This window comes from Motacilla alba, chromosome 8 (assembly GCF_015832195.1).
Source record: "Motacilla alba alba isolate MOTALB_02 chromosome 8, Motacilla_alba_V1.0_pri, whole genome shotgun sequence".
NCBI classification, from domain to species: Eukaryota; Metazoa; Chordata; class Aves; order Passeriformes; family Motacillidae; genus Motacilla; species Motacilla alba.
In genome coordinates, this window is record NC_052023.1 from 5500447 (window position 1) to 5643285 (window position 142839).

The 142839-nt window shown below is 41.0% G+C and overlaps 6 protein-coding genes across 13 annotated transcripts; 2 read left to right on the top strand and 4 right to left on the bottom strand.

Annotated features, from left to right (window-relative positions):
- Positions 1-628: 628 nt before the first annotated feature.
- On the bottom strand, positions 629-24672 carry PODN (podocan). 4 transcript variants are annotated; one of them, XM_038144633.1, is made up of 12 exons: positions 24438-24672; positions 23452-23641; positions 20904-21148; positions 19261-19354; positions 17630-17694; positions 13436-13545; positions 11034-11190; positions 9507-9622; positions 6998-7655; positions 4564-4712; positions 2749-2956; positions 629-1671 (listed from the first exon to the last, which is right to left on the bottom strand). In XM_038144633.1, exons 2-11 carry the CDS (start codon positions 23534-23536, stop codon positions 2782-2784), a joined length of 1854 nt encoding a protein of 617 aa, XP_038000561.1. In that variant the 5' UTR covers positions 23537-23641; positions 24438-24672; the 3' UTR covers positions 629-1671; positions 2749-2781. The 4 variants fall into 4 exon arrangements, with proteins under 4 accessions (XP_038000561.1, XP_038000562.1, XP_038000563.1 ...); XM_038144634.1 differs by having other exon boundaries at positions 23452-23646; XM_038144635.1 differs by lacking the exon at positions 23452-23641 and having other exon boundaries at positions 24438-24663.
- A 5673-nt stretch (positions 24673-30345) lies between these two features.
- SCP2 (sterol carrier protein 2) lies at positions 30346-49561 on the bottom strand. Its single transcript, XM_038144143.1, has 16 exons — positions 49406-49561; positions 47243-47297; positions 46613-46684; positions 45989-46120; positions 45234-45298; positions 44104-44230; positions 43530-43593; positions 42497-42583; positions 41741-41891; positions 40843-40990; positions 39141-39248; positions 37188-37341; positions 34713-34806; positions 33997-34126; positions 32485-32564; positions 30346-31243 (listed from the first exon to the last, which is right to left on the bottom strand). Exons 1-16 carry the CDS (start codon positions 49445-49447, stop codon positions 31148-31150), a joined length of 1605 nt encoding a protein of 534 aa, XP_038000071.1. The 5' UTR covers positions 49448-49561; the 3' UTR covers positions 30346-31147.
- A 1009-nt stretch (positions 49562-50570) lies between these two features.
- On the top strand, positions 50571-57221 carry ECHDC2 (enoyl-CoA hydratase domain containing 2). Its single transcript, XM_038144145.1, has 10 exons — positions 50571-50659; positions 52017-52084; positions 52692-52779; positions 53086-53172; positions 54306-54398; positions 54980-55036; positions 55439-55626; positions 56051-56101; positions 56441-56488; positions 56948-57221. Exons 2-10 carry the CDS (start codon positions 52034-52036, stop codon positions 57023-57025), a joined length of 741 nt encoding a protein of 246 aa, XP_038000073.1. The 5' UTR covers positions 50571-50659; positions 52017-52033; the 3' UTR covers positions 57026-57221.
- A 1139-nt stretch (positions 57222-58360) lies between these two features.
- On the bottom strand, positions 58361-79005 carry ZYG11B (zyg-11 family member B, cell cycle regulator). Of its 2 annotated transcripts, none has more exons than XM_038144141.1 (14): positions 78762-78888; positions 72918-73083; positions 69819-70573; positions 67664-67804; positions 66268-66444; positions 66040-66104; positions 65363-65462; positions 65235-65285; positions 64541-64702; positions 64386-64433; positions 63128-63325; positions 62980-63032; positions 62647-62744; positions 58361-60375 (listed from the first exon to the last, which is right to left on the bottom strand). In XM_038144141.1, the coding sequence occupies exons 1-14, from the start codon at positions 78762-78764 to the stop codon at positions 60185-60187; spliced, it is 2208 nt and encodes a 735-aa protein (XP_038000069.1). In that variant the 5' UTR covers positions 78765-78888; the 3' UTR covers positions 58361-60184. The 2 variants fall into 2 exon arrangements, with proteins under 2 accessions (XP_038000069.1, XP_038000070.1); XM_038144142.1 differs by having other exon boundaries at positions 59745-60375; positions 78880-79005.
- A 2692-nt stretch (positions 79006-81697) lies between these two features.
- On the top strand, positions 81698-83541 carry LOC119703800 (cytochrome c oxidase assembly factor 7A). The gene is made up of 3 exons (XM_038144146.1): positions 81698-81915; positions 81992-82132; positions 82952-83541. The coding sequence occupies exons 1-3, from the start codon at positions 81810-81812 to the stop codon at positions 83398-83400; spliced, it is 696 nt and encodes a 231-aa protein (XP_038000074.1). The 5' UTR covers positions 81698-81809; the 3' UTR covers positions 83401-83541.
- A 21193-nt stretch (positions 83542-104734) lies between these two features.
- Positions 104735-130502, bottom strand: SHISAL2A (shisa like 2A). 4 transcript variants are annotated; one of them, XR_005257879.1, is made up of 6 exons: positions 130083-130502; positions 122279-122418; positions 115998-116075; positions 111856-111956; positions 111138-111243; positions 104735-105018 (listed from the first exon to the last, which is right to left on the bottom strand). XR_005257879.1 is itself a non-coding variant. In XM_038145122.1 (4 exons), exons 1-3 carry the CDS (start codon positions 130262-130264, stop codon positions 116044-116046), a joined length of 354 nt encoding a protein of 117 aa, XP_038001050.1. In that variant the 5' UTR covers positions 130265-130502; the 3' UTR covers positions 111459-111956; positions 115998-116043. The 4 variants fall into 4 exon arrangements, 1 of the variants encoding a protein (XP_038001050.1); XR_005257881.1 differs by lacking the exon at positions 111138-111243 and having other exon boundaries at positions 104737-105018; XR_005257880.1 differs by lacking the exon at positions 104735-105018 and having other exon boundaries at positions 109563-111243.
- Between the last annotated feature and the right edge of the window lie 12337 nt (positions 130503-142839).

The window sequence follows — 142839 nt, forward strand, 5'->3', positions numbered from 1 at the left end:
GCATCTGACTTTTCATAGAATCTTAACCCAAGGGACAGAAGTTTGAAGACAATAGGACAGTTCTCCATAGAACTATACAAATCTGCATTTTCTCAGCTTGTTCAGGAGTTTAATAAATTGGTCATTTTCACAGAAAACTGGCAGAACTTCCACTGGAAGTTTGCTGGAGATGGCTAATTGACTCGGGCTACATTCTGTAGATATTTTACATAGAAATCTATCCCAGCAGTCAGTTGGAAGGATATTTTATTGCTCAGCTGTATAGCTGATATTCAAAAATGTGTGGGTTTTGCAATTTCTGGGGCCAAGCTTTTACTTTTTCAGGAAGCAGTCTTTCCTTCTATGATTAATGAGTGTGTTGAATTGTCTAAGGTAGGGAACAACAGCTTGAAATTACTGTCATGAGCTATGGGAAACCAAAGGGAGAGTGTGGAACTAGATTTCCAGCAGGAGAACAGCTGGTAAAAAATTAAGCCAACTGTGTTTCCAAGTCAATCCTGGAATGCAGTATGCAAAACAACACGTGTTCAATCAGAAATCCTCAAAAGAAAAGACCATTTTGTCAAGCAGATTAGCTGCCTCAGAAGAAGGACATTATAACCAACTGAGAAGCTTGTACCTCCGTAGGTCTCCTTTTCCTTGGTTTCTTTATTTCTGATTCCAACAGGAGCTGAGGGCACTCAGCATCATAAAATAGGGGAAGCTTTAAGAGAGTATGACAGCAAGCACTGCCTCCAGACTTGAACAAAACAAATTTCTTTTGATACTTAATGGTTTTCTCCTAAGACAGCCCACACTCACTAATCTCTTCTACACCATTAGTCTCACTCCTGCCTCTCGGTGTGAATGAGATACACTGTGGAAAATTCTACCACATCCATTAAACTCCATCCTGCCACTCCATCCTCTGATCACACCTTTGGAGACATTCACCCAACTGCCCCGTGGGCAAACAACAGCAAGACAGAAACTTTACCAAAGCTCTGGAAGGCAGACATACAGATTTTATATATGTATTTTTATATATATTCACAAGAGCAATTTTTTTATCTTAAAACCTTTCTAAAACAGGAATATACTGCAGGTTTTGGCAGTAGAGATAAAATATTACGGGATCCAGCCTTACTTTGTTTTTCTCATCCAAATATACACATTGTTATAACAGAAATAATTGCATCCAGAATTATTACTGCTGCTTGATGATCAAAATGCCTCATACACTGCTCTGCACTTGAAACTACTGCAAATATCCATCTACCCCGGCCAAGAACAGCTTCTTTTGGGTGGAGGAAAAGAAAAGAGGCATAAACATGGTTCACTTAAAATGCAGTGACAAAAATGGCATTTGAAGGCCTGTGTTCAAAACAGTCCCATATTGTTATTACAGATGGAAACAGTGAGGGAAGAGAAACAGAAGAAACAAAAGCCAGCTTTTGTGAGTTCCAGAGCAATCCCTTATGATCCTGGGTCTTGTATAAGATGATTTGGAAGCTTTGGAAAGGCATTCAGGGTCTCTCCCTGAATAAGGCACTGAAACACACTGTCTTCCATGAGCCTGGCCCAGTGCCACGACAGTTTCTGCATAATTCATTGCACGTTTTGCTAAGTGTTCTCTGTATATCTATATAGATATATACACATAGACATATATGTATTTTTCCATATGTTTTCCTGCAAAACAAAAAACAAAAAAAAATAAAATAAGTTACATAATGGAATACAGAATTCAGACTAAGACAAACATAGTACCTGTTGACATGTCACACGTGCCCCAAAACTAAACCAGAGAGGCATTGATTTTGAATGTACCCTAAGTCCGTAGATAGCAATTATTTATTGTTTAACAAAGTTTTCATCTAACTCAGCCAGGAGGGCTAATGTTTGACTTCCCCAGTACCTTCTGCCCTTTTCAAGCCCCATCATCTTTTAAGCTTATTAGCACTATTCCTAGCAATTGCTTGTGTCATTCTCAGTGACAAAATGTTGATTAGGGACAAAACTATTTTTTCCCCACTCTTAGGTCTCCAGAAGCAAAGAGCAATCCTGAACCTCATCATCTTTGTACATAAGATGCTTAAGAGATGCAGTAAATAGATCACTATTCTTATGAAAAGAATGGATATTCTTCAAGTATCTTTGTCCCTGTATTGTTTTTTTTCTGCAGTTGAAAAGAGATTCAAGTAGAGATGCTATTCTTTCCATTAGAAATACACCAACTATAACATTTTTTTTCTCCTCCGAGTGGTCAGTGATGTAAATACTGCTTGAGACAGAGTTGGTAGTCTAATAACACATTTAACAGACACCAGTGGGTCTAATCTTACTTTAATTTGTCATCTATTTTCACCTCATGTCTTCTGCATCAGCAAGCTTCACAGTTTGTTCTTTGTTTTCCTTTTGAAGTAATTGCTTAAAAGTATCATGAAATACCTTTGCATTTTTTGTTACTAGAGTTAGTGAACAAGGACCTGCATCTTTAACTACTGTGTCTGCTGTAGCTATAAACAGAAGACAATAAGAACAGGCCATTAAGAAGTCTGATAAAACAGATATATACTGTTTCATTTCACAAAATACTGTATTTTCAACCCTTTTTGATTTTTGATTTCCAGTCATGCTTTAATGGAAGTCTTTAAGTTCAGGGTTCAGACACTCACTTGTTACGCTTCAATCGTGTGTGTAAATTGGAATTATTTACACAAGAGTCTGAAAACTGGGGCCTTAATTTAACTCAACTACAGCTGTTACCTCCCATGTGGTGGGACTGTGTCAGGTGACATTTTATCTCAGTTCTTCTTCCTCTTCCTCTTCCTCGTCTTCCATTTCCTCTTCTGAGTCATCCTTATTCTTTGAACTGTTGCTGAATTCAAGGTTCCCTTCAATATCCAGTACCTGTAAGTGCTTCAGGTTTTGGAAGGTACTTTCTTTCAGCGCTCCAACTGCAATCTTATTAAACCTTAAACAAACAAAAAAGCACCCATGTTAAAATAAACCCATTTTTATACACAAAACAGAAATTAAGGGACTAAGAGGAAACCAGTCTGCAGCTACTCTATACTGACCCAAGTTACTCTTAAGTTTACACTGACTCACAACAGCACTCTAGAAGTGCTGACTCCTCTGGATGGGGAAAGAAAAAAAATCATAATATTGGAATTCCTCCCCCACAAATTCTTTCTCTTGCTATTCTCCTTTCTCCTTCCCAGAGAGGAAAAGCATCTGCTTCACAGCCCATATTTTAAAGTATAACGGATTTTTCATAAAATCCTGTGTCATTCCTTGACAGTTTAATTCTTCACCTACTAAACTGAAAACAAAGTAACCCTTTAAACACAAAGCACTCATTTTTCAGCTTTTATTTGCATTTCCAGGAATACAAATAAACTAATCTGCAGTTTATGAACCTGTCGCATATACTGGTCTGTTACTTTTGAACGTGCTTAGAATTGTATTCTGTGTAATATTCCATATGTATATTATTGTTTCACAGCACTGCAGTGATTAATGGCCTCCCATTAAAAATACGACTGAACTTGGGTGGAGTTGCCTCCTGAATATGTTAGCAAAACTGTTTTGCAAATTCCTTTTTTCTTTATATAGAAATATAGAATGTGGCATGTGGTTTCTGGTTCACGTCCAAGCATTCACTAAAATCTCATAAATGTGAGCAGCTGAATAGACAGACTGCTCTAATTTACACCAGACTTTGTAATTTTATTTGCTCGGTATGGAATCATTCATCCATAAAGGTATGCTCCAGAACTATTCAGAACTACAGGGCAGTTTAGCTGCATATAGTCAAAATAAGACCATATTTACTCTTCTGCAACCTAGGATTTTTGAACACAGCCACTGGATCAGCTTAATCGTAATTAATAAATTACTTCTAGTTAATATTTTCAATAATGTTCCATCAGATTAAAACTGAATATATTACAGGGACAGATTCCCTTCTTGTGCTATAAATCTCTGCTTCAATCAGTTGTTACTGTCAGTTTGCATTACGAGTAAAAATGGTCAGTATCTGTCATCTACAGAAACAAAGTCCTCATCCAACTGACAGTGGGGAAAAACCCAGCAAAACCCCTCAACTGGGTTACGTAACTGTCACAGTTGTAACTTGTCCCTTGTTTCTGACGAAGCTATCAAGGGAATGCACACAACTCCAAGATTAGTCACACACACCTCACTGGAGGGGGATTTTGTCAAAATCCAGGGCCAACAGACACAGGCAAAGCTGCACTTCTACAGGGGGACTGTAAACTTTTGGCTCACAGCTGAATATTGGAATATGACATCATGTTAAACATTAATTGCCCAGAATTACTGGCATGCCCGATCCATTCTAATAAGCCTAGAAAAAGACAAGCTCTCTAAAAAGAGCTTATTATGTGTATCCATGTAGTCTCTGAGCAGATAAATATAGTTGTGTCACATATTAGTAAAAACCAAATATCCTTGTTCAGAAAACAAGGATTTTATATACTTTCTAAAAAGTAAGCAATTATAAAGTAGATGAAGAAGAAAAAAATCTTGTGTGTTGAAGTGGAAGGTTGACCTTACCTGAGGTAAATCCCTTTTATTTTGGGTGTAGATTCAAAAGCATTCTCCGAAATCGTTGTGATCTTGTTGTTCTGGAGATACAGATATTCCAGAGATTCTGGCAGGCCTATTGGAATAGATGTCAGTTGGTTGCCAGCCATGTCTAGTGACTGCAAGGAAGAGACAACAAGGGGTCAAATAACTGAATTTAAATATTAGAAACACACCAGAAAGAGATTTCATTTTGAAGTTACATTTATTATAGAATAAACTCATTTAATCTACCTCTAATTTGCAGCAAGGTGAGTGTGGCCAAGACAATTCTAGTCTCTTACACTCCTATGGAGCATCCTGGTTTCACATGATGTGTCATGCTGGTTTGTTTCAGAGTTCCAACATTTCTTTATCTCTGTCCCCAGGCATTAGCCCATGTCTGTTTGAGTAAATTAAAACCAGGCTGGGTTTCAGATATGCAGGAGAATTCCTTAGCATCTGCTACTGCAAACACTTCACTGGCTGAGGATGGTAATAGGTACATTTACACATAAAACCATCTGGAAATATTCTAACATGGAGAATGCATGAAGACAGCAGGACTAAAGGTCATGGTCATTTCTCAGATTAATTTTATGCAAGAGAATTGATCAATGGAAATGTTTTGTTATCCTGTGTCTTTTCATAGCACCAACCTGACACTATTTACCCACTACTCAAAGCCACACTTCTGCAAACAATTGTCCTCATTCCAGTGTTTTTATTCCTCACATAATGCCAGTCTGGAAAACAATTATCATAGAACCATTGAATTGTTTAGCTTGGAAAAAAGCTTTAAGATCATTGACTCCAACTGTTAACCCAGTACTGCCAAGTCCATTATGTAAATGTCTTGCTTTGCAGTTGCAGAGTCTCCAGTGATTTCCATGGAAACAGTGTGGACTGAAGCATTTACTAAGTATGTGCATGATCAGGATCTTTATGGATGGTTATTTGCCAAATTCACTCCAGTGCAACAACTCAGAAACCAACTGCGCAAACGCTTAATGATAAAAAAGATTCAGCTGGAAATATTCATATTCAATATTCAACAAGAATGAATGCTGTTCAAAAGAAAAACAGCCATAAATGCCCCATTAGTCCAGCAGAACTTTAAGTCTGTGCTATTATCTGAACCTTGTTTAATGGGAGTGGGGTTTGCTCTGGGAATGGCCAATGATTGAGTCAGCAACACCTCTGGGTTTTACACTGCCAGGGAGGGAGAGTAGAACAAAAGTTCCACATAATTCCACCTTTGAGAAGGAAACTTCATCCTTCCAACCAGCAACTCCAGCTACCCAGCAGGGATCATGACCCATTTTTTTGAAAATAAAACAACCTACATTTTATTAAGGTACTGCAGAAAAACAATCCCAGCCGTCTGTAATTTTCAACAGCATCTTCCTTCCAGACTGCTTTGCATGTTAAATATATTTGCTCACACACGTATCAGTGAGGCACCAAACAAATGCAAGAGGTATTATTAAAGCCAGGGACCAAATCTGCAGCTGATGCAAACAGCTCTGCAGACACTGTTGCTGCATTGCTGATTGACAGTAACTGAGAAACGAGCTATTGGTTATTCCCAGACACAACAGAAAGGGAAACGTTCCTATAGATTAACATCAGGATTGTCTGAAAACACACTGGGGGCCAGTGTGACATATGCTGCATGTCCTTATCCCTGATCTGCTCTGAGATGTGCACACTTTGCCTGTGCAGTGACCTGACCATATGCCCCCTCCATGGCTGCTGTATGACACAGGCAATGCCTTTCACTGCAGGAAAGGGGCCGTTGCCTAAAAGGAAATGCAGACAAATCCTTCAGCCGGCGTAACAATTCTGAAAGGTCATTTTGCTCAGCACAAATGTGATTGTTCCTGCCTGCCTTATGGTTTGTGTTTAACTTTCTCCAACAATTAAGCAAATGAGAAGACCGCTGATTGAATCCAGACTCCGAGCTGCTCCCCAGGTGCCTTAGCCAGATGAGCTGCTAAATCCTACAGCTTGGCTTGTCTGACTATAAGCTGATGTGGGGACTTTGAGAATTAAGAGTGTTTTTGTTTATGCATTCCTTCCTCCTGCTGTCTCTAGTCAGAGGTGATTTTAAATCTTTTGGGAGACGAGCTATTTGAAAGGCCTAATTTCAGTTTTAATGACAATATTCACTGATGTTTTTCTGAAAATATAGGACACTGTCAGGATTCAGACACAAAGCTGGACTGGCCAGCAGCGGAAGGTACCCAGCTCTGGCACAATAGCCCATCATTTCTACTCTAGAAACAGAGTGTGTAGCACTTACAATGCAATCCCAAAACATGAGGACCAAGCACATTTAGTATTGGTGCTACATAATGAGATTTAGGCAGACAGATGAGGATATCAACATCACTAAAACAATTAGAGAAGGTGGTGTTTCTACCTGAAGACTGCTGAGTTCTCTCCATGCTCTTGAATAAATTGAATTTACTTTCAGTTTATTGTTGCTCAAATACAGTTCCCTCAGTTTTGTCATCCCAGACAAAGTCCCTTTTGGGATGATGCTTATCTCGTTCTCCTTGAGCTTCAGAACCTGCAAGTTCTTTGGGAAGCCAAAAGGCACCGTGTGGAGATTGTTTCCAGAAAGGTCCAGGGACTTCAGTTGCCGCAGTTTACGGAAGGCCTCCCGATGGATCTGGGGACTTGTGAGCTTGTTGTAGCTGAGATTCAGCTCTTCAAGGAAGTAAGTGGTAGCAAAGTCATTCCTGTTAATCTCCGAGATCTGGTTATGAAGGATCATCAGTGTCTTCACTCGCCGGGGCAGCCCGCTGGGGATCCTTTCCAGCATGTTGTTGTACAGGTGGACAGTGTGCAGCTTCTTTAAGCCCTGGAAGGCTAAGGGGTGAATGCCTCGGGCTTTTAATTTGTTATTGTGGAGCAGAAGGTACTCCAGGTTCTTAATTTGGGTCAAGACATCTCTGTCAATCACCTTAATTGCATTCTTCTCCAGGTGGAGGAGGACGATGTTTCGAGGTAAACCACTTGGGATTTGTGAGAGGTTATTGCTGGACAGATCCAGATATTCAAGACTAGACAATTTCCTTGAGAGAGCAGGAAAGAAAACATTTTGATTCTGCAAGGTGAAACAATAACCTACTTGCTCAAAGATTTTGCAGTCTTTGCTTTAGAGCCTTTTTACCCAGCACGGCTCCCACTACTGACTCCCCTTCCCTGACTTGTGATATGAGTGATGTGGACACCAAAACAGGGAGCTCCCTTATTGCCATTAGGGATTAGGACTTGGCACTGCCACTGCTCCCCAGCCACACCAGCAAGAGAACATTCCAGAGTCCACAGACACCCAAACTGGCACTGAGCTGAGGCCTGAGATCAGTTGTGCAGTCCCAGATAGTAACATATGTGCAATTTCAGTGAACAAATACCACAAGGAAGATGCCATGGGACCACCACCAGAACACAGAGTTTAGCTCAGTTTCACAGAAACAAAGCCGGAGCATGAATAATTTTTCTCTCTCAAAGTATTTGCTGAAAGTGAAAGGCAGGTCTGCTTTCTAGATGATGAAATGTTACTTTTATGAAAAGCAGAAATGCTAACTTAGTGTCCTAGGCTAAGGTAGTGAACTTCTCATGACCCTCCAGTATTATGGAAGTGAGTCAGGGCTAGAGCTGCTTTGTGTAAGCTACTGAATCTGGATTCCATGGTCTCAGTTGAAGCTAAATTAAATCCTCAGACCAGCCACTTATACCAACTGGATAGGGATCAATGGTTGTTCCACAGCCAAGACTGAGGAACCCTGTATTCCCTTGTATTTCAAGTCAGTTTCTCAGCTCAAATTAGAGTTTTAATCTACGTGACACAACATAACCCATTGCAGATGACCAGAGAGTTTTCAGGAAACAGGAAGACTAATGTGTTACAGACATTACTTACTGGTTACTACACTGCTGTTCCAGCTATCCAAGCATGCTCTGAATAAACAAATATAATCTTTAGGTAAAATGCTTCACTGCTGCCATTTGTAAGGTTTCCCAGGATGGGAATATCTTAACAGAAATTATATGTCCAACATGACCTGGAGGTGGACTCAACATAGTTATAGTAAACTACTAAGGGAGGTTCTGGGAATGGGAAATGGAAAAGGAAAGCACAGTTTGTTACATTTTTGTGTCTGGAGATCAGGAGGGTTCACAGAACTAAATTATGGGCAGGACCGATTGTGTGGTCTGGATTTTCAGGTAGAACAAAGACAGCATTCAGTGCAAGCAGAGAAAAAAAATGTTAAATTTTTGAAGTGCTAAGTCCCAGGCTAAATCTAGGACAGCCAAAGGCTATTTCTGTTGCACCAGTTGGTAGGAAAGCTTTTGCAGCCATCTGGCTCTTGAGCAGCACCACTGCATCCCCGCCTGCTCCAGCAACCACCTGCACTGGGGTACAGCTGGGCATGGGGAATTCACTGCTGTGGGGGGGGGGGGGCTGCTTTCAAGCCATCTTCACAGAAACACACAAGTGGCTCCAGTGAAGATGAAGGTCTGGCTTTAATGCCCAGTGAAGTGCCCTAGAGACTGGAAAGTCCCAGGTAACCTCACTTTTGACTGTTTTGGAAGGGCAGAGAGTAGCTTTCAATGTTGTTCTAGGTGGCTGTTCCCAGAAGGGACTTAGTACCTGGTGTGACTGGGTCTGTGACAGGCAGGGAGTGGTGCAGTCTAACGTTCAGTGTTCTGTCTTTTGTATGAAACAATTCTGCAACCACTCACCCAGACCTTTGCTCTTGAATAGCAGCATCTGCATCTCAGACTTAGCAGTGAAATGCATAACATCATCCAGCTTTGAATAACTTTACTTTCTACTGTGTCCTTTGTTGAGTAGATGCATGACTGTCCCAGAGGGGGCAGACAGACACAGAGGTACCAAGTGCACATCTCAGTCTCACCAGAAAGTTTCGTTGTCCATTCCCTCATTAGACAAGTAGTTATTCTGCAAATACAGCTCCCGCAGACCAGCAAGCTCGCTGAAGGCTCCTTTGGGAATCTTCTCCAGCTTGTTGCTCTAGAGTCACCAGAAGCACAAAGCACAGTAATTGGCATGAATCAACACAACATTTGGGCTCTGTTCAACTACCACAGGCAATTAAACTTCAGAAGGCTAGACATAAAATATTTAGGGAGCATTATAATGTGATGGACAGACTGGACCAGATTCATTTATCAACTTATATAAAGTAAAAACCAACACAGACAAATTTGGCTGAGTGTCTCAATAAATAGTAAAAGAAAAAATGACATCTAAAGTACACCCGTCAGATATTTCTGGTCCACTTTTGGCTGCATCTTATTTCTCATTGTCCTGTTTTTTCCCAGTCAAAATATCAAGGTAAATGTTACTACTGACAGATGGTGCACTAGCAAATAAAACACTCATTTCTCTGCTCATCTCCTCTGTCCTTAAAGCAGCTGGGGACAGCAGGGAAGGAGACAAATTCAAAGTGTAATCCTCACAGTGTGAGACCCCTTTGGGAGATAATGATTATCTCTCTAAGTGTTGAAAAAATGCAGGGAACAAATAAGTTCATACTTTGGAGAGAAATTCCAGCAATTTAAAGGACTGGACTGGTTGCGTTTACTTTTCTTCAAGCCGGAGAAGCCTGGTGAAACCTTCAAGGGAAAAGAGAGCTGGGAGGCAGCACAGAACTGCCTCAGTCCAGGGCTGATAACAGACTCCAGTCTCTGCACGTCCAAGGAGCTGTCAACACTCAGAGCAAGCGGACCCAGGACTCCCCACCGCTGTGGCTCTCCCATTGCTGAGGCTCAGATCTCCAGCTCAGACATGATGAAGTGTTTTTATCAGAATCAGATGACATGGAATTAAAAATGCTGGAGAGTACTTAACAGCACAACTCTGCTATTGCACTATGGCTGGAGGAGTTGTAGTAACAGAGAATGCCTGATCCAAATTGAATTGCCAGTTCAGTAGCAGGCAGCAGCCACTGATGCTGGGAAGCCGTGGTCTGTGTGAAGTAAGTCAGTGAGCAAAGCCAGTACAGAGTGGGTAAGCAGCTGTCAGGACAAGTGGCATTAGTGGCAAACTTAACTGGGAGGTCATGGAGACATGGCCATGGAACGATGCACTTCCTGTTCTGATACGTACTAATATTGTTTTGTGCAGGGAGGAGACCAGCAATGCAACCACACGGGGGTTTGCAATCCATCCCCCTGCAAACACAGAAAGCCATTTCTGCCCCCTGTGAGCATTCCGGTGATTTGCAAAAACACACTATTGCTTATGGACAGAAAAGGGAGGAGATGGGAACAGCTACTGTTGAGAATACAGCAGGCAAGGCTTAAAGTGGGCCTGGGGATGTTTCCAGGGGCACTGGGATGTCTTGGCCGTGTGGTGTGAAATCCACACAAATATCAGTATTTTGTCACAATCCTAAAGTATTACAAAATGTTGTCATTACCTGTAAGTGTAATTTATATAGTGCTGGAGGGAGATTCTTTGGAACATACTTCAAGAAATTGCTGGACATGATGAGTATCTCCACATTATTAGAGCCATTGAACATATTATCTGGTAACCCAGCATCTGAAAGTTTGTTGTTATGAAGATACACAGATCTGTTGGAAGGAAGCAAAAGATGAAGTTCAACAGATAGGGAGATCTGGAGTTTTTCTTTACTGAGAGAAAGCTTAGTTTAAAACTTTATTTCAATCTTTTCTTCTTTTCTTGAGGTAATTAGATTTGTTTTTAAACTGTGCTTTTTAATTTAGCAAGGGTACAGAAGCAAAACCAAATGGTCAGCCCCAATACTCTCTGAAAGTTATGTCTATTCAAAATCCAAACCTGCACATGAATACAAATTTCACAAGTGGCCTTAACTTCTTTACAAGAAACTGAGTGCAAGTCTGGGACTGTGCAGACTGTGCACTGACACAGAATGTCAGTGTGGGGGCCTCACTCAGAGGGTTAGAATTAATCTCTTTTCAACAGATATGGTCCCAATTTTAACTTCTCTTTGGAATTGAGTCTGGACTGCTTGGCCTTACAAAATCAGCCTGGAGGTCTCATAAGAAAGGACCATCTCTTAACCCTCCATTCTTTCTGCTCCCATGAAGGCTGGAAACACCCCAGGAAACAGTTTCTCTCCTACTCCTAGTATTCAGAATAGGATACTGACAGAAAGACAAGAGATTTACTCAGTCTGGCAGACTTTTCTCTTTTCTATGCTTTGGTTTTTAATGAGCCATTGGGATCAAGAGACAGAGTTTCTTACTTTTCCTCTGCCCTTCTTACTTTCAACCTTTTATTACTCACCAAATAGTTTCTCCAAACAGATTTTCAGAAACTGATTCATTCTTACACAGGTTTCAATTCTGTACAAAGCAGTGTACCTCTATGAAGTTATTCCTCCTTTTCACTGGCTTAACTGCTAAATGAATTCATTTTACTTCTTTTTAACAGAAGAAATTATAGGCTTTTAGTGACTTTGATTACCTCTTCCTTGCCTATGTTTACTCCCAGATGCAGCAGGCAGCTAAATTTGTAGAGAGAAGTTAAAACTGCAAAAGTGTCAAAGTGAGCTTTTTTAACTTGTTCTTGGATTCTCTACCAGTAGCAGAGAACTTGGCAACATCCTTCTGGAAGGAAGGAAAGGCTCAGTATGGAAATACAATTGTGTGATCACACACTCCAGGGAGTTCAGAGCTACACTGGAAGTATTGTTTACCCTGCATGGTCAGCTGTACTTTTAACTCACAAATATTTGCCTTTCTGAAAAACTTACTCTCCAAATAATCAGTTCAGAGATCATGAACTCTACTGGGGGCAAAAAAACCAACTGAATCAACTGTGTTGGGATTTTATATAAGTAACCTTGGAAATAAATTAGCTCTTATTCTAATTAAAATTCGTGTTCATATAGAAGAGTGTGAAAATCATTTCAGAAGAGTCAATAATTTTAATATGGAATCAAAAGACAGCAGCATCTCCACCTGAGATTAAGGAAGAAAACATGGATAAATCTAGCTTCTTTCATCATGAGATGTTGCCAGAAATCTGTGAGTGACTCAGCCCTTTCAGCTTCCAAGAGCCTGAGAGACTAAAGGCCCAGGAAGAGCAGAGCAGCTCCAGCTCTCAATGAACTCAGTGGGAATGGAGAGTTCTTCAGTTCATCACAAGACTGGGCTGTAGGGGCTCAGCTGGGTCAGCTGTAATTAACTGCTTCCAAACCTGGCTGCACAAATTGCTCCCAACAGTCTGGGATGTCGTTGCAGGATCTGGATGGTGCAGGGTGTGGATACTGCAGATTACTCAAAAGCCCTTCAGCAAAGCCCACACCTCACAGGAGGTGATCTGGGTGCCTCTGAGCTTGACATGGATGTGCTGCTGTCAGTCCAGCTGAGAAAATCACAGCCTGAACCTAGCAGAGACCTTTGGCAGCAGATCTGGAGTATGAACCCCTTCTGAAGGTGCTGAAGTGCTTACCTTGAATAGAACTGAGTTATCCTGCACTGAGAACTGTCCTGTCCACCTGATTTTACTTTTAAAAATGAACAGACTGTAATAAAACTACAGATTTCTAAACAGCTAATCTCCATTTTGAGAAACTTAATTGTTCTTTTGAACTCAAACACACAAATAAAATGGGGACAACTTCATTTGATATTTGCAGAAGTGTCTGGCAGCTAGCAAAAGCCCTTGGAATGTGTTTGTTTGATCTTTCACGCTGAGAATAATAAAGAGCTTCTTTCCAAAAACACGAGTAGGCAATAATATGGTTTAGCCAGATATTTTCTTATCACCCACCAACTGCATCCAAGCAGTGGCAGAACACCAGTATTGTTTCACTTCCCAGTCCCTTACCTCAAGTTTGGTTTCTGTCCAAATGTGAGCCCATATATCTTAGTGAGATAATTGGCTGCAAAATCTGCACTGATCAAGGTATTTGGTAGGAATTTTGGAGCCACTGTTAGCTGTAAAAGAAATATACAGGGGAGTTCCAATGAAATGTAGCAAATGGTTTAACCAAGTATTAGAGCAGCAGCAAAACACTTTCAAATTTATCTTCCCTAAACAGGCAAAGATAAATTAAACTGAATGTAGATTTCATGAACAAAAACAAATTGTCCTCACTCACTAATCTCTCCAGGAAGGAGACAGACTTTTGCTCTAAGATATGAAAATGTTTGTTTTGGTTGGAAGGGTCCTGTCTCTTTTTGGTGGAAGAAATCAAGAAATTGTTATTCAGAAAGCAAACACTTTGCTTATTATTGTTCCTAATTCCTCAGTCTGCTGTGCCAAAAGAACTCCAACCCCCCTCACAGTGACCTACTGCTCATTCTCTTAGGAAAGTGTATTGTGGAGGGGAGGTGTCACTTCACACCTCTGCTCCACTGCAGCCAGTTATGATGATCTCTGCAGGGGGGGTTCAGGCTCCCAAAGAACAAGGATACTTCTGAGCCAAATGATGGAATACTGAACAGCACTTCAAAGCAAAGGGTACAGTGAGACCTTGTTCAATAAACAAATGGTGCATCAGGAAGTACAGAAAGGCCCTGTCCGCAAAACTTTATAGCTGACAACAGGTATAGGACTGAATCTGTTGCTCTTGTTGCTGTTTTTATCAATGACTTTAAAAGCTAACCCTAGAAACACCTGCATCTGAACAAACTGGTGGAGTAAAAAGCAATGATCAAAAAAAGCTCAGGTAACACAATAGCCAGGTTCACTGAGTGGCTGTTAAGAAGAGACTCATTCACCCGCAAAACCAAGAACACAGGTTACAATCCAGGCTGGATGGGGGACAGTTTTCTGGCAAGCATAAACCCAAAAGATTTATGCATCAAGATAAAGCCCTTGGGAAACAAATCTTTAACACAATGCTGCATCAGATGATCCTTGAGTAGAGAAGCCAATGAACGGCAGTCAGCAGGTGCAGCCACCCTGGTTACAGGTGTTCACTGCAGTACTAACGAGACCACTCTGTTTTATGTGCACTCCAAAGAGAGATACTGAATTCTTTGAGATCAGGATGGGAAACTGGGGCAATGGAAGGGATCTGCCTTCTAGCCTGAAGTTCATGGAATCTGTAATCTTCCTCACAGCTCTGTTGTGTGAAACAGAACCTGGTTCTTTCAGCCTACAAAGCACAGCAAGACTCACATAATGAGAAACCACATTTTTCAAACTTTTATTACCATAAAACTGCAGTGGGTTATGAATAATAGTGTAAAACCAAAAATATCTAAGATATGAACGCTGTGTGAAAGAAGAGACACTTTACTGGAGAACTGCCTAACCCAAGCCTTAAACTATGTATTTATCTAAAGGCTGCCTACACCCCTCTCTTACTGGTATGTCAAGAGTGCATTGATGAACTCCATCCATGACCTTCCAATTTACTGGACTCACAAAACAGTCTTTTTTTAAAAAAATGAATACATTATTTACCTGTTTTCATTTTCAGCTGTCCCAAAACCTCCATCCTTAGCCTGTCTTAAACATTTGTGTGTCACAAATACACAAAAAGATCTTTCCCACAAATCACACTCCTATCAGCATTTCCAGATGGTTTGTGAGCCCTGGAATGAGCCATTCTGCATATTCCTGCAGTTGCTCTTGGCTTTGGTGGTAATCTCTCACCTCCTGATCTGGGAGATATGATTTCAGGGAGCTGGATGAAAGCACTCATCTCTGACTAAGAAGGTCTGACAGTGCCTCAGAAAGAAATAAGTCTCTGCCATGATGTAACACTGACAATTCAGACACAGGAAACAAGACTTAATCATTTTCATACACAGTGGTATATTAAAGCTTTTCTCCAGTCAATTAGGTCATAACTTTTGTACAAAGCAAAGGGCATGGCTCAGACTTGTGAAATGAGAGACATCAGAACCACAAGAAAGAGGGAAGAGAAAGAGAAGTTTAATCCAAAAAGAGTTTTCACTTGTTCAGGATTTTGCTTTGGCATTTCAGCACTTGGTCATGAGACCGATTTTCACTGATTACCTTCTTGAAGGATTTATACCAGATTGTTTTACGTGTTAGCAAAAATAAAGTTGATTTGAATAGCTTTGTCCATTTTATTGCCTAACAAGAAGCAATCTGCCATTTCTCCTACTGCAATTTTCTTTCAACTTTCCTGCTGCACCTTCCTTTCCATATGGCAGAGTGTTTCTCCACTGTTAACTAATGAATTCAGAAGGCAAATACAAAAGTCATTACCAGATTTGAATTGCTTAGATTTTTCTTGCTTTGATGAAGGTTTGATAACAACAGAAGTGCTGGATTGAGGTGAATCCCACATCACTTTGAGGATGTGGGGAAATGTAAACCTTCCATCACCAACATCACCTGCTTACAGTCAATAATGACAGCTCAGGATCTGGTCTATCATTTGGTGGAACAATTTCTCTCATTAACAAGGTTTACCATGCACTCTATTTGAGACGTAAAAAACACAAGAGTAGGGTGAAAAATTAAAAAGGAAACTACAGCATCCACTCTTTACCTGGAGTACTTGTTGCTCACAGGCCACAGAAGGCTTTTAGTCTCTTACATTTCTTTTCTCTGACCAACTGTGCCAGTTTAATGAAAGATGATTTAGCTACATTTGATGGGATCACAATGGAAGATAAAGCAGCATTAAGATAATCCATAAAACAAGAAGCAAACTACCAGCAAATCCCTGCTCTCCTCCAGACACCACAGTAACTTGATCCCCAGTGTTTCCTGCTATAAGGAGATGCAGTCTGAAGCCAATCTGGTTTGTCCTGGCTTGTGATTTATAAAGAAATGTGTTATTTTTGCGGGTCCACAACTTCTCACTATAACTACTTGTGACATTCGCTGATGTTTGCAATTTCTTTTGGGATTCTTTTCTCTCTGCAGCAAAGCCAGAAAAACCAAACACTTTGTTTTGTTACACAGGGAAAATCAGAGTGCTAGGTTCTGGAATATTAGTCACAGTCTGGCTTGTTCCTTTTTATGGAGTTATTAACTGCCAAGATTGTTACATGGAAATGGTGCTTGAAAGAGAGAAAAGAACACAATGTTACTGTACTAAGGAATGGGTTCTATTCTCAATCACTCCATACAGAAATGTATGGAGTGATTCTGGATGTGTCTTGGCCTGACTGAAACCTGAATGTGGCCACATGTATTTAATCAGAACATCAAATGGTCCCACATTTTAAGAGGATAATAAAATATATATACAGACATGCAGAGAGAGAGAGGGTGGGATGGAAGGGCAGGATTTTTGTAGACAAAGAAGCTCTGATGTTTTAACTTATATTTTTCTGTGGATCCTAATTTCTTCTGCAGCAAATATTTGTGGACAACCACTGGGGATAAAGGAAGCCATAACAGGAACCACCCAGATGCAAGGGTATTTGAGAAGCTATTTCATTTCCTAGCTTTGGCAGGAAAGATGTGCTTCTGTCAATACATCCAGCCTGGGTCAAAATAGGAGAGCACCTGGGATCTTCTCTATCAAAAGAAGAAATTCAGCTCCTACCACTGCAGCTAAAAGAATAAATTAATGATTGGCACAGTTTCACTGTGTGGGGCTATCCTCCCCATATCCAACCTAGTAAGAAGTGGAGTCAGGGAAAACTGGATAGCTTTTTACAGGTCTTGATGGTTCAAACACAGGCACTAGGATGTATTTGTTCACTAATTTTTCAACCAGCCTCATCTGGTAAGGCAGCATTTCATATAACTACCCCACATACAGGCAGGAACAAAACTGCATGCAGCTGACCCAAAGCCTGCTGAAGACAGTGGTAATTTATGTATGCAGGGGCTTTCTGTACCACCCTACACAAGGGAATCTTTTCACCAGGTGCACAAATAAACAAGCGTTCAAAATATACCTGCATGTGTAGCCTCTAAACTCCACATACTGTTCTGACCTTAGATGAACCTGCACTAGAATATCACTTTATCACAGTTTTGCTGATGTAGTATGTACATTTTAAAAGAATTGACAACTTGCTCACTTAATTTTCAGAATCCAGTTAGAAAAGAGCTCTGAAAGGCTTCAGAGCCTCTTACCTTATTGTTTGCCAGGTACAGGTAATTCAGGTTCTCCAGATGCTCAAATGCTTCCTCTGGCAACCCTTAAAAACAGGAATAACCAATCAGTGACATCAGCACCTTACTGCCTTTCTGAGAGAAAATACCAGCGGGCAGCTCTCCCTCTCATTATCTTCCATGTGAGATTTAAACACTTTTTATAGCCACTGAAACAATCCAATTCAGAGCTATTGATATTTTTTTTTAATTGGAAAAAGAAAAAACAAGCCCACAAACCAATTCAAACAATACACACTTGTTAAGAGCAACAGAGGACTATTTAAAATCCTGATCACACAGGGCTTGTGGCCAAGCCCACTGGCAGGTGTCAGGTCCGGAGCTGTGCACATCTGCTCTATGGCTGATTGTCAGTGCTTGCAGCAACCTCACTATCTGAGAACCTTCTCCTGTAATTTGCATAAGATTCTGCAAGTGCTTTTTCTTGCAAGGATATAATCTGAGGTTGCTTAGTGATCAGATCAACCTGATGTATGACTATATTGCCAAAATAAGCCTGGTACCTTCGTGTCACAACCCTTCTCTTGCTCTGCCCCTCCACATTTCAGGTGTCCAAACAGTAACCAGCTCAGAGAGCTGGTCCAACTCACGGCTTATCCTCCCGCAGTAATTATTAATTTTCAGCTGAGTCACTCCACATCCAGCTGATCACACAAGCACAATTGCTGTCACAGTGGAAAGCCTGCAAGAAACACTGACACCTGACACTTGTCAAACACAAAGCTATTTTCCATGTCCAAACACGCTGGAAACTCAGGGCTGCACTGAAGCTTGTGAAAGAAAACATGAAGGCCCAAAGGTAATAGTGTCAAAGGCTGGATATAATTAGCAAAGCTTTCCTTGTGCTATGTAAGACTGCTGTGCCTTGGGGCCCATGTATAATATGCCCACATTCTCAATAAATTTTGTTCTCTGTCATTTCAGTAAAGATAAAAAGAGCATTCAGATCAAGTGGGTGACACATAAATTAATAATAATTACATCTTTTGTATCCCATATCCTCCTCTCTTACTGTTTACTCCAATGCCTCTGTTTCTTTTACTTTCCTCACTAAACCACTTGTTAAGTTTCTCTAATAAGCATGAGACTGAACAAGAAAACCTGCCTATAGAAATGATAATTGTTTGAGAAGGGTAGAAATGTCCTTATTTGCAATATACATATAAATTCATACCAAATTTGACAAGGACAAAACTGGACCAAACTGCCCTGACTGACTAGACTGAACTAAACGAGGTCATTCAGGAGGAAATCATTCAGCATGTGGACGTTTCTGGTTCTCAAGTGCATTGCATGGAAGTGCCTGTGGGAGCAGAGGGAGTTTCCTGGATGAGGAGATCTCACGCCACAGTACACGAGCTGCTGCCAGGTCTCCTCCACTGCTTCAGCAGGGCTGCATTCCTCCACACTGAGTATTGTGTTTCGGATGATAAAGTGTCTCCATGCTCTGTGTGATGGCCAGAGGAGTGAGGCTCACAGCAAACCACTCCAACCAAGCAATCCATCACCCTGGCTTTCCTTATCAGCTGTCACTGGCCTCATTGCATAAGCTGGTGCTCTGGAGCACAGGCTCTGTCCACCCCGTGGCTCACCTTTTGAAGTCAGCCTGTTGTTTTGCAAATTGAGAGTTTCCAGTCTATAAAGACGAGCAAGCTCTTCTGGAAAGATTTCTTCTATTTGGTTATTCTAAGAAAATGGAGAGTATTAATCATCAACAAAGTAATCCAAAAAGGATCCCAGTAAACCCAGACTGTGAACTTCAATAAAATCTGGAAGTGAACCCACCATGTCAAATCCTTGTCAAGACTTCTCTGATAATGAGCCAAACTCAGATGTCAAACCAAAAACATCCAAACCCAGGAGCATTTGAAAGCCTGACTTCTGCTCATCTCCAGGAATATCCAGCTTATGCACCAGTAGCACACAAAGAGTGTGATTATGCCTGATAGGGCCCACAGTCCATCTGCCACAGCCAAACCTTGTAGCAGCAGCAAAGCATTTGTTACAAGGTTGGCGGGGTGGATTTCCAAGCTTATGGCTTCTGTTATTCATGGGTGGTTTTAAAAGCCACTGGTCACGGGCAGGGAGCGTCAAACCAGGCTCACTTGCACCGGTTGTGCTGTCAGGGGTGACTGCCATCAGATTTTCATTAACGTGCTGACTAACATTCTGACCATTAATGAGTGGTTCTCGCTCTAGCATCCAGGGCACCAGTCAAGGACCCACTGTCCTGGAAGCCAGGCCAGTGCACAGAAAGTTACAGCTGCAGCTCCAAAAAGCTTCTTTTCTTTTGGTAGCAGAGGCCGGAGCCATGGCTAACACACGCCTGGGACAGATCTGCTGAGGAAGGTGCCAGCTTACATTACAGTTTTTCTAACTGAAAAGCTCTAAACAAAATCTGCATTTCATCCATCGGACAGAATTGACAGATGGGAGCAATAAACCAAAAGCAGTTGGTGAAGGGTCAGGCATTGGAAACCTCAAGCACTGCCATTGCTCTGAGGAGGCACAGCCACAGGGCTGCCATGCTCTGGCCCTTCAGGTGTCAGAGCACCAGCACAGAAAGGACACCAGCCCAAATGCTGGTCACAGGAATCAAATCAATTAACTAAGAGCAGAGCACAGAAACCTGCTGACAGTCTAGGACATTCTGATTCTTCCTCCTGAAGCTGGAATCTCACATCTTATATGACCTTTTCATGACACGACATGAGGTGTCTGGAGCAGGACCACTGGCTGTAGGCTTGACACTCGGGGTGATGGGTGGCACTGGCCATGTCACACCTGCTCCTTGCCGAGTCCATGTGCTGCGGGGAGAGGTGGGACAGCGGGGGACATGGGCTGGCCCTGCCTCTGGACTGGCTCACTGTGTCTGAATTAACACGCCATGCTGCCCAAAGAATTCTCTGTCATTTAGCCCATCTTCTTCAAAGACATCTCCAAATGGAAGGGCTCCACCAGAAATTTGGGTTGGCCAAAGGAGAAACAAAAAATTGTTGGTTTGGACAAAAATTCTTCTCATGAGCGGTGAGAGAATGTGGAGCTCTTTTTCCCCTCCCTGGATGTGAGGGGAGAGCACGCCGATAACCAGGTGCATTCGTCGCGCTCAGGAGCCGGGCCTGCTGCACCTGCTGCTCAGCCGGGAGCCGAGGAGGGGCTGAGGGCAGGAGCCGGGGTTCATGGGGGTTCCGAGGGGCGGAACGAGGGCACGGGGGGCGATGGATCGCGCCCTTACCTGCAGGGAGAGGTGGTTGGTCAGCTCGGGCAGCAGCAGCGGGAACTCCTTGAGGTCGATGCCGCCGCAGTCCACGACGCCCTCCTGGGTGCAGCCGCAGTCGCGGGGGCAGGCGGGGCCGGGCCCGGGCCGCCGCCGCTCCGCGCCGCCCTCGCCCAGCTCGCTGTCGGCGGCGCAGCCCAGGGCCAGCAGCGCCGGCAGCCCCAGCAGCGCCAGCAGCGCCCGGCCGCCGGCGGGCATCGCCCCTGCGGGCCGGACAGAGGGTCAGCCCCCGGGGCAGCGCTGCCGCGGCCCGGCCGAGCCCCGCAGCCCCGGCCCGGCCCGGGCCAGCCCCGCCGCCGCCCTCCCGCTCTCCCGGAGCGCCTTCGCCGCCCCTCAAGGCACCGTGGGGACTGCGCTGCCCAACCAGTGGGTCCCGGGTACAGCCGCATCCCCCGCACCGACCCCGACTCCCCGAGTTATTTATTGCTTTTTTCATATTGAGAAAAGCCAGACGATCCCACAGATGTAGGGGAGAGGTTATGCAGTGTTAGTTCAGTGTGGTTGTCTGTCGTACCGTTCCTCACAGTTTTGCATAGGAAGAAACTCGTTATTTAAACATAAAGGCTGGTCAGGAGTGACTCTCAGAGGGGCTGCTACACGTGCATCGAACAATAACAAAACCTTGCAGCTACTGAAAACAGAACGGGCTTCCTATGGATTTTGGACAGTGCTGATCTGAACCTAAGACACTTGGCTAATGTTCAGCTTTTATCTTTCTGGCAGCAGGTTAAAATAATCCAAACAGAAGTTGAGTGTCTACTGGAGCAGCCAGCTGGCCCTAAGCCAGCCCCCTGGGTCCCACTTGCTGCCCTTCTCAGATTTCATACATAAAGGTTGCAGTCAGGGCTGGTTATGGCTTGTCATTTATCCTCTCAGCTATTTTTCACAGAAGGATTTGACAGCAATGAGAAAGGCTGATCTTTTAAGGTGCAAAGGCACTGTGGATTCATGACCTTATCAAATAAATACTCTCTTCACCTCTGCTAACCCAGATTCCTTCTTTGCATCAGAAACAAGAACCCCAGTTCAGAGCAAGACTGGCAGCTGTCAGAACTGCATCTCCATTTACATCCATTCACAAATCTTTGCACCAGCAGCTCTCACAGAGAGCTTGGGTGCCTGGGAAGCATTGGAGACATCCTGCTCTCAGTCACAGACATTAAAGTCTTAAGTAATTTTTTTAAACACTGACTTGTACTTGAAGAAATGGGTGCAAGTGGGACTACAGGGCAGAGCAACCCAAAACATGGATGCTGGTTTTGCTTTAGTCCTGTCTTTGCTACAAACATGCTGGGTGGATGATTTTAAGCATTTATCATTGTGTGCTTGATCTCTCTTTCCCCTATTCCACTATTTTACAGCTTCCATATCTGTAATAGCTGAATAGAATGAAATTAATCTCTTTTATAGAACTTTCCTTGTATGGCAGATATTAACACTGAGACCAAAACTGGCCATATGAATATGCCAACAGCAGATTAGTAAAATCCTTAGTATTTGGTGACCTAATCTCAGAAAGTATTTCAGAAATCTGAGAGAAAATCATCTCAGAAAGTATTTCAGATCTCTAAGAAAGTATTTTTCCTATATAACAGCTCACCCTTACAGATACATGCCAAAGAAACTATAGAGAGAAAACCTTGCATATACAGGTCTCAATCAGCTCTGCTGTAACAGTATCAACATTGTTCCCATAGCACAGTTAGGTCGTGGTTTTTCTTGGGCTCTCTACGTTTGCAACATGCTGGCTTTCCACATCTGTTACTGAAAAGATGTTAGAAAATGAACATGAAATATTCTATCTATTGCATACTAAGATTTTGGGGCAATCTCACCCCCTTATCAATATGCAAGTGTTTGCTACAATGCCTTTGGAGGGAATGCTGCTCTAGCACAGGGAGACTCTTTGGACAGAGGAACATCTGTGTACATCTGGAGTGCAGGCAGCAAATTCATTCCCATGAGCCTGATTCAAAGCCTTGTTAAGAAAGCTTCTAAAGGAGTAGCTCAAAACCCACTAGGAAGAGTCAGTCCCCTTCCCTTGCTGCAGGTGGGCTTTGGAGCAGGTCCTGCCACCCAAAGACTGGTGACACTGAAACCAGCTCAGGGGTTTCTGTGGCTGCATCTTTCTGAGTCCAGACACAAGTGATGCCTGCACTTTGGTGCCTCACAGCACGAGAGTGCTACAAAAGGCACAGTCTCAAGAGGTAAACTGAAGTTTCAGGAGTTACTGAATGCTTCTCAGTGATTACAGTGCCCCCAATAAACAACAAAATCACTTTCAAAATATCTCATCTGTGTTACCTATTATTCCCCACACACATTCTCACCGGACACACACACACAGAGGAAAAACATCCACTGAAGGAGAGGTTTCTCCTTCAAAATCAACAGGCTAACTGAATTTGTTACACTGAGTATCCTTGCTAAAAGCTGCAGCTGAAAGGCAGGCTGCTGCTGCAGGTTGTCTGACAAGCCAGCTTTAAAAAAAAATAGAAAAACTCACCTTTGCTGTCAGAGATGAGATGAATGGAGAAGAACATTTCTCTTGCCCCCACAGGCTCTCTCAGCTCATGCCATGTCAGTAACATGCACTGAGCTCAGAGTGAGTCTCCCCTTTCCAAGCCAGATCCTTTCCAGATGTGAGCAGCAGAACTGGAGAGAGTAACAGGCAACCCTCTACCAGTGAGAGCTTCCTGCACTTCCCAGCGAAATCGGAGAGGAATTTTCCAAAGTCACCATATAGGAAAAAGTGAGTAGAAAAGAGGAAGCAGCTATGGCCTGAATATAAAGACTTGGGAAATAAACACTCTGCCATTACTTTTGTCAACACAGTTTGCAAGATCTGTGAGCGAAGCCAAGAGCCAGCATGCAGGAATTGGCAGAAGAACGGCAGAGACAGTGTGTGTGCTTCTGCATTTCACTGCAGGACACTGGAGCTGCACTGTTACTACATCTTTGAGTTTAGCTGCATTCAACCCAAATCTGATTTCCAGGTGGGAATGTCCTCCCATTCGCTGGGGGTCTGGTTCAAATTAGCTAGGAACAGATAGATCAGCAGTTTTTCCTGCGTTTTATCTCCTTCCCCTTTAACTCTCCCTCCTTTTCAACACATTAACTGATCTTTGGGGACTAGGGATCAATAGGCTGAAACTACAAATGTCTTACAGGCAAAGTCCCCAGAGATGCTGTGACACCCCATCCACTCAATCTCTTCTTTACCTTCTATGCCCTGCATTACAGCAGTAACATCAGAACTTTCCACCACTTCCACACACACACACAGAGACACAGACACTCAGCCCAGAAGCCTCACATTTCTTATTTCCCCATTCTTGGTGAAAGAACAAGAAGATATACTTGATAACAGTATGCTCCAAGTGCAGCAATACTCCCAAGAAAGCAACACAGCTTTTTTTTCCTGACAGCAGTTACTATGTTAAATATAAAGCCACCTGTTTTGTGAGTGCCCCGCAGTGCTCCATACAGTACCTCCACAAAACCTGCAGAAGATCTGTCCTCACCAACAACACAACCTTCTTGCTGAGTTCCAAAGAAGGGACACTGATTCTTTCCTCTCCACTCCAGCTGAACTAAAGGCTAAAGCAATTAAGTTATTTCCTCCCTCTTTTCATCCAGGCTTATATCAACTGGAACTGATCCCCCTGATTCCACTGTGCCACGTGGAAGTTTGAAAACTTAGAGTGGGAAGTGTGTTTTTACTGAAACCAAAATAAAAACAAAACAAAGCTGGCTGCTTTTTCCTGGTGACTCAGAGATCCAGGACACATTCGCCTGCTACGCTTTCTGTATTACAATACCCTGAGTCCATACAACAAAATGTGCACATTTTTTTCAGGGAGGAGGAGTAGGGGGATTACCTCACTCACTATGGAGGCCAGAGCAGCCCACAAGGGAGAGGAAGTGACCAGCATTCAACCTTCCCCAAAAGTGCATTTTTATCTGTGTTTTTGCTGTAGAAGTATAGTAATTTGTTGTCAGGTAGCATCTAGAGGAAGTACAGGGCATTATAAAAAGAGGGGCATTGTGCTTCCTTTAGTGGGGAAACAAGGCACACAAGAGTCAGACACCAGATATCCCATGTGCAAAGGTAATGCACCCTCACACTGTGCTACAAATTAGTTGTACAGGTTTGTTTTTTTTTTCTCCAAGTTTTCACTTCTCCCACATCTTACTCTCCTACACCAACATACCCCAGACTCACAATCTCCCTTCTCCAGGCCCAGTGCTGCATTTCCATCATCCACACAAGTTCTCAGGAAAACCAGAGTTGGAGTCAAATCTGTCTAAAACTGTTCTGACACACCACTAAGCCAAAGGCTATGCCCTGCCATGGTACATGGACTCAGCAGCCACTGGCTTTGTTCACTGCAGCTTTCTGGAGCTTTCAGAACAAAGAGTTTCCACTGCAACACTCACAGCACAGAAAGAGCTGAGGGAGACATTTCCAGTCAAACTTGAGTCTTGGTGCTCTTGTTTCCCACTGCTGGGCCTGACTGGTGGCTGCAGCCTGCGTGAAGAGACATTTCCAAGCTTAAAAACTGAAGCTGAAGACTCAGTTTAAACTTTGCTGTGATTATTTCTTCAGACCACACAGATGGCAGAGAAACTTGGGCAAACAGCTGCTGGGGCAGCTGTGACAGACATTGTGTGCCACAGCAGTGCTTTGCCATGGGCCTGGCACGGAGCACCCCGTGCAGGACACAGCCTCCTGCCCTGCCCAGCAGTAAAAAGCCTCTGTGCTGGTCAAGGACAGGCTTAGCAACCTTGAGCTCTCAGATTTCAATGCAACTCTTGCAGACTTTAGCATTGTCCAGAGCCAAGCTGCACCAGGCAGTATATTCCATGTGAGACCTGCTTAGCTCTGCAACTACTGACACAGTCCTAAACAGGCTAAATTTAGTTGTGATATGATAAAGTCAAATAACAGACACACCAATCAGACAGCAACATGGCACAGAACAAAAGGTATAAGCAGATCTACTGAAGGACGAGCTCCAAGAACATTGGTTCTCCAGGCATCAGCTCACTTGTGATCTGCCTGGAGTGAGCCACAAGGCATTCTGGAGGTTTTAATTGTATCTTAAAAGGTAACAAAATGTTCTTTACTCTCACCTTTATTTATTTGATTAAGACTCTACAGAAATACTGACATTCCTGAAGTGCTCACTGCTATGTGCTGGTTGTGCCTTTATATGAAAGGAGAGAAAAAAAATCATTAAAATTCTTCTAAGTAACTTGCAGTCATTTTGCTTCAAAAAATGAATAATCAAAACACAAGGAATAAAAGGGGGCTTTGTCTCCAAAGCAGGAAGTATTTTTCAAACCTAAGAATTCACAACATTCCTAACCGTGAGCCTATTGGCATCTGTGTCTTGATCCAAATGAACTCTGAGATGTCTGTTCTCCCAGAGGACACATACAGTTAAAAAAAAAAAAAATTAAAAATCCATGACTGCTTTTAATCTACCTGAAATATGGGATACAGACACAGCATATTTTGAACTTGTTTTATATTATCCATGTTCCTTTTAGCCTGCTGCAGCATTATTAGGATGTTTCTGTTCCTGTATCACAGCATATAACTAATATTTCCCAGAAAACCCACTCAGGGCCATACAAAGCCATCTGCTTTCAAGTTAGCAACAAATCTTCTTTGAGATACAGGGTACAGAACAGCCCACACTGTCACTCCAACAAATTACGCTGCTGTTTATTTAAGTAATAAAGGCATTTGTTCCAAACAGTTGGGGCTTTTTCCAGCATTTGTTCTCCACATGTGGTTTGCTTCCTCAAGTGTTGATTTTTCATAGTTAAGAGACTTTTCCCTGCCTTTTATCCACCAGGCTAATTGCATTCTTACCCTTTTCTGCTTAACGAGAGCTGACAGGCAGTGCTCTCGGTGCTCTGCAGAGCAGGAAGCCATGGATTTCCTGTTCCAAGGAGGTAAGAGTTGAATCTGACCTCAGATGAATTGGACAGATGGGAAATGGACAAAACCTTGTGACTATCTGCAGTTTTTTTCTATCCTAAGAGGGAAGATGTAGTCAAGGCCCTTTATCCCATTCTCCTGCATCCTGAAATGATCTATTGCCCAAAAATCCAGCTCTTTGACCCAGCTGCCACAAACTGTGCTCAGCTGTTCACAGCCTCCTGACTCTGCTGCTTTCCAGAGGCATCCCACACTGTACCAGGATGTGCTGTACACAGGCAGAGCCTCCCCAATGCCACCTGCCAGACTGTGTCACACACATACATTTTCAAAAGTAAGTGTATTCTTCTGCACTGAACCTATTTCTTATTAGGCAAAGCAGCAGGGCTGAAAAGACAAAACTCAAGTAAAAGTTTAAAAAAAAAATCTGTGCTCCAAAACAAAGCATTCACTCAAATTTTTGCAAGCCAGATCTGCTGAGTCAGGTATCAACTCTGCTCAGTGGCTCCAACTCTTACAAATCATGTCATGCTTCTCTTGCTTTTTTCATTACAGTGAAAATTCCAGTAAGCAAGAATTACATGTATTTTGCAAAAGAAAATAAGGGTAAGATATACCTGCCAACCTTAAAACACCTCTGTCTGTCATCCTTATTATAGCTGGGAAAAAAACCCAAACCAAGAGCTGGCAAGGGGTACTCACCAGTGTTCCTGAAGGAAGAGCCCAAGCATTTCAATGTCTAAAGCTGAGATTGCCCCTCATGTGACCTGGGAGTCTGAGAACACCAAACCCTCTGCCTAGAAGATTACTACATTTTTCTCCCTTTACACAAGGCCTTTGAAACCAAAATTAAAGCACTGCTATGTTGTGACTGGCCACCTTTTGGTACCTCTAGCTTCCTTTCTAATTCTGCCCCCAAGGAATCCAGGTAACATAACACAGTTGCAGTAACATAAACTTCATTTAAAAGGCTGATCTAAAGCTACAGGGGATTTTAGCTGGAGAAGAAGAACTTAATGCTGCTTGGTCAACAGAGCATTAGGGAGTGAGAAAGAAAACCTTTGTAGCAAGATTTCTAAAATGGTACAGACTTAGGTAATGCTCTGAGTTATGCAAAGACGAGTAACAGAACTTCATAATGTCAAAAACTGCTTTGTATCACAGAGCTTTTCCTCATGAAAGTAAATTATTTCTATCCATTGCAACATTTATTTATTCAAAGTTGTCATATTCTAAGACAGCAGAATGTTCATGGAGGATTTGGGTTTTCTAGACACCTTCCCCCTCACTCCCAGAAAAATCAAAGTACTGTATAAAAAATACTCAGCAAGTTGTAACACAAAGAAGGTGCTGAAAGTGAAGAAGCAATACAGGACAGATGTCGAAAGAAGACATTAGCAGGTAAATGGGGTGAATACTCGACTTTGTCCTTTACTCCATCTCCTTAAATCCTGCAGGAGAAACACCAGCCTGACCAGTCCTGTCAGCAGCAGGCTGTGCTAACCCTTGCACTACTCCCTCTACCTACTGCTGATGGGAATGGAAGGTTTAATCTGGGATTTTTCTGTTTTAACAACATCATAGCTGCAGATGCTCAAGCCTGAAAGCCCCAGGCCTGTGCAAACCCAGATTTCTCTGATGGAGAAATCAGGGCCTTAGCTTGGACATTATTCCTCCTGGTAGCAAACAAACTCCAAAGTTATTTTGTCACTTTTTTCCCCTTCATATTTCTGTGCAGCTTCCCCCCCCTTAAAGAACTTAGCTCATTCTGCAGCTGAGCACGTCTTACTTGAACTAATATTGGGATGGACTGCTATTATCTATGTTATCTTGTTTACATTTCAAAATTAATTTGGCCAACAGTGGCCAAAAGTATGTTGTGTGTGTCCTCAAAATTCTTAAAAAAGACATGTTCTTAGCTTGCATAACAGACATCTCCTCAGAGTTCTTCTGGTAGTATCAGTAATTCAAGAGGAGGAACAAATCATTTTCTGGACAGAATTACTGCTGCAATCCTCTAAGTCCCCCTTTTTTAACCCACAAGCCAAATGGCAAGAACGTAGGAAAAAGCAGTGAGTACAACAGCAAGTGTTATTTTACAGGGAGTTAAACACTGCTTTCATTTGAGAGATATGACTCCTATCTATTCCAATCCTTTAGATATGTCAATAAACAATGCACAGGAGGAAACCATTCGTATGACCAGATTGTATTTTTAAAAGTTTACAGTGGAGCAATGCCATATTTGTCCTAATTAACAGAAAACTAATGCCTTGGGAAAGATGATGAACAGTGGGGTCACAAATGTTGATTTATCCTGAAATGAAAACCCAGGCCTGAACACTGAGTTCCTGGACAGTAAAAGACAGCTGAAATTCAATGCAAATGAACTGATGCATATAGAACAATAATTTAAAATATTTCCATTTCCCAGTGCAGAAATAAGCACTGAGTTAGTATGAAAGGAATGAGCCCCCAGTTTTAAGAGATCTAAGAAAACACCACCTCAAAACAAGGAGTGGTCAGAAATGCAACTGGGGAAAGAAAAATAAGAGGCAGAAAATGCTCTTGTATCTTGAAAACTTTTTAACAGGACAGTTGGAAAGCTGCATACAGGAAGGATACCTGGATGGACAGAAGGTTACAAGGGTCTCTCCATGTGACACAGTTAAACAGAATGATCTCTCTGTAAGCTGTGAAGCCTGAAGGTGACAGGATAAGAATATAAACACCAGGAGTGTTCTGAAGCTGTTCACTGTTCTTCCAGTAAAACACAAAGCCCCTCAAAAAAGCCCCCAAAAACTAAGAGGTATAAAACTGCAATGTACAGGATAGAAAAGGAGTAAGTTTAATTCTATATGATGTGTAGGTACAGAAACTCATGCTCCATGCTAAAAAAGCTGTCCAAGGATTCCAAAAGGGAGTGGACAAACTCATGAAAGACAATCCAGATATATTGACTTCTGGCTCAAATTGGTGAGCTGGGAAAAAAAAAAAAGACAATCAGTGGCAGTTAGGAAAGTACTCTGAGTAAAGAAATGACTGGCCATCTTCCTGTTCCCTCCAAGGTACCAACAGGGAGAAAATCCAGAGGGCCAGAGGGATTTTTGGTCTGATGCAGCAGAGCCATTCCAACTGCTCAGCACTCTGTCACCATTCCTAATAGGAGGCAGAATGATTGGCTTGAATTTGCTCTTTTTTATTATTATTTTAGTTAAGCCAGGGAAGTGAAAGTTTCAGTGTAAGTTCCTCAGCCATAGCCCAAGTATGTGAGGATGTGAGATGTGTCTCCTGGACTGAGATGAAGTTTATGGATGATGTACTGACAGTGCCCAAGGAGGAAAAAGTGGATGCCTGCAGGTGTCCTTTGTGACAACCTGAATAAAATACTCAGTTCAGTACATTAATATGAAATCCGTGTTTATAAATCTGAGAAAGAGACACACAGAAGAACAGGAAAAGTATATTTAATTTTCTATTAAACTTCCAACCATAATACATTTTCCCAAAACAGAACTTAAGCTTTTACATAACTGACAAGAATTTCATCATGATCAACACCAGATTTTACCAGGAGAAAACAGGTAACATATTGGTTATCTTCCCTCTCTGCTCTCCTGACAAATCTAATCTCTTTTCAAGGTGAAGTATTATCAAATCCTGTGAACCTCAAAGCAGCATTCTAGTTCCTGCTTACTTCTGGATATTTTGTTTATTTTTTAATTCCAAAGTAGTAATAAGAAAAGTATTTTATAGCAAATTCCTAAAACCTATTCTAAAAAAATGTTGTTAGAGATCCCCTTTACAAGATCATTTTGATGTAAGCAGCAGCAAATTGGAGAGAATGGAAGTCTGAAAGCGTTTGTGTGATCTGCTATTACAGCCTTTAAAAAATGCAACTCATTTCATTGATATGCCAAATTATTTGTAACTTTCCTCTCTTCCTTCCCAACTAACCTCAACAACAGTAAGCAGCCTAATTCAGCTCTAATTTTTATAAAATTGTCCATACTGATTAGAACAAAAGCTGTCTCAAAGCCCCACCATGTACCATTTGTAAGTGTTAGTGCCTCAAGCTTAGCCATAGAGAAACCGATGGAAATTGTTAAGAGATTTGAGGTCTCTAACCACAGAATTTAGGTGAGAGAGGCCTAATCAAACCCCGCCTGTGCCATATTATTGATAAAGTCTAGTTTAATTCTACTTCTTTGTCAAGAATATCCAGTACTGACTATTTACTCTACTGAGCTCAAAGTTTAGCTTTGCCTGGCTGAAGCTGTAGATTCTGAAGTTTCATTGCCATGCCCATGTTCCCAGAAATCTTCAATTTGCCTTGAAAGAATGCCTGAAAAGAAAGAAAGATTCTGTGAAATGCAAGACAACACATTATCCCAAATGCACCCCTCCAGACAGTTGTGGGTTATTATGGATGAGCAGTTTGGTACTTCCCACAGTTCTGGCACCTCACATCCAGCAACAAATGTGTTATCTGACTGTAGAATAGCAAACTGAGGAAGTTGTATTGTTATTATATTTTTGATACCTAAAAGGAATAAACTTGCTTGTTTCTTAGGCCATCACAGCCATGGGCCTGTACCTGGAGCAGGAAGAACACCCCATCTTTGGGTGGTGACTATTCATAGCAGACAAGCTCATTATTTCAACTGCAAACAATAAAGCCACAGTGACAGTAGGTGCCAGAACTGATTTCTTAGCTCAATCCTCCTCAGCCTTAACTGGCTTTGTTCCTGATCAATTCAATTTTACAAATCTCGTTTGTGAAGCAGACGTGCAGAAAATTTGGATTTTTTCCTCCAGACCTTGAAAGGAGATAAACTGCATGCACAAAAATATCTAAACTGCAGATGTAAAACTGGAGTTGCTTCTGAATTTTCTACAGGGATATTACAACATTTCTATAATGTGTTTTATCTTAAAACTTCTCCTAGACACCTTTCAGTTTGCAAAATTTACTCCATGATTACCAGACCAAAATCTTGAAACAGTTACCCAGAGCATTTCAAATTTGGAAGCACAGAACAGTAACTTAAAATTAACTTAAACATCTGGTTTACTTGTACACTGTGACTGCTTTTGGTGTACAGAGGAATAAAAAAAAGGAAATTAAACCAACCAACCAAACAAAACCCCCCAAACTTCCCACCCAACAACAAAAAAATGACAGGATTCAGTGGATGCTGACCTCAATTTCTACTTTTCAGCATCAAGATGACTCCTTACACTAATGTCAGCTATGGGGGTAAAGCCCTCCAAAGAAAGGCCCATATTCCTTCTTTTTTATGGCATGTTGCAAAAACTGGATTGCCCCTCTTCTCTGCAAACCAAGCACTGTTATACCTCTTTCTGGGATATAACACAGGACACATCCCTGCAGGATATCTGACACACATCCCTGTCCTTCTTGGTGAATCTCACTTTGGGTGATTAGTTCAGAGCACACCAAGAACTGCCATTTTTCAGATCAGCCATGGCAGTTTTGGATGAAAACATTCAAATTATTTCAACTTAAACACATTCAAAACAAACGAACCAGTTCCCTGATCAGGTCATCTTTGCTGTACTTACTGTCTGAGGGTTCATTTTGCCAGTCATGAGTGCCAGCAGATCAGTATCAGCCATTGTGATTGTACAATCTGCCTTCTTATCTGCAAGACAGGAGAAGAACGGAGATTCAAACTCAGAAATTAAACACTTACAGGAGCTACAACTATGGGGAAAATCCCTTCAGACCACAGGTCAGCAAATGATACCTGAAGTATGTACAAGCAAGAGCCATTAAAAAAAATATCAGCAAGAGGCCACCCAAAGCCAAGAGGCAGCTGGGCCATCTTGTAGCACAAACCACCCCAACAGTGAAGAAAGCTTCCTGAAAAGCTAAGCAAATTAATACCTTGAAAAGAAATAATCTCCTTGTATCCTGACAGAATGTTCATTGCAAGCACTGATAATAATTTTTCAGCTTTATCAAGCTTATATTTGCTGGTATAAAGATCAGCTTAGAATAGATGAGTTTTCCCCTGTGACACTCTCAAGATATTCATTACTGACATTTCAGGCATTTCCTGCCCTCTCCTTCCATGGGAACAACATGCACATTCTGAAAGCACTCATTTAAATTAATTCAAGTACAGAAGTTTCTAAGACGTTCCTTCTAAAGTAAGCTGGAAAATTATTTTAATAAACTCTGATATAAATACTGATGTGTGAACCAAAGAGCTAAAACCTGCACACATCTTTTCCTACAATCATCTTCTTATTAGATTGAAATCTTTGATAAATTGTTGCCCATGCAACAGAAGACTGTGGTCTCCTTTTTGTAATAACATAACAATGAATTTCTGAATCAAATCCCCTGTCATGTTTTTCATTAAAAGTTTGTGATGCAGGTTCATGGATATATCAGATTTTGAGGACTGGCTCTTGCCTTTGGTTCTGGTTTTTTTTCCCATCTTCATTGCTCAGGTGTGTGACTTCAGATTCGAGACAAGACATTTTCATGGCAAGGGTACAAATCTTGTGCTCTCAGTATTTTTATGGGGCTCTCCAACACCACCCAGTCTGTTTCTTATTTCTCCCTTTTTCAAAATGGAACTTGAAGTTTATGTCAGCTGGTACAGCACTGAAACCAATCAAGTTTTGTTGCTTAATTACCTGCAGAGGAGAAGTAACTTGACAAGGCAGACCAGTTTACTGCTTACCAGTGTCTCCAACAAAGCAACTGAAGAAACAGCTACAAATTACATTTTTGGCCCAAATTTTAAGAGGTGAGAGCAATAAAATCCCTGAGGTTTGATTTTCACTTTTTTTTTCCCCATTCTGATTCCTGTGAAATCATATGACAGATCTGCCTGCAGCCTCTAAGAAAATACTCTACTATCTCTAGACAGATTCAGAGTAGAAGCTGTTTAGTTCCTGGTCTGAAACACCATGGATAAAAGTGCCAGTAATAAGAAAAGTTTCAAATTAAGGTAGCTCTACATAATTTTTGCTCAAGGTCACTACAGCCTGAACAGAAGATGAGTCTGTATTCATTAGTTTCATGTGTGTTCTGCAATGACATAATACAAGAGCACTGACCTGAATTAACTGCCACAGAGCCTTTGCCATTTTTCACATCTACTATCCAAGTTGCTTCTTTCCCACCAGGACCATCTTTTACTTTGAAGGCAAAGATTCCACCAATTTTCTTAACAAATTGCTCTCCTTCCTGTAAGGACCACGGAATGAGAAAGTAATTTACTTCAACATATAATTTTCAGTTAGTCTTAATTTAACAAAAGTAATTTAAAAACCTTCACCATTTCTACTAATACAAAAATATCTATTCCTCCCACTATGCGTCATTTAAACCACCACCAAAAAATCTAAACAAACAAAAACCTCAAATTATAACTATCTATATTGAAATATATTAAACTAAGAGGAATAGTCCTAATAGCCTTGTCCTGACATAAGTTTGACAAAATGCAATTTCTTCTTCTAAGCACCTAACACCAAACACAAAGTTTCTTTGGTTAGTTAGCAAGCTCCTCACCTACAATCTAAACTTGCCTCCACTGAAATATCCTTATGCAGGTAAGAACTATCTGGAAAAAAGGTAACTTAAAATCATGGCACAATGTAAAAGGTTTCTTTTACAAAGAATTGTAAAAACTACAAAATCCAAATCTATAGCATTTGTTTCAATGAGCAGTCCTGAAGAAGTGGTGGATGCTGATACATTCCCAACAGGTTTCCCACACATTCTGCTATCCATTAAAATCCGGCTGTAGGTAAAAGAAGTAGTCAGATACCTCTTGGAGCTTCTTTTCAATCTCTTTGAAGACCAGGTGTGCTTTAAATCCATCAACAGCTGCACTGAGAGGCACAGCTGCAATACGGCCGTTGCTGAAACAAAAACCCCATTAGCTGAAACACTTTCAATCACTTTTCACCATCTTCAAATGATCACCAATGGGCCTAACACCACCAAGAAACATTTCAGCAGTGTAAAGCAGCTCTGGTATCAAGGGGAAGCTTGTTCTCTTGATAGCCTGAATCCCAATCACTCCAGATATCTGGGTGTTCTGTGTGTATGAACTGAAGATTAATTTTATAATGGAAGTAAATCATTAATCTTATTCCTGATACTCTGGAGAAATCACCCTGCCTGGCCTGATAGCAACATGGAACCCAATTCTTGATTCCTGCAGGGGCACACAGAGCGGAAGAACAGAGAAACGTCCCAAGAAATGGCAATTCAAGCATCAGGAGGAGCAGGTTCACTGCCATTACCATCTCTTGGCAGCAGAGCCAGAACTGTGGTCAGGTTTGATACTGCCAAAGTGACAGAATTGCTCAGGAAATGCTGCTGGAACTTACTGGGGTGGTAGTGACACTGCCCTGCAGGTGTGTGACAGGGTGGCCAGGGTGGGCACTGTCTTGAAGGACACACATCCGTTTTGCTAAGAAACCAAGGCTGTACTAACAGGATGGAAACTGTAAAGTTTAGGAAAAGCCACCAAACAAAAAGCAGAACTGTTTCAAAAACTAATGCAAAACTGATCAAGTCCTGCTGCTTTGATGCACATTCTTACCAGCTGTTACTAAAGCCACAGGCCTGATCTGGAACCGGTGACTGGTGTGAAGGATCTCCATAAACATGGAGTTTCACCACCTTTCCCTTCATTACACAATGCACATCATAGCTCAGTTACATAAGGGGTGTCTGAGCACATCAGCCACACTGCTCCATTCCAAAGTCTGACACATTGGTGCAACTCCCTGTGTCAGGGATCTCCCACACAGAGCCTCTGGGGGAACTAAGGGCCTTTAAGCTTCTCTAGGATAAGATGAAATGAGTGTTGCTAAAACTTCTCTGGGTTGAGTTGTACTAAAGAAAGTATTTTCAAAATTCTGAACACCAGCGAAGGTGAAACGAACCATAGTAAATTAGAGTTAAGTTTCTTCAGGAGAAATGTTATCTGTACATGAAAAGCTCTCCCTGACAGGAAAGACTACTTCTAGCAGCACCTCAAGGCTGATGACATAAAAACAGCAACAGTTTTTTTCCCATAAAGTGACAGTATTTTTCAAGACAAAACTCAAAGCAATGGGAAAGATTGGTACAGGGAGTACACCTTTTCTCCCTCAGATTTAAAACTGTACCAACATCCACTGACAAGTTTTGTGAGCATGTTTGAAGAGAATCCATGAGAAGACGTACTTTTCCTCACATGGTACAACCTCTCATGGATTAAAAAAGAGACAGAATCATCACTCCTGACACTACAAAAAGTCATTGCTGCAGCCCTTCAAAGCTCAGTGGCTTCTCTCATCACCTCTTCCACAGGTTATATTGTCACCTCCCAGGAACTGCACAGATTTAGCTGAAACAGATGTTAGAAATATGAGCTGGGAGGGAAGGGTGTGTTTCTTTCTGAAAGGCCAGTGTATGATAAATTCTGCTGCTCACAGGTTTTCAGAGAAAAAGCACTGGGATCGAGCTTTAAAAGCCATAATACCCATAATAAGTTGGTCAATCTTTCTAAGGAAAGCTGAAAGTGAAAATGTAAAGGGAATTGTATTGTAAGTCTCCCCTGAAATACCAGATTAATACAAATTTTAGGTGTTTTCTCTCAATTCCTGTCCATTGGAGCATTGAGCTACAGCAGAGTGCAGCAGCTTCATATCAGTGTTCTCTCACTCCGAAATAGGCTACAATTGCAAGTGCAAATCTGTAGCCAGTAACACCCCAGAATTCTAAGGAATTACAGTATCTCATGAGACAGGGCTGAAAGCAATCCTTCACAGAGCTAAACCAGTAACAATTGTAGCAGTGGTTTCTCTGTTCCCATGAACGTCTGGCTGGTTTTGGCAGATAACTTGTTTCAATTAATTAATTTTAATATGGCCTGTTTTATTCTTGGAATGGTTTTTATTTGGTGGCTTTTCATGAGCCATTTCTACAAGCCGGTCCGAGCTTTTCAACAACTCTCAGTGCTCAATGTGACACGAGAGTGTGTGAGTTTTAACCTCAGCACAGACCTGCAGTGCTGCAGGAGCACAAGAGTGTTTAGTTTACAGGGCAATCTCCCCCTTGAGCAGCGGCAATAACTCCAGAACAACGAGGCTGTGAGGGCGCAGGCAGCCGGGCAGCCAGGCTGGGCCAGCAGCGCTGTCCCCGAGCGCCGTGCAGCCCCAGCTGAGCGCTCCGGAAGGCCTGGCGGCGCAGCCCGCCGTTGTCCCCGTGCCGGGCGAGCCCCCGGCGCGTGTCAGCCCCGGCTCACCTGCCGTCCCGGGGGAAGCCCATCCTGAAGAGCGTCACCACCACGGCGCCGCCGAGCCCCAGGTTGTGCTGCAGCGCGACCTTCGCCCCCGGCACCTGCCGCCGCCCCGCCAGCCCGCGCAGCTGCCAGCAGAGCTCCGCGCACTGCGCCAGCCCTGAAACATCGAGCGCAGAGCTCAGCCAGCCGCCCGCCCCGCCGCGCACCCAGCGACCGGATCCCGGAAACTCCCGGGGTCCGAGCTGCCGGGAGGGAACGGGATGTCCCTGGGAAACACAAAGGAAGGGGAGCCCCTTTGCACGGCACCCCTGACACTCGGTGATTATGTTCACCCTCGGTCTCCCCGCGCTGTGCCATCGGCTCTCTCCGCGGCCAGGGCCCAGGCCCGCCGCACGCACACAATCACCGAGTTACCCGGCTGGAAAAGAGCTCCAAGAGCATCGAGTCCGGCCTGTGACCAAGCACCGAGCTTGTCACCCAGACCGTGGCACCGAGTGCCATGGCCAGTCCTCCCTTCAACACTCCACCACCTCCCAGGGCAGCCCATTCCAGTGTTTAGCCATCCTTTCTGCATCAAAATTCCTCCGATGTCCAGCCTAAATCTCCCCTAGCACAGCTTGAGGCTGTATCTTTTCACCCTGTCTTTAGTTGTCTGGGTTACAACCCTTCTTCCAGGGAGTTGGAGAGAGTGAGAAGGTCCCCCCTGAGCCTCCTTTTCTCCAGGCTGAGACCCCCAGCTGCCTTGGGAATTTCTCACAGGATTTGTGAGTTGTGCTCCAGTTGTGCTCCAGACCTTCTCTGCACATTCCTCACACTTTTCTCCTTTCCCCCATCCCTTCGTCTCCCTTCCCCTGGACAACTACAAAGGTCTTTGGACAAGGCAGACAATAAATCTGCATTTCATGCACAGAATTTTACACATTGCCAACTGACACATTAGGAAGTTTTAAAATTCCAGTCATAGATGAGAATGAAGAGGTTTCATTCACATTCTCTCAGCCTCAAGGAAAGGGTGTGTGCTGTGGTGAGGCCTGCCCTGGAATGGTTTGGATCTTCAAGAGGATTTCCATGACCCTTGTTTAGCCTATAACTGGCCTCAAGTCTGTTTCCAAGGGAAATGAAGCTGACAGGCTAAGACTTGTCATTTTCTGCATCTTACTGACTCTTCCTCCATCCCATGGCACTGGAGAAGCAAGAATGCCACTAAGCACCTCTGTTTTTATCACTGTGTAAGTGACAAAAGTTAACATAAACCTGGCAATGCAATACTCTCACCCTTTACAGATATCCACAGTCTCATTTATCTGGAGCCCTTTTCCTCCAGTTTCCTAACACTTCCCCTGGCCCTCACACTTAACTGCATATTGCATCTCACTGTTACAACTGTTTAGATGAAGATTTGGTGTTTCACAAGGTTTCATCTGCTCCAGTTTCCTGATAACTTCTCATTTCCAAACAAGGAGGGTGAATTATCTTCACAAATCCAACACATTTTGTCCAAGAGCCAACTCATTTAGAAACAAGCACAGCAGTTTAAAGAAAGAAAGAAAAACAAACAAACAAACAAACAAAGGGAAAACCTATGTTGCTGGGAAATGGTGACCAAGTGAGCTTCTGTTGTAAACATCAGATAAATATTTTGACATCCAAGACTTAAAAAAATAGGCTTCTGGTACAGCTAGCAATGGTACAAGCTATTCAGAGGCAGTAAAAATCTCCAAAACCAGAATTTTAAAGGATGACATCATATTAGAATACTTATTCAAATACTATTCAGAAGTTGTACTATTAAGCAATTATTTAGGAAAGGTTAAGCTCCAACACTTGTACTATTTGGAAAGAAGACTGGGAAGAAGCTTTGAGGCCCTCACGTTTCAAGCACAGGTGGGAAGCACCTGCCTGCTCAAGAGCTGTGTCTCTAATCTCATGGTGTGATTAAATGAAGGTTTTGCATACCTGTGGCACCCAGAGGATGTCCCTTGGAAATCAAGCCACCACTGGGATTAATCACCCATTTTCCTCCATAAGTGTTGTCTCCTCTGTCGATCAGGTCACATGCTCTTCCTATAAAACAATATTCATGTGAGAAAAATGTTCTTTTTTTTATTTGTAAGTGATTATTCAGTTCTGCTGTAACTTACCAGAGATGCTGCATGTCAGTCAAACCCTAGGAAATGTTCCAGCTCATATTTCACAAAGAGCAAAAATTGGCCAAACTACATTAATGAGACTTGCTTATACCATTGGAGAAAGCAGAACATGGAAGAGAAGCATTTGCACAAAAGTAATTTTTAAATTGCAGTTGAATTGTTCTGTTGGTGTACACAGCATTATGATATAATCAGTGTAACAAAGCTATTTATATTTTGTTCATGAAACTGCAGTGATAATAACATTTTTTGTAAGTTGTGATTTGTGACCCCCAGGACTTGGAAGGTGAACACCAAGTTGAACACAAACCCTCACCACAAAGGCCAACTAATGGTACCTTGGGCTGTATTAAGACATTAAAACAGTGAATAAAACCACTCGGAAGACTAATGTTCAGAATTGTTTAGCTTTCCAGACTACAGATAATTCTCCCTTTTAACCAGGCTCTTACTCATTTATTCTTGTACCAGCTTCTCCCCCCCTACATTATTAACACTGAAGTGTAAAAAAGATCTGTCATGGTTCCATGGTGCCATTAAATGGGAATACCACGTTAAATTTGCCCATCTAAATGCACAGTGGTTTATGCCATTTCATTAATCTTTATGCCTAATTACTCTCTCGTTCCAAGGTAAGTTTCATATACTATTAAGGCCAGACTGCTGCTCTCACTGGTTGTGACAGCAGCACTATTAAATAACCATGCACAAGGCTAATTAGTCAAATAGACAAGTACCACCAGGATTACTCTGCATCAATTAAAGGAACGAACCTAAAGAGCTTAAAGTACCTGTTTAAATATGTCAGACATTTCCCATTTTTACTGCAGACCCCATAAAAATGATAGTAGAAAGCAGATATGCAAAGGCAAACATTTAAGTCTTCCTGGAGTTCCATAACTGTCTGTTTCAGTAGGAAAGCTCAGACTTAACATACCACCTAGTGCCAGAATATGGTATTTCCTCACAATTAGTTAAAAACAAATTAGAGAAAGATTATATCAAATGATAATCTATGCAAAGCAATATATGTTTAGAATTTAAATATATCATGAACTGAAATAGCAGTTCAATGCATTATTTATTTGAAATCATAAAATACCCTCTTCAGCAGAAAATTTTAATGATTTTACTGACATACACAGAGCTAAATTCCACTGCCATTGAATCTGTTGTAAATCCAGCAAATCCACTGACATTAAACTAATCTGGACAGACTGAGCATTGTTACACAGTTGACTTTAGATGCACGTTGACAATTTGCCAATAACTGAGGCATGGATGTTTCAAACATCAGTGACTTGCTAAGGCCCCCCACAGGCAATTCTTGTCCTATATTTATCTTCTTAAAAGGAAATATATAGATGGAGGGAAATCTTGGGGTAAGATTATGATAGAATGCAGCCCCAAAAAAAGGGGCCTAAGACTGAGATCACAGGAGTTCTTAATTTGGGTATTCTTGGTGCTTTCCATTTTAATGAAACAATTATATCCATTGCTGCTATTACCTTCTGGACACAGTCCCAGAGCTTCATAGGTGATGAACTCATTAACAGAGAAGCAGTCATGAAGTTCTATCACGTCAACATCTGTAGGTTTCAGCCCTGCTTTTTCAAAACATTTTTGTGCAGCATTTTTAGTCATGTCATAGCCAACCTGAAAAAAGGAGAAATTCTGTGTTAAAATATCATTACAGAAGTATAGCTCACAGTTTAATTTTTACACTTAACTGTGCTTCTGTAGGTCCTGTCAGTGAAAGAAGGAGATGGTATTCTGATTTATTTTAATGCATCACATGTCAGAGTTAGATATTCATACAATAAAAATTGCCTAGAAAGAAATAACATATTCTAGGGCTTATTGTTGGCATGCAAAACCTTTCTGGGGAATATCCTCTATTTCCTTAAACTTGATCACAACCCAAATTGTTCCTTTGCATGACTCAGACCAACAGCCTTGAAACAAGTCCTCAAAATGTCTTGTTACCTTTATCTATGATACACTTGATTGTTTTAAATTTCATTACTATTATAAAGAGAAAAATGAAATAAATTTTCTTTTGCTGTTAAAGTTGTTTAAAAAATAGCCTGTAAATAATTTGTTAAAAAACTAGGCTTCTGATAGCCTGTTTATAGGTTACTTATTCTCATTCCACAATCATGCTCCTTGCTTATTCCATACCTGTCCAAGTGAAATCAATTTCACATTCACCACAAAGCATAAATGTTTGCTCTGTGACATGCAAATGTTTCTAGCATCACTAGGACTTGCAGGTACTTAAAAAAAAATCCAAACCCAAAACCAAACAAAAAAAACCCCCACAAAACACCAACCCAAAACTATAAACAAAAAACCTCAGAAAAACCACCCCAATGAGTAGCAGGGAATGCAGAATTGCAAACCTACCATCTTCATACAACTGTTTCCTTCGAATGTGCTTGGATAATCAGTAGCCATCACCTGTGCTAGAATTTCCACAGCTTTTGGCTGCAATTTATGCCTTTTCACAAACTCCTCATTAGCCAAAACTGCAGCTGCAGCACCATTTGATGTTGGACTGATTGAAAGAAAAATAATGATGTTATTGTTCTAAATCAGTAATGTCAATCTTCATTAGATTGTTGATCTTCCATAGATTTATCTTTTAATACAAATTAAAAAAAAACAACAAACAACAGTGGCTGATACCACTGAAACTATGAATTCCATCAGTGCTTACTGGATGCTTTCAGTAATATTTATACCAGACATTTGAAAATCATTACATCAAAACAGAAATGTGTCATTTCAATTCAGGACATATCAAAGGTTTTACTTGGCTATAAACATATATAAACATATACACACCCTCCAAGAGTGCTTAGGAAAGGCTGAAGAGAAGAATTAACACTTAACAGCGATGGATGTGCATCAGTAAAAGAACAGAATTACATGAGAACCCCAAAGTGCAAAACTTATTTCAGCTCACTGTCTTACACTGGGAGCAAGTATCTAGTGTTTGCTCATGACAGATTTTCCACATTTGTTTTATTTATAAAAATTTTTACTTAAAGCAATCTGTAAATTATAATTGACACACAAACAGACTTTACTTAAAGAGATGTCCTACCATATTTTTCTTAACATCAAGATCTATTTCCCAATGCAAAGTCCCCTCCTTACCAACACTGTAAGACAGTCAAGTAATCAAAAATTTTGCGAGAATGCAGAACTTCATCTAATGTGTACTCCTTTTGGAACTGGGAATACCTAAGGAAAACACACAGATGCCATCTCAGATTGAGCAGTAGACATACTAATATCACACTATTAGGCACCTACAGAGCTCTCTTTATAAAGCATAAGGCACTGGATAGAGAAGTAATTTTTCATCTATTGTGGGGTTTTACCCCTGGATTGTGGTGACCTCAAAAGATGGAAAAGTCTCTCTTCTAACTCATGCCTTCGAAGAAAGACTTAGTAGTCTTCTGTTGTCTGTTCTCAAGGTAGTTTATTGTTGGTTATCTAAAAGATTCTTCTCCTTGAACTGCTGTGGCCTGTTTAGCAGATCAGATAAAGGCACACTGCCCTCTTAGGGGGCTGGTGCTATCTTTTATATCATATATTACGTACTACATGTTTATACCTTTTCCCTAATACCTACTATCTATATTGAATAGTGACTTTCTACTCTAAACTAATCTGTGAGTGTCAATATCACCAAAGACACGGAGGTTAGGAAGGAGAAAGAAAGAGGACAGGGCACACCCAAATCCCTCCATCTTAGAATTTTCTGACCCCCATGTACAAAACTTGGACCCCTGCGTACAAGGCTTAAACCCCCCCTGTACAGCACTTAAAAATCCTACTCTTCACTTTGTGACTACTTCTACTATAATATCTAAATTTTTGTGACTTCTTGTTCTTCCTGCAAAGTTGGTAAACTGTTCCATGGGTTAGATTTAAAGCTACAGGGGTCTCTGGCTGCATGCCAGGGTCTCAGATGCTTTTGACCTGGGTCTGGAACATCCAAGAATGTCTGCGGGACATTCTGAGTTCCGACAATCTATTTCTAGAATAATTTCTTTTCTCATTCCATAAGAAAGAACATATGCTGAAAATATTCTGAACATATTCTAAAAATACTGCTTTATTGTGCAGGAATTTTTTTTAACAACCAGAGAGGTTGACTACAGAGGCAGAGTACGTGACTCACGGGTTGTTGGTTGAATGGCTGTGGTTCTTCCATGCAATTTTCGCAAAGTATTCTGGATTTGTCCCTGAAAAGGGGAAATAAACCCTGTGTTTAAATACTTTGTTTGCTCAAACAGTGCTGACATAACAGTTTAAATATTGTGTCATAAGAATCTGACCTTTACAAGCATCTTTACAAGAGACACATTGTTAAGAAGACTTTCTTAGAACTCAGCTGAGGTTTCAAAATTAGATAAAAACTACTAAACATGGCTGAGTTTCCATATAATGGCCTAAAAGTGCAAATAAAAGATGCACAACAGGCCAGGCTGTTACCTTGGGGCCAATTCCCTTCTCTGGTCAGGGGGTAGCAAACAGCAGTGGCAGCAGCCTTGTACTAGGTATTAAATCAAATCAAATGCCCAACAGCTTTTGCCAAACAGTTCAGCCCCATGCCCATCTACCTATCCTAAGGCACAGGGATAAAATGCAGGGAGTTATGCAACCTTAATGCTACCATTTCTTAAAACAAAATCCTATTATTTTAAAGTCACTTCATAAAGAGAAGACAACTAAAAAAATGTATTTTAACAGACCGTATTTCTCCATATGTTCTTTGCCAGCGCTTGCAAACATCTGAGGTGCCACTGGAGCACTTGCAAGGCCATATTTATTTATCATAATTTCCAAATGTTTGTCCATAGGATTAGTTCTGTCTGCAAACTGAAAACAGAAACACAAAGCAAATCATAATTTCCTTTTTTTCTCAACATCATCACAAAACTGTCACAGATTTCAAATAAAAGATAGGTTTTTCTAATACTTTAACAAGTCCCTGGGCAGTATGCTGCACTTCAGTGACATGATCAGAAGTATTGATAATTTCTCAGCTATAAAAAAGTAAATAAGCAGAAAATGCATGACATTATAACCACTGCACTGATTCATGACAAGAATCACTGCTACATGATTTCTATCACAGTCACTATTTTCAGCAGAGGACTTTAGGCCTCACTTAAAATCCTACTGTTTATACATAGTTTCAAGTTATAAAGTAGATAGTCTAGTAGTATTTTCAATGAAGCTTAGATGAAATATCGTAAAGCATGTTAAAAGATAACTCTCATTTTTATCACTTGCTAAATTTAACATTTTTCACCCAAACCTCTTGCATATATTATCAAATTTGGCAGTTCTGCAGTTAAATGACATATGGGCTCTAATATTGCTTGCCTTAAGGCAAAATGCAAACAAACCCACACACACTTCTCCAGTAAAAACAAATAAGAGTCAAGAAGCCTTTAGTTTTTGGAAGAGTGTGTTAACAGGTCAACTGAGTAAGCATCAGACCAGAAGACCCAGAATCTTTCTTTGATTTGCTGTGTTGTTTGAGAAAGACACTTCAGTTACTCAAAGCTTCAGCATTTTATGTGGTATTTTCCTTTTTCCCCACTAACCCAGCCTTTAACATAATCTTTACAAAATACAACAATCATGACACATGAATTTTGCATGGAATGTTTTAGAATTTATTTTTTATAGTATGTCATAGCAGCCATCAGAATCATAGAACTCACTAAAAGATTATTTAGATCAAACTAATGGTTTCTTTTGTCATCATCTACAGCAACACAATAAAGTAAGTGATAAAGACAATACATCTCAGAGTATGAGGAAGTGTATCTCACGTACAAACACAAACATATCGAGTGTTTCAGACACTTACACCTGAAGCAAGAGATCCTTTTGCCATCCTCTCAAAGCCGAGTGCCAGAACACAGTCTGCCAAACCTTAAAATAAAATAAAATAAAATAAATAAAATAAAATGTGTGGCTATTTAAAGCACAATGTGATTATAAATGACACTAGGTACTAACAACTATTCCATTACAAGATATGTACACAAACACCTACCAGCTGCTCTTCCTTCCTCCTTCATTTTTGAAAGAGTCACATTAAGATGGACAAGATATTGATAGAAAGATATTGATACCTAAGAATGGAGCTTATTTTTAACTGTCTGACAGCAACTCTCATAGACAACCAAGCATTTATGTCTCACTACAAATACTTAACAATCGTACACAGTGTTGCTATAGTTGTCATTACAGAAACATCAGCATCAGTGCAAGAAAGTATCAATGTCCACAGAGGAACTGCAAAAACAGGAGGAAATACTCACGCATGGTCTGTCAGTCTGCTCTCTCCCCTCCCTTCCAAAAACATGTTAGTTAAACACTTGTATTAACTTCAAGTTAAAAGAAAAAAGCTCAGCTTTTTAGCAGAGTCTTCATCCTGGAGAATCTAGTTCCTGGAGTACTATAATGCCACATGTTCTGCACTCCTCCAAACAATTACTGCAGAAACACTTGACTGGCAGAACTGACACCTCATGACACAGGAAAAGACATGTACATCCTCATGCACCATCCTACTGCATCCCAGACAATCTCTTAGGTGCACCGAGCAAAGCAACCCACCTCCTTCTACAAGCTGTCTGGCCATGAACAAAGCAGTGGCTCCAGTAGCACAGTTGTTGTTAACATTGATGATGGGAATGCCAGTTAGACCCAGACCATGGTAGATTGCCCTCTGCCCAGAGGTCGAGTCACCTTCAGATAGAAACACAACATTAAAATAAGGTACAAACTCACAAAGGTTTTGCTTTTGCTGCCATGTATGTGCCATGCTACTAATTAAACTGTAAACTTGAACTTCTGAGCTGTCACCTTGAGTATGGCTCTCAGGTATCCACAGTAAAGAACCTCAGAAACAAGATGAAACTCCTCAGATTTTAAAACCAGAAGTTTGTCCTGTTTCTGCTTCACAGGCAGAGAATCAAAGGGACTCAACTGGACTGGACAGAAAGGTCTTACAGGTGTGGCTTGGGAGCTGCTCTAGGTATCACAGCAGACTGACCCTACTTCAGTTGCCACCACACAGTTGTTAACAGAGAACCAGAGGGAAAGTAAATGGAAAAATCTTTTAGGAACAGAAATAGATTTCCCCTTAATAGAAAGCTTATTGATGCCATTCCTCACACTTTATCCACACAGAAGTCTGCAATTGTCACAGAAGTCACATCCCAATCAAACAATACTCACCATAAACATAACCCACACACGCCTGCTTCACTGCTGAATACGGAATCCCAGCATCAGCTAAAGCTGCCTGGCCTAAAAAAAACAGTTTATAAGTTGGGAAAAAAGTTTAAAGTTGAAGGTAAAATAAAAAAAATAAAATCAGCTCTCACAACCACAACAAGCAAACCTAGAGTAGTAGGTATGAGTCCTGCATTCACAAATGAGAGTTGTAGATATTCCTTATTTTAATGTGCAAACTGTTAATATAGTCTTGTACCTCATAAGGGCAATTTCACAGTATTTTGAGTTCTGAACGAGCTTCTTGATCAGAAAATTTCATTCAATCAATTCTGTGCTCATGCACTAAGGTTGTTCATCCCAATGAGAGTAGGTTTTCAATAATATAGATAAGTATTCAATTATTTAAGTGCACAATCCAATTTTAAGCCATCCTGCTGACTTCAGCCTGGAAGGGCTGACCTGGACAGGTCAGTTATGGGTTTGCTGAAAGTGGTCTGAGTTTTAAATCTGTTTTTAGATGTATCTATTTATTAAACAGTAGTTTTTCCTTCATATGTGTAACAGAAATATTGGCTGTAAGACCTAAAATAAGCATCAGCAATCAAACTAAATGCTTCATTACTAAAGTACCTGCTTCCTTGGCCATGTCAGGATAATCAGCACTCTTCTCACTAGGCTTTGAAAACTGGCAAGAGAAAAGGAAGGAAAAGAAGATGAGATTAAATCACGGTGAAATTTAATTCATATTTTGCTTGAATTAGTATATTTAAAAGCTTTATATTTAATTTAGGAAAAAAGTTTTAAATAATGCAAAAAAATGTAATTTCATTGACCCAAAAGTGCATGTACAAAACCTTTACAATTCCCAAGTGCTGCTGCCAGACCTGCAATGGCTAAAAGGAGAAAATAGTGCAACTTCATGGGAGCTGAGGGCCATTTCTGGTCAGTGTTAAAGAAGACCCATGACTATGGAGATGGACAATAATCCTGTCCAAAGCCTGTGGGTGGGACAGAGAATAACTGGAATCTTCACTAATTCATCATCATATTCACTGAAGCTTTGATAAATACTTCCCTTCCATTTTTTTTTTTTGTTATAATCCTATTTGTAACAAGAAAATGTTTGTTCTTCATAGAGAATTTATCATACCTTACCCCACACCATTGGAGTAGAGGTGGCATTTCTATTTTCTTTGCAGTGTGGCTCATTAGACACCACCACACATACATGTGGTTTGCATTTTTACATCACTAACAAAAAGTGTCACTGCTAAAAGAAATCCTCATGCTAACTACTTATAATCCTACAAATTATTTGATGTCCCCTGTGAGCATTTTTTGCTGCCTCCTTCTGCTTATGTCCCTGACTCCAGTCATTTGTACCACTTGGCTGTACTTTCTGCAGTGCCTCCTTTCATTAATTTAGCCAGAGAACCTACATAGCAAAGGTCCTAAGAACAGTTGGTGAGTTGATCATTATAGAAGCCTGTAAGAGTGATTGATACTGCTTGGGCTAACAGAGAGGAGAAGAGAGTACAGACAATTCCTCAAGTGATGCTCAAGTGGTAACTGAGATGAGGCACTCCTGAAAATGTGGAGCCCTGGGGAACTGACAGTTACACACACAGGAAACATGTTGCTCACATTTTCACATTTTTGTTATATCTTCTCACTGTTGCTGTGAGAAGATATAACAAATTTTAGCAGTCATTACATCATTAATATTAATCAAATAGAAGCAATGCAGTCCTAAAAGATTTCATTGTAAAATACTTCAGATGCAATATGGTGTCTGACAAGTTTTACTTGTCTCTTCCATGAGGACATCACAAGTGAACTCAATAACTTCTATTACTACATTCTGTGATCTAGTCCAATAAACACAATTAACAGAATTGCCTTTAACCTTTCAATTCCTCCCCATCACATCGCATGCTGGAGAGGTACCCATGCAGCAACAAGACAAAAAGTTATTATTTAAAAGACGGTCAGGGGGAGGAGTTTCTGATTACTGTGGCAAATATCAAAGTTGTCTTAAGATTCATCTATCAAGACAAAAATTGGTTCTTTTACTGTTCCTCTTTGAAAATCATAACATCGTTTAGGTAGGAAAGGACCTTAAAGATCAAGTCCAACTGTTACCCCAGCACTGCCAAACCCAGGCTGCCTGTTCCTGGGTTTGACAACCCTTTCGGTGAAGGAATTTTACTTAATCTTAATTCTAACCTTAAACATGCCTTGTGGAAACTTGAGGCCAATTCCTCTTGTCCCATCACTCGTTACTTGGGAGAGGAGCCCCACGCCCACCTGGCTACCGCCTGCTCCCGGGGAGCTGCGGCGGAGCTGAGCGGGGCGAGCCGTGCGCTCACAATCCCGGGCCAGGAACGCCCCAGACAGACCCTGCAGGGCCCTGCCCTCCCTGAGCCGCTCTCCCAGGACGGGCCGTGGGCCAGCGGCTGCGGGGACACGGGGACACCGTGCCCGCTGCAGGGCTGCTGTATCGACCTGCTCTGTGGAGCACCACGTTCACCTTGGCCGGGCTCCGGCCTCCCCCACACCCCGAGCGAGGGTGAACTTTGCGCGGAGCCGCTGCCGCCGAGCCGGACCGGGCTCTGCCAGCGCGCTCCCGGGGTGCCACCGCGTCCCGTGAGGGGCTTCAGCCGCGCCGGGGAGGGCGCGGGCGGCTCCCGCGGCACCTCCCCCTCAGCGGACAGCCGGGGGCGCCGCCGAGGCCGGCCTGGCGCGGGCCGTGTCCCCCCGCGCACACGCGGGTGCCGGGGAGGGCGGCGGTACCTTGGTCATGCCGACGCCCACCACGAACACCCGGCGCTGCATGATGGCGATGGCGGCGGGACGATCCCTGCTTCCCTCGCTGCTGCCACCGCCGCGTCCCGCGGGCCCTCAGCGACACGGGGAGCCAGCGAGAGCGGGCGGGGCGAGCGCCCGGGGGCCGGGCCCCGTGGACGCGCCCCTTAAAGGCGCAGGGCCCCCATGGCCGGTCTTACAAAATCCCTGCTTGTCCCCATGAATTCCCCCGTCCCGGCGATTAGCAGACGTTTTCCCAAAGCGGAGGTGCAATGAAGTTCGCTGCTTCTCCAGAGAGGGGCAGCGAAGGTGGTGAAGGGTCTGGAGTACAAGTCCTGTGAGGAGAAGCTGAGGGAGCTGGGGGCGCTCAGCCTGGAGAAAAGGAGGCTCGGGGAGCCCTTCCCGCTCTCCACAGCTCTTCACCCTGGGGTCAGGCTCTGCTCCCAGGGAACAAGGGACAGCATGAGAGAAATGGCCTAAAGTCGCACCAGAGCAGGTTTAGATTGGACATTAGAAAGAATTTCTTCACAGAAAGGGTGATTGGATATTGGAATGGGATGCTCAGGGAGGTGCTGGAGTCACCATCTCTGGAGGTGTTTAAGGAAAGACTGGACGTGGCACTCAGTGCCATGGTCTAGGGGACAAGGTGGTGACCAGTCATAGGCTGCACTTGATAGTCTCAGAGGTCTTTTCCAATCCAACCGATCCTGTGGCTCTGTAATTCTTTTCCTCCAGAGATGACTTTGGAACGGATACTTGACGACATCCTTCTCTTTTTCTGAAGTGCTGCTCGTTACCCACAGATTTATTTACAGTGAGAGCTGAACACATGACCCTTCATCAACTCACGCTTCCCTTCATCCACTCAACTTCCCCTTCCCTCACTCCGTCATCCTTGAGGATCTCCACGGCTCGGGCAGAATGCAAATCACCTCCTGCCTTCCACAGAGGTGGCGGCATCCCGTACAGCCGCTGCCAACTCCAGCCAAGCTCCTGGCGGTGCAGTTTGCGGTAGCGCCCTCGTTTCCCACCGCGCGGCCCCTCAGGCGGGCTGTCCGCGCTGCTGTCTGCCCCGCCGGGGCCGTTCCCCCGGAGGCGGGGCCGGGCGGGTGCGGGTTCCGGCGGCGGCCATGCTGCGGCTGTGGCGGGCGCTGCCCGCGGCGCTGCGCGGGGCGCGGGGCCGGGCGGGCGCGGCCGGGGCGCCGCGGGGCGCGGAGGTGCTGCTGAGCGCGGCCGGCGGCGGTGAGTGCCGGACTCGGAGTGCGGCTCCGCTTCAGCCTTTCCTGCTGGAAACAGCTCGGCCTGGCGTCAGCGTGGCCGTGTGTTCCCAGCGCGGCGCAGCCCGAGCGGGGGTGACAGCCCTGCCGAGTCCGGGGCGCTCCTTGTTGTTTTGCCTTCAGTTATGCCTGGATACTTTTTTTCAAGAACGTTGCTGCAGAATGAATAGCTAGATACTTTCCCCCCCCCTAAAATTATGCGTGCAGGAGACCTCAACGCAAGAAGTTCTGGTTTGCATACTTTAGGTTTTTTAACAGCATTAACGTGCAGTGATAAAGGTAGGACAGGACCTTGACGTGTCTGTGCACATTTATCCATGAGAGCCACGCAGCAGTTTGAGGTTTGGTTCAGATTGCCAGGGATTTACTTTCTGTGTAACTGTTGCAGGAGTTTATAAACAGTTCTTGGTATTTTGCTGGTTACAAAGACATTAGGTAGTTACCAGCTGTTCATTTCCTCTGCGGGTGCCCGTGACACCTCTAGTTCAGTAGCTGGCCACTGCCATAGGCAGAGAAATAAACTGAGACCTTCCAGCAGGACAGAAAGACCAAGCAAGGCAGGTGCAAGGTACAGCTGTGCACCTACAGCACAGCAACAGCATCTTCCAATGTTAAGGCCTGGGAAGTGAGCAGAAGTCCAGGCAAGGAAATAGGAGATGTCTTTTCTCTCCAAAGCATACAGAAGCTATTGGATAATAATTTACTAATCACATGTGTTAAGGAGAAGTAGGTAGATGCTGTGGTTTTATTTTTCTGCTTGGACTTAGGAACTTTGAGTAGAGTCCTTTTTGCTGATGAGCTTATAGTGTTGAAATTAAATGAAGTTCACTTTCAGAAGGGTTCTGGAACATGAACTGTGTGTGACCTGTATGTGCTGTTCTCATGAAAACAGCAATCCCAAGAGGATGGTTTCCTTCATTAGAGAATGTACTTGAACACAGCAAGACTGTACAATAACAATTAAATTAAATAACATTCAAAGGAGAAACCTAAGATGGATCATTTGGGTTTTGGTTTGTTGTTTGGTTTTTTTTCCCCATTTCTGCAGTGATTCTAAGATATATGTTCTTGGATGTCCTGATCATTTTCTAAAAGTCTGCTTCCTCATAGTCTTTTACAGGCCCACTAAATTTTACAATTGTTCTGCATAACTGGGTTTTGTAGACATGGTGTGCCACCTCCAGTTTTAAAATAACTGATTGTTTTAGAGTATACTTTATATGCATTTTCAGGAAGGATAAGATGTAGCATAAGCAGATATTATTCCCAGTTGAATTAGACAACTAAATGAAGTGTAACTGAAATTGTCTCCTATTACTAAGGTATTGCTGAAATCCTAATGAATCGACCCCACGCAAGAAATTCCCTGGGAAAAGTATTTGTAAATGAAGTGAGTATGAGTCTGGCCTGTGAGTGTGTTTGGAACCATGATCAATAACTAACTGCAGTGAGAATAGTTGGGGGAAATCTAAAAAAAAAAACAACTTATGATGAAGGGCACTGGGGCAAGGCAGGCGAACCTGGAGAAAAACAGAACATAACAGTTACTGCCTCAGATGTGGACAGAGATGTATGGGTTATTTAAGTTAGCTAATCTAAGTTAATTTATTGAAGTTTACTCAGATGCAAGTTAATGTCCTTACTTTTGTCATCACAACAAAAGCATAGTCATTGTCACACCTTAACAGGTGACCTGTTCAAGGATGACACATCCTATAGAAGGTCTGGCTCGTGCCTGGACAGGAAGGGAAGTTTTAGGTACAGCAAAGTTCATCTCTGAGTGGAAGGAAAAAAGAGATGGGGAAATGTGTCATTCTGAATTTGTAGTGGAAAAACCTGCAGGTTCCACTGACATGATTTCCATTAATTTTCTGGCAGCTGCAGGGAAAAAAAACCAATATACTTCTATCATAGATTAGGAACTTGTTATCATTTCAGTGAATATACACATCTATATGCCTATTTTTTTTCTTCTGTCTGCACTCCCTCCCTCGTAGCTGTTCAGTGCCCTGGAACAGCTCCGCTTCGATGAGCAGGTGCGTGTGGTGGTGTTCAAGAGCCAGGTGAAAGGAGTGTTCTGTGCAGGTGAGTAGCAAAGGCTCTGCAAACTGTTCTCAAAAAATGTGGTGGCTCTTAGGGCTGTATGTTGATCAGACCATGCAGAAAAGCAGTTGGAAATGAGTGCTAAAAGAAATTAAAATAAATCTGTCAAAAGGGCACAGAGGAGCACCCTCGTTACTGCTGCAGCCCAAATGTCCACACTCCAACTTCCATGGACCTTACTTAACTGGAATGCTGAATCTCAGACTTTTTAAATGGTCTGTCCTCTGAGAGGGGGGGAACATTTCAGATGTCTTTTCCTGGATTCCAAACTTCTTCTCCTTTATTTAGGAGCAGACTTAAAGGAACGTGCAAAGATGGATGATGCAGAAGTTGGAGAGTTTGTTAGAAGACTGAGGAATCTTATGGATGAAATAGGTAAAGGATTACCTCAGTTGGAAAATTTATCCTAGACCACTTGTAGCGAAACATTTAGAAATGCAGTAGGAGGGGATAACCAGCAGGAGTAGCTTTCCAAATGGCTTCAGCTTATGCCTGAAAGAAAGATCCAATTAGAGTTAAATACCAACCATCCTGCTGCCCCTCCAAGGACAAGATGTGTTTCCTATGCACAACAAAGCACATACACACTTATAAACACCTGCTCCAAGAAAGCATTCATTTATTCCACACTTCTGTGGAATCCTTGGGAGGCAAGTGCTGTGTTGGTTGTCCTGCTTCCAGTACATGTTCAGAAACACTCAAAATATGGCACAGACCTAAGAACATGGATTTGAATCTCTGAATGAATTTGCTGAAGGGATTTGTGCAATGTCGGGGGGATTGTATCTACAACTCCCTCAACCTCCCTTTTCTTTTTCTTTGCAAATTGAATATGAGCTTCTGCAATCAATTTTCTTCCCCTATTTATGAATTATTCTGCTCTCACTAGAAAGAAGTACCAAAGTCAAATCTGTCTAAAATATCAATCAGAATTGCAATAATTTAAAAAAATGACAGGAGCAGTCAGAGGGGTGATTACAGCAGAGAACTAGATTGCCTCAGAAGTTTGCATCCAGCTGCCAGAGTATTTAAAAAAGTATCAAGCAGCTAATCTCCAGATACATCAAGCTCCTCAACTATGAGGCAACCTAGTTGAACAGTGTTTACTGTTCCTGTTTTCAGGAGCCTTGGCTAACAAAAGAACCACAAAAACTGAGCGTTGTGACAGGCCCTAGGGATGGTGTCTTCTCTTAGGATGTTCAACTGCAACAGATGAATATTCATGTCATAAATTTGCAAGGAGAGGACTGATCCTGTTTTGCATTGCAGTACTTTGTTTGCAAGCTTCTTTGCATAGAAGAAGCATGTTTTGCATTCTTACAAAGAAGGGAGAAAGAAGTGCAAGAAGATAATTTTTGCTGTTTCCAGACTGAAAATTTGTGGCAGAAGAAAACGAGTCCTTGAGCAATTCTGAACTGAAAGCTTTAGAACGTAAGGATTTAAATTCCAGGGCCATGTGAAACAGAACTTGTAGAACACAAGTGTGCAATCTGTGCTCTCTTCTGTAGCTGCCCTGCCTGTGCCCACGATCGCTGCAATCGATGGCTACGCCTTGGGTGGTGGATTAGAGCTGGCCCTGGCCTGTGACCTCCGAGTAGCAGGTTTGTGCTGCTCAGTGTAGCAATCTCCTGGTAATTGATGGCATTTTAAAGAGAACTTACACACATGACAGTGGATTGTTAATGGAATCCAGAAGCTTGAGAGAAATTTTAGAGAAGGTTGTACAGAAATTGTGATATTAGTTACTATGTGAAAAGCAGTTCCTGTGCTTAAAAAGTAAAGCTTATTTTTAGGTAAAATTAGGATTCCTTTAGAAATCTATTTATTAGTAAGACTGAGCAGCTATAGTAACTTAATACTAGATCAGATATACTCTAACTAGATCTAATCTTCCCAGCTTAAATCAGTTTGGGTTGGAAGATTTATTTCTTCTGTTTCCATGCTTCTATCCATTATATTTTATCTACAAGGGACGCAAGGTTCATTTTTCTAGCTAAAATTGCTACACTGGGGTAAGCAGACTTGAGATAGACATGTAGTATTCAGACTTTCTGGCTCCCTGGAGAAATGGAGTTCCAGTTCAGTATTGACAGTTTCTAATTTTATTGATCAGTTCAATCTGGAAAACTTCTAGTTATACAAATCAAAATGTAGCTAACTCTACATTTATTTATTTATATAGCTTCATCAGCTAAAATGGGCCTTATCGAGACCACACGAGGACTTCTGCCTGGAGCAGGTAACCTTCATTAAATCTTAACCTTCATTAAACCTTCATTAATATTCATTAAATCTCACTTTCTCAGCTGTATTGTAAATATTTTGCCATTAGAGTGTGTCCTTGAACACTTGAAGTGTTTTGAATGTAAATTAGAAGTAGCATCTTACAGTCACAAAGGAGATCTATGAATCAAGAGTTCTGTCTCAGACTTATTCTGAAAGTAGGAAAGTCTCTTTACACCTCTTCTTTTTTATCAAAATACTGAAGTCTTTCAGATGCCTCTAAAAATGTTAACATATTCAGCTAGTAGTTATTAAAGAAACACATGATACCTTTAAGGTTCCTGATTTTATAACGAGACAAAATACTACTGGGGCATTTGTCAAATATGGAAAATGGTGTTTACCCTGTTGTTCTAAGGTGGAACCCAGCGCCTGCCCAGATGTGTTGGAATAGGTCTGGCAAAGGAACTCATTTTCACTGGCAGACAGGTTGATGGAGAACAGGCAGCCTCCATGGGGTTGGTAAATCACTCAGTGCCACAGAACAGCGAGGGAGATGCAGCTTACCAGAGAGCTTTAACTTTGGCTAAAGAAATCCTGCCCCAGGTAAGTGCACTGCTCATGGCACCAATGTAAATACAGCGTTTGTGCTCCCTTTAAGAAAGAGAAAACACCTAAAATTCCTTTCTCTGAAATGCTGAAGCTTTGGTTCCTGACCTTTAAGTCTCTTTTAAGTTTCTGTAGGAACAAGTGTTAACATCCAGCTGCTTAACCCACAGGACAGGTTTAGCCCCCCGCTGCAGCCACGCAGACCTGCAGGACACACTGACACCTCACACCGTGTTCATCTGTGAACTGCAGACAACACCAAATTGATTTTTATAAAATACTTATTAACTTACTGCAGATTTCTGTAGACTAAGATGTCATTTGGAGCAAAATAATAATATAACAATTCATCTGTTATAAATTAATGCAAATTTAATTATTTTTAAGTATTTGTTGTGGTTTGGTTTTGTTTTTAATAAAGGCACCGTTTGCTGTGAAAATGGGAAAACTGGCAATAAACAAAGGAATGGAGGTAATAATTATTTTGTTTAAATACTGAAGTGAATAGAAAGACTAGCAGTTCTTACAAATTACTACAGTAAAAATGTTTAGAACAGATGAGTTATAAATTTTTTCTTTATATCAGACATTTAAAAACATTTCAGAGGTTTTAAAAAAATTTTAAAGATCAAAGTAAAATGGCAGGATTTTTTTTTCTACAGATAGTAATACTGTACTTCTAATATTAGAGTGAAGATCACTTACTATGACTGTTTGAGAGTGACTGACTGCTCTCATTGATTTGAGAGCTCTGAAGTAGCTTTGAGGGCTGTACTTCAGACAAACCTCACACCTTTCCTCTCCTTCCCAGGTTGACATTGCATCAGGGATGGCTATTGAGGGGATGTGTTATGCTCAGGTAATCTGCCTTCAGAATTCCCTCCTGAAAGGAACAACTATATGTTAGTTCTAGAATGAGCTTTACAATTGGTTTTAGTTTAATAAATTCAAAATGATTCCTCCTGAAGTTCTCTGTGGCAAGTTTTGAGAGCATGCACCTTTCTCAGCTAATGGAACAATAGAGGGTATTCCAATATTGCTGTATAATGTGTCTCTCAGCATATCTTAAGATGAAGTATGAAGATTATGGGAAAGTGTTTTCCTATATAGATCTATGGTCTTTTAGGTGCTTTGTTTGTGAGTTACACTACAACCCTGTCTCTTTTTTCCTAATTGCAAAATATGGAATTTTATGTATCATTGAAAGAAAAGCAATCTTAGTCTTACACCACTACTGCCAAATTAGTCAGGACTTAAAAACACATCAGACTTTTAAATGGAAAACGTACCTCTTTCTTTTCCTTTTTTTCTCATGTAGAATATTCCCACCAAAGACCGTCAGGAAGGGATGGCTGCCTTCAGGGAGAAGCGACCACCTCGGTTCACCGGCAAATAACACTTTCTGCTTCCCCTTGAGTTTTTGGAGATAGAGCAGGACTGAGGAGGATCCACTGATTTCTTAGGATCATTTTTATGACACCATTCTGTGCACTTAACTCCTTGCCTTGGACTGCATTTCTAACTATTCCACTAGATAATTTTTCTGTACAAATCTCCAAATAAAGATTTAACTTTGTACTCCTGATCTTTAACGAATGTTCATCTGATGTCAGTGGTTATGGCTCCCGCACAGATGCCAAGTAAGGAATATGGAGAAATTTTGACTCACCATAAGCAAATTAAAAAAAAAAAGGCAGAAAACATAGTGCATTTAAACAGGAAAAACAAACTGTGTTCTTCCAACTGCTTTGACAGAAGAAGCAGTACTAGCACAGAGCAGTGGCCCTTGACCCCAGCTCTGCTGTGAGCAGTGCAACACTGACCCAACTCCAGGAACCCAAACTCACCTCCCTTGGGAACCAGTGCTTGAGAAAACATAGGGCCTGTATGTGCACAGGTACATAAGGGCATCACATCAGTCTGTGCCAGACACCCTGGGCACATAATCTCTTTCCATCACTTGTTTTCCTCTGCTACTGACTGGAAGTTATTTTCTCCTTCTGCTTTGAGGTTCTCCAGCACTAAAACATGCCACACAATTTAGCTCTATGGCTTTACTTCCCTAGACTGGGAATTAAAAAAAAAAAAATTAATTAATCAGCAAACGTGGTTTTGGGAAATGCTGTATAGGAAATGCTTGGTAGGTTATCAAAATAAGATGTGGCTTACCACACTGGAACTTCATGCTATGATAGTATCAAAGGAAACCACAGTTTCACTTGTGCCAAAAGTGTCTGGGAACCCTACCAAATTATACATGTACAAATTTTCTATGTAAAGATCTGCAAAGGTAAAGCAGAGTCAGGACTTTCAGCCTTCACAAAAGATTGTGTAGATGTAGCAAATGCTACAGGTGGAACACAAAGTTTGAAAGTTGCTTCCAGAACAATTCTGCCCTGGCAGAAACTCCTGAAGTTGCAGAGTGGTGAAGAGACCTTTCTATAAGTGGCATATACAAACAGATACAGTGCACTTATACCTTGTAGGCATGCAGAGTTTTCAGCTTGAAAGAATTCTGCTCACTGATTGCCTGAAGTGTGGGGGAGCAAAAGAAAATGGGTATTTAGCATCTCTGTGCTTGCTGGTTGCAGAACTTCATGAAATGACACAGCCCTCAGACATCTGGCCTCATGCCAGCATCATCCTTGCATTTTGTGCTGCATGGAGGAATAATTTTTTTTTCAGTTAAGTTGCTTCAGCAAATGCTCCTGTTATTAGGAAAAGACAGCACTGTAAGGAGAGTCGTCATCTTTATTTTAAAATCTTGTAGCAATTGATTTCTATTCATTCTACTGACACCAATTTTGACAAGTTTTGTGTTCCATTTCATATAAAGGAAATTCCATAGCAGACATCTTAGAAGGGTGGTGGGTAAAAGGCTGTAGGCTGTTTTTAATTTTTAAACCACCTTCATAATTCAAAGCTACAGCCAGCTGAATTTCTGTTGGAATTGAGAAAACTTTATATAACCAGATCCACAGATTAAAGTGATGCCAGCCAAAATTATACTCTAGTACAAAAAACAATTACACAACACTGATTAAATTACTGGATCAGTACCTTTTGAGGTTGCTGAAATACACATTAATTAGGTGATTGAAGATTAGAGGTGGTGTTTTTATGTGAAGGATGGGAGTTGGGAGGGAAAGGATTTAAAAATAGTAAAATACAGTCATCATGAAGAAGCCATTTCTGCTGGTAAGCTACCAAACGTAAGTTTTCTTTTTTAAATTCAATTACCCAATATTTACAGAAGAGTCTCTGAATATCAAATCAGTTGCCATGGAAATATGGAGACTAAGCAGATAAACAAAAACAACACCTGAAATTAAATTGCATTTGAACGGACATGCAGTTTGCTTCCATCACTTGCATTGTATCAGGCATCTGTACACTGTGCAATATGTTTCATTCAACACATGGTTTGAAACCCAAGGGTAACCAAGAAAGAAATAAGTTGTTACAATTATCATATTTATGTAAAATTTCATACTCCATAAAACAATGCAATTGACACAGGGCTTACACAGAACATTGGGTGATACTCTGCACTCGCTGTGATGGCTTGGAAATATAATTCACTGCACAATACTCACAGAATATTTACAGAAAATGAAAGCAACCATTAGTCTCTTATAAATAAGGTGACCAAATATCCCAGCCTTCTATGAATACATGCAACCCCTTCCGTGATGACGTCATGTCAGTTATTTTGCTCTAATGAGCCTTCTCCTATCCCCATGAGTATTCTAAAAACAAAAGAAAGATATCACACAAAACCAAAAGTAGTCACACACCAACAAAACCCAATTCTTGTTATAAAATTTAAATTCTCAAACATCCTTTTAGTACTGTCTCATTTTAGTTCCATTTCTACTGCTTTACTCCAATGGGTTTCCCCTTTCCCTGAATGTGATGCTGGTCCCCACCTCCACAGGAGCAGTGAGGACTCTGGAGAAATGAACTGTAAAAAGGCATCATCCCAGCAGTAAGGAAAACAAAAGAACATGGCTTGCAGGCAAAAGGAAAAGGAAGCTGAAGACCCCATTTGTGTCTAGAAGGGTGAAAAGACAATGGACATTTTGGTCGCCTTAGTTACAAGTCTCTCTGTCACCTGCATGCATGGACTTTTGTTTTAGTCTGTAAGTGTTGATCTCACAACCACACAGAGTTTTATTCAAAAACCAAACTGGTGAACAGTGTTATGAACAGCAATCACAAGGATGGAACAGCCTTTTCTCTCAGAAGTCACAAAACAAGATAATCCTTGAAGCCTTCTTTCCAGCTGTGCACATGGATCTGTCCAAGTCCCATCTCCTGGTAGCCAGCACTAACCCTGCAGGCATGACCAGCTCAAGCTGTGACCCTTTACAAGTTGTGTACGAGGTTGCCATTAAAGGTGACGTTCAGCAAGGTTACCACACATGGTTTGGGTACCACAGTTACCAGCAAATCACTTTAATGGTGACCAATATATTATAAGTTACTCCAACTAAACACATATCAGAGAGGATTATTACAGAGACAATACTTTACACTCCTCTACCTGCAGCTTTCAGTTTGGTTTGGTTTGTTGCTGTTTTCTACACGGTGGTGGTCTCCCATGGCGCATAATGTGTTTTTCTAAACTATCCAGGATGGCAACAGCAATCCTTTGGACATGGGGATCAGTGTGGACATTTTCCTTGATGTTGTACAAATGCTGCAAACCACCTTCTTCAATTAACATGCTGCAGTATCTGGCGGCTGTAATAGGATTTTAAAAAGGGAATTAAAACCAGAATTATCTAGGGTAAAGGTAGGAGATACTGTAAACACTGATTCAAATCCACTTTTGTCTCCAGGCAGTATTTAAGCCACTCCCTAAAGTGTCCACAGATGTGCATGAGTACTTTAACAAGTGACAACAGAGTTATTTGGACAGGACTCTAGCCATAATCAGGTCTCTTACCAGTCTGTCTCAGCTGACAGACCTGGAATATGCCCAGTATTCTCTCTTCCCCCCACCTCCTCTACAGGCATTTAAAGTGCACATAAACAAACCAGAAGAAATGGGAATCAAAAGCACTATAGTGTCTATGAGTATCCAGGTAATAATAGCCCCTTTCCCAAAAACCTTGGTACAGAACAGTTACCAAAAAATGGTATCAGATACACCACATCATTTGTGGAGGCCTCCAGGCTTGGAAAGCAAATACAAACTAGCTCCTTCCAATAGTTTGCTAAATATATTGATGGTGGCCTCTCATTAATTATAAGTTGCTACAAACGCCTTTCCAGGGTTTTTCCACTTACATTCTGGAATTCAGTAAGTTGAAATCACACCCCCATCAGCTGCAGCATTATTAAGAGCAGGGAACAGCTATAAAAAGAGCTGTAGGGTGAATGTAATGTGCAAGCTCCAGAAGTTGTTATGGAAAGGTCAGGATGACTGTAATGCAATCCACAGGGCACTACCTCAGATGGGCCCAATTTCACCACTCATCTCAGTGATGCAATACCAGACTTGTTTTAATGCTGATGTTGAGCATTTCACTGGGGATCACATTAACTATAGCACTACAAATATTTTAGTTAGGTTACTTCACAGAGGTGACTGTGACATAGACAAACAGCAGCAGAAGAAAAAGATACACAAAAAAATTTAAACCAATTACTTCCAGACTACTTTACACTGTCTGCTATAAGAGGGGGTCAAATAAAAAGCATCTCCTCTCCAGGACTACTAAAAGCTTTCTTGGTACCAAGCACCAAAAGCTGAAAATTTTCCTCCTGAATACATCTGCATATTTCAGAATCAAATGCTTTTTTTTTCCCCTCAGTAGGGTATTACATTTGCTACCAAACATTTGGTTTCCCTGCAACTTTGTCCAGAAGCTTCTGGATCAACTACCATCAAAACTAAAAGAATTCTGTCTTGCTCTCAAATCAGGAGTAGGCCAACACAAACCTCAGTAGCATGTTAAAAGCTCAGATGTGAGGGCTAAAAAAATACCAAAAATAAGTGGAACAAATAGGACAATACAAAATTAAGAGGACTGAGGCACGAAGAGAAATTACAGGGCCTTATTTAAAATCTGTTATCCAGATCTGACCAATGAAACAATTCTGTCAGAACAGTCTGACTTCATCGTGAAAAATCCCACAGATTTCTGGACAGTACCCTGGGAACAGTGGCATATCTATGAGCTCTATGAAGAGCAGCAAAACAAGATTCTGTGTGCAGTTATATATTATGTGATGTTATTGGTTGGTCCTAAAGAGATGCCTTATCACTGCAGAAATAGAGATTTACAGGACAGGGATAAGCAAGCCTAGATATGCTGCCATCAAGGAGATTAAAAACTGGCACAGAAAACAGTTTAAATGCTTTAGAAGAAATCTGTTTTATATAGACATATTCATGCCAAACAATTCTGTCAAAAAAGCCCCAACATTAAAAGCCAGGAAGGTTTGTCCCCTCCTACACTTAGGTATGGTTGGGGGATTTATTTGCTTTTCCCAACAATTGTGCATTACATCAAATGCTCTCAAATCATTTTACTTCTCATTTTGCAGATGGGAAAGAGAGACAAAGAAAATGACATTTGTCACAGCAAGTTAGTGCAAAAAGGCAATTAGAGATGAGGAATAACTATAGCTTCTGTTCCCATAGTAAGACACTGCTACCTGCCATAGTCATTGCTCTTAATTTAAAAGGAATTTGCTGCCCAGCATCAATATTTGCATGTTCTATTTGAATAAAAACACATGTGCAAGCAAAAAATGTACTTAAATTTAACAAATCCACATTTTGAATTAACACTATGCATCTAACAGTAAAATTTCAGTTAATAGAAGAGATGAGAGGAACTTTTACTGCTTTCTTTTTCTGCCCCATTTAGTCAAGCCCCAAATGTAGTTTCTCCAGAGGATTAAGAGTGAATACCCCAGAAATTCTTATTTTTCCCACTTCATGCTAGTGAATAACATACCAAAAAATAAGAATTTTAAGGGTAATATTCTCTCAATACATACGATTTTTGCTGCAGACGTGCTGCATGGCCCACACTGCCCATAACTGGACACCAGGTGTCATGAAACACCCAAGCAGTGGAAAAAATGGATTGAAAGACCTATTAAAAAAAATAGAGAAACAGTTACTTGCTTTATTACTAGATACTATTACTTCAGAGGTCATATGTCTGTTCATTCAGCCACATGTTAACTACAGGAGACATTGATAAATATTAAGAGGCTGGTCTGCTGAATCTAAAACTCATTTAAGACCTGCAAATATCAGATATAGCAGATATGTGGTATGCTTTTTTTCCCCCAAAACTCTTGATCACAAGACAAGACAATATTTACCTGTAAGCCACCATCTCACATTCTGGGGTTGGCCAATTCAAAATGGCAGTATGCTGTAAAATACAGAACCAAGAACATTGATTGTTAAATACAAACATTGAAACAAAAACAGAAAAGACTTTGATAAAATTCACCATTATTTCTGTACCAGCTGTTCAAGGAGAGATGTCCTCTGGCTGCGACTTAATGTCCAGGCCTGCTCTCCTCGAGATATCAGGTGAGCAATAATCCCTGCTGCAAAGTAGCTGACTTCCACCTCCACACTGTGCAACAATTTACTGATGTGGTCTATGAAGTCCTTCCACATCAATTCAGAATGGAGTTCTTTAACTTCAGCTATGTTATTCTGGAATAGGGAAATAAATAATAAAAAGAAAGAGAAAATGTCAACAGAAAGAAGATGGTGTGAGGGAGATAAACACAAACTTTAACTATATTGTGTGAGTAGACACAGATAAACAGGCAGATGAGATCTCTATACATCCAGGTGATCACCACATGCTAAAATACTACTTTTGCTTTAGGAAATTTTTCCAGTCTATGCAGGAATTTGCATCAAAACAAAGAGGTTTTCTCGTAAGTGATTGTATGCCATTAACATTTAGATTACACTAAAGCAAAGGCTATTTTTACTATTCTCAAGCCCAATTTCAAAAAATTTCAGCAGTGCAAAATTCCACATTCCGCTGACTTTCACCCTACTGTCTGAATTTGGACTCTAATGAAGCCTCACTCTCCTTTCTGAAAAGCTCTTTTTACTTACTCTAACCATCAATTTCAATATAACTTTCGAAGAAACACAAAACAATTCAAAAACATGTCAATTGCAAATAATACACACTATAAGGATTAAGGAACAATGTAAAAAATACTAGGACATGAAAAAGTAAATTTTCAGATTAACATAGGATAAAAAAAATCCTTTCAAAATAAAATTTTAAAAGTATATATTTCAAACTGTTTCATCTGTCACCCCAACACCCCCAATGTCCCTGAGTGTCCCCCATGTCCCTGTGTGTCCCCAGTGTCCCTGTGCGTCCCCAGTGTCCCCAATGTCCCTGATCCCCCTGAGCATCCCAAATGTTTCCAAGAACTCCAATGTCCCTGATGTCCCTGAGTGTTCCCAATGTCCCTGAGCATCCCAAATGGCCCCAATGTCCCCAATCCTTCCAATGTCCCCAATCACCCTGAGTGTGTCCAATCTCCCCAACATCCCCAATGTCTCACATGTCCCCAATGTCCCTGATGTACTGAGTGTCCCCAATGTCCCTGATGCCCCTGAGTGTCCCAAATTTCCCCAACATCCCCAAGGTCCCAAATCCCTGTGAGTGTCACCAACATCTCCAATCCCCCCAAGTTCCCCAATGTCCCTGAGTGTCCCTATTGTCTCATCTTTTTCATCTCACCAGAAGTCCAAGAACTTTCTGTTGGATGGATGATTCAGATGGAAAAGACTGTGGATAGAGGAAACAAAACACAAATAAATATTTATGCTTATTATTGAAACAGCTGTAATTATAAACCTGTGCTGATAATCCACCACCAAGCCTCCCTTCCTCACCTCTAAGACTCTCATGAAAAGTTCTAGCCCTTGGTTTTCAATAAAGTGCCGACACGTTGTTGGAGATTCATCTGTGAGGTTCCAAAGTGCGCTCAATGTGAACTTGAGGGTGGTATCCACAAGATTCTGATTTGTTTTCTGCTTAACTATTTGTAGAAGTTGCTGGGGGGAAAAGAAACCATCAAAATATAAATACGTGTATTAACTCCTCTGCTTTTTTCTACACTAAGTGGGCAATGCATTGCTGCCATTTAAACATAAAGATACACATGCTTAGAGTCAAACTACACAAAATATACCAGCTATTAAACTTTTTACCTCTGCTCTGAACATGGCTGCCTGCTAAAGAAATTCCTTTGTTTCCACAGTAATTACATGTGTAGGGCTATTACAGATGGCACAAAGCCACACACAGAATTCAGAACCTTTACAGCAGTATTTACTTCACATATTCTCATTTTGAGCATCTTTAATCTTAAACAATGAATTTCAAATCAAGATATGTCTCGCTATCTTACTTTGCATTAATGGTGTCAAGTTTTTCCACTTGGCTTACCTTCTAAATAACTTTCACATGAATACATGTTAACGTGTTCTTAGAATTTTATCTCCTTATGTTTACTTTGTATCCTCAGTAATACTGCTAGTATTAACAGCTGGAGAGGATGGGATGGCAGGAAAGCCTCTGACTTACCCTAACAATGAAGAGTTCTGCACCAAGTTGAGCTGTTTGCTCTGTTGAAAGCTGTAAACAAACAAAAGCAAATCATTATTTTAGACTTTAGAAATGTTATCCTATCGTCTCAAAGCTTAATTCCATACCTTTGCAGCAAGAATGGAAATTATGGCTACAGCCATCCTTTGCATGTTTTGATCTTCATGATTGCACAACCACTGCATAACAAGTTTGGCTGCTTCAAACCTGGAAGTTAAAAAACCATAATTTTCATAAGTCTCATAAGTGTTAGTAAAAGAAAGATGTACAGAGGCATGCTTCATACTTCTGTAGAAAAAAAAAAGAAAAGTATAAAGACACACTGAAATTGGAGGTATTATATGAGCCTCTGTCAGCTTTAAGCTGTGGACTTAGGGTCTCCTAATTATGTATCAGACTGCACAGGAAGTGCTTCCAAAGAAGGAAGAAAAATTTGGCACAATCTTCTGAAACAGCAGACCATAACACTTCAAAGTATTTGGACAAAACATTGAGTAAAAAATGTCTGCAAAAAGCAACCCCAGAGAAATGCTGACTTCTGTTACATGGAATTAAGGATAGACCCATCCAAGTGAAGCTAAAAAACCCCTGTACAGCAAAGGATTTTTTCAGACCTATACTCAATGGTATATATTTGGGTCAACAGGCTTTAAACAATATAGGCCAGATAAATTCAGCACACTGGAATGATTTAAACTGAGCAAAACTGGGGCCAGAAACAAAGCTTCTGAAGAAAAATATTCTGTATTGCTACAACTCATTCCAACTGACATCTAAAACTTGCCTGTTAAATGGGACATCCTGAAGGATTCTGTCACTGCATAGTGAAAGAAGGCAATTCTTTTGCAGCTGTGAGAAATGAAAAATAATTGCTTCATTAGAAACACACAAATTTCAGAACACTTCCTTGCTATGAACATATTTCCACAAGGTCCTGGGATGTGGAGAAACCTTTTGTTGAGACCCACAAGACAGAGGACACCACAGAAAGCAGAGAAGCTCTGCCTCGTACCTGCTGATGGTTTGGGAAGTGCTCCATGGCCTTGAGGAGCAGGTGGGTGACATCTGCCAGGAGCCGCACGGGCATCCCGGCCGCCAGGTCCTGCTTGGTGAGGTTGAAGACGCAGGCGCTCGCCGCCAGCTGCACGGGCAGGTTCAGGGGGTGGTTCCTCATGCCGATCACCACCAGCTGCAGCACAAGGTTGGCCCACGTTAGCTGCTCACACATTTGCACACAGACCCCAAGAACAATCTGCCTCCTGCTCGAGGCCACAACAATGACTCACAGCACCCAATTTCTGCCTCCCTTGTACTTGAGTGAGAAATCCATCTGGTGGGATTTGAATTCTCAAGGAATAACGTTTCCTTCTGCTCAGCGATTCAAAGCTGACAACTTCTACTGCTCCAAGTCCTTTTGCACAGCTTGTAGCAACCTCTCAAAGAAGAGGCTGCACAGAGTGCTAGAAATTCCTAGAAAGAGGCAGGCTGGGATAAAATCACCAAACCCTTTCAGAGGTGAACGAAGCAGGACAGTTTCTGCAGAGCAATGATAATGATGTAGTGCCTTGTTGTTTGGTGATGAGCCATTTGGAATCACATCCTAAGCTGCTAAGTCAAGACAGTTTTTTTGCAGCTTCTTCCTGAATGATGTTTTTGGCTATGTATGTTGATTGTGATCTCATCAAATAAACACCTAATAATAATATTTTTCTTGCTGATAACTGACTGGTAAAGTCTTTTTGGTATTGATGCCAAATTGAAGGCCACTTGTTCAACATCAAAGAGGATAAGAAAAATAAAAACTGTATGTCCTATTGGTGCCTCTTTTTAGGATTCCTACAAAAATTAAATCACCTCTGGTGTTCTAGACATGGAAAGCCAACACCTAGAATGGATTTCTAAGGAAGTTTCTGGGCTCCAAGTTACAGCCCCACACAGAACACTAACATATCCATTCACCCATTGCCCTGCTGGAGGGTGACAGTAGAGAAGCTGTCACTGAATTCTTTCCTTATTATTACTGTTTTGTGAGCATCAGCAGAAGGCACTGCTGTGTCTGGTGAATAAGAGTAGACACACCTTTGATTAGAACCCAAACAGATATGATCTAATGACAGAATTCAGCATCTGAAGAATATTTCATATCAAAGGTATGTGAAAAAATTAATTTACATGCTACTAAATTTAAATTATTTCTATTAGCAGAGAACAATTTTGCCTAACATAAAACACTACAGGGCATCTTCTACATCATTCGTGTTTAAATAGTTGGTTTTTTAATTTAACATTACAATTTTAATCTTAAAAAACATAACCAAAAATGTAAAAGCTTATAAACTAATTTATACCAGGCTTTTGGGGATGAGCTTAGGAAAAACACACGAGAACCATCAAAACTATGATTTTACCTTTAAAATTTCAGGCTTAGTTTTTTCCATTACATGTGTCAGGCTGAATAAATGAAAGAGTGCTTCCCTCACAAAGAAGGCCCGTTCACTGTACCGCTTCAGTGCTTCCGAAATCTGAGTTTCATTTGCTTCTCCTGACACCTGTGAACACAGAAATAACCTTTAGTTCAAGATGTCAACATTTTCACTTGCAAAGTTTTGTTCCCAAAAAATGCAAAGCTGCAGTTTCAAAGGCAGTGATTTGACCAAGTCCTTTAGTAAGCAAACGATTGCCAGCCTGCTCTAGTTTCCATTTAGTGATATTTTCCGTTTATAACTGTAAATGGTATAACTGGTTTGTTCCTCAGTCCTACTATTTAATGAATCTTTGCTGCAATCACTGTTTTTTAAAATTCTTAGGGCAGCATGCAGAACTTGTTCTACATAACATGGCACATACAAAAAAAAGCAAAATGTTCCTATGTATAGTGTCCCATTCTGTGCATCCTGTATTGTATACAGGCGTATTTTTTTGAAACTTCTGATATCAGGAATATTTTACAGCCTTGACAGAACTGATAGCATCTTGGATTTTGTTTTATATTCTCCACCGATTAGAACAGGGCAACCCTGTTTACTGACATGGTGCACAGCCAATTATACCCTACATGAAAAATTTCCACTTGGTTTCATGTTCTCAACTATAATATCTGCCTAGTGTTCATAATCAAATTTCACAGGGCTGCTGTAAAGACAGTAATATTTTACCTCTGCTGTTTCCATGAGTTCTGTGTCTTGTTTACTCTTTAGCAGTATCTAGACTAACCAATTGAATATATCAGTAGAGTTACTAATGAATTTAGCTCACAAAAAAAAAAAAAAGGAAATAAAACCACTCATAGCCTACAGTCTCTTCTTGACAATTATGCTTTAAAAAAAAAAAGGAATGCAAACTCCATTTTGCTAACCACAGTGCCACAAGTCGATTGTGACTTTCATATTACTAGAACCTTCTTCCTTCCTGTCTTATCATGGCACAGACAGTTCTATGAAGCAAGCATTCTGAACAGCAAGGATTATTGTATTCTTTTATACCAAACATGAGGTATAACCTCCTGATGCTGGATATCATCACACCAAAGGGGAACTTGCTTTCTCAACATTGAGACACTTTGCTGCTATCAGCTGTGACAATTGAGTACTCAAGCAACCTGGCCCTTAACAACTGCCAAATGTTTCAGGGGGCAAAAATACAAAATTATGTGTAGCTGTGTCACTCCACTTGCCTGTAACAAGAGCATTCTGAATTTTAAAACTGAAGTGGAAAACTAGATTTGCACAGGAGACAGACTAAACTATGGACACATTAGAATCTCTTCCTCATTCCCTCTGCAGCTTCCAGCATCCTCAAGACACAGCAGAAAGGAAAACTCAGTGTCAAAGATGATATACCTGACATTTCTAAAACAACTTTTTTTTAATTAATTCTGACCTGCTCATTCTCCAATAATTGCCTTCAGATTTTACAGAACAGGGAATGATGTCTTGTTGCCTGGCTCTAAAAGATAAATAAATGCACTTCAGAAAACATCATCTCATCCTAAGGGGCTAAGTAATTGAGGATTTGCTCAAGAAGAGGAAGTCTTTCATCCTAAGTTACTGCTTCTTAGGTGATGCATTCATCACCAGAAGACCTTTCAAGATGGGTAGAAATATTTTAAGAGGAAATAGCAGTGGTGATGGAGCATAACAGCAGCTGAGTGATTCAGCTTTATTGTATCTGCTGTGTTAATCATGAACTGCTCAAAGCTTATGCAAATTCTACCTCCACACCTTACACATTGTTGACTTATGCCAGATACAGTCTGGAATCCAGAGAGTATTATCCCACTAAGTGACTTCAGTAAGTTCATCTCTCTTAGACATGGAAAATCAAGATCTAAGGTTCACTGAAAAGGCACAGAAAACAGATGCCTCTTACAAGTATGTGTATATATATACAGTATTATGTAAGTTTAGCAGTTTGCGTCAAAATTAAGTAGGATTTCACCTAAAGCCAGTAATTATAATTAACAATTTAAAAATATGAACCTACACACACATACATTTACAAACTATTAGCTCTATTTTCCCTGCACATTATATTTTTTCAGTGAAATTAATTGCCCCACTTAACCTTCAGATTTCCTTCTCCTGTTAAGAACTCTGAGTAGCCGGCATCAGTAGCTAGCAGTCCTACAAACTGCATCGTGGGCCGCTGCAGAATGAATGCTTGTACAGCTTTATCTGTGACATGTTTTCTTCCAGAAATGTCCAAAGACACGAGGTTAGGCAAGATATCTCTCTGTTCCAGTAAACGAAGAGCTATGTCCGATGTGAATTGTTTGTCGTCCGAAATATCAAGGTGATTCAGGTATTTTAGTTCTCTTATAACATCCAGTATCTGGGTCGTGGTCATTTTCAAGCATTTCAGGTGGTGCATGGTCAAAGACTTGAGCCTGTCTTTGCAGGTGAGGAGTGCTGTTATGTCAGTGACAGAGGTGTTGGATATATCCAGACTTTCCAACCTGGGAAGTGAAGCAACATCTGCCAAGTCCTCGTTGTAGAACAGCACGTTGGTGATGCTCAACGCGCGGAGCCCGGACAGCTGACTGAAACACCTCTCGTAGGGGTCTTCCAGAGAAAGAGTCAGTGAGTTCAGCACCAGGCACTGCAGATTCTGCTGGATCCACTTATTGCTGCCCAGTCCACTGATAATGTCTGTGATTGTTATATCTGCATTGACCCCCGTGGCATCCAGCTCCACCAGCTTGTGATGGCAGAAGGCTTTGCGGAAAGCCACGGCCGAGATTTTGGCTTTGCGGATACACGCTCGCTTCAAGCGCATCTGGTTGCCTCGGAAGATGCCCACGGTCCCATCGTTCAGAAGCCCTGTGGGAAAACAGCATCAGTGCTTGGCTCCAGTGTTACACACCACCACTTTGACATTAAGAACCCAAAGGATACAAAGTGTTGGCAGAGAAAATTAATTACAAAGTAGTTTGCCTTGGATCATCACGCCACCGATCCCAAAATCTTACGTTTGCCATTCCACTTTGAAGATTATGAGGTCGTGTTTGGAAAATTCCAGGTTTAAGAATAGGACAGATAAATAAGAAGCAATAAATGCGTGCTACCTGTTTGGTTCAGAAAATGGAACACACAATAAATAAAATATAGGTATGATTCATAAACAGTTAGACTGCTGCCCTCATTTGCTGTATTTTTCTCACTGAACTAGTTAGAAGTGTGCTAAAAGCAGAATTTCAAAATTTCTGAGTGCAATTCTCCTCTGGCCACAGTTCCATAAACCTCAAGATTGCACCACCTATCAATGACTTGCTCTCATCTTGCTTTAACTACATAATCTAGCATTTGACTGAATTCCTAAGTAGGATCAATCCTAAATTAAGCTAATTAAGTTCTATATGAAGAAGGTAGGAGTGTTGCTCAGAAACAAGCTGAATGTGAGAAAGAAACCTAAGAAGTGATTCAAAGAATAGAAAGAAGAGGGCAAGGAAAGGGTGGGAATGAGAAAAAGACAGCAATGAAAAAAAGAAAAAGCAACAATCTTGTTTAGTATCCTTTTTTCTCTGTACAAAGAATGCATAAGCAGCTTTTTATGGCAAGACACTGGCTACATCCTAACTGAAACAATACATTGAGTTCCCTGAATTATCAAAAATGCATTGAATACACAAATATGAGATCTTGGTGTCTTATCAACAGAAGGATTACGAAAAGCCATGTGAAGGGTACAGTTGCACAAGCATCCACACAAAAGGAGTAGGAAGAACACGTCCTAGTTTTGCTCCTACAGGGTTATAAATGTCAACACTCCTAGCTTTTAATCTCCTATCTTCACACATACTTAACAAAGAAAATGAAATAAAAATGCAATATATTTGAATAATAACATCATTGCCACTACAGTTTGGATTTAAGTCATGGGCTAGTAATTGCCTCTGTGACAAAGGCAAATATAAAGATTTGCAGACCTTTCTAAGGAGCAAATGCTTCAGGCACTTCTGACCAAGTAGTCAGGGAACTACTTTCCTCTTTTGCAGGGAAAGCAAAAAGATGGGATGAAACAACTGGTATGAAGCAGAAAAAGTAAAAGCAATAAATACAATTACAGTTTGGTTAAAGTATCACTGAATTAATTACTTCTTAATTTTTGCTAATCTTTTCATTTAAGGACCAAAGCTTTCTCCCTGGCCTACCTTAGCCACACACTTTTTTCCATCCTGCATTCTCTGTGTTTGTGGTATTTTGGTGTCTGGAAGAATCTTCACCATTGCCAGCACCTGCAGTAAGTTTCTGGTAATTCAGTTTCTTTGAATCTGATTTCTTGGGGCTACTCTAAATAACTCCTTATCAAAAATAGTACATATTAAAGATTGCCCTTTTTTTTTATGAGACTGTCTATTTTAGGACCATTCCTTCTGTTACTTCTGACCAGAACAACTTGAGAAAACCATTACTTGCCCAGTAAGACCCAAATAAAATATCTATAGGATAGGATGTTTGGTCTGTTTACATTAATTTTTCCAGTGTCATGTCTCATTTTTTAACAAAAGTCTCCAGCATCTCAAGGAAAGGGTCTCTTATCTCTTCTCTAGCACAATTTACACCTTTACTTATTCATGATAAGAAATTTTATTATACAAATTTTATTATGCTTAAAGCAAGCAACCAAGATGGCAGCCCTATCCTCAGAGAAATGCTGACCGAGAACCAGTAAGCCAGTAGACAAAATGTAAGGATACCATAGGCTGTTTATACCACTCCAAAACTTTGAAACAAATAATTCCATGTCAATAAAAGTGTTAAGAGAGATTAGAAACTGTTTTAATGAAGCACAAGGTTATTTTCTAACTTAATCAGGGCACACAGTAAAAATAATCAATTAAATGCTCTTCAAGAGGTATTGTTGCTAGAAGTAGTAGAATCTTTTTTTTTTCTGAAATGATTGAAAGAAGATTGAAGAATGTTCAAATGAAGGAACAGCAAAATCATAAACCAAGACTAAGAACTTTCTATTTAGATCTATGTGGCAATGCAAAGCTCAGCTGAAGCTGTGTAAAGCAAAAATAACAAAAATTCTCTATTAAGGGATTACAGAACACAGTTTTAACAGCTGCAGCAGCAGATTCTACTAGAAAATATAGCAGAACTGCAATGTCACATTCCAGTGAGCTAAGTTCACCACTGACCCACAAATGATTGTTTTTACCATGAAATGCCATCGTCTGCAGCAGTCGATCAGCCACCTCTTGAGGGAACATTCCTGGCTCCTGCAAGCAAAATGTTCCATCTTGCCTTTCTGTGCAGAACTTCTCTAGGTTGGCAGTCAGGAAATTCAAACAGATATCAAGTAAAGAATACGGAGAAGCTTCCTCCTGTCATATGCAAAACACAATGAAACAAAGCAGATTTAGTCAAGTCATTCTTTCTATGAACCTTCCATTACTCTATAACGTCCTTTTTGTTTGTCTGGCAAATATTACAAGAGGAGATGTCTCAGAGGCACACAAAGTCAGGTTACACAATGGACAACTGGCCAAACCGATGGGAGCCTCCTTCCCCTGTCATCCCCAGAACCACATCCACTCACGTCTGCTGTGCTTTGAACCCTACTTGTGTTCCCACAGGAAGAAATGCAATTGCTGAAAAATCATTTTAATTTATGAAGTCTACTGGGAATTAATCAATCAAGACAGACTGAAAGAAGATTTAAAAATCAAATTATACTTCTGGATTTAAAATATTTCTTTTAATCTTTCATTTAAGTCAATGCATATTAGAAGTCTACTACCAACCTACATAAGAAATGCAGATACTTCAGATAAATTGCATATATAGGAGCAATTTTTGATACTGAAAAGGGCAGCCACAGCTTCACATCAAAAAATGAAATCCAAAAAGAACTGGTTTAATTCCAAATCTTATGCAGCAATAAACTAACATCTATTACAATAATCCTTTTCCTCTTTCCAGGCACTCTGCACCTGGAAATCATCTATAGCAGAAGCCTGGGTAGAAAGGACAAGGCGGAATATAAACTTGATCTTTTGCCTCAGAGTTTGAGGTTGTACACTAATACATGAAAATCTCAAAGGGTTTTTTTATTCCATGTCTAATAATAACCTACTGTTTTCAGCCACACAGATTAATCAACATAAAGAATGACTCTCAGCACTGTGAATCATCCCCAGCACCACACAAAAGAGGGCCGAGTGACTGGTACATACTCCCCCAGACAATATTGAAAATAACAGCATCAACTGTTGTCAGATCTCATCTACAGGAAAAATAGTAGCTTCCCTTTTATCCGGAAAGTTCTGGATAATTTCACCTTTCTTTCTCAGCTCATTTAACTTCTGTTGCTTCGCTTGCCTATTATGCTGATCACAGGAGTACTGAAATATGTAAAAGGTTATAGAGAAGAAATATAAATAAGGTTACAGAGATAAGTCTTCTAAAATAAGGTGCACATATTTGAGGACTGGGAGGTACCACATTAGGGCAAAGATGGAATGGAGTCTATCTTTAATGAATCATGTATTAACTACAATTAGAGACTACAGTTTAATTCCTCCTGAAGACTTAAGTACAGGCTTGAGAAGTAAAATCTCCAAATTATTCAAATGCAAGCTCTTTCTGCAGCTTTTGATGTGCAACTTTTATTCCTTTAACTCAGTTTTGCTAAGTGCTTTAGTTTCATATCTTTTAAGCTTTATTATTACATTGTATTCTTATAAAAACAAGAGTTACTTTGTGATGCAACTTGCTCCCATACCAGGAAACGGCAATTTTGCCTGCCGCCAATCTTAAGATGATAAGAAAAGGAAGGACATACTTTGGAATTGTGAATGTCTTTTGTTTCTTTTTGTTTCTTTGTAGTGTGCAATGATGCCTGACTATTTTAAAATAGTACATTTTTTATATGAGATGGGAAAATTTCCTTTTAAACTTGAAATCAATATATATATATATATCCAGGACTTCTACGACAGCTGATGAATCAAACAAAAATCAGAATCTTTACTCAAAGGTGTATGAAAATCATTCCCACTGAAGCAAAGACATCCACATCTCCACTAGATCCTGTGTTTCTAATGTGATGCTCAAAGATGACAAAACCAGAACACCGTCTCTCTTCATTCCTCCTGGAACTGTTCCTTCCTGTCTGCCAGAAAAGCTGAAACACTTTGATGTATCAGTGAACAAACTCCAACGAGAATTTTTAGCCCTGTAGATAGGCCACTGGCATATGACTCAGAAAACTATTTTTTCAACCAGTACCTCTGAGTGGCCAATCTGTCCTTTGGAAATGCAAGTTTAATTTTTACATAATCCCTCTGCAAGTTCACGCAAGGCATCTCCATACAGTCAAGGAACAAAAAGCACAAGCAGGGATCAATTACACTTGCAAAAAACACAGCTCTGTTTTTATTAACTCCATTCATTCCCATTACAGGAGACATTTGTAATATTTTGTCAACTTGCTGCCAAAAGGCTGAGGAAACACCCCTGACAAAGGCTCCTGAGGTAACCTGGGCAGACAGGCAAAATGTTTTTATTTGTATCTAATAAAGTCCTCTTACAAGCATCCTAAAAACAATTTCCTAGACTGCCTGCTACTGAAATAGAACAACTCAAATGCAGTCTGGAAGCCTTTCATGTGAGCTGGAGGCATTCCTTTTCTCACTCCTCTATACTTCAAGACAATATTGCTCAGTTAAAGTTGTATTTAAGCTCTTACAAGGTCAGAATTTAAGTGGTTCATTTCTCTAGCTCTGCTTTTGAGTGTCAGGTTGAAGACAAACCTGCCATTTGTTTTCTGATCACTTCACTTTCTGTCTAATGAGACACTATAAATGGATGTCAACCATAGCAGAGCACTTACATTTTTTTGTTATTTAATAAACATCATCCAGCAGTCTTTAAGGAGAACTTCCATTATGCTATTTTACTTTTTCATAGTCATCTTAATTATCTGATACTTCAATTAACCTCACAGTTTCTTTCATGATATCAAATTAATTGAGTAGCCAGGAAACAAATATAAAAATTAATTTCCCAAACCACAGAATTATGAATTACATGATGCAAGCTGGGGTGCCTCCATTAACTAAAACATATGAGAGTAACGTGACACATCTAAAACCTGGCTAGTTTATGGAATAGCATAAAAAGTAGAATAACTGCATTTAGATGGGCTTTTAAAGGCTTATTTAAATTAATTATTTTTTAAAAAAAAACTTTTAAAGTGCTCAATATAATCAAGGCAAACCAAAAGTGTGCAGGGGGATGAGGTAAACTGCCTGGCTACTGCTCTCTAACAGTAATCCAATACAGAGGAGAACTGAAATGCAAAACCAGCTTCAACTTGATGTTACCAGCTCAGCTTTGAGCTCACGCCATTTGGAAAGGTTCTCCCAAAGAACATTATCCTCCACATTTTCTTTTGAGAATTCCATGAATCAGCTTTAAATACAAGTAGAATATACTCAATACATATCTCAAAGTGCAGTTAAAAAGCAAAAAGAACTTGAGGGGACACATTAAAGCACCAGGAATAAGTTAAAGAATCTTAAGGCAGACGTTATAAACCCAGTTAATAATGGCTGAGTGTGAGTATCAAAATGAAATCCTGTTCATTTGGGGAAGCATCACCAGAGAAGTACCTGCTTATATAACAATACCTAAAGAAAAATAAGAAACAGGTATAAACTGCTGTTTTCTGTCAATCATTACAATCTAGCTTTGCAAAGAAAAAATAAAATTCCACAGCTGTGTGGACCTTTCTCACTACAGCAGTTGTGATCCTACCAACTCCAGCCTGACAGATTCAGTTCCTACAGGCTCTGTCTCTCACACTCATTAAAAATCAAATTTTTTTTCCATCAGTAGTGTTTTGTTTTGGCTGGTTCTTGTTCCCCCTCAATAAATCACTATGTAACACTGGAAGACAAATACCAATTTCATCTCTAACAGAGCCCCATCTGTGATGTGCTCCCCAAGTTTTACACCCAACTGCAGACTCAGTATGACAAACTCCAAACATGCAAAGTCTCTGTAAGCCAGGCACACCTGCTTTTCCCTCTCTGAAGTCTCAAAGGATGAGATGGGTGCAGGGTTAAGGACTTTTCAATTTGTGGTGGTCATTTCTCTCAAAACATTAACAGGAAAATAAGAGGTAATTTAGAGCCTCAGTTTTGGGGTTGGATGTACCATGTTTTCCAGCTGTTTTCCACCTCTCCACAGCCCCAAAACTTTATTATTTTCTTAAAATGAACATTCTTAAAACAATTAAGAAACAGCAACTCAAGCAACAGCCATCAAAATTCTTCCGAGTGCTAGAGGAAAGGCAGTGAAAATAAACAGTTTCACAATTTATGCTACTAAGAAAGCTTTATGATTATCCTATTTAAATTAAGTTAAATGGAATTAAACAGAGCAGGTAATTTATTAGCCAGACTCAAGAAAGGATTATGCTCAAAACTCCAATTTAACATTAACTATTCTGGCACAAGAAGTAGGAACATAGAGATTAAAGCTGCTACTGATACAAAGTCAGCAGCGATCACAAGAGGCCTAAAATTAAATAGTGCCACATTAGAACTACATAGTAAGGTCACATATTTCAAGATTAATATCAAGAACTTCAGAGACGAGTTCATCAATTAGAAACGATAGAGAGTGGAACCAGAGTGGTCTGCTGAACCACAAAAAAAAAAAAAAAAAAAAAAAAAAAAAAAAAAAAAAAAAAAAAAGGTGAATCAGCCAAAGAAGGTGCCAGGAGAAACACACACAAAAAAAAGGAAGGATTAAGTCACTTTCAAGACACACAGGAGATCTCACAGGGCTATTTATGTTAAGAGATACCTGCAACAATTCAGTTTAAAGGTAACAGCTACTAGAATACTCCGGGGATGAAAAGCACATTGGGAATAGGACATAAACCCAGCTTTTCTCAGCCTAGAAGACCAAAAGGTGAGAGATACAAATGCTACCTATAAATAAATACAGCACAATATATATAAACCATAGACAGGAAAAAAAAAAAAAAAGCCATCAAAGAGAAGCACACTGCAAGCACAGCAGCAAAGGGATATAGAAATACCCTGAACTGGAAGTTTTGCCATAAATTTAGACATCAGTAGATGGATAAGCTGTAAAATTCTACCCTAGTTCACTCATTAGAAGAGCAGGCACAAAATGTACCTACTTCAAAACCAATGACACATAACTTTATTAGGGGATGGACTGAAATTAGGCTTTTAATGACAAGGGATGAGACTAGATTGCCCAGGAAGCTCCTGCTAGTCCTTGAAAAGCAAATATGCACACTCATGCCTGGAGCACAGGAGCAATCCAAACAGCTCCCATATGTTCTGCTCCGGCCTGTCTGAAGCAGGGAAAGGCTGCTCCTTTGGCAGCTCCGTGCTGGAAGAGCTCAGCGAGGCCCACGCACCGAGCCTTGGCACGGCTTCCTCCAGACAGACCCCGGACAAAGCAATTCCCAGTAAAGGTGCTGTTGGGGGGCTGGCGGAGGCAGGAGCCGGAGGAGGCACAGGCGGCTGGGCTGTGCTGAGCCGGGCTGTGCCCTCACGCCGCCGGCCGAGGGGCTCTGCCCCGCTCCGCCCTGGCGGCTGCGGCTGCTCGGCCCCGCACGGAGCTGTGAGGGGCCGGTCAGGGCGCGGGTCCGGGCCCGGTCATCGCCCTCCCGGCGCCCTGGGGACACCGGGGCACACCGAGCAGGGATCGAGCCACCCTCCCTGCCGTCCGCCGGGTCCCGGGAGCCCTTTTACATAACGGGCGGCAGCGCCGCGGTTACACAACGAACGGCGGGGCTGCCCCGGCCCGGCCGCGGTACCGCCGGGAAGGAGGGGAGGGGGCTCCGCCTGAGCCCCTCAGCCGGGTTTGCGCCGCCACCATGGCGGCCCCTTCCCCGGGGTCACCTCCGCTACCTGCGCCGGGTCCGGCACCCGGGGCTGCAGGCGAACAGCTCCCCTTCCCTTCCTGCCTCCCTCCTTCCCCCCGTCCCTGCCCGCCGCCGCCACCCCCTCACCATCGCGGCGCTGGGTGCCGCCGGCGAGCGCCCAGCCAGCCGGTCCCGTCGCTGGGCTCCTTCTCTTTTCGGTTTTTTTCTTTCCCTCCCTCCCTTCCCCCGTGTTTACCCCCCCGACCTGGAAGTGAATGTTGCCTCAGCCGGCCGGGAACCCGCCTCCCTTAAAGGGGCTGCGCCAGCACAGGTTCGCGCCGTGCTCGGGGAGCGGAGCCTCAACACTCGCGTTTAAGGCTGGAAGTGTGGGGAAAGGGGCCATGGCGCAGCAAAGCGCATCGGCCTCGCTTGCTACGAGTGTGTGGGACCTTTTCTTCGGCCTGGTTGCTCCGGTAGTGGAGCCGGGACTCGAGCACTCTGAGGCGCCGGTGAGCGCCCGGCTGGAGCAGGTGAGCTCTGTGGCCCTGGGGACCTCCCACAGCCATGAACTGGCGTCAGCTTCACGCTCCGTGCTCACAGGCCTCTGCAATTTAAGTGTTTCCTGCACAAACTGGTTTATTCTGGTTATATGAATAATAACGTGCACCAATACAATAGGTTCTGCCGCCTGCTTTGGAGCTTTGCTATAAGCATAAACCATTCCGTACAAGGTAATTTCAGGTTTCAGGTAACAGTAGTAGTGAAGAAAACCTGTCTCCCAACCAATGCATACAATGTACTGTTGGTCAAGAGAATACAGTTATTTCTTGTTTCAGGATACAAAGAGTAATACAAATACCCTATACAAATAAAATGAATTAGAATATACAATTGATGTAAAAGAATTGCTGATTCTACATGCAGAAGCTTTGGATAAATGTTGTTTGCAAACCAGCAAGACATATAAATAAATATTAAGGAACAATTGCTAAAATTTATGTTTCTGTCTTTACAAGATGGCAAAAGATTCTATAAATACTATGAAACACAGTTTTACCAATATAAGGACTGCATAACAAAAGTCAATTATAGTTCCAATTCTTTAGATTAGACTGCTGATGTAGAGAAAATAAATTACATGCTCCGGATCTGACAAGCACAGAATTAAGAATCTTCATGTTCTGAATTTAACCACTTATAAACCTAATCTGCTTAGAAGAAACAACTTATATAATTATGGACACAGATATTAGCTTAGATAAGGAAGCAGCTCATACTATTATTCTTAGTCCATTACGTGTTTCTTCCACTTCATAATGTCTTTGCAAGCTTCCAGATTGTTTTTTCAATGGCTTTTAAATCCACTGATTCACTCCGACCTATCACCAGATGTCTTGGTTTCTGAATTTATGATAGGAACTGGGCTCAGGCAGTGAAAACTTTTAGTGACAGCCTGACCCCCTGCTCCCAGTGCCTGTTCTTAGCCTGCCTTGCTGTACTCAGGAATCCACTCCTGCTATGGAGCAGCCATATGGTTGAGTTGGCACAGGCTCAACATCGGCATCAGGAACTGCAAAGACAAAATCCCAGCAAGAGCAGACTCTTCAAGGACTCAAACTAATAAACTCAAGAAATTTCTACTGAGCCTGTGCAAACTGAAATGGTTTCAAAGCTGGATTTCCAGAGAAACAGTACTGCTGGTACAAAAACAGTTCATCTTCTAAAGGCCCCATCCAGGATGGAGATTCACACAAACATTCTCAGATTGCAGCCAGCACTGGCCGAGCAATGTGTATCTTCTTCCTGCAGTCTCACACACATGGCAGTGGGTTTTGGTCAATACACATTGAAAACAAGACTTTAGCTGCACATGGAAAATGTGTTTTAACATCAAACCAAATTTTTAACAGTCTGAAAAGTTTTAAGGAAGTACTTTAGAATGTGAACTGGTGTTTCAACTATGCACCTGGCAGGGTTTGCTGCCAGTCCAGCTGGTGATGGTTGGTCAACCAATTAGCTCTAGCCCTTAATAAAGGATAAGGCTTCTTCCTTTGGGAGACTGCACAGGATTTAACTGAGTGTTATTTATCCCAAAAACTTGACAAGCTGGTGTTATTCTACTTAAATAATTTGGGACAAAGCATTTGCAAATATTTAAAATTTATTTTAACTCAAACTCATATTGATTTTAAGCAATCCATCACACAGATTTCTTATGGTGCTACACAGATTTCTGTGAGTGCTACTTCACCCACAGAAAATTCAGTTTGTGCTCAGAACTGCTGGAATTGGATAGTGTGCCATGTTTTCTGTAAGTATTCTATTATCACATTTGGGTTACATTAATCCGTAATGTTGTGGGTGCCCATCCCTGGAAGTGTTCAAGGCCAGGTTGGATGGGGCTTTGAGCAACCTGGGATAGTGGAAGGTATCCCTGCCCATGCCAAGGGGATTCTTAGATCCAGGAGAACCAGGGTTCGTTGTGTGTTAAGTGCTTACCCGGTTCTGGGTGTTCCCAGTGCCCCAGCACTGCATCTGCTCAGTGCAGGTTCCAGTACTTCAGAAAGCACCTGAGAGCTTTTGTGGTACCACGGAAAGGAGTGGTGGCTGGGAGCAGTCTCTCACAGCAGCACCTCTGCTCTAAAACGGATTTGGAAATTATTGAGTTGTTACTCCAGACAAAAGCATGCAGGAGGCAGACTGAGGAATAGGGAAAGCAGCCCTGCTCCTAGGCCATGCAGAGCACAATTAATGTACTGTCATGTCTCAGTCTGTGGGTTGTGCCGAATCAGACCTCAGGAATACGCATCCGGTGGTGCAAAACTCTGAAAGTAAAGTTCTAACAGTGTGTTATCGCTTAAAACTGCTGAACCGTCAGAGTTCCCGATAACCCCAGGAGCGCACAGGAGGAAGCGCAATGAGAGGAGCTATAAGGGAAGGGGCGCGAAGAGAGGCGGGGGAACAGACGGGGGGAGTGACCGGAGGAGCGGCCGGCAAAGGGGCGGGAGAAGCGGCTGGAGGAGCGGCCACGGGAGGGGCAGGAGAAGAGGGCGGGGAAGGGGCGGTCGGAGCGGCCGGAGGCGGGGATGAGTCCGGGCGGTCGGGGAAGGGGCGGCCCCGGAGGGGCGGTGCCGAATCGAGCGCTCGGCGCTCTCGGGAGGCACCGCAGCGGCCGCGCCGGGAGCCAGCGCGGCCATGGCCGGCTTCATCAACTTCGCGGACGAGGAGGAGGTGCGGGCGTACCTGGAGAACCTGCACGTGGAGTACAGCTACCAGTGCTTCAAGGAGAAGGACCCGGAAGGTAAGGCCCGTCCGCCGCCCTCCGTCCGCCGCCGCGGGGCCGGCGGGAGGCTCAGCCCGTGTCCCGTGCCTTGCAGGCTGCCAGCGCTTCGCCGATTACCTGGACGCCGTGAGGAAGGACTTCGTGGCGGCGGCGCGGGTGCTGCGCGACAACTGCGAGGTGCACGGGCACAGCGAGAGCTGCTACAAACTGGGGGCCTACCAGGCTCTCGGCAAAGGTGGGCAGGGGGGTTCTGGAGCTCGGGCCGCAGGTGCCACCTCCCCGGGCAACCTGCGCCGATTCCTGGCCACCCTCACATCTGCCTGTCCTCCTGACCTTGAAGGAGCAACTACCTGTCCCGCCCCTTTCGTGGTCGCCTCATAAAAGTTGGGGGAGGATAGAAAACCTAAAATTGCTTCCTTCTGAAAAATCAGCTTTATGTTAACTATATATGATTTTCTTATAATTGCAGCTGTTTAACAGGTACATGCAGCCAGTGCTCAGTGTTGCTGCATATTCAGTTCACAACATTTCTTCTTGTCAGACAGAAGAAAGAAAGTAAGAAAGAAGGAAACTCACAGACTAGTAATATGCATACCTCAGTAGTCCCCAAGTCTGTTCAAAATGCATTTGCTGGCACAGTAATGGAAAACACTTAAATTAGTCAGAGATCTTCCAAATGAAAGCAGTAGTAAGGAATAATATTTTTACTGTAGTTCAAAAGTAGTAACAACCTTGGTGTGTACTGGCAAAATAATACTTGCCTAGTGTAAGATATTAAATCCAGGGATGTAGTAGTGGAAAGAGTGTTTTGTGGGTCTGGGTTATTTTTTGGATACCAGTACTGTTGTGTTTACTGGTGAGTGGAGAACAGTTTTCTAAGTCAAAGACATTAGTAGAATGTCACTGAGACAGCAGTAGTATCTCTGAAGTCCTAAATGTTGACTGTAGTATCTTATGTGATGGATGCTATATTTCCAGTGGGAAGCATCCTGCAAAGCAGAAAGCTCCCAGCTGTTTTAACATGTCCTCACAGTAATGTCCTCTTGACTGACAGGTGGACTCAACCCAGATTTGAAAGCTGCCTACAAATCGTTCATCAAGTCATGTGAGAAAGGTGGGAAGAAGTCAGCAAATGCATGTCACAGCGCTGGGCTGCTGGCCCAGGACGGCAGAGCCAACAATGATCAGCGTGACCCTGTTGCTGCTAGAGACTATTACACAAAAGCCTGTGATAGCAATTTTGCTCCCAGCTGCTTCAACCTGAGTGTGATATACCTGCAGGGAGCACCTGGGGTCCCCAAGGACATGAGCAGTGCCTTGAAGTACTCGCTGAAAGGCTGCGAGCTGGGGCACGTGTGGGCTTGTGCCAACGCCAGCCGCATGTACAAACTGGGAGATGGCGTTGAGAAGAACGATGCCAAGGCAGAGGATCTGAAAAACAGGGCAAAACAATTGCATAAAGAACAGAAAGAGGCTGAAAGTTCTCTAACATTTGGGGAGTAAAACGGGCAGTTGCAGATATTAAGACTGGTTTGTAAATGGCAAGTGAATTTGTTATTTAAATTGTGAGCACACAGTTTTCATTTAAGTAAATATCCTGTATTTGGATATGCAAATAAAATTATATTTATATGGATAAACAAATTACTGTCTTTGCTGTGCATTTCTGTGTTTTTGAACACACACACACACACAAGTTCTTGAGTGTGTTTTGCTTAGATCCTTCCCTTCTTTTTAAGGAAGTGAAAAACTTGTGGTCTTTTGGGAGTTTTCCCCCATGGTTTCAAGCACAAAGGATTTCTTTTGTGTCCAATGCTTCAATGTCCAGGTTTGTGCTCTGACCAGTTCTAACACACAAAAATTACAAGTGTAGGTAATCCCAGCTTGGGCAGTCTGAACTGTTGCATCTGTCACAAGCATTTTCATAACTTTGATAGCTGCACACTTGTGTGAGCTGCTCTAAGGCATGGAATTCATCTATAATTCTGTAGGTCTAGGCTAATTCCTAGCTCCTGTAATTCCTCCAGTTGCCATCAGGTTTGTGACTGTGTATCTGCCTGTCATATGTGCCTGAGTGCTTCAGGCTGCTCTCCAAACATGACTGCCCCTTATTTGATCACACGCAAATAGCTTTACCTTCCTTGCTAGCTTCCGGAACATTATGTTCTATTTTCTCTAGTTAAGATTTAGGGAACAAGGTGCTAACTCATCAGATCCTGGACTCAAATCCGTAACATATATATATATACAAACTGTAGCTAAACATACAGATTCTGAAACAGCTGTTTAAATAAGCAGGGCAGTGTTTGTAAATGTATTCGTGCACTGACAGGATCCTTTGTAATTTTAGTGTGTGTCAATATTTGTGATGTTTGTGGTGTGTATGTTTTGCTGTAAATTTACTATTCAGAACCTGAATCCTCTGGCTCTGGACTAAATAAAGATACAAACTTCACTACTGAAATAAGTGAAGTGGGATTAAAAGCAACATTACTTTGGCTGTGGCCACAAGTGAAAGCAGAGTTGCTGGAATCTAGCTGCATGTATGAATTAAAGCAGTTCTTCCAATTTAACAGGGTTCTTGGGAAAGACGTTTGCTGCTGGAACAGAAACCCGAGCTGCACAGCACAGCAGTGACACAGGCACCCTGTAACAACAGATGGCAGTGTATGAAAACTGCACACTGGTGTAGCTCTGCTGCAGCCTGGAAAAAAACAAATAGCAGTGGCAAAATCAGAGTAATTTTTCTGTTAACAGTTATTATTTTTTGGCAGGTCAAAAAGGTGAAGCTCTTAGAGACACATTCTTTGCCGGAGTTTTTGCTAGGTACTATTCTGGGCATTTGTTTCACTTGGGAAAGGTAAGTAAATGCTACCTCTGTGGAGTGTTAACACTAGTAATAAAACAGTTTGGAATCCATGTGTTCTGGAGTAGGCAATTACAGGTGGGTCAAGGCACTGGAGAATTGGGTGGTATTTTAAGCCCTGTAATGCTCACTGCCACAGAGTGAGTGCCTTGTTCAGATCCTCAGCCTAAGCACTAAAGCAGTTTTCTTCCAGCAGGACTAATGACTGTCAGTGATCCTTCCAGGAACTTCCAATCAACACAGCAAACAGGCACCAGAGAACATCCTCAGTAGAGTGACACTCACTGTGGATAATTAAAGCCACATATAAAGTGCATGTTGTGGGGAGTTTTTTTCGTAGCACTTGAGAACTCACAGACTTGCAGAGCTTAAATACTGTAAAGCAAACCATTTTCATAAAAGCTGTGAAGTGTGTAAGATAAGTTTCTGAAGTATCCTCCGATTTTGCACCACTGGTTGAAAAGGCAACCCCAAATTAAGGGATGCTCTTGTGTTTTCAGGCTGTCTCTGAACAGTTTGCTGCCTGCTCTGGGCACACCTATATCTTTTTTGCACAAATATTGATGACAGATGCATTTAGATTGCTAATGCCCTCACCTATATGACTCTTTTCCCTCCAAAGTGATAAAGCATCCAAAAAAAGGTCAGCCAGTGTCATTTCAGTGTATTACAAATTATATGTGCTTCCTGCAGTCTGTAGCAGAGTATACACTCTATGAATAGCAGTCTATTCTCAACCTCAAGATTGTGTTCAGGAGACATAATCAAAATCTTTAGAGGTGAAAATTTTCCTGGAAATCTTGGCTTATAACTATCTTGCTCTGATATTATGGGTGTATTACCAAAAGGCCAATATCTTCCTGCTCTTTTTTTTTTTACCTGATGTTACAAAGGCTAAATTTTATGTTCTCCTGGAGGAAAACTTTCTTCAAAGCCTCTGAGGTCATAAAGAAAGAGTGCTAGATATGTGATCATAGCAGAATAGTTGGAAATATGGAAGAACCTGTTGATCTCTCCAGGATCAGTGGGTTTTCTAAGAAATAAAGGAGTTTATCTCAGCTTCACAGCTCCTAAACCACTGTCTGTTTTCCCTTTTGTTTGCATTGATCTAAGCATACAACCATTAATAAAGCAGCAATGTACTTCAGAAGGAGCCAACCCTAATTAATTAAATAGACATGTGAATACATGGCTGTAAATGATGAAAGCATTCTCGGCAGGATGCTTCCTGCAGCTGTGAAAAGATCACCAGTGGAGGGCTGGTTTTGAACTGAGATTAAACGCTGGCACCACATTATGTGTCATTAAGTGTCATTTGGATTAATCCTGGACAAAAGATGCTGTTGGGTAAAGAAGCCACATGATTTTGTAGAAAAAGAGCATCGTTCTAGTGGTTCTGTTTATGTGCTATATTGTAATAAAAGCAGTTTTGCAGCTTGCTGACCTTTTGTTCAGCCATTGGTAACAACTCCTCTCTGCAATGTATGTGTGAAGGGAGTTCTTGTGGCTGTACACACCCACCCAGAGGGATGGTCTGGGAGATTTTGTGTCATCATCACACAAAGAAACAAAAATAGTAGTGTTCCTTGTTACAGGACAAACTTTTTGTTCAGTACAGAAAGAAATTCACTCTGTTGGCAATTTTTCACACCATGTGAGACAGAAGAACTCTCAAGTAGCTCTTCTTCTCCTTTGGTAGGTGGAGAGGGAAGAATTCCTCCTGCCCTTATACTTCTCAGCATCTCCTCCACTAAACCTAAGAGCAAACCTCTGAGTTCTGCTCAGGATTGTTTTTTTTCTGGGGGGTGAAGCAAGAAGAGAGAGGAAGAAAAAGGAGTCATGGCACAGCAAGAAACAGATCAGGAAAGAAGCAATAAATCCAGTTGTATCATTATTGCAGTAATCTGTGCTGGGGTAACCCCCAGGAGTTCAATTCAGATCCTGACATTATGCCATTTGTGTGCACCCATAATGACACCCCTGATCCAGAGATCCACAGTCTAAGACTCAGGATTGTCCAAAGTCCCTAGCACATATTTCAGTACTAAACACTGGTAGGTACCCTGCTCTAATTTTCCAGACACTCTATCAACAATACAGCCCAGAATCCACAAAAACCAGATTTCCCCAAGAAACTTTAGACTATAAGGATCAATTCTGTGCCAAATTTTTGATGTCTGACTTCATTTGCCAGATCTGTAGTCTCCCAGTTCTTTCCTTTTTCTGTATCCATACTTGAAGCAAACACAATAACCAGTAATTACACTCATTTTAGACTACATCACATATTTCTTATTTGTTGTTATTGTCTTCTACTCTTAATATTAGTTACAAATTACCATTGCTATATTTGTTCCAAATGTAATTTATACTCCTTACAGACACTCTTAGTTTTTTGCAGTCTTGTTTGTAATACCTTAATATGCTTTTGTAAAATTTAAAATTTTTTGTAAACTTTTCATCCTAATCAACTAGTCAGACATATGTGTGCTATGGAATTATAAAATTTAGGCCACTTTGGAGTGGTGATTTCAGATGGAGATTTGTGAACAGCATAATTGCAATGCATTCATGTGCTCGAATTCACGAGCGTGGTGGGAGTTCTCTGTAAGTTCTCATTCTGTCTATGCAAAACTGAAGAACAGTGCTTTAAACATACCCTGGAGGGTTTTTCTTAGCAACTGATAAAAAAAAGAAGAAAGAAAGAAAGAAGATGAAAACCCCACATGTTTATACAGCAGTTGTCACCCACAGGATTCTATTGCACTTCACCGAGTCCTTCCCAGCTCAGAGAGAGCCTTCCATACAGAGCTGGGGCAATAAAGCCACCAAAGAAAAATGTTAATTGTTTGGCTATATATCCTGAAGATGAGGCTAACCTGAATTTATGGTAGACATAACACATCCTTATTCTGACTGTCCTCTTTTGACACGTAATAGCCTGGTGTGCACATTTCATTTTCACTAAAAACACTGAAAAGAATTGGGCTGGTTTCCTTCCAGCTCTCCTACCACTGGAAGCACGCCATGTTTCCTATAGAGCTTCCTGCCCAGGAAACTCTTGTTGCTTTGCAACAACCTTTTCTGCAAACTCCTGAGAAGGAAACCTGGATTGTGTCTTTAGCTCAGGATAGGAGGACAAGCCACTGAACAGCTACTGACTCATTGGAGGACACACGATGTCAGCAGGGGCCCAAACTGATTATTCTCCAAATGATATTTAGCAAGGCAAGGACTTATCAATTCTTTACAAGCCAAGAAACACTAAGATGGGAAACTGGCCTTTGAATGCTATTCTGATAATATTTATGGAGTATTCTTGCAGACACATGTGATAGCCACGTCAGCACAAGTGTTATCAATAATGGCTGAAGAGAAAATAAGAAGCTGTGACATTGTCAACACTGCAATCAGCCCTTCAGAGAAGTTATTTTCTGTGCCTTTTTAAGTGAAACGTTTTCTCCACAGCATTGTTTTAGTTATTTGTTCTGTAGCTGACACAAAGACAATAGAAAATATCTTACTTGTCAGGGAGGCTGAGATAGAGTGACATCAGCTGTCATAGGGACCCAAACCTGCCTCAGACTGGCAGCTCCCGTGCTGTGGTGTTCATGAACAGACAGTGGCCCTCAGAGAGATTATGTATAATTTGAGGTTAAAAACTTCAGATATTTTTGAAATCCTGAGCTTATTCTAAATTCTTTTCTGCTGGGTTTTGTGAGTTTTAAATGTTCCTCAGAACTCAGGGGTTGATATCAGCAGATGCCAGGGACTGACATGGTTGCAAAAGCCACAGAATATGTGAACAAAGTCAATACAAGTGAAGGTTTCTGCAGAAGCAGCACAACAGTTTTGTTACAGCAAATGGTGAAAATTTTCCACACCCTTTAGCACTTAACCAAAACATCTCTGCAGTGTACCTGGCTTGATAATTTTGTTTTCTGCGTAGTGCAGCCTGCAATGCCCAAGTGTGATGTTTGTTGACTGTTCTGTTTATTGCTCCCACAGCAGGGTATGGACATTTCCAGATCACACTATCACACTGTAGTGACAATGCTGATCCACCGATGGTTTAAACTGCAACACATACAGCCAGTTAATATAGTTCTATAAATTACAGGAGATAGGTGATCTCTAGTGACTGGTTCTAGTTCTCTATGGCCTTTCTTTCCTAATCTAATGCTATTCTGATATGTGTGTTGAACTAAAGCCTATGGTCAGAGTGTATTTTCTTATGCAGTACCTGTACCCTTTAGGTAAGAATTTAAAGCTTTCAGTCCTTTTAAATGAAGGATGATTTTGCTTTAGCTATTGCAGAGTTACAAGTTGCAACCTAAGGCCATATTTATACACCTGGATATATATACTATTTCTCCCATTATAATCTTTGGGGAACAATTTCAAGAAAAGGTTTTGTTCTATAATTTGAATAAATAAGTAACCTCCACTTGATTTCTGTGACTATTTTCCCCCTGCATTTTTCAGTCCTGACCCAGAATAATTGCTGTCATCCTGCAGGCAGACACATTACAACAATCAATGAGAGCTTTGAGCCATATCGTGGAAAAGTTTTATATCTTTGAAGTTCCAGTCGAAACTTTGCCCTCCAGAGAGACAAAGGCAAAGGCATTTGGAAGGGTGCAATTCCAGCATCATGCACACAGCCTGGGAAAATGGCATCCAGAGGTAAGGCAGGACCTGGTCCTTGGGAGCCTGCTGCTCACATTGTTGAGGGGCTGCAAGTCCAGGCTGTTCACACCTTGCTTGGTGTTCTCAAAATGCATTAATGTTGCTGGGGATAAACAGAGGGTGACAGAAAGAAAGGTAACATCTTTTGATGTGTAAAGTATGAAAGAACAAAGCTTTTTGATTCGGTTCCTGTTCACTTGGCTGAACCAGAAATATTGTGAGGCTTGGAAACAGATGTACCCTTGAAAACTAATTACACTGAAGCTTAATGCTTGAAAATTTTCTTTCAAGAAGGTCCTTGTGCAATTGGGGATTTGGGGCTATTTCTCTGCTTTTGTCCTGCCACTGCAAATGGATCAGATGAATGTGTGGAGGAGAATTGATTGAGTACTGTCTGTTCTTGGAGGCTTGAGCTAATAAGTGACAAACATAAACGCTGTTTCTTGTTAGAACCTGCTATGTGCAATCCTGCTCAGCCTATGAATACAGCTAAAACCGAAGGGACTCTGCACACTTCCTGCAGCACATCAAGCATCAGCTTCCCCCACCTGGGACCTATGTGATTGCTTTAGGGGGCTTGCTGGAGTGTAACTCGGCTTGGCCCAATCACTCCAAGAGGACAGCTCATAGCAGAGCTGGGGAGGTTAAACAGGATCTTTTAAAATAGTGGAGTCTGAAAAGAACAGCGGTTTCACAACAGAAATTGTCAGGAATAAATTGCATAGGAGAGGAATTATTTCTAGCCAGAACCTACTTGTCCTTATACAAAATGAGAGCACGTGATTAATTAATCCAAAGCAAGTTCTAATTTTTCTCGTTGCTCAGGCAGTAAACCAAAAGGACAAGTAATTTAATTTGGCCACTGAAGCATCTTTTGATGCCAGGAAAGGGTCATATCAAACTGCTTTTTCCTGATGTCTCCAGAATGCAGCAAGAGCTACGGTTATACTGTGTGCAACAGGGAGCCTGGGAGGACTCCTTAGAGATGCTGGACTACCTTGTTTAGCTCTGGAGATAAACAGAGGATCCTTTTTTCCAGCTATGCCTGTTCCTAAAGGAAATAATCTCAATCCTAATTTAATGAAGGAGCCAGATCCAGATAATGGCATATTCAGATCACATATTTTCTGGAATAGAATCCCAAATCAGATCAAATTAGTCCTCAGGTATCTGCAAGGTGTCTGGACAACCTGAAACAGAAATCTTCCACAATCCAAGATCCCCTCTGTTAATTAACCCTGCAATCCCTACGGAGTGAAACTCCAGGCAGGAATATGACTCTGTGGCATAGAGTGGGGGTTGATGGGCATTTATTAAATAAGGTCCAGGCTTAAACCCCCTGCAGGGCAGAAGAGATGAGGGATGGGACAAAAATATAGCCTTTCCTCACTGGCTTCTTCACTTCCCATCTGTAGCCAGGGTTGAGCCAGTGGCTAGGTGCACACACACAGACACACATCTGAGTTTTGGAGACTGAGGGAGCTTTTGGAGTTTGAGCTCAGACTTTTGAGCTCAGATCCAGCTGTGCATTTACTTGACAGGATTGCAATAGCTGTTTGAAGATTTTTGAGAACCCATTAAAGGCTGAAGAGTACCCCAGCACTTTGGATTGCAGGCAGTCTGAGTGCTCTGAATGGATAAAAGACTAGAACTAGACATCTCTATTAAAAAAAATAAAAAAAGAAACAACTCTAACCCCACAACAAAATCCAAATGTTCTCAGGATCGAACGAGCCTTTTGTGCTCTGTCCTCTCTACATGCTGCTCAGCTGTGCTTATTTTCCTGAGGGAGGACTGTTCCCTTGGCTACCAGTGCTGGCCCCTAATAGTTGGCATTTGGGCACAGGATGAAAACATTGCTTTGTTTTTCTTTCATTCCTGCAGGAGCAGTGGGAACATAACTGGACAGATTTCTGGTAGGCAACAGCTCCAGATGATACCACTGAACCAAGCTAGGTGATTGTGCCCTGCTGCACCCCTCCCTCCCATGCACCATCCAGGTCATCTCTGTATTCCTGCTGGCCACTGCCTTGTCAGAGAAGTGCTAACAGGAGGTGAGGTTTGGGGCTTCTTTCTCTGGCCTCCTGCACAGCAGACAGCACAGGCCACCTTCAGCTGCTCCAGCCACAGGTATTTCCTTTTAGCCACAGCAGCAGCAGTGCCTCATGCGCACAACGTGCACAGCCAGCCTCATGGCAACAGGAGGGCAGGTCACTGCAGACACAGCTAATGCCTGGGAGCTGTAAGCAGCATCTCTTAATCTTGTTGGCTTTCTATATTAAGGACATTGTTGCTTCTGCTTCAGAGGAATTAGAATAGTCTTGTCTCCTCTTGAGATCTCAAGGTCCTGCCTTCATTTGCCATTAGGTGCTCTGTGAAACTCGGTTTCATTAAAGCTTCCACACAGTGACCTTTGCACAATAACCTGCTCTCTGTAGTCCCTCCGTGGTCTGAGGCTGTTCTCATTTAAATTATGTTTCTGTGGAGGGAATCAAATACATCTTTTTCTCTACTAAAATGCCTGGAGCAAACTAATGTCCTTCTGCAGTCATGAAATGCAACAAAAGGACCATGATTCCAAGGGTAGGTGAGGCTTGCAGTTTCTGTGGAAACTGGAAACCAATGTGATGAAAGAGGCAGAAGAGGGAAGCAAGAACACAGGTCCACCAGATGAACAGAAATGATTGTACCTCAGACAGAAGTTGAGAAAATTAGGCAATAAATGTGAGTGGATGAAGAGTTAAGAGTCTGAATAAGCAGTCTGACATGGTTTTCCAGTTCTAATCTGTAATTGTGACTCTGAAAGTTTGCTTGATAAGATGTAATATAGAATTTATTTACTAGGTAGCTGAGAACCTGGTAAGGACATGAGGTGACTTATAACACAAAAGTAATAAGGACACCACTAATTTGGGATTGGGAGAAAAAGTGAAGTCACAAATACAGAAAGGATGTACTGCTTTTGATTATTTTTCCCCCATATTTTCTGTGGTGGCCATGCCAGATACAGATATGACCAAACCTGAGAATTCAGGGACATGCCTGGTGCACAAGTAGATCAATCCCATCTTTGTAAGCAGGACTGCTGGCTTTGCCCACCAGAATGCTCAGAGGACAGAGAAGGCAACTTGTAGAGAAGGAACATGGGAAGCATTGGTGCAGGAGCTGCGCTCAGGGTCTAGCTGTTGTACAGGAATTTGCAGGGTTCCTGCCTAGCTCAGGAACAGAGGGCAGGTGATTAGCAGGTTGGTTTGCTGAGCCTGTGTGACCTGAATTGAAACTGAGCCATAAAGGGCCTTGCAGTTCTACAGTCTGGTTCTCTGTCTCAAGCCAGAATTATCTGTATTCATTATACCTGAGAGCTGTCTGCTTAACCTCTACCAGAGTCTTCAGTCGCTGCATGCAATTTTTTCCTGTGTTTACTCAACTTTCCAGCAGAGAACTCATTATTTCCTCAACCACCAAATACAATGTCATAAAAGAACAATATGGAAGCAAGCAAGAACAACCGAGCAGTACAGAAGCAGGAGCCCCCGCATTCTGTGGCCTCCTTAGGCCCTCAAGTACTTATTTAGTTCAAGCTGACTGCAGTAGGGTGTTGTTTACAACCAGGTGAAGAACAAGAGCCCTTCCAGCACTCTGGGAGTGAAGATATGATTCTTCAGCATCACAGAAGATAACTAGCAGGGGGTCAGTGTAAAAATGCAGTTCATTGCAACGAGGGAGAGAGGCAGAAAAAATGAGAGTAGCTCCTGGTACTAGTGATAAGGATCATTTCAGATTTATCTTTCAACTGTGTCAAAGTGTAACTGCTCTTCAGGTTTTATTGTTAGTGCTGTCATTGCAATAATATGCTAGAAATGAAATGCTTTATTTACTGATAAGAAAAGAGATTTACCCACCATGTGATATGCTGCTATTCTTACACCAAGATTGTATCAGAAGTCCCAGCCAGCTGAATAGTACCTGGAATTATAGGAAAGCAAGTAGTGGAAACCTGATGTTCCCAGCTTCTGTCCAAGTAGAGATGCTACAATGTGCACTAAATCCTGATTTTATTTTAAATACTTTTACAGAAAAATGAAAGCTCTCTAATGGCTGTGGTCCAATACCCCAGAAAAGAGGATCCAAGGCATCCTGTCCATTGCTGGCACAGACAGCCCTGCTCTGTCACCTCTCTGAGAAGCAAGGCTAAAAACCAAAATTGTTGATCTGAATAAGCAGCCTGACATGATTTTCCAGTCCTAATCTGGTAATTGTGCCTCTGAAGGTTTGCTTGATGAGATGCAATATAGAAAGATACATAGTCCTTTGCAAAGGTTGGTCCACAGGTCATTATTTCAGCCAAAAATTTCCATTTCAAAGGAAATCAGAGGAAACCCAGTGAAGACCATGTGAAAACAGAACTCACCCACCCAGCCAGCCCACTAAAAAGACTCCTGGTGTGACCCAATGAGTCAGCTCATTTTCTTTCAAGCAACTCATTTAGCAGAAAGCCTCAAACCACTTTCACTGAACAATTCTCTTAGATTTCCATGGAATAAAACACCAGATCCCATTTGCACAGTCTGCCATTTCCTTTTTGCATTAAAACTCTGAGCTGCCCTTATCAGGTCAGGGCTGCCTTATCACCTTCCCCAGAAAGGTTTCAGTCCTATATATAACAGAATTAATATTCACTGCGTCCCTCAAGTCTTGGAGCTCACAATTTAAAATTCCAAGTGCTGGCTTGGTAGCTCCAGCAAACACTAGGAAGAATTGCCAGGATCTCTGTAGCTCCTAGACCCCTTGGCACAGGCCTCCCAAGTACAGCAGTGCTTTTAGGGAGCATCTCTGGCCATGGGCTGATCCCTGGGGATGCAGAGACTAACTGCCCCAGTGGGAACACCAGGGGTAACAGATCACTGCTCCCTTTTAGCTCAAGATCGTGATTTATTGGCACATAATGTTACAAATGCAGCCTAATGAAAAGCAAAGCTGCAGAAACACATTTTATCAGTGACTCAAAAGAGAAACCAATATGTTCACATATATTAGAGGGAACAATCTCCATTAAAAAGTAAAGGGATGAGACAACAATGCTCTTCATATTTGCTAGGATCCTACAGATTTTTAACATTTAAGCCTCTCTGTCAAAAACGGGTGGGTTCATACAAGAGATCAGCCCAATCCACTTGCTTTTACTGACTCCTGGAAACTTACAGCCTATTACCAGGCCCTGCTGGGAAGGCAATTTTCCCAAAAGTATGTGGAGGCCTGCAAAGAAGAGAAAGGTTTTTGCCTGTGAATGGTTCAGAGCAACCAGAAGATGCAGTGAGGTTCAATTTGCCCATACTGACGCAGTACACTTTGCATTTGCTCACTTAAGAAAACAAAATTGCATTGATGGGTTTTGTGTTTCCTTGATTGCCAGGAGATTGAATGGGGGCTGTTTGGGTCAAATGAAAAATTTTAAGTGCAGTGTTTTGCGCAGGTGTCTTTGTTAAAATAAAATAATAATTAAAAAGAAATCAAAAGAAACAGCCTGAGTCACTAGCAGCCTGCCTGTCTTGTAATCCCTTGTGGTCTAATTTACTGAAATTTATTTCTGAAATGAAAATTTATTGGGATGCCACTTAAAGTAATTTCACTGCTTTACTTCAGGAAGCAAAAAGTAGAAAGAATTCAGCTGGTCAAAGCAAAACTTCTGTCAAAGGAGGCAGCAGATATGGCAGGAGTCACACACTACCCTGGCTCTACTAGGCCAGTGAGTGCACATTTGCATAGCTGCAGTCTGCCCCAAACAGCTGCTCATCGCAGAATGGCAAAATCCACTAAAAAAAATTAACTGCAACATTTGCTGCAACAGCTACATGAGACACTGGTACATTTTGTTACTGAAAACAAGGAACTTTCCAAGTGGCTCTGGTCACAGATTGCATTATGCACGTTAAATGTCTGTGGCAGCAGGAGTACCAGACAGTAGGTGGAGTGAGGAACATGAACTGAGAAAAGGCAGCAAAATTACCTAATACAGGCAGCAAAACCACCAGCAGAGACTCACTGCCAAGTTCACAGTGATCTAGAAGCCACAACTCTACAAAGGTGTCAGCACAACCACTGCTTCTCACAGTACACGAACTATAAAGTACCTATGGCAGTCCTGAAAAGTAGAAATGTGATAACTAAGGAACACAAGGAAGATTTGAAGAAGCCATCTCTAACTATGATGTCAAAGTACTACTTTTACATTTGCTGGTATCTCAGAGAAAACGCTCCGGGGAGGAAAATCTTCTGTACTCAGGAGGTTACTCCAATGAACCTGGAGCACAAGCAAGGATTGATGTTCAAAGTAGAGGGCAGGGTCCTCAGCACCACTTTCAGCTTTGGAAATTCTAAGTTATCGTTTAGCTTATGGAAATTTGGAAGAAAATCCTGAAAAACTTAAAACCAGGCATAACTAACTAAAAAGGTATGTGGATTGTTTTCTTTACTGTGTCTTTAGCTCTGGCTCTCATAAACCACTGAAATGTTTGAGCCTGTGCTTTGACAAAACATGCCAGGCTCACCCTACACGGGTGGCCTGACAAAGCATCTGGAGAGCTGCAAGCTGGGTGCTGCCTTGTTGTGCAAAGCCAGGACTCACCAAGTTTCTCCTGCCTCCTGCCCTGGCCATTCTGTGCTGCAGGTTTGGCCCCAAGTGCTATTCACAAGCTAAGCCACAAAATGATGCAGCACCGCCCTTCACACAATGAGGAGACAAACTGACGTGGGGACATTCACACCTCAACTTGCACAGGAGTCATCCCAAATGATATAAACGCATTTTTTGTTATATACTCTGTACATAAAAACATTGCATCTAATCGAACATCGTCTATCTAAAATAAATGTTTGGTCCCTTTCTGCAAATTCAATGGAAGTCAGAATAAACCCATCTGTTCTCATCTCTGGGACTGATATTGCTCCCTCTCTTTCATTAACATGTGTTTATCCTGCTCTCCCTTGCACGGGAAATGCAGCAACCCTGAACTTTGATTAGGAGCAATCAGAAAACATCCACACCTGCATGTAGGCAGTGGGAGGCTTTTCAATTGGAAATGGATTTTGAGAACATAATGTCTCTGTTTTGAAAGGGCAAATGCATCTTTCAAGGAATACAAGCAATAAAAACCATTCAAGTATTGTGTTTCTTCAAGGATAGTAATGCTATCATAAAATCAAGTGCCTTAATTGCTAAAGTGATTAATTTCTGCTCTTTGGAACTAAATATATTCAATGTTACTAAAAAAGTCCTGGAGAGTTTTTCATAAACTGGATGATAGCGCAGACAGTGCTTATCATCTGTCCAAAACAAGGTGTCCTTTCTCTTGCCCTTTTTAGGTTCAAGAGACAGATGCAAGAACTGTGGTGTGGGGACCTGCAGTGACACTAAAGCAGCCCAAACAGCACTGCAGCAGGGCAGAGTGATCTCTGCTGGAGAAAGCAGCCTGGCAGGGAAGCGGTGCCCAACTGAGATAAGTGGTTTTTATTCGTTCTGTTTCCAAGTCTCTATTATCTTTAATGCCTGTTGAAATAAAGCTTTTGGAAGAAAAGTCCTCCCTGATGGTGTAACTTTCTCATCTTTTGGTTTAATTCTAAAGATGTTTCTGCTCCTCGTTTGTCAGGTTCCCAGGAAAGAGGGAGGAAGGCAAGATTTACTATTCCCATAACACCTAAATATAAACTGTAATCAGATTTATAAACAACATCTACAGACCTCTTTCATAAGCTATAAAAAGCTTTGCAAAGTACATCTGTGCACTTCTGTTTCCTTTTCATAGTCTTTCACCTTTGCTTCTATTTCCCTAAATAGAAAGATAATAGTATTAATCTATTCCTTGGGGCTTTTGTGCAGATTCACAATTAATATTTATGCAGTAAAATGGAATAAATGCTGTATAAATGCTGAGCATCATTATTGTTCTCTTTCTCTCTTCATTAGCACATCATGTACATGCCAAGTAGAACAGATAAACACAGAAATTAGCTGCCCTCAAAGTCAGGCAAGTGAGAAAGGTAACATGACTGCTAGAGAGCCATTAATTAAAAATGTTTGCTGTGGGTGACATCTGTGGCAAACAAAACAACCCTCTGAGATTTAAAGAATTAAATATGTTTCTTTTCTCATTTGAGGAAGTTCTGTCTGCAGCAAAGAAGTTCTGGGAATATTTTCAAATTAAATATGCTGCACGTACTCCCACAACAGCTGCATCTTAAACAGGAATCCAACTGAAACAGCAAGTAGGTTTTGCATTCTAAAACCTGGAAACCTCAGTGACTCTTTCCAGATGTCATTTCTTTCCTTTGCTTATTACTACATGTGTGTTTTCCAAAGCACAACTCACATGGAACTGGCTCCACATTTGCAACTACTAGAGAAGCCAATCCCTATTTCCACAGGTTTTTGATGCAGGAATTTGGATTAGTCCCAACATGATCAGGACTTCTCACGTGTCCATCTCAGGACTTCTCATGGCCATCTCAGGCCATGCTGGCCTGCAGAGCTGAGGTGGCCATGCCCTTCAGAGCAGTAAGGTTCTGCAGAGATAACCTCAAAGATTTTCTCTCTAGGAATATCTGGCTATCTGATGGAATCTAATTTACCCTGACACAGACAGCTATTTAAAAAGTAGTGAACCATTTCATGTTCTCAGCATTTGCACTTCAGGAATATCCGAAAGGAAAAGGAGGAAGGATTCATGGTGAATGCTGTCCACTAATTTGCTTGATCTTTTCCTTTCAAGAGGAAAAATCGCCAATGAGAAGCAGTGGAAACTGCAAATGGTGTGTAAGAACAAGTGGAATATGCAGCTATAAATTAAAATGCCCATTTGCCAAGGATAAGAGCTAGTAAAAGAAACTTAGTGAAGCAGGACAGCTTTGCTCTCATCAAAATCAGAGCAGAATCTGCCTGTCAGAAAACAAAATCTTCTTTCTTCAAGGAGATCATTACGCTGCTTTTAACACACTTTGCATTTCCTAACCACTCCTCAAAGCTCTGCTCTGTGACAATCCATAGTAATCCTTAACGAGAGCTGCAGATTGCAAGGGGTCTCTACCAATTAACACCATTGCTACCAAATAGCAATGAAGGAGAAAAACCTCTTTAAAAATGAGAGACTAACTGTAGCAGCAGTTGTTAACTGCAGTCGTTTTGCAGGACTCTCAGGGGAATCCAGAATGGAAGGCCTTGTGTTATAGCCCCCACCTGATGCTGGGACAGACACAGTGCCTTTAACACATATTTGCTGTGCTGCACCTATTTTGCTTGTACAGCAGGGTTTGGGTCGGGAGGAATGGATTCAGTGGGGAGTTATGGCTGATATAAACTTAAAACTAGCTTAGTTCATATTTAATTTTTTTTTTTAATCGTGAACATTGCACCTTAGAGGAGCACGGAAGGTGAGTGGTGGTAGAAGCCCATGGGCTGTGATGAGAGGGAGGGAGGACATGCTGCTTAAATGCCATGGCTGGTGCAAGCCTAATGCCAAAAGAAGGTGGTAAGATAAGGGCACCTGGAAGAGGCTGGGAGCAGGAATGTATAATGAAGTTACTGCATGGACAGGATGAAATAACTATAAGTCATAAGAGTCACAGAAATCATAAAGAAACTGGAATTCTGAACTTGGCTCCTAAGCTTCTTAATGTGTCCTTACCTATCCCAGTATCACTGATGCTCATTTGCATAAAAGGATGCTTTATTTTAAAACAGCAAATTATTTGTCAGCTGGCCTCTGCATCTGCTCCCTGGTCATTTAGATTAATGGCATTTATGGCTTTTCTTTAAAGAAATTGTTGCAGCTTTCCCATGGTGCCAAAATAAGTATGTCTATTGCTCTTCATGCTATTGTTTTTAAAAGTCTAAGTTGTTTTTTGATTTGCTTAAACTTAGAATATGAGTAGCAAAAGAGAATTAAATTTGCATTGCATAAAATAAAGATGAAAGCACTTTGGTGGAGTCTTGATATGCACTTAGGAAGCATTTTTAATATACCCATATTCCCAAAATCTACATATACACATTGAGGATCAGTTGCTTGTTCAAAGGATAATTTATTATAATTTATACTGTTTGGCTACTGAAACAATCTGTTTTCTTCTTCCTGTAAGATTCTAGATTATCTGAAAGGATCAGAGTAAGATGTTTGTTCCAGTGGATGTAGTCATCCACTATCATAAGCTTTCTTGTGCCTCTGGGTAAGAATTTTATGCCCAACATTTAAGATGGTCCCATTTTTAGAATAACTTGCAACAGCTCTTTTTCTTTGGAGGGTGCTGGGCCAGTTCCATAGGAGAACTGCACGTGGTCTGTACATACTCTGGCAGATGCATTAACATCCTGTTTATTAGAGCTGCTTTTGTAAATTCAGGAATAAAGAAGCCTAGTCTCTGTCTCACTGCAATACACATACAGTAGCTTACTCATTATTTGTGCTTCAAGTTATTTATTTCATCCTGGTGATGAAGACTACAATGTTCATCAAAACTCCAAGCAAACATGGAGAATTTAGGAACCAAGAGCCAGTGCCCTGGTGTACTGAGGGAGGCAACAGGAGAGCAGCTGTCTGCAGTGAGTGTGCCTAAGGCAGTGGCAGTGCCCAGGCTGTACACTTGGATGCCTTCTCTTGTAATCCTCTGGCACATCAGAATGGGTCTTTCAGCTTTTTAATCAGTGGTAAAATAGAAAGACAATCCAATTTGTTAATTGTCTGGGAAGAAGAAGAAAACAACATTGCTACAATTTTGTTGAACAATTTTGTTTTCATGATCTCCATATCTGTATTGCTGATTATTTCACATTTCCAGCTGCCCTCCACATTTGCCATGAATTTACTTCAGTCTAATAATTTTGTATCTTTTAAAATTTTATTTGACTGGAGCAATTTTTTTTCTCAGCTAATTCTGATTGTTTCTAATTTGGAAGGCAAAGGCAGATACGGCTTGGCACGACATTAATATCCCTCAACACTCTTCAGTTTCCATTTGGCCACTGGAGAATTCTTTAGTGGCTGAATGTCAGGTTTTAATGAAACGGTTTTTCTGGAAAAAAATGGTTTAGTTCAGTCCTTTGCTCTTCTGAGCCACAAAAATCAAGTTGGAAAACTGAACTGCTATTTGAAAACTGGGCATTGGAAGACAAGATGTGTACGATGGCAGTTCACACACTTTTCTCATTGCTTAAAAATCACATGGTGTTCAAACTTGCAGCATTGCACTATCCCAAACACTAAGCCATTGGGATTATATTCTGGAATTGTGCTGAAGGAGTTATGATACAGTTTCCTTAATAACCGGTACATATAATTAGATTATATTTCATTTAAAGAAAGCACCTAGCAAGAAGAATTCTGACTCCAATCACATTAATTCATACTAAGCAAGATTTTAATTACATCCAGGTATCTGGAGATGCAGCAAGGTGCTTAATTCCCATGGTCTGATGGAGAAGTAGGCTACAGTCAGTTTTATAAACCTCACTTCAACTTTCTTAAGACCAGTCCACCTTTCTTTTCCCCTGCTCTCTCCTGAGCTCTCCCAGCCTGTGTTTCAGGCTGGCTGCGAGCCCCACAGCACAGTCCTGAAGCTGAGCAAATGCAGATATCAGGCCAGACTCAGGGCTTTGCTAACCAATTCTTTGGAGATGGTATTTTCCTAGCAAGCAGAGTGAGACCATGTCTGCTCATAAAAAAAAGTGTAGGCACACCATTGGAATCAAGGTAATGTCAATTATTCCCCAAAATTGCTGGCACACAGAGTGAAGCAGAGATTAAAAGCAAATATGGTCTTAATGCACTGTTATGAGTTGTGGTGCTCAGGGCTTGGCAAATGTTCCCATCCAGAAAACCCCCAGGGATTCTACTTATTCTGCCTATCATACCCAGGACCATAAATCATTACATTGGAAATAAGGAGCACTGGAAAACATCACCATTATTTAACACTGTAGAGCTCTTTCTCCAGAGAAAAGAGAGTTGCTGCAAGGATGAAAAACAAGTTATGGATTTGGGATGTACTTTTGCCATGGCAAACCAAACCTGGGGGACCATGTGTATACAGAAAATTTTAGTGAGCCAACTTAGTACCAGCTTCCTTTCATTTTCCTTAGCCTGCTGTGCTGGCTCCAGGCCCCAGCTATGGACTGTACTGCTCTGGAGTCTCTGGAGAACATTTCTAAATGTGGCAGATAGGTGGGAAACAGGGCTTCGATTCTTATTGATCCTCCACCTTCATCCTGGCTAGACAAAATCCTCTGCTAATGTGCCCCTGGGTATTTTCCAGGGCTGGCCTTGCACTGGAGAGCACAGAGCAGAAAATGCCATCTTTCCAAGTAAAAACAAGGACTAAATGTTTCTCAGTTTACTTATGTGAACAGCACAGCTCCTTGGTAATTAGTCGTTTGGGGGGGTTCTCATTCTGAAGGGTTTAATGGATATTAGTGATGTTGAGGAATTCTGCTTCGAATAGTAAACACCACTGGAGCTGTTTATCAACAAAAGTTTTCAATCTAGATCAGACACAGAGGATTTAAAAAAGCCAAAACAGCTTATGAAGTACTACTGGGTAAGAGACATTGCTTAAAAAACAAAAGAAACACAAGGGAAAGCTATTATACACATTATTAACTTATGGAATTTGATCTTAAGATTTAATTTAATTCCTTTGTGAGGCATTCAATAACACTTTAGTACTGTTAATGCCACAGTATTTCATCAGTTTGCCCAGTAACAATCATATGTTAACACAGAAAACACATGTCCTGTAATATTTTTTATTTGAATATGTTCTAAATCTGTATTCACATAGGTGCCTTCTTTAAAGTCCTTAGGTAGGAAAGTAAGAACAACATTATGGATTATCTTAAGTGAAACCAAACTGGTCACAGCTTTTACTTTACTTCTTTTTCCCAAGTATTTTTTTTTCTTGTCTACACCATTTACCAATCACAGCTAAAAGCAGTCCTAAGCTACCCCTGACAAGGTGAGATGCCACCCCTGCTTACATGAGATGCTTGCAAAAGTAATGAGAATTTTAAATACCTGGTTTTGTCCTTGGGGTTTGACCATGGTTAAGATCCCTAACATGCAGATTGGCACACCCTCTCCACCAAAGAGCACGCAGTCTCTTTCCTTTTTTAATTTCTAGAAAAAATGTTTGTTATAAATCTGGGATTAAGGGCAGGTGCGGCCACAAACAAATTTGGGAAGGTGAAGTAATTGCTGTTTGCTGGAAGTAATTGCTTCTTGTTACGATTACCATAGCAATTAATGTAATTCTCTATAATACCATTGGGAATAATAAAGTTAGTGGAGAACAGCAAACAAACACCTTTGTCTGCTCTGTAAAACAGATTAGTACCAAACTTGCCTTGTCATATGGACAGCAGGAGAGCTGCATCATCCTTATCACTTCACTTTCTTACTTTTAAACGCTTGGCTTAGTCAAAGTCATGAGAGACAATTAGGTTTTTGTCACTTAGCAACCATAACTGGGTTCAGGAGCAAAGCAATTTGCAACAGACAGTACTTGACTACTAAACGTTACCTCTGCAGCACATCTACAGCCACTCACTCCTGCTTGAAATGAGGGAGTCTGGGCACAGAAAAACAACCAAAGCACCTTTCAAAAGAAGTGTTCACTTTCCATTTTTCAAGCTACTTAGAGGAACTTTGTCTTCCCCTGATTCTCCACCATCCCATCACCCATACAGAAGAGTTTTTGGATGTCCTTGAGACAGGAAGGACACAAGTCAGCACCTAAGTCTGTCTCAAGGCATCTCAGTGCTAATGCCACCCAAGTCAACTGCAGTGAAACACCTATGTACCATGGATATCAAATGGACTTCTCCTTCTGTGTGTTCACTTGCATCACTTGGGTGCTTTCGAGTTTCAAGTAGGTACTTAGGATGTCCCTGGATGAATAGGAAGTTTTGAATGAAATACGATACAATGAAATTATGAAAAATTATTGTAATTCTACATTCCTTGTAAATTATGGGACTTTAGATCTTCAACAGTGCCAGAAAAATCAAACATTGGTGACAAAAATATCATTCCTTTTTATAAAAATATTTCAAGTAACTGTTTTAGAAGGATCACAATATCTAGTTAAGATTCAAGGCCTAATTCTGGTATTGGTTGGAGCCATTCACACCGTGGGCTCTCAAAGACTCAATTTAAGCAGTGTATATGAGGGCAGCAACAAGCACAATCTGCTTTCAGCTCTGACCTGATGAAAGCATTCTTGACTCACATAGCACTGTCCAGAAGTGACACAAGTGTGTACTTTCCTAGGAGTTTAAACACAATCTTGAAAATTGTTTGATGGATATTACAGGAGCTCCCGATGGAAGCAGAAGCCCAGTGTGGATGGTCTCAGAACACTGATGGATGAAGAGAATTTTCCTCTGATATTCCAGCATCCAGCTAAACCATTCAGCTCTGGAAGACTGAATAGGTGTAGTTGAAAATAACAGTAGCCAAGTATTTCTCATTTCTTTTTGCTGCTGAAATGCTATGGAAAATGGAGGAAATTACTTTGGCTGGGGCATGCAATGCTTGCCTTGAAGTCCTTAAGTATTTTGTTCAGCCCCAGTACACAGAAAATAAAAACGTCTGAACAAATTTATTGAGGGTTTAGTTCTCTGCTTGTCACACTTGACAGCAAATCTTTGACTGACTGGAGACTGGTGCTGCTGTGTAGGGAAGAGCAGCTCTCTCTTGCCACACCACCCTGCCTAATCTCTGGCACTGGTGATCTGCTTCTTGATTGTTTCTGGGAGATCCAGCTTTACAGATATCATCTGCAGGGGTGCAGCAGAAAGGGAGTCAACAGAGGAAAAGCGGAACCTCCAGCTATGGGGCCTTGGCAGCTGAAGAGCAACTGCCTCCCCGCAAAGCAGTTCCTGTGATAGCAGTGTCACAAAAGTCTACATTCACCTGAATTAGTACAAGATCCAACAACAGTCTTGGTATATTAGACATGTGTTAATTATGTTCTATACATAAATAAAATAACATTTAAATTGTCTCTAATAATGTAAGTGCACCATGAAACCACTGTATTTCCTTATGCTAAAATAAGCAACAAAGATTGTTATGATATTTTCGCTTTAAGAAATACTATTCTTTTTTTAACTTATGCTTCTCATTAACACAAAATAATGGGTAACCACAGATCTAATTGCCAGGGTTAGTTTATGCTTAATGACATGTGAAGTCTGCTCCTTAACTTCCAGAGAAATGTGAGCTTCTGAGTGTTTCCTTCTATTCCTTTCTTAAGCATGTGCAGCATTCCTGCCTCCTAAAGATTTACTATTTAAAAGGCTGTTATGTGCCTTTAATACTGGGGGGTCCTACTCTTCCTAGTCATTAGACTGGAAAGCCTATGTGTTACACAAACATTTGTTAAAATATTCATATACCAAACCCATTTCAAGACATACCTTAATACCCAGATGATCTCAGATTCTGAAAGTTACCAGGGATTAGTCTAATATTTTCCAGCCAAACCCCAGAGTTTTAGATACTGAACTGAACACGGTGTACCTGAAAGAGAAGAACAAATTGTAAAAGTGTAAATGTTAGGGGTGGCATGACCCAGAATCCAAAACTTCAGATACTTTTTCCTGAATCATCTTATTCTGTGACACTTGAAACCTACACAAACACCATTTCCTCCTGAGGCAGGAAGAAATTGAAATCTGGAAGGCTGAAAAATAACTTTCCCAAAAGCCTTTCTCTCACATCTCTGCTGCCATGTTAGATAGTAGGAAAAGTACAGGAGTGTGTGAAGGCCTGGATGTGAGCACCTGACAGTGCCATGCTCCTGGGTGACCTGCCACTCCAGTGAGTCACAGGGTGACTGCTGAGCAGGGCAGCCTGAGGTCTGGCAGCTGCAGAAGGAAACATGGAAACAACCTCACTGAATTCTCTGCTACAGCAGCACACCTGCATCCCCTCTGGAGCGATAAGCCGTGGGGGGAAAATGGCTTTGCCTTACCTGGTCCGTCCTTTCCTCTTTCTTTGTTTGCTTTTCAAACAGCACAAGGAAACAGATGGTCTATCCCTGGCATTGCATCTCACAATTTTGCAAGAGAAGTCTGAGCCACAGAATTTTGTGCAGGTTATGGTGAAGCTGGACATGGCTATCTATTGGCCAGTGTCCTTGATAGGACACAGCCACACAATTTCCAACATTTTGTCTGTGGTGTAAATGACCAGACAGAATGACTTCCACGGGCCTTCTGTTCTCAGAGTCCTTTCTAACTCCATCTTTTGGGATGAACTTTTTTTACTGTTCATGCTTGTTGCTTCTGTCTATTATTTCCCTTTCCCTGGATGTTACCATGTGGGATAAGCAATGCATACTGAGTACTGCTTAGATACAGCCCAGTGATCTGCCAGTGAATTCCTTCTGTGGGTGTTTGAATTCCCCAAGACTAACTTACAGATTTAATTTAGTCCCATTATATCACTGAAAGAGAATTCTGCACTTTCATTTTTCTCTGTCCTGGGATATCTTATGCTTCCTTATGCTACTCCCAAAAGCAGCTGCACAGGACATCATGCTTTGTGATGGTTTTATTTTTGGCTGGCTCATAATTAACTGTTAGCTGGTAAGTTAAAGTATTATTCCACATCCCTTGTCTAACACTACAGACTGACTGTGCAGCGCTTTAGAACTTCTTTTTTTTTATTATTATTTAAGATATTGCTATATTCTGAATAACTTAGAAAATTACTTTATTTGACTTTATTACATGCCACCACTGAGGACTCTTCAGGCTCCTCACGCTACCTGCTGTCACCAAGCTGATAAATATGAAACACTGCCTGTTGATAACCTGCAAGGAATATTATTTGCCTCAAGTGGAACAAGCTCTCCAGTTGTGACGTATTAGAGGGATCTTGACACCAACTGCCACCCATTAACATGCTAAGCAGCACCAAGGGGAAGAGCCAAAACCACAAACCCAAAAACTCATCAAAGCTTGAAGAAAACCAGTTTTACCACAGTGGTGTTGTACCAGCTGTACCAGCAGCTTATGCTCAGGCTCAGTATGTTCATCCTCAGGGCAGAGGTTACCTGCAGGACAAGTTACCTCTTGTGAAGTCACCACTTCACAATCTTTTTATCCAAAAGATTTATCCAGTCCTCACGACCTTTGCTTTCCCAGCTCCTGCTTTCCCATGGCAACAGAGAAAATAAAAAAATACAAAATATTCACAAATTACAGGATCTAATAACTTGTACCTTAGAAGAAACATATTACTCAGAGCTGATCTGTACATTTAGTCATTAGAGCCAACAACTCCAGCACTTGTTTTCCCAACTGTAGCACAAACTGCTCTTACTATTTTTTAAAAACACATGTATTGCATGAACACATAATCTATTTCTTGAGTTACCTGTTAATTTGGAGAGATTCTGAATTTGTTGCATTTATCATGAATAAATCCATCCACTGCACTGTCTCTCAACATCATTAAAATAAGGAATCATCTCTGCTTAAAAATGCAAAGAAAAATTTCCCAGCTGCATTATTTTCTCCTCTGGAGAAAGGATTTTGGGATATTTTTTAAAAAAGACAAAATGAAAACCAACATTGGACTGAAAGGACAAGAATTTCCTTTACCTTTTAAAAAATCAAATGCACAAATACTGACTCTCCTGTTACTTTGCCTCACTTCTTTGCAGCTAAAAGATTTCTTTAGGAAAACCAGTAACTGAAGGATGCAGCCAGTCTATAAAGCTCAGATAAGGTGAAAAAAATAGTTTTGAAACTTTGCAAACAAGTTGCTCTGAGCCAATTTTCCCACAGCTGAATCTTTGCCTTGTTTGTTCTCATCTCCCACAGGTAGTTATGGCATTGGCAATCTGAAATAACTTGCTGATATTCAGCATGTTGTTTTATTTCCTCTCCTATAATTGAGTTGTGCTGGTCTGACATTTTGATTCAGCACTGTAAAAGAAGGAGATCCAATTTACTGAAATTTCTGTGGTTGATTCAAAAATACTGATTCAATTTCTCAGGACATTCATTAAGGGAAACATACTTAACCTTACATTTGTTTGCAGAAACAAGTAGCCATTCATCAGGAACAAGAGGAACATCTCACTCTCCCTGGAATAAATCACAACTTTGGGCAGGGATGGATCTGACCTGAGGCTTGGTTTCCACAAGGCTTTTCTGTTTTGAAGTACAGTCCTATAAAAGCCATTGCAGAGCCACTTCAGTACTCTCTCAACCCTGCATCAACACCTAAAAGGTTTTCCACCAGCTCCACGCCGTGTGAGAGAAGAGGGAGAACAGAGGCACCAATAATGGCAAAGGACCAGGTCAATGCAAGGTTATCTGTGAAATCCAGATTATAATAGTAAACATGAGAACTGGCAACATAAAATGTTCATAAGACAGCTGCTCACTTTCCTTTATTTCTGGGGACAAAGGCTGGCTTTTCTTCTGCCCACCCTTCTGGAACAGATCCAGATTTTGCCTGGATGAGGGCTCAGGAGCAAGATGCTGCCCCATCAAGTCCATGCCCCTCTGCAGAAGTTCATCCACAACCAACCAAAGCCTGAACACCCCATTTTCCCTCAAAACCTTTAGGTCATACTGTGTGACCCAGCTGGCAAAATGTTCAGCACTGCTGATGGAGGAAAGAAAATAATCATGGTCCTTAATACCCTCTTGCCACCAGCTTCTTTTTAAACTGGGGGAAAGGGAAGCTGTGGTTTCATAAGTTACACTTCCGCTTTAGTATCCTGAAACATCAGATGCAAAAAAAGGTGCATCTCTTTGAACTTACACAGTTTCCACTAATCAATTTCACCACTCTGTTTTGCTGCTGCCATCAAAATGTACTCTCAGCATAGAAAGCAAGGCTCTTCAACAGTTTTTCTAAAGGATATATGTTGGAAAATGCATAGGAGTAATGGATGGGTCTAAAAAGATGTTTTCAAGTAGCTGGTTTATAATACAAATGAAACCTAAATTTCAGTATATTGGTCACAGACTTAGGGATTTCAGAAATGCCTGGGCAGGTTCTTCCCATAGAAAGGTATCTTATACACACTCTACACATATATCTGAATCACTTATCTCTACCTGTGTACCACACTCAGGAATTACAAAATGACAGGAAATGGATGCTAAGTGCAATAAACCTGCTGAGCACTAGAAACCAGCACCTGTTCCAAAGACCCAGAAATAAATGGTGTTGGGAACTTGGAGAGATCCTGATGGTGGTAGTTCAGATGAGGTTTTCAACTTTTTCAACTTCTCTCTGCAGCAGAAATCACTTTTTTTTGAACCAGACATCCTTCAGCTGGCTCAGATTCTCCAAAAGCCAGTCCATTGTAGAATCCTCTCATCCTCTGCTTTTAAACAGTATTAGTGGATCTCTACCCCACTATTCGGTATCGGTTAAAATATGTACTGTTTTCTTAAATTTCTAATGTTCCAAACAAATGACTATGAAAAGAACAAGATCACTTCAAAAATCTATTGGACAAATTTTTAAATTCCTCATTTCACCTTAAAAGACAGGATTCCTGTGAGCTTCAGGCTAACAGAACAGAACTTTAAAGCTTCTCATTTTTATTCCTAGGAAGTAGCTGAATTTTTATGTTTTTCCTTCCTCAATTTTTCCAAAACTTGAAGGATGTAACAGTTGTGAGGATCTCTAGCATTTGTCATGTTAGGAAAATAATTAAAACAGGCATTATTTTCATTCAGTAAAACTGTGACTTTTCTTCGGTCTTTCTTCCCTAATTTATAAATTGCAAAGGATAAAGCCTTCAGAAATTATACTTAAAAGTGATGAATTATGAAAATCATTACATACTTGACTGATTGTTTGGCAGCATTGATTAGGTATTTTCTACTTAGACTCAAAGTCAGATTAAGTAACACAAGTGAACAGGCAGTTACTAATATTGCAGGGATGACAAAAGCAGATCACTTTGCAGTGAGCTGCCATTCTGCCAGTGTGACTCCAAAGGAAGAAGCAGCCAGGCCCAGAACTGCCAGTGGGGATCAGCCAGCCTGGTCCCACTGAAATCCATCAGGGGCTGCTGCTCATGCTGCTCTGCTGGTATCTGTACACAAACACACTTTCTACATCCCACAGTCTGACAGGCCTATTTCACACAACTTCTATTTTGGCCCTCTGATTAGAAAAACTCCTCAACTTCAAGAAACAATAAAAAATGCTCACAGCAACTCCTGTGAGATTTAGTAGCTTCTGTATAGCTGATGGCACAACAGCCCTGAATTTGCTTTATGTGGTAATTTAAGCAATTTAAGCTTAAAATGTTCCCAGGGCAAAAATTAGGGCTATGTCTAACAAGTACATTAAGGCTTATTACGCCTATTTAGCACAAGGAGTCACCCTTGTTGTGACTGCACATTACATTTGAAAGCTGTTCTGGGCAGTGTGCTGATTCCCTAATCAAACCTGTGTGGGAGGTACTTTTTGGTGACATTTAGAAACCCTCAATTACAAAACAACTAGCTAAAGGGCAAAGGAATGGGTTTTCCTAAGCACAGTGACAGAAAACACAGACAGACATTGGACATAACCAAAGAATTGGAATAATTCTTTTTGCATTCTGTTTTTTACTTTTAATTCTGTTACTGTGGTGTCTTAAGAGACTCAAAATGAATAAGTAGTCCAGTATCTGAGAGGAAAATAACCTTGTTATTTGAGGAATCAAAGATTTTGAAATTGCCCAAGAGACAGAAATCAAAGATATTTTAAACTTGCAACATTCAAAATATCTAGTACATCTTGTTAATTTTAAGTATCTTTAGAATTTAAAAATTAAAGAAGTGCTGACTCAAATTTGTATGAAGTTAAAATAACTTAAATCTTTTTTTTTCATCTTCCATAAATCTTTTATTGGTGGTTCAAACTGAAGCATATGCTTCCAGAACGTTTATCTCATGGCTGGCATCCTCCAAGGAAACCAGATGGCAAAACTCATAAATCCTTTCCCTTCTGCTCTTTGACAGTCCCAGTCAAGAGAGTTATGAGGCTGGAAGATCAGGTTTATGTCCTGTTGTTATAAAAACATTTTCTTTATGCATCTGATGTGGTTTCAATTTTCTCCCAGTCCATAGTGGCAAACAGCAGTTTAATGAGATATTACATACAGACAGCTATTGGAAGAACATACACCACATTCTCTACTTCAACGGGAGGCACTGGTGTATTATTTCACACAAGAGCAGATGAGATCAGAAGCATTTTGGGGTTTTGATGCACAGTACCAGACAGCTACAGAGTTTAAATTTCAAGCATTATCACACAAAAAGATGTCACTCCCAAACAGTAGACAAGGATTCTGTCTTAACAAGTTGAAGTATAACTACAGACAAAATTGACATGGTAGGTAAATATTTTAGGCCTCATCTGCAAATGGAAGTTATAATGTCTACTGCCTTAATATCAACAGCATGGTTAAACAATTTTGAAATTCTTTTGATCACTCACCTTAAAGAACCCTCACAAGATGAAAAGAAATCATTATCATTAATGTTCATGATTTCAAGATTGAAAGCTTGAAAGAACTGACAACTCAAATATGACAGTTAAGACTATGTTGGTTGTTCCTAAGACTTCTGGGGAAATAAAATGTGCAATTAGAGCTCTTTGATTACCTGAAGGAAGTTCAACACTTCACAAATTAGTGCTCCAAACTGAAATACTACTGGAAAATTTTAGTTTGCTTCCCAAGAAATATTCCAACATGATTTGATGAAGAATCTGCAAAACAATCGTGGATGTTTATTTCAATTCATTTCAGTGTATACCAATGCCAGTGAAAACAGCTTCAATCTTAACTTCCCTACAAAAAATTATTCTTTATTAACTTCACCTTTTGTTAGAAAATTCTCCCATAAAAATAATTTCAAGATTCACAAGAATCTTCAGAGGAAACAAAGGTGGGGGGAAATGATAAATTGAAAAAAATACAACACAAATGCCAGATTTTATTGAGGTACTACATTCACATTGGTTTGTGCACTGAACAGTCACATTTGGCTAAAGACAACCATGTTCATGACATGAAGACACCACACTGAGATGGTACATGGGGAAAGCTTAAAATAAAGCTTGGTGAACATGGTGTGCCAAATTCTGCTCTGCTTGACAACTGTGTTACCTCACTGGAATTGCACAGGGTAGAGACCACTTGCATGAAAACGACTGAACAGCAGTAGCTGACATGTGCAAATCAAAACACACAACTTCTCAGTATAGCAACCATACACAAACACAGCCTGGCACAGCTTCAGATTGGCCTCTGGCTATCGACAGTGGTTGTAAGAGCCAGGAAACACCCCTGGAAGAGTGAGTCAGGTTCTCGTGGCTTACAGACACAGTCCATCCTTGTGGCTTAGGAAGTGTCTTGAAGTTACTTGGCTCTGTCAACAGCTTGTTTTGGTGGGGGCTTTGTTAGAGATGCAGTTCTGTATCTGCAAAATACCAATAACAGCTATGAGTTAGAGTGAACAGGGGAAGAATTTTTTCCTACAAAAAAATCCAGAACAAACCACACAGCTCAATCCATTTCACTGGCACAGATACTTCTTTCCAAGTATCTCATTATATTCCTAACCTTTATCAGGTGAAGAACAGCACCTCTAAAGGGCATTACTACAGCTATGAAACACTAAATGCCTCCTCTGGGGGTGTTTGTGTATGGGTGGCTCTGCTGCTGCTCCTCTGCTGGGCAAGTGAGAACTTCCCCTTGCATGTGATAAAGGCTCACACACAATGGTGCTGAAACAAAACAAAAAAGGTTTTGTAGCTAAAGACAGTCATTCATCTAACATTTCTATGCAGTGCCTCTTGGAAAATGCACCACTAATATCTACATCAAATCATGCGTTTAATTTCTTTTTAACAATAGACATACTCGCAATGTGTGCCTTTAACCCTGAAAGACACCAGAACATATTCCAAACTACACTTGAGGAATTTCTATACAAATAAATTGCTCTGCTGCTCATTAAAGTAGGATTGATTCTGAGGTAAAACACAACAGCTGTTGGTACAGATGGGTTCAGAAGCAAATGCTTGTCTGGATATGCAAAAAAATGGACATGCACTGAAGTCTGGCTGGACAATTTCAGCTAACTCAGCTACTGACAGAAGTTCTGAAGCATGAAATCTTGGACTCGAGGCAGATGACGACTAGCAGCAAGAGCATCCTAACCAGCAAAGAATATCAGTACTGGTTCACTGAGAGGAATGGTGCTCATCTGAATTATCAGTGATACTTTTTGTAGATTCTAATTCTAGATTATTTTCTGCTGGAGACTCTGAGGATGGTTACACATTCCTGATGAACTTCAATGAAAACCTGAGACATACGTGTAAAGTTAGATTTGTACACTTCCCCAGCACTGCCATCTGGCTGACAGCAGTGTGCCCTGGCAGCTGAGGAGGCAAACCCCACCCTGGGGTGCGTCAGACACCAATAAATAGGCAGCTGCTCAGAAGAGGGGGTTATCCTGCTGTATTGAGCCTTGGTGCAGTCTCACTGTAAATGCAGAGTGTGATTCTGGGTTCCACAATTTAAGAAGGATGTTAAGGTACTTGAAAGCATCCAGAAGAGACCAACAAAGCTGGAGAAAGGGCTGGAAGGACAGGTGGAAGCAGTGTCCCATGAGAACTTCCTAAGGAGTCTGGATTTGTCTGGTTCAGGGACAAGGAGGCTGAGGGGTGACCTCACTGCTCTGTCCAGCTTCCTGAGGAGGGGAATGTGGCCCTGGCACAGGTTGTCCAGAGGAGCTTTGGATGCCCCATTCCTGGAAGTGTTCAAGGTCAGGCGGGATGGAGCTCTGATCAACCTGGTCTACTGGAAGGTGTTCCTGCCCATGACAGCAGGATTGGAACTAGATGATCCTGAAGGTCCCTTCCAGCCCAAACCATGCTGTGATTCTCTGAGCTCTTCTCCTCGGTATCCAGTGAAAGAATGCATGGGAATGGTTCAAAGCTGCACCAGGGGAGGTTTAGACCAGACCTTAGGAAGCATTTCTTTACTATTTAGTCAGCTTCTTTAATTATACTTGAGGACTAGGTTTCTCCTTTTTAACTACAGTACATTGACTTTTATTCTATTTCACTTTTTTTTTTTTATTTCAGAACATTTCTCGAGGGCACAGAGATAGTTCTGAAAGGTAGTTTTAGCCTCAGAGTCTTGCAACCCTTCTCAGGGTGGTGTCATTCAAAAATTTTATTCATGTGCTCTTTAGTTCTTCAGCCAAGCTCTTACTACTTATCTGGGATAATGTGCCAGACACTTCCCAAGACATCCTTCTTCCCTCCAAAAATGCGCTTGAGAATGAGTCACTGAAAATTTCCCTTTGACTGCATTTTCATAATGATCTGTAATCACAGCCACTTGTTCCCACTTACCTGATAGGGAAAATTACCTTGACAAAGAGAGAAATTAGATTGATTTGTCATGATCTGTCTTCACAAAATCTGTGTCAGATTTTTCTTGTGCATAGCTCAACTTCTTAATAATTTAATGTATTATCACTCTAAGTTAGAAGCAATGCCTTCATCTGCCTAGCTCCTCTCCTTTCCCTTTGTAAAGCTAAGAGCTGTGTTTGCCCTTTTGCTGGAAAAGAGCAAGCAAACAAGCCTGAATTGTATGCTGAACTACACCAGGCACAAGGGGTCCCGTTCCTAATTAAAACTCAGTGAATTTGGCAGAAGAAATATGCCTGCTAAAGGAAATCTAATTGGCACCTGCAGCTTTCTCCCAGCAGTAGAAATTTGTAGCCACTGATGGGCTCTCTGGCTTAATGCTGCACTGTGAAGTGGCTCTCAATGACAGTTGTGGGTATGAAATCTACAGCAAGCACAGGTGAAAAGCAGGAGACAAAAAACAATGAGAGACCTGGAATTTCGACCAACATTTAGCCACATTATGTGTTGAAGTTCAGAAAAGATCCTTGCCTCCTTTTCCATTCTGAATCAGGAAGCAAAAAGGCCTCATAGGCTAAGGACATAGTTTTCCTGGATTTAGCTCCAAATGAGGTCTCAAGTATTTTCAGTCTTCACTACAATGCCAGCCTCATTTTGGCAACAAAAAAAAAAGTTGGGTAATTCATCCACAAAAAAAGCTTCCAGATATTTTGGTCTTTATATAATGCATGCATTCAAACCCTACCCAAGTCCTTTGCAGCTCTCTCTCAATCCTCTCCCTGTAAGCAACAGTGGGTTAGCAGGCACCCTATAAAACATCAGCCTCTCTACCACGACAGAAAAGCAGGCAAAGAGAAGCATGAGGAAATGAGAGGCTCATGGCCTTCAAAAAGCAATGCCACATTCACAGAGCTCAGCTCATCTCAGTACTTGGTGCCTGCATGGGATATTTTTGGATTTTCTCACTACAGACGGCTTTCTGACTGCAGGATCCATTTTAGTCTTTCCATGGCATTTTTCTCCCACAAGCCATTTCATTTGCAACAGCAGGAAAAAAAAATGTGTGGAGGTGGTTAGGAGTTTTGAAATTAGTTTTGTTACACTTCAGTATTTTTATAAGGACAAGGAGCCAAAATCAACTTGTTATGCCGATAAAGAGCTCTGAGAAAGATGCATTTGCACTTGGGATGCACAGTGTGGCTTTTTTTAAGGGTACAAGGGAAACAGGGAAGTCTTGACTCATTTACTTTCCTGCTCATTTGAAAACAACTGCTGAGCAAACAGGACCACTTATTTTTCTTGTGATAGACATTGCTGATCTGCAGCTATTCTCACATTCTGTGGCTGTTAAGGCATAAGCTTTCACCCCCTGCAGAAAGTAAAATGCATGTTTCATGCGATCTGAATCCTTTGCATTATTCATAAAGTCATCTTAAGTCTGAAGTACAACTCATCTGTATTGGGGTACATTTTAAACACTATTCTGCATGGTCTGTGCCATAGGCAGTTTGACCTTTACACATGATTTCAGCATAAAAATCAACTTTCTTGCAAGATAACTCTCTCCAGTTCTGTAACAGAATTTACCTGGCACTGATTCCTGCATCCTCAGGAAGAAATGGAAGACTAAACTGCCTACCAGAAACTTCACTGCTTTCACCCTTTGTCACACAGGAGCCTTTCTGGCAATTCATCACTAAAGAAATTCTTTTGATAAGTTACAGTGTCTGCCTCCTTAGTAAGCTCTGGTGCACCCAGGACAGTTCAGGGAAAGGACAATAACAGCATGAGGGAATATAATCTTGTCTGGCACATAACCATGACGGAGTATTCGGTGCCAGTAAATCTGGAAGAGATTTGTCTGGGGAAGGACTCGGTCCAAGTCTCTGCTGATACATCCCTGTGCAAGGACAGCATCAGGGCAGTGTATAAATTAATCAGCCAGAGACAGTTTGCTAGTGCTTTTCAAAAAGTTAAAAACCCACATAAAGAATAATTTATAAAATCCATGTAAAACAGAGCAGAGAGTATACAAATACAACACAATAAGATAAAAAGAAATGTTCTCATGGTACCTCTTTTCTTCATAACATTGGTAGAATCCATTCAGTGCCTCTGTCTTTAACATATTGAACTCCCTCTGGCCTCACTGTCTGTAAAACAAAGGCATTTTTAGAAGAATTAAGAGCATTATTCTTCCATCAGTTGCAAGTAGTAATACACAGATATGCCCACTGCACTAGAAAAACACAGTTCTTGGAATCCTCTACAATTTTTAGACGAGACAGATCGAATCCATTCCACTTTGCATTCTGGGGCCTTGGGGAGGCTGCAATTATAAACTTACTTGTGTTAAAAAGGAATAAACATCAAAGTGAAGAGCATTTTAAGGAAGCAGTGCTGTGGTATAAACTGGGTTTGTAGCAGGAAATCAGAAAGTCTCCTGAAAGAAATCGCATTAAAAATTTCCCATATTCAAAAAAACAGACCAGAATTCTCAAACTTTCATTCCTCTCCAAACACAATCAGTCAGTGTTGCCTTCAGTGCACCTTCAGCCAGTGACCCCAAAGCTCTGAGTGTGTGTAGGGAGGCTCACAATATTTTTTTGCGAGTGTTACCCAAGTTTTATAGAAAGATTAACACGATGACAGGAGCAGATAAAACTATTTTTAGTTAAGCATTTTACCTATTTGCCACAAAATCTTTAGTTCTGGCATCTCCTATCTTTTGAGTGTTTGGTTTTGAAGCTTAGTAGCATTTGAATATTGTTTTTCAGAGCACAGCTTCATAGGTTAACGTAAGTAATAGTTAAAATTCCAGCAGCTATCTGATACAGACACTTGCTTGGAGCAGAAGGTCAGGAATCTTTTGATTCAGTGCAGACAACTTGAGTTTGCCCAACAGACCAGAGTAACTAAAGCAAAGGCAGCCTGCAGTGGATCACTGCAGGAAGGGAAGAGAGAGATACTCTGACAGTTTTCACTGATCCCTGCTGGCAGCTGAGAAAACAAAACTCTAGAAGAAAATACTTTCCTAAATGCACTTTCAACTTTATTTTCTTTCTTACCTGATAGTCATTCTTTCATTCCCTTCCCACTTTTTTCATTCTGTTTCCAGTCCTTATTTTCTGCTACTATCCTTCCCGCGGTAGTCCCTATATCCATGAATACCAAGTCCTATTTGGAGTCTCTCCTCCCTTTTCTCTGCCCTAAATCTCAACGCTGTACATGAGTGCCCCTCTGCCAGGCTCCCTCTCCATCTCTCTCCCCAAGCACCAGGCTTCTGCTCCCCAGCCCACCCAGAGCCACTGCTCCACCTCCCGGCCCCCAGGACTTTGTCCATCCCCTCCAGCATCGCTGCCTCCCTGCTCTGCTGCTCCCAGCTCCATCAGTCCCATCCCTCTTCCAAACGCTCCCAGGAGCATTCAACTCCTTGAAGCTTCTCCTTTATCTGCCAGCTCCAAAGCCTCCCCCTGCTTTATCCTGTCATCTGATTCTCCTTGTGGAGCTCATCAATCTTCCTCCCAGGCCTACCTGTATTTCCCATTACCCTTTAGTTCAACACTGTCTTTGACCTCATTTTCCATTTTCCCAGGTGTGGGCCAACACAAAGAGACAGGAAAGATAACCTTAACTGGGCAGGGTACTTTTCTCCAAGCCAGTGTGTGAGGAAGGGATTGAAAGACAGATTCCCTATATCCAAAAAGGGATAAAAAGTTGAGAATGCTAATATTTTAATTTAATAAGAACCTGAAGCAAAGCAGATTGGGAAAGGGGAATTATTTGTTATTGAGGTGTTTTGAAAGCTGCATTTTATTTTATTTTGTTTGAATTGAAAAAACTGCAATTTGATTTCAAAAATGCAAGAATGGGATTTGATAGTTTAGCATTTAAAAAAATCTGCACAATAGTATTTAAGCTAAGATCGTAGTTGAAAACAATGGAATTATTTCAGCTGGGGAAAAAACAAACCCAAAAAGAAGAAAAAAGAATTCTTATCAGGTACAGACGAAAGCACTTTATTTTTCAAGCCTACAGCAGCTATGGGTATATTTGTAGCAAAAAACCTGATTCCTAATGAGCTGCAAAAATCTCGCTGCTACAAGAAAGTCTGGGAAATTTAAAAGCTAAGGAGTCCAATAAAGACATTTCAAAATTCAATCTGTTCTAGTGATGCGCCCTTCCATTAAATTTGAATTCCCAGCTTTCAAATGGAAATTTTCTTCATTTCCTAAAAAAAAGGGAAAAAAAAAGAAAAAAAGTGCTCTTTTTTTTTTTTCCCCATACAGAAATCTGAGGTAGATGACTGGCACAGATAAAAGTAGCCAAACTGGGAAAATTTAAAGCCAGCTACAAGAATACCATACAGTTGAAATTACTCCTAAACCTAGAAGGCAAAATTATGGGTGTACACTCCAAAAGCCAAGCAGTGCATCTGAGTTCAGACAGCAGCTATCTGCTTTCACAACCAACAGTCAGATAATTGTACTGAGCTAAGAAAAACAATGTGTGAGAGTTTCGTGCTTTTTCATCAAAATACCTGAATATTTAATATATGTGAATAACTCCCCATGAGGAATCTTTAAGCAAGGAGAGAAACAGGGACAGAAAAGTCATCTGGCTATTTTTCAAGCTGTGTTTTTCCTTGTTATGAAATGAAACCATGAACTTTTGCATATTATGATGTCACTGCTTTGCAAGAGCAAGGAATTAATAACTTCTATTAAAGCACATCTTCCCTAGCACTTATGATTAATTTACAAGGCCACAATTTTTTCACACTCCAACCCAAAGGTCCCTGTCTGACTCTGAACACATTTACAGAGGTCTTCCTGAGCTAAATTTTAAGGGAAAAGTATTAGTTATCATCATAAAATGTAATTTGCTATTCATACTTTGCAGTGGCATGGAACACTTCATCTCAAAGGTCTTTCCAGACCTGGCAGAAATACCAGGGCAACTCAGAAAATGTGTTCAAAAACTGTTTGGGTTACCAAGGTGGAGAGACTCTCTCCACCTTTTATATCTCTGATGGCAAAGCCCATTCTCAGGGGCCAGCAGAGATGATCACTCCTCTCTCATCAGCTGCCTGGTCAAGGCAAGTGTATGTGCACCTTGCTCAGAGTCAAGGTGTGCCTCTGAATTTCCCCTTTTCTGCCTGTTTACCACTCCCATCCTGACAATTATGCAATATTTACTCAGTCTTCTTTATCTTGCACTGTGGGGATGTTCCAGCATTTTTCATTCAGCCTTAACAAAACATTTGAAATCCTGTGTCTTCCTAGCTTCCCACATTTTGAAGGGGATAAACCATTTGCACAAAGAGAAGCTTTTTGTTAAAAGAACAAAGCACATGACCAAATTCCCTTTCACCTTGAATAAATACATCATGTTTTCATGTTCAGGGCTTGGATTTCTTCAAGCCTTCTTTTACCACTATTATATGTCCCCAGCCTTCAACTGGGAGAAAGAAAAACATCTACAATGAGTTCAATAAAAAATACTTTCTTTTGTAAAGAGCTTAACAAGCAACTGAAATGCAGGATCTTCATTTATATGTGTTTGCCTGCACATGCTGTCTTGCATATTGTGGATCAACTCTGCACTCTACAAATAGAAATGTCTAACTCCAGAAACACTTAGGTATCTCTTCCTTGTCTGCACCAGTGGCTGAGCTCATTTTTCCTGAAATTCAATGCTCAGATAAAAACGTAAATTTTTGCTAGGGCTAAAACATCCTTGGCTAACTCAAGAGCCCAATCTCTAAGACTCAGTGCTGATGCTATGGAAGATCTGTGCTGATGCTATGGAAGACCATTTGTTTAAGGCTAAACAGAGGCAAATTCCAGTTGATATGTCTTTTGTAGAATCAGAAACTTTAATAAAGGGCTTCATATTCAATTTATTGTTCAATTTATCATTGATCTGGAAATTATTTCTGTAAAAATTCAACCACTCCACTTCTGTATTTAGGAGATCTAGGATGAGCCCAAGAACAATGACCAACTTTTGCTATTACGTGAGATAGGAAAGGCATAAAAGAACCAATTGTGTGTTTAATGAGATATGAAACTCCAACTGAGCTGAGGTATTATGGGTGAAATTGAATATAATAAAAAATGCTGCTTTCAAAAACGTGTGCTCTCTGAGTGCTCCAGGGATGCAGATGTTGCACAACAACTAAAGTGTTACACAGCCTTCATCTAAAGGCAAAATTATGCTAGTTCAGAAAAAGCTGTGTTGAACTGAGTTCATACTTTAAACTCATGGCCCACAGGCCTGCAGCTTTCTGAAGCATCTAAAAACTGTTTTAATTTTTTAATTTGTTTTTATTGCTTATGTACAGTTATCCTGCACTCTCAGAAAACTGAAAGATGAGGAGAGAGGCTGTTTTTATTTTCTCCAGGGCTGCAAGCAGCTAACCAGCCATCTTGTCAGACACTCAGCCCTTGCATGACTTCCATGCAAAAGAAACCCAAGTATGATGAAGGCAAGCACTCAGGCTTGTCAGTGAAATCCTAAAACATTTCCAAAGATCTCTCAACCTTGGCAAAGCAACTGGCTTTCAATTTCCAGCAACCCACCTCACCAACACCAAAGCTATGAGAATTTGGATGTGAAGTAATTTTCATTTGAAGCAGCCAAAGAAGCAGAATAATAAAAGCAAAAAACACAAGATGAGAGCAGTCAAAACCGTGTTTAAATACAAAGGAATTTGTCCAAGCAAAGCTCCAAACCACACAGAAGCTGGCTGGAAAAAAGCAAAGATTCCCTCAGCTTCCCAGCCTCGTAAGGTTTGGAATTGTGGCTTGGAATGCCTACATGAATGTTGGGTCATCAGTGCAATGCTGTTCACCTCATCCTAGAAAGAGAGGAACGGCCTTTGCCACCCAAGCAGGATGTGTGTTTGCAGCAGGGCTCGAAGCCGTACAGAAAGATCGAATTGCTTGGCAGCAGTGGTGCAGTAGCACCTGCCTCCTTCCCAGCTCCTCACGTGCCAAACATGTCTGGCACAAAAATAAAAGGCATGAGAAATACAGAACTGCTGTCCTGGCAGTGGATTAAGAGCTGGTGCCAGAGCAGGAAAACCTGAGGAAGAAATTAAACAGCAACACATTCAAAAACATAATGCCTGTTTATAATTCAGACACAACCATCTTGTAGAAGAGCACAAGAGCATTTTGTTCATCCCACCCAAGAGTTTATTTAGGCTGTTCTAGCTAGCAGGTCTTAATTCCACTCTCTCTCCAGGACAAGTGTGAAGTTTTCAATTTGCAGATTAGTAGCAGTTTGCTGAATGTGTGACTTCAGCAGCTTGCTCACCTCACACAGCTACAGAGGGAGGCTTTGCAGTTCTGACAGCTCCATGAACCACTTTTAAACCAAAGCCTGCATTCCCTGGAGAAGAAAATTACAAATAGGAAACTTGATATGAAGTGGACCATGTTAACTAGACACTCAGGAGGGGGCTTACTGCTCTATAATAAGCTGTAATTACAGTAACTCATTGATCATTTACTGCCATGCAGGTGTAGAAGCATTTTAAAATAACAAGTAAAGAAAACTTGAGCTGAGGGGACATTTTTCCTAGAATTATTCCCCTTTTTCAACTTGTTGAATTTCCAATGCCTACATAACTACAACATTCCTTTTATTTCCTACAACGTTAACTGGTTGAACTGCTGAAGCAGTTCATTTAAATATTTAGGAAGTCCGAGAGGAAGGGTGAAACTTATCACACCCCATCTTGCCAAGGGAGATTTCACAAATGTAGTGAACTGGAGCAGCAGCAGCAGCAATTTTCTCATGTGAGTGGGTTAATGCTGACTACATGCACTGTTCCTGCAGGCATCTGCCAACACAGTCTGGGCACAAAGGCATTGGACTACTGCTACTGAAACAAAGAGTTTTAGATTTCAAAGTCTGGATCCTATGCCAGGAAGAAACAAACAAAACAAAAAAAGACCTCTCTCTGTCACAAGAAAGTACACTTAAAATCTCTCCTGAGATTCTTATTCCTAGAATGAATCACTACTATATGTTTATGTGCTCTTGACAGGAAATCCAGAGCAACTAAATCAATAAGTCTTCCTGATAAAGGGGCTAATTTACCCTCACTCAGTATTGCAAACCTCTACATTTTTCCTACTACTAAATAAATATACTAAGCTCGTGCTAAATGTTTTGAATTTGGTGCAGATTTCATAGATCAGGCATACAGCAGGATAGCTTGATTATATCTTGACACTGCCATCAGAAAGAAAACACACACTGTTGGATTCCTCCACATCCATTTAAAGCAGAGTAAGGCTTTTCCTCTGCAGGTATAATGCACATCAATAACAACTGGTCTTACCTGCTGTCTGTAAGCTCAAACCAGTATCAAGTTTGCTGCGTGGCTTGGTGCTGATAAACAAATAACAGAGAACACACACAGTGATGATAAAAGCAAAGAGGACCACTGCTGCTATTGACAGGCCCACGAGTGCTCCAACACTAAGAGAGAAAAAAAAAAAAAAATTAAGTGTACAAACAGCCTGGAGGACCCATTAAAACAATGGTCAAGATGATGTCTGGAGTTTACTTGTACTCGGGCATGGGAGTAACTGTGTATTCTACTGTAAACCAAAGTTCAGAGCTCAATACTTCAATTGCATAAACTGCAGTTCTTTCACTGCCCTCAGAAGGGTCAATGTCATCACACAGCAGTTGAACGCCTGGCCCTCAGTGACATTTCATGCATTTTACTCCCGAGTCTGACTTAAAGTGTATTTATGAAAATCAGAAATAACTCCATGCAGTAACTGATATCAGTGAGATAAAAAGTTCTTCAGTGCACACACTGAGAGGGATTCTAGGGTTCCAGGCAGCTCAAAAAACATTACTATTAAAGCTGTATTTTCAGTCTAAAATGCCATTTGTATAGTACAAAAAGCCATGCAATCTATGTTATTAAATTCTGTTAGCAGCTCTGCAGAGCATGGTGGAGTACTGTGATCACTGTTGTGCCTTTGCCTTAATGAAATAAATCTCCAGTCAAGACTGGAGAAATTCTCCCATTATCTTTGTCACAGTAAAAGGAAAACTCAAGCTGAATTAGTTTACTCACAATATCAAAGGCATCAAAGAAGCAGGAATTAATTAATCTGGAGGCCAAACATACCGTACTTTTATCAAGGTGCTATCCTGCAGAATAAAAGCTACTTTATACATCTCCCATGGGCATACAGTGAGACAGTATGTGTATATACAGAAATCTCTCCTGATTTCCAACCCTTATTTTCAAGTCTTGTCCCAACATAAAATTGTCATGATGAAATAAAGGACCCAATGTAATACAGTCTAGCTATCATTTCCTACACTCTCCTGGGCCATTTGATGCCTTCCATGTTCCAGTCCTCTATTCTACAGTCCATGACAAAGATCCTGACTTCTGGTGAAATTAAACAGCAGCCTTTTGGTCACAGATGAGGAGTCTGAGGACTGAGAATCCTTATACTACTGCTCTGGTATATTTACAATTTTGACAGACATCAAAAGGACAGAAGAGAGATGAATGTCTTGAATTCTACAAGCTCCATCCTCTAGTCATAAAAATGCCTTTATATTTCACTGCTATCAGGGAGAAGTCAACTCTACTGTGGCCTTGCAGGAAGATGAGAAGAATTGTGCCTTGGGATGTTTTTATGAATTTTACATTCAAGATACTGCAAAGCTTCTCTACAAGCTCCCACAGCACCAGCACACAGATATGTCCACAGGAGAAATTCTTAAAATCAGCAGGATGAGAACAGCAAATATTGCTGTGACTTTCACATGAGGTTTTCATTAGTTACTGGTCAGAATCGGTAATGAAGTTTGGGCAACATTTAGCTCCATCCACAGCTAAAATAATTTGTTATCAGCAAAATGGTTCTTCAAAGAACAGCTTTACTCTTCTGAAGATTTTTCATGGTATTTATCATCTGCATTAAATAGGATACCCTTATGTGTTTGTGCATATATGTACATATTAAGCAAATTTTTCCTTACTGTTTTTTGGCTCAAACAAAATTTGCAGACAAGCAATATTCTGCTTACTATGGACTCTGAATATGACCTACACTCAGAGATCTCACCTGGGTTTTGGCCTTATTTTTTATTTGCACTTGGAACACCTTGACCCAAATAGACAAAACAGAAGAAATACATATCACAGAAGGCTGAATAACCACAGAACCATGTGATACAACCAAGGCTCTTCAGAAATACTTATTTGTGCATTTTAATCATATCAAGCTTTATTGTAAGATTCCATTTAAATTCCAGCCCACAATGCAGGAATAAGGAGGTTGCTCACCATTATCCAAACATTAAGCAGAGTCAGCTGCCCTAAAGCCAAATAGATCAAATACATATTAATGATTATACATTTTTCTATTTAGATATCTGTTACTTCTTGGTTGTAGCTCTCTTCCATGCAGTTGTAGAAGATGACATGGACAATACAGTTGTGTATTGCAGAGCACAATGCATCTTCAGTATCACTACACAACTTGTATAAGATGCTTTGGGAATTACAAAAGGAAAAGACAAGAAAAACCTGAGGAACTCTTCAGGTCAAAGACTCATCATAGGTTATATGCTAGAAGAAATGTTTATCATGCTCCAGCAGCAACATGAGAAGATCTCACCAGCGTCACAAACCAAATAGATACTCTGATTCCACTTCCTGAATGAATCAGCAATCAGAACAATGTGTACTTACTCTTTTTAAACACACAATGTTTCGATACCAGATTGTTCTCAAACTGCTGAAGCCGTCAACCCACAGACTATAATTAAGTTCTATAAGATTAATTTTGGTTGAAGTTTGGGGATGGAGGGTTGTTTCTTAATTTATCTAATTCTGAGAAATTTAATATGTCTTCCACAGCTCTGAATACTGATGTTTCTTAACCAAAATACAATATTTTCTTTCATTCTTTACATGTTAAAGCTGTTATGAGAAACAAAATACAAAATAACTATGATCACTGACTACTTTAACAATTACACTTCTCTGAAAATAAAGACAATCTTACAGCATGTCCTCTAGATTCTACAGCAATTGCTATGGCGCTGCATATCTGCTTTAAAAAGTCCTTGCTAAAAGCATTTTGCCACCTTCCATTCTTTACCTCAAACACTGTCTGAAGGCCATCCAGCAGTCACATGGTGACAGTCTATAGGTCTCAGGGTGTGTCTTCAAGATCAGTCTTCTGACAACAGAGACACTAAACAAGCAAACTAAAAAGTCTCTCTTGCCCACAGCTGTGGCCTCCTTAATGAGCAAAACCTCCTGGATTAACAACCCACTCAACCCCAAAGCAAAGATCTGGCATAAAGATGGCAGTAAAGGCCGTGGGGTAGCCCTGAGACAAACAAAGCTAAGTTTGGTAGGAGATCCAAACAGAACTCTCCCAAGTTATTTTCCACATAAAGATAGAGCCATACCACACATTTCACTGCCGTTACACTGAGTGCCACATCCAGGCCTGCAGCAGAGCCAAAGGCTTCACTCAGCAGAGAGGCTCCACTCTGCCAGCAGCCTCCCCAGGGATCCCCAGGCTGTGTCCAGAGAGCTGGCTCCATCAACTTGTCTGTCAGTGGATGCTCAGCATCACACACCTACAGTTATTTTTAGTTCATAAAATTAGTCCATCCACACCATCAAAAGCCAGGGAAAATTTAAATATTGGCTAAGCAGAGGCAGTATTGCCCACTGATAGACTAAAAGGAAGCTCATGAGTCACCCGGATCCGAGTAAATCAAATGTTCCCAATGCCATTGTTGCAGTGACGTGCCGTTCATAGTATTTGCAAAGCACACAGATAAATATTCTCAAGAGACTGGAAGAATGGGCACAGAGAAACAAAAGACTTGCTATTTTAAAAAGCCCAAACAGATGCCTGAAGGTTGGTACAGCCAAGCAAAGCTTGGCCTCAGTGTTAAGCCACCATGGCTCTATGGGTATTAATTAAGAAGGCATTTTGAGTAAAACTTATATGTGGCTTGACAGAATTTTAATCAAATATGTATTATTACATGCAACTTAAAAGATACAGCTTTGGAATGGATATTAGAATTCTATCTGATTCTGAAAGAGGCTGTTATAAAAATAAGACTTCATAGAAGAGTGACAAAAATAAGCATAAAATATTTTAGAACAAAGAGAAACAAAAAGGCTGACTGAATGCAACTGCTGCAGTTCAGTACAAATACCACATGTTCAGCATTTCTCCCCTTCCACTCAGCTTGGGAGGTAAAGCAGATGTGATAACTGCATGGACATGCACACTGCTCTGGAGGCTGAGCTGCTCAGTGTTTGGCTCACTGGGTGTTTTTATATTTTTTGGTGTTTTATAGCATCTGTGTTTTGTGGATTCTAAAGCTGAATAACCTTCTGATGAATGCTGCCTTTTCCTAATGGTGCCTTCCCTGTTCCATGGACTCCTGACAACTGTAAGAGACAGCAAAATGCATCCTTCCCTCCTCTTTGAGAAAATAAGTCTTTCAAGATCTATGATTTTAAAAAACCCCAAACTTCATTATTTTATTTAGCAAAAAAAAGTATAATTCAGAAATTATTAATATTAATTACATACAGAAAATAATAATATTATTAATTATATAGAATACATTCTGCAGAAAATGTGAAATGAGTCAGAGTTGCTCAGTAGTCTATTATCTGTGATAGTCCAGCAGCTCCCAGTACAGCAGGTGTTAGGATGTTGTCAACTATTGCAGTTTTTGCAGAAGTGGGAGGGGAAAAGAGGGTTCCATGTTGCTAAGGGAATGGGCAGTGTCTAGCTCTAAGCATAGTACGGGTAGTAGAGATTTGGCAAGAAAAAAGAAGAGCATAGGCCAGCAAGAAACTATTGCTTTGGGTTGCCGAGGTGGCTGGCTTCTCCATGAACTGCTTCAGTCAGAGCTGGATGCCAAGGGGTCTGACCGTGTCCCTCCCACTGCAGGAAAATCACAAAGGAAACGTGCAAGAGTTTCCTGCAACTCTACCTGGTGAGCCACCAAACTGAAGGAATCCCTCAGATACCACCAACCACTTGTGGCGCAGTCAGTCACAGCTTTCAAATATCTGGGGGGAGTCAAGCAAATGAAGATTCAGGAAAAGAACCCCCAAGTTCTGGAGTACAGCAAAACCTAAAACAGTTCCCCCATCACAGCCTCCTCCTTTCCCTTCCATCTCCAGACTTACCTTGACTGGTTTGCCTAACTCTTGTTTAGTTTTAAATCTTAAGGGTTTCAAGTCTTAAAAGTGTGTCCTCAAAGCCTGAAAGAAGCATTTTAAGGATTATTTTATCATGTGGCTGTTACCAACCAATATCAGTAAGAGTCTAGAGATCACCAAAACATTCTGAGAGGGCAGAAAAAATTATTTTTATGTTTTCTTTAAACTACTAATTGAACTGTCATGTGAAAACGTATACAGTTTTCAAAATGATGCAATACTGTAATGTTTCCAGTGTGTTAATAACTAAAAATTATTCTATTTGTGGCTGAAAACACTTAGAGGAAGTGATTCAATTCTAACCACCCAGTAACTTTGCTTACAGAGGTAAATTGTATTTATTCACCTATTTTCTACAATGAATATAGTCATTTATGGCAGAAGTTAAGCACAACCAAAACTCCACTAATGGCAATTTCCATGAGACCTTTTAGCAGCTTAGGGCTACTGTAGAAAGAAGGAAAAAATCCTTAATTTTCAAAGTTTGGGCCCAAATTTCTGACTTAGATGAAGGCCAACCAGCCACTTCTCATACCCACAAAATCTTTTTAAAGGAGGAGCTTTCAGAGAGGTATTTCATTAAAGCCTCTCCTGGGATTCAGTTCTTGGAGGTAGATTTTGAAAAGACCAAGCTTTAAGAGTCTTCACTACAACATCCAGATGAGATGTTGTGATGCAGTATTAACTTACTCCTTCAGTTTTTCTGCCATCTTGAGAAGGTTTTCTGTGATTGAAACACTCAAAGGCTATGCAAAAATATAGCATTAAAACAGAGTATTTGATAGCAGAAGTGTAAAAAAGGACACTTGGAGGGGTCTTCTCACATCAGAGAAGCCAAGTAATTGTGTGTCTGTCACAGAGGTGGATGGCTGGAGAGCCCCACAATCGACCCACTCTTTGCACCAGACAAAGTAGATTTTAGATAATAATGCATTAAATATTAGAGCAGATAATTTAAAGTAGTAAGTCCACAGTACTGGACAGCATTAACTCAGGACCCCTGAGGGAATTAACACGTGGAACTGCAGAGCTGCTGGCCGAGGTGCTGAGGGTGTCTGGCTGCACAGTGCTGAATCTGAGCCTGGCTATGGTACCCAAGTTCATCCTCCCCAAAAAATGAGGGACAGGTCCTTTGATGGTAAAGCCTCTACCCCCAATCATCTCGTTACCATGCTTCACCCCACAGGGAGCTGATGGCACTTGCAGCTTCCTGACATAAAATCTTTAATGAAAGGATCAGCATGAGGATGAGGGGAAAACACAGCCTTGTTAACCTGCTGGAGTCTATGAAGTGTCAATAGGCACATGGATAGAGGAACCCAGCAGAGTTATGTGTCTCAAAAAGCCTTCGGACAAAGCCCTGCACTGAAAGTGGGGTTAAATAGACTGATTTTATACAGGATTAGGGAAAGGTTTTGCTACAAATTTAAGGCTGCTTAAAAGCATAAGGAGCAAAGTGCAAAGCTTAAGTGGTCTCTTTTCAGTGTAAAGAAACGTCACTGAGACTAGTTTTTGTTCATATCTTCATCTATGACCTGGTGAAGAAGGAAATCTGAGTTTCTCATGATCCTAAGCCCCTACAAGCAATCAAATGCTGAGAGCAAGGAATATTACAAGACTTACAGAAAACTGAGTGAGCAAGCCAAAGTGATGTACATGAGTTTCAGTGTAGATAATGTAATGTATAAAGAACAAAACCAAGCCTACATAGCAATAAACTCAGAACAGACAGTTCTGAACTCGAGAAAAGTTTTAAAGTCTTCAGTGGAGTCAATGTGATCTGGCATACAAAGACATTAAGGCATTGGCCACCAACAGAATGGAATTGAGAGTGAGACTGGAGGCAACATTTGGCCACTCTGTAGAACCTTGCCACACCCACACCTTGGGCATGCAGCTCCAGATCATGCACCTCCAACATCAGCTCTGTGGAGTGAAAAACAGTATGGATGAGATGGAACCAAAACAATCGGTGTGACACAGCATCTGCCTCAAGGATAATCCAAAAGCTGTTCAGTTTGGAAAGGTGAAAGCTGAGAATAGATGCCCCAAATGCTCACAACATTTTAAACACTGTGCATAAACTGAACCTGCAATTGCTGTTCACCAAATCTCACAATCCAAATACTAGAGGGCACTCAGGAAAAGTAGTAGGGAACAGTATAAAACAGCTAAAAGGATCAATATTCAAACAGTAGGTAGTGACTGCTGCCACCAGGGTTGCAGAAGCAGACGGTATAAGCAAGCCCAGAAGGGGATTTGACAAAATCAATGATAATAACAAGTCCATAAGAAACAGAGTGGAAGCCCCATGCAGAGGTGTACTAACATCCTGACACGGCCATCCTGGATGCTGTGGAGCCCGAGAGGAATCAGGCACAGAAAGCAGCCGGGCTGGCTGAGTGCAGCCCTCCCTGCCGCTGCTGGAGATCCAGCCAGAGCCAGGTGGATCCCTGCGCTATCCCGGGAGAGCACCAGGCTCATTACCTGCCCCTTTCCAGTGGAAGGTTGCGTAGTGCTTTATCTTACATGGAAAAGTAGCTCAAGTCGCTGGGAACTTTACGGCACGCAGCATCCTACGCGCTCAGGCCCCGCGACAGCCGCTCCCCTCACACCCGAAGGGCGGGAGACGCTCCGGATGCTCTGCCAGAGGCACCGAGCGTTTCCCAGCGCTTCCTATCCAAGACCACGAGTTATTTCCTTCAGAAACTACCCCGGCATGAGCAAGAGTCGCTCTGGGCTGAAGATGCAGCTCTACCGCTACTCTCGGCGGGACAAAGGCAGCCTGAAAGTGGCCGGCTCCAAGTACCTCACACACACCCGAGCCGAGCTCGGGCGACCGCGGGTCTCCCGCCCGGAGCTTCTACCCCGGCAGGCACCGCCGCTCCCTTACCTGAGCCACCACATGTAGCTGTGCTCGTAGGGGAAGAAGCTGTGGGGGTCATCGCAGCAGTACTTGACATCCTGGAAGCCGCAGCAGAACACGGCGCGGGCGTCGCCGCCCGCCCGCGGGCAGCTGAACCCGCTCACCAGCACCTTGTCGGCGTTGAGGTAACTGCTGCACTCGGCGCTCATGGCGCGGCCGCCCGCCCGCTGCACGCCCGGCGCCTGGGCTCGGTGGCACCCGGGCGGGAGGCGAGGCGAGGCGAGGCGAGGCGAGGTGGCTGTGGCGGGCGGAGCCGGGCGGGCAGGGGGCTGCGCTGGCGGCGGGCACCGCCGCGCCCACTGGCCCCGGGGCTGCCACAGGGCGGGGAGCGGCGGGAGCTGCCCGCGCCCTCAGGGCCGGGAGCGGAGGGCGGGAGAGCGCCGTGAGGGGCCTCTGCGATTTCAGAGGCTGGGGTACGGCTGCACCTCAGCGCTGGGTCCCATGTGGAGGAGAGCTTTTAGGGGTTCGTCCTTACTCATAGCCTGGGTGTGGTCTCAGGACGGGCAAAACAGGGAGAGCATGGGGAGGGATCAGACTTCTGTAAGACTCAGGCCCCCTTGGCTTGATGAGGGGGGAAAGCTCCAGATAAAAACCAGGCTGAGCACTTAAACATGCCCTGCACAAAGTGAGAAGATGAATGACAGTGATGTGGCTGGTGCAAAGACTCTGGAAAAGGGGAGATCAGGAGATTACGAGTGTTGAATATCAACAAAGAAACAGGGTAGATGACAATAAGATTTTGTGAGAAGTGTAAGTTCATCCCTTGAGTTGTTCTGATGAAACCAGATATAATCAGGTCAATTATTTTCATGATGAAATTGAGGATTGACTTATTTGAAATGTATAGAGGAAAATGATCTACCAAAGACCACAAGGCAGCCTTTTCACCTCAGTTGTGTCAATAGTGTCAGTACGTGTTAGGATTTAATTGTGTGTCTTGTGTTATTTGAGATTAAGGGACCAATCTCCTGGTCATTTGAGTCACAGAGATATGGGGGGTGTTTTTCTGTGTTTGAGGAAGGTCTCTAATGAGGGAAGGATAGCTGAATCTCAGCTCAAAAGCCATCAGTTGTTTGCTCAGATCATGAGTATGGATCAGTCAGCTAAACAACATGTGGTATGGTTGAAACTAAGAAGTGCAGGGGTAAATGTCATGGATTTGGAACCTCATTCAAGACTTTGTGAAGTTGCCAATCCTGTGTTTGCAACAGAGACCTAAGTAAGTCTTACAACTTCCCGGGGTGGAGAAATGTCCAATACCAGTCTTATTGGTATTAATCTCTTGAAATGTGTTTATGTACCTTGTTCAGTTGCTAATAACTGTTTTCTTCCAAAATGTGAATTGCCAGCCTTGTGTTTCTCTCTGATTCTCTTTATCTGTCTGGGATTGTTTTTTTCTTTGTCTTATCATTTCTTGATCTGTCTTCACTGAGGTTCTGTTCATACCTGAATTCAACAACCAGGGCAGAGAGTCATGAACCCTGGAGTCATTCAGTTCATGTTTTCAAGTGAGCATTACCAAATCAAGTGGTCAAGAGACTTTCAGGAATAGACAACATTCTTGGTTATTTTTGTATTTCACACTGCTGTTTAACTTTTGGAGATTTTTCTCTCATTAGTCAGAACTCAGATAACTATTTTCCTCTCAGAATTATTACTGCAGTGATGTGGAACAAATAAAATTACCTATCCCAGTTTTATGCTCAGTCTTACACAAACTTGGACTCATACTTGATGAGTATAAGGTAGACCTGTGTCAGAGTTGGAGTAAAGGTGGATCCTTTGTCCAAACTTAAAGAAATTTCATTTCAAAGGAAGCTGAAATGTTCTGGGGTGACAACATCTTTTTTCGTTTGTTTGTTTCATCAATCAGCACACTCATTTATAACTTGCAATCAATTTGTACTTGCCATGATTACTGGGTGACAATAATTAGTGTGCTTTCTTGTTGCAATTATTTGGAAAGATTTATATGAAACATTTGAAATTATGTCTGAGTTATCTACCTCAGTGAGTGAATTTACTACGTAATTGCTGGAGGATTGAAATAAAAAACCATTCTCTTTTGATGAGACACTCAGAAACAGGATTTGAAGTGGGAGTGGGAGGCTCTTCACTCACCAGTGGAACATGTGCATCATCTTTTATGTCAGAAGAAAACATCACATATTTTTATCATTCCAGTTACAAAATACAGACCTCTTCCAGTACGAGTTAGTTGTTTAGATCTCATAAAATATGTTTGCTTCTCTCTTCACTATTACCAACACCAATTTAAGTTACTACATAGATGACAAGTTCTCTCTCCTGAGTGAGGAGTGTGTTTCAACCTAAGAATGAGGTCATCCAGCTTTCAGAGAAGCACAGATCCAAGACCTTTGTAGGACACTTGGAAGTAGGAGACAAGATATCCAGGTATTCCAGGAGCAGCTTTCAGAAATGTGTCCAATTGTGTCTATTCTCCGAGTGCTGAACTGTCATCCTTGTGAATAGGAGTCCCTTGTGCAGTGAAGCTCTAGCTCTAATTCTGGTGAAATGTGCAAACTTTCTTGGGTGCTTGCAACCCATACCCTTCTGCAAATCTTTAACTGATTTACTGTTACTCAGGTTTCCAAGAGACTGCTATGGCTGTACTTAAAGCCTGTCTTCAAAATACTCGAGGCCATGGAACTGCAGCTCTCTCTTTCTTATCACTGCTTTCAAACCTTCTGGATGAATTCATAAACATAAATATATGTATGTTGTTTATGCAATAATTAGAACAGCAGCACTTTTTGTAATCATTAAAAATAATTGTGATCTTCATCTAAAGTAAAAGTATTGTGAAAAGTGTACAGCCTCTTATTTAGTTATCCTGACTCCACAAGATATTGGCCAGCAGAACTGGGCTGGTTTAATTTTCCAGCAAATTACAGGAGTTTTTCTGGCTGATACAGTTTAGAGCAAAGGAGGCTTGAGAGAGAAGCTAAAACTTCCTGATTTAGCTTTTCCATTTAGAGACAGCTCAAAGTGAATTGTGCTTCTGCACTGATGACTACTTAAAAGCTAAAAACAAACATTCACATTAACTGTTGTGGGACACATTTCTACCAGCCAACCTTCCAGAGAAAGTTAATTATGAACTATGATATAAGTGTCTAGATCAGCATCAATCCTCAAACCTACATGCAAGGTTTTCTTTAAGAGCATAACCTAATTATTAATTGGCAAAGAGCTGCATAAATTACTTTCAAAAGTAATCTGGTGGCAAATTATGCAATTAAACAAAATTGTCATGCCAGGATGGTGTAACAAGCTCTGATTAGGAGTAAAAAGTTAAATTGACAGCAGAGTTAGTGTAGATAACATATTTTATCATGTTACATGAGCAGCAGGCACTTCAGGAAGGCAGATGACAGCATAAGGCTCAAAACAGAAAGGGGCACAGAAGTTTTAAGTGGTGTGTACTTGCAGCACAGTGAGATGCTGTCACTCAGAGGATTAAAAAAGAACTGTGTGTATTAGCGAGGGACTGAAATCTATTGAGAGGATATGATACATCTTGGGTTCTGCTCTTAATCCAACCAAGAGCAAGTTGCTTTCCCAATTGTAACTCTGTAGATTTGTGATAGTGATGGAGTTGTCTGACACTTGTATGCAAAAGTGTTTGCATTTTGAGATCCTCTCTGTGCAAGTGAACACATGTGTGAAGTATCATTATGTGAGTTTATGTCATTTTAGAGCCTACAAATCTTCCCAGTCATTTTACTTCACACACATTATCCTCTAATTGATTCCCCCAGTCAATATAGGGTATAGATTTTGACTTTCAACTGTCTCCGCTTCACAGAACTAAATAATGAAGAAGGAGAAAGCAATTTTGAGCCTCAGGAAGTTGATGCTCAAAGGAGGTTTCAGTCAAAATTTTAAGAGGGAAAATCAGTGAAACAGAGAAGTAGGAAGTGTTGATACTGGTAATTCTGCAGGGAGGATGGAGCTCTGCTAAGTAATTTGTGTTTGTGTAATGGCCTCATTCTCTACAGTGTTTGTGTGCTGTTATTGGTAAATATTTCAGAATAATGACTCAGTGAAGCAAATCTTACCTTTTTACACTTACTCTCCTATCTAGGAGTAGAACAGTCAGACGCATAAAATGGTTTTCAAAAATGAACCTAACCAAATAGTCTTGACTGCAGTTTGTCTTTGTGGAGTGGTTTTCATTTCTTTTTCCTTTCCAGAAAGGAAAATAGTTTTTACTTATCTGAGTAGAAAGCACAAAACTGGCATGTTCATTACTTACAAAAAAAATGTCAATCTGACACTGCCTGAGGCATTTAACTTTGCTTTCATTTATCCTGCTTGTAAAATATAATTATTTGTAATTTTAGAGACACAAATATATATTGCAATGCATTTTCTACTTGAATATAAGGGTGCAAATTTTTAAAGGTTCTAGAACGTATGTAGCCTCTGTATGTAGGGGATGATTGTGGGGATAAATCTGAAACAGAGTTACTCAGTTACAAGACAGTTAGAAATGATTGGCCTGTTATTTCAGACTATTTAAGCAAGATCGACATCAGAAGTAGCACTTGTAAAACATGTAAGTTTCTTGATCTTTTCAGCATTTGTTCTACACTAAGCGACAAACCAGAAAATTATAGATTCACAGGCTTATATGAATTGTCACTTTCTATCATGGTTTGAATTTACTTTGTCTAAAATTGACGATAAAAAAGAAATACCAAAGTAAACAGGTTTGAAGTGCTGACTTCCACATATCAGTGAATAAATAATACAATAAAATATCTTCCCACCATTTTCATGGTAAACTCAAACTGAAGCTTTTCATGGTAAACTCAAACTGAAGCTGTCTTCACTTTGTTCAAACTCTTAGGCCAATAATTTAGATTTAGTCCTATTAAGCATATTTTTCAAATACCAAAAGTTGTTTTGTTATAAAATTATGTACATTTTTTGCATATTTTTGTGTGGCTTGGCTTCAAATTCTTTCTGTCACTTGGCCATCATAGAGACCTTTGATTCTAATTTATAATTCAAAGAGATGCAGATACAAATAGCAGCAATAATTCTTCCTCTTTAACCCTCCCACACTAGTGTCTTTATATTTTGTGTAGGGGGTAACATCATCTATTGTTAAAATTCTGCAGCAGGAGAGAAAGTTCCTACAGGAGCCTATTTACAATTGCTTCTTATTTTAAAAAGCTTTATTGTTGGGACTGAAGTTTTCTGTCCTGTGTGAAAGAAGGTGTTAAGGCCAAAGAATTGGGCCCCCGATCCATTTTGGGGTAAGAAACTGGAACTGGCGTGACAAATGTAAGGATTGAAGGCTGAGGTTTGGCAGTTAAAGGAAACAGGGATAGGGTGAAGAAATGGGAGTAGAAAAGAGGCAAATTGAAAGGACAAGGTGAAGATGACCAGTCTTTGGAGTAACAGGAACTCTGTGCCTTACCTATGAAGCTTGGAACGGAACGTAAGTTGTCTGCTTGTTTCCTTTTTTATCAGCAAATATGTTTAAATCCTCTGGAAAAATGTCTGCTTCATTTAGTTCTCTTTCACACATATGATGACAAACAGTGACTTTCTTATTTCATTCATTCATGAGGCAAAACTCTGGTGGTTTGAAATATTTCAGATTACTCATGTCATTGCCAACATGAAATTCTGCTCTTGTTTTCTCTATTTGCTTTCAAACAGAAGAAATTACATGTACAAAATTACATTCAAAGAATATTGGGTTACTCAAAATTTAGAAATGCCAGACCTAGAGCTAATAACCACATGACTTTTGGTGAGATTTCAGCTCATTTCACAATGAGTTTTTAATGACTTTATTTTCTTGCTCTTTTCTAATTCATGGTCAAAAAGTTGGTTTTGAATGTTAACCATACCTAGTGGGAATACAGAATTACTTCAGCCATGGTTTTTGGTAATACTTATGATCACAGTTAGTGATTCATTTTTGCAGCGCTCTGTGATGTGAGGGTGTTTCACTCCTGATATTGGTACATTGCTCACAAGCCTTTCTTAGCAATTGTTTTCTTGACAGATATTCATTTTTATTTTCTAGCTTCAAAAGCTCAGTTTTGTTCCTAAGGTGGGTTTGTTTTCCATCTCTGAACACTACTAGATTTGGGGATGCTGTAAAGAGAACCATTTTCCATAGCCCTCCTGTCTTTGGCTGAAATTAGAAAGCCTTATTCAGTTTCAAATCCCTTTTCACTTCAGCAGTGGATACAAGCAGCAGTTGTCCAAAATAAACAGATGATCCAAAGGAAAAATAAAAAGTATATTCTTATTATGAACACCTAACATAGCTTATCCTCTGATAAAATGGCACTGAACATTAAAGGGATATAGACTGCTAATAATAATTAGAGGTTTAACAGTTTTCATGTCTTCGAGATAGCTACAGGTCTTTCAACTTAACTATATTTGCACAGTAGTTATTAAAATGCAACTGTTATCTCTTAATCTTATGTATCCCTCATTATCAGAGCGCCTGATTACCACACAGTCTGTAACTAATGGAATTGCTCTGAGTGACAGACTAGACCTTCTGAAGCTGGGCCAAGTGAGCCATGGGTCAGGTCTTCACCTCCTCAGTACTGCTTTGGTGAAATAATCACCAACTACATCTCAGATGAGGGATTCATTTCATCTGTGTTAGTCTCAATAATCAGATGTTCTCTCAGAAATTGGATGAAGCTGTAAGATATATTGTATCTGTTCATCCTAACCATCTTCTCATCAGTCTTCCATACCTGGAATTTCCACCAGGGATTTTGACGGGATTGTTTTTCTGTTGTTACTGAAGTGGAATGCGTCAGTGCAGCTCATTGTCATGGGCATGATGGACATTTCAAGAGAAGCAGTCAAAGCAGAATCAAAGTAAACTACCTTAATTTACAGCAGCATTGTTTTTTGTCTTATGAAAACAAATGTAATTAATTCATTTGTCTGTTGCTGTCTATTCCTTGCTTTTACTGGTGCCAAAATAATCAACTTTCACATGATAGCTTGCTTTCCCTGGTTGGATTTACTAAAGGTAGTCGAGACAGCAGTACAAACTTGGAAGCAGAAGATTAAGTTCTATCCTTTGCTTTTCTTTCACTTGTTACATGCTTTTGGGAAAATGGTATTAGCCATGCTTAGTGGCTTCATCCATAAGATCAATATCAAGCCTTTTTTTCCCAATGCTCTGAGGTTACTATACGTTTCAGTGGAAAAAAGCTGCACTTGTATCAATGTAAAGAAAGATAAGAAGAAAAGAAGATGAATTTCAATGTTTTGTTGGGTTTTTTTGTGTCACTGGTTGCTATATTGTAGTTGAATTGCATTTTAAATTTTACATTCAAAATGTTCAGTCTGAGACACAAGCACTGCACTGCCTATTCCAATGGAATTTTTTTTATCTCATAGGTCTAAAATTCAGAATTTTTATTACACTAGACATTTTACATTAGAAGCTCCCACTCTAAATTCTAATCTCTTTTCTGTTTCAGAATAATGCCTATAGGAAATCTTTAATGTTTTTTTATATTACTACAATTTGTTCTCAGGGACTCTCAAATCTTGTTCAAAAAAATACAAGAATTGTGATTATATAAACAAATAAAATTGGCGTCCTATACAAGGCCAAACATAAGTAGGAATCCTAACATTACAGCTTTCCACATTATCTGTTGGGTGTAGAAATTTTGAAATCCTAACTGTTCTACAAAACCAGCCCTTATATCTGGAAATTGCCCATGTTTTTTAGCAGAATGTGAATGACATGATTATGTGAGGAGCTGGTCTCAATGAGTTTATGGGTCCCTTCCAAATGGAGATATTCTGTGGCTCTCTGCAGTCAGCAATATGGAAATATTTGCCTTTAAGTGTAAAAAACTTGGTGGGCTTTCTTTTGAAATAATGCAGAGTCATCTCACTGATTTAAGTCTTGCACCAATTATTATAAATAACTTTAAAAGGAATCATCTTCCACAACAGGAATGCAAAAGGAAGAGAAATAACAAGTATGCTGGCTCACTGCTGCAAGCCTACACGAATGAAAACCTGGCCTGACAGTCAGGAGAGTGCTGGGCATTCATTACTTCTCTGGAAATAACAGATGCTTCACTGTCTGTTCATTTTAGAAAAGAATCCATTCAGCTCATAAACCAAGGGCTGAAATGTATTTAGAATAGTGGTAACAAAATCAGTCCCCTGCCATGAGGGCACTCTTTGGTGAGTCACCATCGAGTCCCAGAGACGTCATCCTGCTCTTCCCAACAGGTAATTATTGCAAACAGGAAAGGGGACAGTGGAACTGTAATTATCAGAGTTGGTGTATATATTGAGGGTGTTTTTAACTTATTTTGGAAGCATGAAGTGTATGAACTAAGATCACTAGCCAAGTAGTATTGATAGTGATGTGCTAGAAGCACAAGTGATTATTTTTCAAGTGTTTTTTACTTCATTATTCCCCAGTTACTGTGGCTCAAGATGATTCCCGAGAACAGCTGATTTCCTGCGTTTCTGACATTCAAGCCAACTGAGAGCCACAAGAATGTGAGTTTATTAGCTGGCTGTTAGAGATTTAATAAACAAAAAAGCCAAATATTTATAGATGCTAAGCACTTGGTCCTTCCAACACATCTCTGTAGCTATTGAAGGTATTCAGCATTATTAATTTGTTAATTTAGGACTTGTGTTCATATTATACTGTATATTTTAAGACCAGCCTCCATGTAGAATGTAGTTTCATTCACTTGTTAATTAACTAAAAAATATTTTGCCTAGTATTATCAACTCTACTAAATGAGAGGAAAAAAGATGACAGACTGATTAATTCATATACTTCGTGTCAGGAAGGAGACATTTCCAATGCAAGAAGCCAAGTCCAGCACTGAGAGCACCCAGTCTGAACACCACATGATGCAGAAATTTGCAGCAGGTTTTTTACATGCAGTGCTTTAATGTGTACAAAATGCTCTTGAAAGGAAGCAAATAATTAGGTGTGTCCTTGAAAAAGCAATGTCTCCAGCAAGAGGTTCATAGTATTGCTTACTTGGAAGGACCAGGCACATTTCAGACTAGTACACAATGTTTTGGACAAGGATTCTTCAGGGGGATTTTCAATAAATATTGAAGTGCTTACAAATGATTTCGTGCAGGATATAAAATAGACAAATACTTGCTGTAAGATTGGGATGCACAAGAGGCTCAGGTAATTTTTATTCATTGATCTTGTCATTGGTAGCAGTTACTGAGATTCTGTACCTGGTACAGAGCATAAGGAAGAACACATTTTGGGACAGACTCATGAGAAATTTTCTTCAGTGAGATTTTCAGAGATTCTTGATCCTGGGCAGTGCAGTGGTTTTTCTAGCAGAAGCACAGGAGGCTGAGGGCTCATCTTGAGTTTTGCAGCACAGAAGTATGGCCAGAGCTTTCTTTGACGCCCAAGTCAGAATGACTCCACCAAGTAAGCAGTGTTCATTGTTCTAAAATCTAATTAGCTAAACTACCAGTCCTGCCACCAAACTAGATGATCCTCTTCCATCCTTTCAATACATTGCCAACATAAGCATCCTAAATATCTCCTTTATCCTTTGTTGTCCTGCTGTTAGTAGAGAAAGTGAGAAAATAATCTCTTATCATGAACTAGACCAGAGAGAGAAAATAAAATTGCTTCAAATCATTACACATTCCTTTGGACCCCTTTTCCTCCTTTTGTCTATTGTGTTTTGACCTACTAACAGATGCTTTAAGAATACTTTTCAATATGGAAAAGCCCACCTTTTTTTGTGGAGTGGGCTATCAACCTGTAATTGTGTCAGAAGGAGAAGGAAAGGAAAGAACCAAAGGAAATGGTCAGAGGTAAAAGGCTAGAAAAGCAATGAACTTTAAATTGACAGGTAAAATTGACAGAGAACTGTGTCAGACCAGATTAAATATTCACAGGGCAGAAAAATTTCCCAGTAGATGACAGAGGATTATACATCCACTTGCCACAGCTGCAGTAGTTCAGCTTTTTATTAGAGCTTGATAACAAAAATATGCCTCTGCTCTAAAATCTTCCTCTGGCATTGAAATAATTTACCCTGAACTTTCCATCTGTACATGCAATGATACCTTTTCGTTACCTACAACTTCCCACCTGAAACTTGGGAAAAGTTTATCCCTTATCAGCTCGCTGTCTATTGGTGTTCTCTTACCTTCTTAAAACCTCAAAAAGAAATCTGGTTTACATCCTTTCGTCTATTTAAATTATGCTGATTACATGTTAACTGAATGAATTATTCACGTGATATTATTTTTAAGTCAGTTCTTTGAATTGTTTTGGTTTTCTGAAACTGTTTTGATGAACTCTTTGTTCCCAGTTTCCTAATGGCTTGACAAACACATTTACTGAGCATGCAGTAAACAACTAGAAATGGTGTCTTGCAATTCCCAGTATTCAATAAAACCAAGTGATTCATATAATCAGGGAGAGACTTGATATTGCAATTTTACTCGATGATATATTCCTATTGACTTCAGTATAGCTAAAGGCAGAATAGATTGGTAGTCTCTGAAGGTAGCAAGTCTTTTTCAAAAGAACAAGAATTGTCATTTTTTTAAACCAAACTGTTCCCTAAGCTGAAACTTGTAGAAAAATATGTTTCGACAAAATTCACAAAATAAATATTTTAAGTTTTAAATCATCAAAGATTTTTTCATATTGGCATTTAGATTCTAATTCTTGGTTTGAAATTATTTTCGTTTTTAATATTTTATTTATAAAGTTTGAAAACATGAATATCAGCTTTGAAATGTTTCTCATCAGTTGTATCCAGCTAAATGTTTCAGCTTAAGCAAACTGACAGTTTAGGGGTTACTTTTGCATGAAAACTTAAAATACTGTGCCCGGATTTGGAAGAGGAGATTTCAAATCTAAAGTGTTTATATGCCAGAAAAACATTTCCCAGCATATCTCTAGTGGTTAGTGGTTTCTCCAGAGGACAGGAAAATACCAGTAATACAGTAAGAAGTATCTTGAATATAGAAGTAATGACAAATCAGAATGAAGGTTGTGACTCTAAGGGTTAGAGATGCTGATTTATAATTTAAACTGGGAATTCAGCAAGTTCTTTACTTAAAAGGAACAGTTTGACTATTGTGCCCTTTTCCAAAGGATGGATAAACAATCTGTGGGTTATGGATATTTTTCTTGCCAGCTGTTCTTTATTTATCATTGTCAGATTTCCTTGCTTGATAAAGAAAAATATAATGGTTTATCCTATAATTCAGATGAAAGCACTAATTATGATGAAACATCATTGCCTTTAGGGCAAGGGGGACAAAAAAAACCAGAGGACTGATTTATATAATACACTAACTGCTTTCGCACTGCATCTTTCACTTAAGGAAGCTAAAACTGCAGCTCCCTGAAGCTGGAATATCTGTAATTTCTGTCTGATGGGGAAGGGTTCCACAGAACTGCAATTACAGATCAGGCATTACCAAGTTTGTTCTCCACAAAATTGTGTTTCAGTCTTTTCTATTGTTCTAGAATATTATTGTTTCCTTTTACTGTCACTGTTCCATCAGTTAGTGCTTGGCGAAGAATCTGTCCCTGAGTAGGTAGATGCTGTTAGTTCTGCCTGAGTGGGGGAAAAGAATCTCCTTCAGCAGAATCACCTTGAAAACTTTCACATCTGTGCTTACCTTCCAGAATACAAGAACACAATGATCCTTCAATCATTCTTGTTCCCAGGAGTAAGTTTAGAAGGTCTTCTTGTTGAGCAGGTATTGTGCAGTGCTTTGAGATACAGCAGCCCATCTTATCTCTTAGGCAGGTGGACTGATGGCTTGGGTCAAGTTTTCTAGGCTAAGGATGGAAAGTTACTTGGGGCTGCCTTCAGCAGAGACAGCTGGAAAAGGGCAGCCACTGTTGCTAGGGAAGCCTCCTCTCTTGTCTATGCCTGGCTGCTACAGAGTTGCCATAGAAGATGTTTTGTTGTTTCTTCTCCTGTATGGTGGGCACCACTGCGTTTGTGAGCTGCCCAGGTAGATGAATCAGCTGTGCAGCACCAGATCACAGATCAGCTTTGAGATGATGTTTGGTACAGCTCAGTGATTTCCTTCTGCTCCGTGTGTGTCTCTGCTATGGAACTTTACTTTGGTTAAGAATTAGCCCTCAAATTTGGTGATTTCAGTATCTCATCTGTCAAAAGGTTTGTAAAGTCCTTTGTGTTTTGTCAGTGAGGCTTTTACTGCAGGATCTGTTAATTGTCACAGAGAATACCTAATTTTTCTGCTTACTTGACACTTTTTGTAAATGAATCAGAAATAAGCTTGTTAAATTCCATCTGGCTCTATGAGTAAAATAGTATAGATTTATCTCTGCATGAAATATATTTGGTTGATTCAATAATCAAAGGTAGCATAAAATTTTTTTGCTTAACCAAAGAGATGTCCAGTCTTCTGAAGATCCTGACTAACATCAGCAATTTCTTGAATGAGATGCTATTGTGTTTGAAAGGATAGAGTGAGTACCATCCAGCACAGAGAAATTGTGTCTGGTTTGCCACTGAAGTTTCTGACTAAAATCACAATAGAAACTCAAGTGAAACATCCCCAGCATCTATCCAAAACACCAGATGTAGCTGCCAGGATAACTAGTGTATTTGGCTTTGTTCTCCTTATAATGCCAAAAAAAGGAGATTTAAACCCCTGCCTATTGCTTCATTCAATT

Bases quoted from the DNA above. Each gene is read 5' to 3' on its own strand.
- ECHDC2 (XM_038144145.1), top strand. From the start codon at position 52,034: ATGAATCGACCCCACGCAAGAAATTCCCTGGGAAAAGTATTTGTAAAT. The intron at 52,085-52,691 runs GTGAGTATGAGT...CCTCCCTCGTAG, and splicing joins GAAAAGTATTTGTAAATGAA to CTGTTCAGTGCCCTGGAACA. The intron at 52,780-53,085 runs GTGAGTAGCAAA...TCCTTTATTTAG, and splicing joins GAAAGGAGTGTTCTGTGCAG to GAGCAGACTTAAAGGAACGT.
- SCP2 (XM_038144143.1), bottom strand. From the start codon at position 49,447: ATGCAGCGCCGGGTGTTCGTGGTGGGCGTCGGCATGACCAAG. The intron at 46,121-46,612 runs GTGAGTATTGTT...TTCTATCTGAAG, and splicing joins GTGTGTGGGTTATGTTTATG to GTGACTCGACCTCTGGGCAG. The intron at 37,342-39,140 runs GTATGCAAAACC...TCGATGTTTCAG, and splicing joins ACATCCTCTGGGTGCCACAG to GGCTGGCGCAGTGCGCGGAG.
- LOC119703800 (XM_038144146.1), top strand. From the start codon at position 81,810: ATGGCCGGCTTCATCAACTTCGCGGACGAGGAGGAGGTGCGGGCGTAC. The intron at 81,916-81,991 runs GTAAGGCCCGTC...CGTGCCTTGCAG, and splicing joins CAAGGAGAAGGACCCGGAAG to GCTGCCAGCGCTTCGCCGAT. The intron at 82,133-82,951 runs GTGGGCAGGGGG...CTTGACTGACAG, and splicing joins CTACCAGGCTCTCGGCAAAG to GTGGACTCAACCCAGATTTG.
- SHISAL2A (XM_038145122.1), bottom strand. From the start codon at position 130,264: ATGAGCGCCGAGTGCAGCAGTTACCTCAACGCCGACAAGGTGCTGGTG. The intron at 122,419-130,082 runs GTAAGGGAGCGG...TTTCTCTCTTAG, and splicing joins AGCTACATGTGGTGGCTCAG to TGTTGGAGCACTCGTGGGCC. The intron at 116,076-122,278 runs GTAAGACCAGTT...TTTGTTTTACAG, and splicing joins TTTGAGCTTACAGACAGCAG to ACAGTGAGGCCAGAGGGAGT.
- PODN (XM_038144633.1), bottom strand. From the start codon at position 23,536: ATGTTACTGACATGGCATGAGCTGAGAGAGCCTGTGGGGGCAAGAGAA. The intron at 19,355-20,903 runs GTAAGGGCGCGA...CCATTTTCTTAG, and splicing joins CCAACCACCTCTCCCTGCAG to AATAACCAAATAGAAGAAAT. The intron at 13,546-17,629 runs GTAAGAGGCTCT...TTTCTTTTACAG, and splicing joins TGTACCTGGCAAACAATAAG to CTAACAGTGGCTCCAAAATT.
- ZYG11B (XM_038144141.1), bottom strand. The intron at 67,805-69,818 runs GTTAAGTGGGGC...CTGTGTTCACAG, and splicing joins CAGGAGAAGGAAATCTGAAG to GTGTCAGGAGAAGCAAATGA. The intron at 64,703-65,234 runs GTAAGTCAGAGG...TTTTCCCCCCAG, and splicing joins CAGAACTCTTCATTGTTAGG to CAACTTCTACAAATAGTTAA.